This window comes from Haematobia irritans, chromosome 5, assembly GCF_050003625.1.
Source record: "Haematobia irritans isolate KBUSLIRL chromosome 5, ASM5000362v1, whole genome shotgun sequence".
NCBI lineage: Eukaryota > Metazoa > Arthropoda > Insecta > Diptera > Muscidae > Haematobia > Haematobia irritans.
The window spans coordinates 10,405,064-10,549,242 of record NC_134401.1 but is presented as its reverse complement, the minus strand read 5'-3'; the positions used below and the strand labels follow the sequence as shown (position 1 = coordinate 10,549,242).

General features: G+C 27.7%; 1 protein-coding gene across 1 annotated transcript; it reads left to right on the top strand.

The window, feature by feature from the left end:
- The first annotated feature begins 40,095 nt into the window (after positions 1–40,095).
- On the top strand, positions 40,096–135,344 carry LOC142239505 (uncharacterized). The gene is made up of 11 exons (XM_075311296.1): positions 40,096–40,660; positions 49,567–49,905; positions 52,678–53,129; positions 59,319–59,437; positions 59,503–59,518; positions 68,831–68,881; positions 69,639–69,737; positions 82,685–82,871; positions 86,361–87,233; positions 110,185–110,827; positions 133,971–135,344. Exons 1-11 carry the CDS (start codon positions 40,096–40,098, stop codon positions 134,836–134,838), a joined length of 4,212 nt encoding a protein of 1,403 aa, XP_075167411.1. The 3' UTR covers positions 134,839–135,344.
- Positions 135,345–144,179: the final 8,835 nt, after the last annotated feature.

Below are 144,179 nucleotides of genomic sequence, written 5' to 3'. Positions count from 1 at the left end.
TTTTATTTCTATAGAAAATCTTGTCAAAAGTTTATTCCTATAGAAAATTTTGTCAAAATTTTATTTCTATAGAAAATTTTGTCAAAATTTTCTTTCTATAGAAAATTTTGTCAAAATTTTCTTTCTATAGAAAATTTTGTCAAAATTGTATTTCTATAGAAAATAGTGTCAAAATTTTATTTCTATAGAAAATTTTGTCAAAATTTTATTCCTATTGGAAATTTTTTCAATATTTTATTTCTATAGAAAATTTTGTCAAAATTTTATTTCTATAGAAAATAGTGTCAAAAAAAATTTTTTAAATAAAAAAAATTGCACCACCGTGGTGCAATGGTTAGCATGCCCGCCTTGCATACATGAGGTCGTGGGTTCGATTCCTGCTTCGACCTAACACCAACACTTTTTTCAGCGGTTTATTATCCCACCTCAGTAATGCTGGTAACATTTCTGGGGGGTTCGAAGCTTCTCTGAGTGTGTTCACTGCAATATGGAACGCCGTTCGGAATCGGCTATAAAAAGGAGGTCCCTTGTCATTGAGCTTAACATGGAATCGGGCAACACGCAGTGATAAGAGAGAAGTTCACCAATTTGGTATCACAATGGACTGAATAGTCTAAATGAGCCTGATACATCGGGCTGCCACCTAACCCTATATAGAAAATTTTGTCATTTTTTTTTTTGTTATATAGGAAAATTTGTCAAAATTTTATTTCTATAGAAATTTTTGTCAGTTTTATTTCTATAGAAAATTTTGTTAAAATTTTATTTCCATAGAAAATTTTGTCAAAATTTTATTTCTCTATAAACCCAGCAAAAAAAGCGTCGCTAAAAAAGCAATGAAAATGTTCTTTTTGGATCCGGAAGTGGTGCAAAATTGACGCAGAAGCGATGAATTTAACATGGGCTTGTCATAGGACGGAAGTCCTCTATTTCAACAGCCGTTGCACTGAATTTGCATCACTTCTTTAGGTGTGATCCGAATTTAATGTTTTGGATGTAAATTAAGAAATTCTGTAATATTTTGTCAAATAAATAATTTTTATAATTTTTTATAATTTTTAATGGATTCTAACGCTTGTCAGAAACGTTTGACCTCAAATATTTTCAAAAATTCACAATTTTTTCAGATTGGGTTTAGCATTTATTTCGACAAAATTTAAATGATTTGTACCATTTTATAAATTCTTACTCTATTTTTAACCTATTTGAAACAAAAAAAGTATTAAATTTCCCATTAAAAGTATGAAAAAACCAAGTTATAAAAAATTGAATTCAAAGAACTTCCTGGGTAGTTAAAATAAAGAACATCATTGGGAGTGCATCTTCTGGAAGTGCTTTTAAAGTTGTGCCTTTGGAAGAACTTCCAAATTTTTTTGCTGGGAAGTTTATGAAGTACCTCTTAGTTAATCAAGAATTCTCAATTACCACGCAGTCCAACTTCGTCAGCATCGTCGTGTACAGCCTCCGGGATCGCGCTTTGGCCGTCGTATTTTGTTTATCATCGCGATTTGGAGTCACTACCTTCTTGTAAGTCGATAGTCCGGCTCGTTTTTTGGCTCGATGCACGGTTGTAGACGATACACCCAGCTTATTTGCGGCATCTCGGAGAGAGAGGTTAGGGCTTCGTTTGAAACTACCGGCAACTCTCTTAGTCGTGTCAGCGGCTTCCGGTTTTCGATTTCCCCCCGATCCAGACTTCCTGGCTGTCGACAAATGTTCCCCAAACACTTTATTTACATTTGTAACGGTTGATTTGGCAACTTTTAGCGATTTTGCCAGCTTTGCGTGCGAGTAGCTCGGATTTTCGCGATGCGTGAGCAAAATTTTGATACGCTGCTCTTCTTGCTTGGACGGCATTTTGACAACTGAAGAGTGAATTCCAAAATCAAAATAGGAGCAACATTCTACACACACACACACCTTCAAAATGAGGGGTGTTCAGGTTTTTTAAATGCAAAATTGAAAGAAAGTTTACGTCAAGTTTATATTGACCAAATTTTGACCGTATCACCCTTTACCAATCTACCGAAAAGTAAATAATATACCATGTTTGGTAGAATTCTAGCACCTGTGGCAACCGTGATTATGTCGCGTAATAGGTACTCATTACAAAAAATTAGGCAGATATTCTTAATTTTACAGCATGTGGAATCAGGAATGTCCGTAGATTCTTAAGAAATGAAATGTATCAATTTTGGTCGGTGGTTTGATATCTGTTTTTAGAAAATGGATGGTGGTGGCAACATCGATAAGCATTTAAATTCTGTGTACTGTGATTTTCCTTCTTCATTGGCTTTCGGCAAAAATTGTCTTCAATATTTTCGAAATAACAAAGCTGTTGATGCCATGGCTGCTTCACCTGATCACTCCGTATGAATGAACAACCGTGACATAATTTCAGCACAGAATTGGACGCTATTTAAACTGTTTGGAAGGAACTTAAGCTTCATTTTAAAACAGTCAACGAAAGACATATCCGTTGATACACATATAAGACCACGGAACAGTCGAAACTGTAAACTCTTAACTGAACAAAATTTAGACGACCGTGGGTATACACTTCCGAAAGGTTTCACTGTATTATATTCGACAAAAAGCATCAAAAACATAATGCCAACCACCTATTGTCGGTCTTCTTTTGAAATATTCTCGGCCTAGCATATCATACATGTGTTTTTGTTTTCTTTTTTTATATTTATTTTTAAACTACTTTCTTGTGTGTTAAAGTAAAAATATATGGCATATTTACAAGCTTTTACTGCAGTAATATCATAATTCCCACATGATTGAATGGTAAACCAGTTCATAGAATTTTTCCCTGCATATTTAAGTGCACACATACACTTAAGTATTTGTTCAGTTGCGAAACATTATTTTTTTTGTTTTTTTTTTTGTTTTTTGCTTTCGTGTTGCTTTTTATGTCCTTTTCTTGTTTCTTCCTCTTTATGTAGTATGCAATGACATATTACTACAAATTCTATGAATTCTGTCCATGACATAGTTTAAGATGATATCTTGAATAAAAAATCTTTGCATGTTCTTCTATGGGTAGTCCTTTTCTACACAAAAAAAGAAAAAGAAAGAAAAACATTACCCCTACTCTACGAAAAGATCTACTCAGTAAAACTAGGCAACCCAGGAAACATTTTTTTTTATTTACAAAACAACATAGAGAAGAAAATTGTTTATGGTGTTGCCATAAAAAAAATGATTTAATTTTCTAATTTTTATTTAAAATATTTTTATAAAATTTTCTTTAATTTATCAAAAATTGAGCCAAGATCTTTTCAGAAAATTCATATTACCCAACGATTAGTAGGTGATCAGATTATCTGTATGCAAATTTTTTTCAGACATTGTTTAATAAGATCTTATATTAATAGCCCTGTCAACAAAAAAAAATCTAATTAATTTAATTACAATCAAAATTATGACTCTACAAGCACCAGTCTCCCCATTTTATTTATGTCCATCTTGTCTGCTTATTTTTGGAAGTCCAAGATATTGAAGGGAAAATAAAAATTTTAGGCCATTATTTCATTCCAATTCTATTTCCAAAAATCTACTCCAACTTTGTTTATTGTGTTGGGGTCTTTTAGATGTCAAAAATATAAACACATATCCCAATACCATTTAAAGTTAAACCATTATAAAATATATATGAATGTGTTTGCGTAAATATACGAACATAAACAAACGCACACACACACCCACACTTAAACGCACTCATTCATCCCTACACTCTACACTACAAAGATCTATTAAAACTAAAAGAGAGAATAAGCTCTCGTTTTTTTTTTTTTTTTGGTTTTGTAAACGAGACTGACTGACACACATACCAGCCACACATTCTCTCTTTACCCATTACACAAATGCTGAATGTGTGTGTGTACAAGAATGGAGGAAACTATAGACAGACGGAAAGAAATTTCAATGAATGGATGATGCATAGATAGATGGTGTTGAACAGATGGACAAATTCGTGTACATATGCGCTCATCTATTGACATTAGCAAGTTTCATTTACATTGAGGTCAGTCTGCAGTTTATTACGAACATCAAAATATATAGTCGCAATAAACACACATACTTGCACACACACACGCACCAATGCTTGCATGGATTTGGAAAGAAAACGAAAGGACACGCATACTATGTACGAATAGGGCTGCCAATACTGTTTGGAATGTGTAGGATTGATAGCGGAAATCTTCCTTAAAATTTTATTTCTATAGAAAATTTTGTCAAAATTTTATTTCTATAGAAAATTTTTCCGAAATTTTATTTCTATAGAAAATTTTGTGAAAATTTTATTTCTATAGAAAATTTTGCCAAAATTTTATTTTTGTAGAAAATTTTGTCAAAATTCTATTTTTATAGAAAATTTTGTAAAAATTTCGTCAAAAATTTAGTTCTATAAAAAATTTTGTCAAAATGTTATTTCTATAGACAATTTTGTCAAAATTGTATTTCTATAGACAATTTTGTTTACGTTTTATTTCTATATATATTATGTGAAAATGTGTTTCTGTAGAAAATTTTGTCAAAATTTTATTTCTATAGAAATACAATTTTGTCAACATTTTATTTTTAACGAAAATTATGTGAAAATTTTAGTTCTATAGAAAATTTTGTGAAATTTTTATTTCTATTTATTTATTTAGTTACAAAATTAGACTTATAGTACAATATAAGAATAATATTACAATAGTAGCATTGGCTACAGAGGCCATCAGCTAACTAACATAAAATTAATTGTAATTGTTTTATAAAGGGTGATTCTTTTGAGGTTAGGATTTTCATGCATTAGTATTTGACAGATCACGTGGGATTTCAGACATGGTGTCAAAGAGAAAGATGCTCAGTATGCTTTGACATTTCATCATGAATAGACTTACGATCTGCCACAACGTCGAATTTTCAGTGAATGGGCCCTAGAAAAGTTGGCAGAAAATCCGCTTTTTTATCGACAAATTTTGTTCAGCGATGAGGCTCATTTCTGGTTGAATGGCTACGTAAATAAGCAAAATTGCCGCATTTGGAGTGAAGAGCAACCGGAAGCCGTTCAAGAACTGCCCATGCATCCCGAAAAATGCACTGTTTGGTGTGGTTTGTACGCTGGTGGAATCATTGGACCGTATTTTTTCAAAGATGCTGTTGGACGCAACGTTACGGTGAATGGCGATCGCTATCGTTCGATGCTAACAAACTTTTTGTTGCAAAAATGGAAGAACTGAACTTGGTTGACATGTGGTTTCAACAAGATGGCGCTACATGCCACACAGCTCGCGATTCTATGGCCATTTTGAGGGAAAACTTCGGAGAACAATTCATCTCAAGAAATGGACCGGTAAGTTGGCCACCAAGATCATGCGATTTGACGCCTTTAGACTATTTTTTGTGGGGCTACGTCAAGTCTAAAGTCTACAGAAATAAGCCAGCAACTATTCCAGCTTTGGAAGACAACATTTCCGAAGAAATTCGGGCTATTCCGGCCGAAATGCTCGAAAAAGTTGCCCAAAATTGGACTTTCCGAATGGACCACCTAAGACGCAGCCGCGGTCAACATTTAAATGAAATTATCTTCAAAAAGTAAATGTCATGGACCAATCTAACGTTTCAAATAAAGAACCGATGAGATTTTGCAAATTTTATGCGTTTTTTTTAAAAAAAAGTTATCAAGCTCTTAACAAATCACCCTTTACGATCACTTTGGGTTGCGAAATGAAATTGATTTTTTTTCTATAGAAAAACAATTTTGTCAAAATTTCGTTTCTATAGAAAATCGTGCAAAAATTTTATTTTTATAGAAAATTTTGTTAAAACTTTATTTCTATAGAAAATTTGGTCAAAATCTTATTTCTCTAGAAAATTTTATAAAAATTTCATATCAATAAAAAATTTTATTTCTATATAACAATTTGTCAAAACGTTATTTGTAAAGAAAATTTTTTCAAAATGTTATTTCTATAGAAAATTTTGTCAAAATTTTATTTCTATAACAAATTTGGTTAAAATCTTATTTCTATAGAAAATTTTCTCAAAATTTTATTTCTATAGAAAATTTTGTCAAAATTTTATTTCTATAGAAAATTTTGTCAAAATTTTATTTCTATAGAAAATTTTATAAAAATTTCATTTCAATAGAAAATTTTATAAAAATTTTATTTCTATATAACAATTTGTCAAAACGTTATTTCTAAAGAAAATTTTTTCAAAATGTTATTTCTATAGAAAATTTTATTTCTATAGAAAATTTTGTCAAAATTTTATTTCTATAAAAAATTTTGTCAAAATTTTATTTCTATAGAAAATTTTGTCAAAATTTTATTTCTACAGAAAATTTTGTCAAAATTTTATTTCTATAGAAAATTTTGTCAAAATTTTATTTCTATTGAAAATTTTGCTAAAATTTTATTTCTATAGAAAATTTTGTGAAAATTTTATTTCTATAGAAAATTTTGCTAAAATTTTATTTCTATAGAAAATTTTGCTAAAATTTTATTTCTATAGAAAATTTTGTCAAAATTATATTTTTATAGAAAATTTTGTTTTGTTTTTAATTTCTTATATTTCTATAGAAATTATGTGAAAATTTTATTTCTGTAGATTTTTTTGTCGGAATTTTATTTTTATAGAAATTTTTGTCAAAATTTTATTTTTATAGAAAATTATGTGAAAACTTTAGTTCTACAAAAATTTTTGTCATAATTTTATTTCTATAGAAAATCTTGTAAAAATTTTGTTTTTATAGAAAATTTTGTCAAAAATTTTCTATAAAAATTTTTTCAAAATTTTGTTTCTATAGAAACCAATGCCAAAATTTTATTTCTGTAGAAAATTTTGTCAAAATTTTATAGAAAATTATGCGAAAATATTAGTTCTATAAAAAATTTTGTCATAATTTTATTTCTGTAGAAAATTTTGTAAAATTTTTATTTTTATAGAAAATTTTGTCAAAAATTTAGTTCTATAAAAAATTTTGTCAATATTTTTTATTTCTACAGAAACTTTTGTCAAAATTTTAATTCCATAGAAAATTGTGTCAAAATCTTATTTCTACAGAAAATTTTGTCAAAATTTTATTTCTATAGAAAATTGTGTGAACATTTTATTTCTATAGAAAATTTTGTCAAAATTTTATTTCTATAGAAAATTTTGTCAAAATGTTATTTCTATAGAAAATTTTGTCAAAATTTTATTTCTATATTTCGTCAAAATTTTATTTCTATAGAAAATTTTGTCAAAATTTTATTTCGATAGAAAATTTTGTCAAAATTTTATTTCGATAGAAAATTTTGTCAAAATTTTATTTTTATAGAAAATTTTGTTTACCTTTTATTTTCTTATATTTCTATAGAAATTATGTGAAAATGTTATTTCTGTAGAATTTTTTGTCAAAATTTTGTTTTTATAGAAATTTTTGTCAAAATTTTATTTTTATAGAAAACTTTAGTTTTATACAAATTTTTGTCATAATTTTATTTTTTTAGAAAATTTTGTTTTTTTTTTTATAGAAAATTTTGTCAAAAATTTAGTTCTATAAAATTTCAAAATTTTATTTCTATAGAAACTTTTGTCAAAATTTTAATTCAATAGAAAATTTTGTCAAAATCTTATTTCTATAGAAAATTTTGTAAAAATTTTGTTTTTATAAAAAAATTTTGTCACAATTTTATTTCTGTAGATAATTTTGTCAAAATTTTATAGAAAATTGTGTGAAAATATTAGTTCTATAAAAAATTTTGTCATAATTTTATTTCTGTAGAAAATTTTGTAAAAATTTTATATTTATAGAAAATTTTGTCAAAAATTTAGTTATATAAAAAATGTTGTCAAAATCTTTTTATTTCTGTAGAAACTTTTGTGAAAATTTTATTTCTATAGAAAATTTTGTTTACGTTTTTTTTCTATAGAAAATTTTGTCAAAATTTTATTTCTACAAAAATTTTGCCAAATTATATTTTTATAGAAAATTTTGTTAAAATTTTATTTCTATAGAAAATTTCTCAAAATTATATTTCTATAGATTTTTTTGTCAAAATTTAATTCTATAGAAAATATTTCAAATTTCATTTGAAATATTGGGGTTTATTTTCATAATATATTCGGATCCCAAAAATAAAATGCAGTTACTCAAAAAAAAAAAAAAGAAAATCATAATAACATTAAAAATTTGGTGTTGTTGTTTTCCATTCAATTTTTCGGGGTCCTAAATTTAGACTCTGGGGCTTATTTTCATGAGGCCCATACCCATACCAAAATAACACCTCCTATTGGAAAAGTCTTGATGAAACCAAACAGACTTAGCCGTGAAAATATCGGGAAACTTTAACAAAATTGACTGAATAGTCTAAGTAAGCCTGACAATAAATCGGGCTGCCACTTTAAACTTTTCAATAACATATCAACATTTTCCTAATGTATGGCAACACTAACTCACCACCACTCTAGTCACTGAGATTTTACTCTGGCCTCTGATTTACTCTGATCTCTTTACGCTTTGCTGCCATATCAATGCATCCACAATTACATGTTCACTGTCATATTCTTTGACACCAATACATAAGTATATATATGGTGTTATTTGACAAGTGTATGTGTATGGAAATCACTGTTTGAACATTCTTTTGTGTAGTCGTAGTGAGTCAGTATTGGATAATTGTGCATTGTCTCTGTTTTATTTGGAATTTGGTAAAAATGCTAGTCATGACAATAACTCTGAGTGGGTGAGTCAGTATTAGTGGCTCACTGTCTATCTACAAGAATGAGTTCAAACTCATACTCATACCCCACACCCTATTGACAAATGTGTTCTTGTTCTCTGTGTGTGTGTATGAGTGTACAATCATTCCATTGGTAATCATTTCCATGTCTGTATCAACATTTGCATTCTTTTCACATTTGATTTTGTTCATGCATTCTCTGATGGAATGTCCTCTTTTGGAAATTAACATAATGCGATTCACTTGAAATGACAATGTGGTCTATGTTTTTTTTCGGATGGAAATTTTTGGTGATGTTCGATTGTGGGGTAATGATGTTGCTAGTGTTTTTGCCTGCGATGAGATGACAATAATGAGCTACTGAGGTTTATTTTCGCTATAATTCTTCCATAGCTATGGTGATTTTCCCCAGAATTTTTCTGCATTTCTATTGAATTTTCATTTCAATGATTGATCATTGATTCATTCCATGCTACTATTGTGTTTTTTTTTTTTTTTTTTGATTAGCATATTTATATTGACTGAACAAAAATATTTATTCAATATGGGAATTTTCATTTGTTTTCATGTCCATAGGGATATTTGAAATTTTATACAGAGATTATGGAATTTTTAGCTGTGAGACAGTGGTATGGCAATCAAATATTAATGAGAAAAACTAAAAATTTTGACTTTTAATTAATATTTTAAAATTTAAAATTTTTAATAATGGTAGAAAATATTGGACAATAAGGAAAAATTACAATATAATCGATTCAAAATTTTCAATAGAAATAACATTTTCACAAAATTTTCCCTAGAAATAAAATTATGACAACATTTTCTATAGAAATAAAATTTTGACAAAATTTTATAAAGAAATAAAATTTTGACACACTTTTCTAAAGAAATATCATTTTGACAAAATTTTCTATAGAAATAAAATTTTGACAAAATTTTATATAGAAATAACATTTTGACAAAATTTTCTATAGAAATAAAATTTTGACAAAATTTTATATAGAAATAACATTTTGACAAAATTTTCTATAGAAATGAAGTTTTGACAAAATTTTCTATAGAAACAAAATTTTGACAAAATTTTCTATAGAAATAAAATTTTGACAAAATTTTCTATAGAAATAAAATTTTGACAAAATTTTCTATAGAAAAAAAATGTTGCAAAATTTTCTTTAGAAATAAAATTTTGACAAAATTTTCTATGGAAAAAAATTTTGACAAAATTTTCTTTAGAAATAAAATTTTGACAAAATTTTCAATAGAAATAAAAATTTAACAAAATTTTCTATTGAAATAAAATTTTGTATAGAAATAAAATTTTGACAAAATTTTCCACAGAAAAAAATTTTGCAAAATTTTCTTTAGAAATAACATTTTGACAAAATTTTTTTAGAAATAAAATTTTGACACAATTTTCTAACGAACTAAAATTTTGAGAAAATTTTCTATAGAAATAAAATTTTGACAAAATTTTATATAGAAATAAAATTTTTACAAAATTTTCTATAGAAATAAAATTTTGACAAAATTTTATATAGAAATAAAATTTTGATAGAATTTTCCATAGAAATAAAATGTTGAAATATTTTCTTTACAAATAAAATTTTGAAAAAAATTTCTATTGAAATAAAATATTGACAAAATTTTCTATAGAAAAAAATTTTGCAAAATTTTCTTTAGAAATACAATTTTGACAAAATTTTCTATAGAAAAAAATTTGGCAAAATTTTCTTCAGAAATAAAAATTTTGCAAAATTTTCTTTAGAAATAAAAATTTGACAAATTTTTCTTTAGAAATAAAATTTTGACAAAATTTTCTATGGAAATAACATTTTGACAAAATTGTCTATAGAAATAAAATTTTGACAAAATGTTCTATAGAACTAAAATTTTGACAAGATTTTATATAGAAATAAAATGTTGAAAAGATTTTCTGTAGAAATAAGATTTTGACCAAATTTGTTATAGAAATAAAATTTTGACAAAATTTTCTATAGAAATAAGATTTTGACCAAATTTTCTATAGAAATAATATTTTGACAAAATTTTCTATAGATATAAAATGTTGACAAAATTTCATATAGAAATAATTTTGACAAAATTTTATATAGAAATAAAATTTTGATAGAATTTTCCATAGAAATAAAATGTTGAAACATTTTCTATACACATAAAATTTTGAAAAAATTTTCTATTGAAATAACATGTTGACAAATCTTTCTATAGAAAAAAATGTTGCATAATTTTCTTTAGAAATAATATTTTGACAAAATTTTCTAACGAATTTAATTTTTGAGAAAATTTTCTATAGAAATAAAATTTTGACAATATTTTTTAAATTTGTTTTGTTTTGTTATTGTTGGTTTTGTTCTTTAAGCATTGTTGTTGTTTTTTATTTCAGCTTAAAACCATACATTGACTAAACTACAAGAGTAGCTTAACCAACAGAGGAAAAGAATGTTTGTCAAATTTATTTGGGCAAAGCCCTATAGACTGCAAGATGGTTGGATGGACGCACGTTTCGGAATTACCACATTCCTCATCAGCATCCTCTACTTGCAGCAAAACTATCAACCAATTATCAGAATAAATTCAGGCAGTTTATTAAACCCAACAAAAACCACACTTGAACCCTCCGAAAAAAGGTTTTACATTGATAGCCGGCTTATGCCGAAATAAATTCGAAACAAACATATCTCTTTTCCTATGCCACTGTCAAATCATCGATTTGAATTCACATGGCTGGGTTTATTTTGAGCGTGCCTCCTCTTCTTTTCCATTTGTTTTGTTTTGTTATTGTTGGTTTTGTTCTTTAAGCATTGTTGTTGTTTTTTATTTCAGCTTAAAACCATACATTGACTAAACTACAAGAGTAGCTTAACCAACAGAGGAAAAGAATGTTTGTCAAATTTATTTGGGCAAAGCCCTATAGACTGCAAGATGGTTGGATGGACGCACGTTTCGGAATTACCACATTCCTCATCAGCATCCTCTACTTGCAGCATAAGCCGGCTATCAATGTAAAACCTTTTTTCGGAGGGTTCAAGTGTGGTTTTTGTTGGGTTTAATAAACTGCCTGAATTTATTCTGATAATTGGTTGATAGTTTTGCTGCAAGTAGAGGATGCTGATGAGGAATGTGGTAATTCCGAAACGTGCGTCCATCCAACCATCTTGCAGTCTATAGGGCTTTGCCCAAATAAATTTGACAAACATTCTTTTCCTCTGTTGGTTAAGCTACTCTTGTAGTTTAGTCAATGTATGGTTTTAAGCTGAAATAAAAAACAACAACAATGCTTAAAGAACAAAACCAACAATAACAAAACAAAACAAATGGAAAAGAAGAGGAGGCACGCTCAAAATAAACCCAGCCATGTGAATTCAAATCGATGATTTGACAGTGGCATAGGAAAAGAGATATGTTTGTTTCGAATTTATTTCGGCATAAGCCGGCTATCAATGTAAAACCTTTTTTCGGAGGGTTCAAGTGTGGTTTTTGTTGGGTTTAATAAACTGCCTGAATTTATTCTGATAATTGGTTGATAGTTTTGCTGCAAGTAGAGGATGCTGATGAGGAATGTGGTAATTCCGAAACGTGCGTCCATCCAACCATCTTGCAGTCTATAGGGCTTTGCCCAAATAAATTTGACAAACATTCTTTTCCTCTGTTGGTTAAGCTACTCTTGTAGTTTAGTCAATGTATGGTTTTAAGCTGAAATAAAAAACAACAACAATGCTTAAAGAACAAAACCAACAATAACAAAACAAAACAAATGGAAAAGAAGAGGAGGCACGCTCAAAATAAACCCAGCCATGTGAATTCAAATCGATGATTTGACAGTGGCATAGGAAAAGAGATATGTTTGTTTCGAATTTATTTCGGCATAAGCCGGCTATCAATGTAAAACCTTTTTTCGGAGGGTTCAAGTGTGGTTTTTGTTGGGTTTAATAAACTGCCTGAATTTATTCTGATAATTGGTTGATAGTTTTGCTGCAAGTAGAGGATGCTGATGAGGAATGTGGTAATTCCGAAACGTGCGTCCATCCAACCATCTTGCAGTCTATAGGGCTTTGCCCAAATAAATTTGACAAACATTCTTTTCCTCTGTTGGTTAAGCTACTCTTGTAGTTTAGTCAATGTATGGTTTTAAGCTGAAATAAAAAACAACAACAATATTTTTTAAAGAAAAAAAAAATTTTCTATAGAAAACAAAATTTTGCAAAAATTTTCGATAGAAATGTAATTTTGACAAAATTTTCTTAAAAACTAAAATTTGGACAAAATTTTCTTAGAAATAAAATATTGACAAAATTTTCTAAAGAAATAAAATTTTCTATAGAAACTAATTTTGCAAAAATTATCTTTAGAAATAAAGTTTTGCAAAAATTTTCTATAGAAATAACATTTCGACAAAATTTTCTATAGAAATAAAATTTTTACAAAAGTTTCCAAAGAAATAAAATTTCAAAAATACTTCGACAATTATTTCAAACGCATTTATATGTCTTAATGGATAATATTTTGATAAACAATAAAGCGATTTTCGATGATTAAAATTTGATTTTCTTCTCTAGTCCCATAGTATAAAAACAAGATTTATTTACATAAGAAATCTTAAAAATTCCCCCTCATTTCATCCTTCAATCATTAATACCCAATGACTTCAATAATGGAATCGAATCTTTTAAATTGAATTACACATTCATATGTAAATATTTACACTTCCTTTTAACAATAGCTTCAAATGCAATTCAAGATATTCATTATTATTGATTACATTATTCGCAAAAAAAAACTCACTCAAACCTCATCTGTGGTTTCCCGACTCTTCAAAAATTTAAATTAAATTGAACTCATTTGAAATTCCTTAAGACATTATGTTAAAATCATGACAATGTGTTGTCCTACATTGTCAGTAAATGTAAGCTTACTTGTATATGTATTTATTTGTTAAATAAATCAATGTTTATTTAATTTAACAAAAAACATTCGAAGCATTGGCACAAAAGCGACAGATAATGAAACAGTGGCAAATCGAAAACAATGTGGGTGCTAAATTGACAAGATAGTAAAGAATTTGAAATGGTAGATTCTTGTTTAAAGGGCCTTATTAAATGAAACATAAGGCCTGACAAGAATGAAGTTTTTCTTCTGGTAGGTCTATGGTTTTTTTTGATCTTAACAAATTTAATTTTTAAAATTTTATTTGTATAGAAAATTTTGTCAAGATTTTATTTCTATAGAATTTTTTGTCAAAATTTTACTTCTATAGAATTTTTTGTAGAGATTTTATTTCTATAGAAAATTTTTTCAAAATTTTGTTTCTATAGAAAATTTTGTCAAAATTTTGTTTCTATAGAAAATTTTGTTTCTACAGAAAATTTTGTCAAAATTTTGTTTCTATAGAAAATTTTGTCAAAATTGTATCTGTGTAGGAAAATTTGGACAAAATTTTATTTCTATAGAATATTTTGTTAAAATATTATTTTTATAGAAAACTTTGTCAAAATTTTATTTCTATAGAATATTTTGTTGAAATATTATTTTTATAGAAAATTTTGTCAAAATTTTATTTTTACCGAAATTTTTGTTAAAATTTTATTTCTATAAAAAATGTTGTAAAAGTTTTTTTTTTATAGAAAATTTTGCCAAAATTTTTTTTCTATAGAAAATTTTGCCAAAACTTTTTTTCTATAGAACATTTTATCAAAATTTTATTTCTATAGAATATTATATCAAAATTTTATTTCTATAAAACATGTTGTTAAAATGTTATGTTTATAGAAAATTTTATCAAAATTTAGTTTCTATAGAATATTTTGCTAAAATTTTATTTCTATAGAAACTTTTTTCAAAATTTTATTTCTATAGGATATTTTGTCAAAATTTGATTTTTATTGAACATTTTGTCAAAATTGTATTTCTATAGAAAATTTAGTCAAAATTGTATTTCTATGAAAAAATTTTTAAAAATTTTATTTCTATAGAAAATTATTTGAAAATTTTATATCTATAGAAAATTTAATCAAACTTTTATTTCTATAGAAAATTTTTTGAAAATTTTAAATCTATAGAAAATTTAGTCAAATTTTATTTCTTTAGAAAATTTTCTCAAAATGTTATTTCTGTAGAAAATTTAATCAAAATTTTATTTCTTTAGAAAATTTTCTCAAAATGTTATTTCTATAGAAAGTTTTGTCAAAATATTATTTCTTTAGAAAATTTTATTTCTATAAAAATTTATGAAGAACCTCTAGATTGGAGAGGAATTTGATTCCTATAGAATATTTTATCAAAATTTTGTTTCTATTATGTCAAAATTTTATTTCTATAAAAAATTTTGTAAATATATTATGTTTATTGAAAATTTTATCAAAATTTTGTTTCTATAGAATATTATGCTAAAATTTTATTTTGTTATTTCCATAGAAAATTTTGCAAAATTATATTTCTATAGAAAATTTAGTCAAAATTTTATTTCTATAGAAAATTTAATCAAAATTTTATTTTTATGGAAAATTTTTTAAAAATTTTATTTCTATGGAAAATTTTTTTAAAATTTTATATCTATAGAAAATTTAATCAAAATTTTATTTCTTTAGAAAATTTTCTCAAAATGTTATTTCTATAGAAAGCTTTGTCAAAATTTTATTTCCATATGAAATTTTGTCAAAATATTATTGCTATAGAAATTTTTATCAAAATTTTATTTCTATAGCAAATTTTGTCAACAATTTATTTCTATAGAATATTTTGTCAACATTTTAGTTCTATAAAATATTATGTCAAAATTTTATTTCTTTTAAAAATGTTGTCAAAATTTTATGTTTATAGAAAATTTTATCAAAATTTTGTTTCTATAGAATATTCTGCTAAAATTTTTTTCTATAGAAACTTTTTTCAAAATTTTATTTCTATAGAATATTATGCTAAGATCTTATTTCTATAGAAACTTTTTTCAAAATTTTATTTCTATAGAATATTATACTAAAATTTTATTTTTATTGAAAATTTTGTCAAAATTTTATTTCTATAGAAAATTTAGTCAACATTTTTTTTCTATGGAAAATTTTTTAAAAAATTTATTTCTATAGAAAATTTTTTCAAAATTTTATTTCTTTAGAAAATTTTCTCAAAATGTTATTTCTATAGAAAGCTTTGTCAAAATTTTATTTCCAAATGAAATTTTGTCAAAATTTAATTTCTATAGAAAATTTTATTTCTGTAGAAAATTTATGAAGAACCTCTAGTTTGGAGAGGAATTTGATTCCTATCGAATATTTTATCAAAATTTTATTTCTAAAGCAAATTTTGTCAAAAATTTATTTCTATAGCAAATTTTGTCAAAAATTTATTTCTATAGCAAATTTTGTCAAACTTTTTTTTTTATAGAAAATTTTGTCAATTTTTTTTTCTATAGAAAATGTTGTCAAAATTTTATTTCCATAGGATATCGCTTTTCCTAACCTAACCTTCGTGCCTGTAAGCTCTGGCTTATCCATTCTTACAATGCCGATGTAATTGATCAAAATCCCTGCGTTGCCAATGGTGTGACCCGCATACCTTTAACTATTTTAGTGTCATATTTTAGGCTTCTGTCCTTGAGGTATGATCGTAAAATTCTCAACAGAAACGTCTATCCTGGCAATGAAAGTTAATCAAATTTATATACAGGTGGCCCTAAGAAGGCAAGGGTAACTACATACTTAGTGTCATATTTTAGGCTTCGGGCCTTGGAGATTGTAACATTCTTATCAGAAATGGCAATATATAGATACCTAGGAATAAAAGTTAATAAGATTTAAAATTTAATAAAATCACCCGAATTTATTCTGATAATTGGTTGATAGTTTTGCTGCAAGTAGAGGATGCTGATGAGGAATGTGGTAATTCCGAAACAGCTGTACATCCAACCATCTTGCAGTCTATAGGGCTTTGCCCAAATAAATTTGACAAGCATACTTTTCCTCTGTTGGTTAAGCTACACTTGTAGTTTAGTCAATGCATGGTTTTAAGCTGAGATCAAAACAACAATAATTTAATACAATTTGTGTAAAGCATCCATAAAAAAGTTTCGTTCAACCAGAGTCGAGGGAGAAATTTCGCTCAGTCCCCTCAAAGAATAGATCTGGGTATGTATGGTTCTAATATGAATGGGACCTAAAATATAACATCGCACATAGACTACTTAAGTATAGTAATGTAATGGAAATGTGGCTCCATTGTTAATCAATTATATAAAATTTTTTATCAATACAGATCTTCAGGCCTACAGTTAGCAACATTCTCCTAGAAATTACCTCTGATTTCCCACTGAACACATTCACATATAAATAGAAGCTGTTCACAGCAGAACTTTGTTTAGTAACAAATGAACAAAAAACACACAAAAACAATTAATTAAAACTCTGAGGTTTGAACTGTTAAACAAACAATATAATTTCGATTTAGTAGAATGTTGAAGGACTCATTGATGCAGAATGATGGTGACATCACCAGCAACACTAGCATTCAGGATTCCAACAGCATTCTCTTGAAAATTCATTACGTGTCAACTCGTTGGCAAGATTATAAAATATACACATCACGTTGTTGTTGATGGTTTTGGCAGTGATGGTAGAGGAGTGACACGTTTGCATCTCTTCCACCAATATTGCATGTACTCACATAACTGGCCTTGGTAGAATGCAGCATATTCTCGCATTCTCCTAAAGGGTATGTAGACACGCACCAAAAACACGCATACACACACACACGCTCGCTCTTACTCCCTCTCATTCTTGACACTATGGAATTTAATACATCAACAACACATGAATTTATTATGAAGTGAAGACACCCAATAGCAATGAGTATTCATGGAGTATACACTCCATGCCATGAACATATGGCTTTGGTGAAGAGTGAATGACTGAGAGTATTTTTGTTGTATTATAAATGCATGAATTTTAGTTGATGACTAGAGCTCAGCTGTATTAACACAGTCAAGGAATAAAAAATCATTGCATTGTATATAAGAGAATGTATATACACATACGTGTAAGAGAAAGAGAGAGAGGGAGAGTGTATGGTGAGCTACATGTTGCATATAAAGTTGGTACCTCTTTAACTATTGTGTTAGAATTTTTACTCCTTTTGATCAATGAATGTATGGCTTTGTTGGGATATTGTGTGTTTCATGTAACCCCCTTCCACACACTTACATTACGCAGCTTCTATAAAGAAAATCATCGCTTTAAAATTAAAGCAACTTTGACATTGTTCTTTAGCACTTCGTAAGTGAGTGTTTCATTGCGAAAGGAAATAAAAGGGAAAGGAGAGTTGAATAAAAAAATTTTCTGTAAAAAAATGATACAATGCATTAAAAATTTATATCAGTATGCATTAAAAATTTATATCGATATGTACACAGACCGAATTTATTAAGCTTTTGATGATGCACCATCTCCTTAAATTTTTTTTTTTAAATTTCTTACCAAAAATTTAAGTTCGAGATGGTCTTACTATTCGTGAATTTCTTAGTACATTTTTCTCATAGGGCTATGTCCTATGAGCTGGATTACTAAAAATTAATGACTTCACAAATATAGCGGTGACATAGTTACGGATGTCTGATATGTATTGCCATGAACTTCAGGTTGCTATCGTTTCTAAACCGCGCGTCTGACACCTGAAAGATTTATTGCAGAGACCGTTTATTTTCTTGTTTACAAGCTTACAAAAGCATTTTGATCTATTGCATTCAGAAATAAAGTTATTCGTAAAGGAAATAATGTTATCCAAGCGTGATAATGGGATTGCTTTATATTTGGCTTGACAGCCATAAGTGGCTCCCGTCACAACGCTCCAGCATTTAAATGTGTATAAATCTTTTTTATCGTACCTTTGCTCGTTACCGTGATACCGATAGTATGGCATCGTGTCTAGAAAGTGGACGAAAAAACAGCGATATCAACACCGAAAAGTGAAGGCCAGATTTTATCGAAATCCAAGTCACAATGGTAGAAAACTTGCTCATGAGATGAACATATCGCTAGAACTAAAAAAAATGAGCTTGGACTAAGGCCACTGAAGTTCCAAAAAGTGTAAGAGCTCACCGATACACAATAAGTTAGACTGGTAAGTGGCAAGGAGTTGCTTCATTTGCCCTATTTGGTTTTCTCTGTTGAGAAGTCAGCCGAAATTTACTCCTTCGATTGGCCATCAGAACCCAAGTGCCACCGATGGTTATGGTGTAGGCGTAACGTTCAATGCGTCCCCTTCTTATACATCGACCGTGTGGTCACAATAAAAGCCGAATATTATTGGGAAAATATCCTAAAGAAGCCCTGGACACACGTCACCGTCAACCAGCAATGGTTTAAAAGAAGGTTCCTCGCTTCATTTTTACCCCATAATGGCCACCAAAATCTGCGGATCTCAATCCCTTTAACTTTTGTGTCTGGGACATTTTGGATTTATACTAAAAAATAACAATGCATCGATCATCTCAAGATGACACTTTTCCGAGAATGGGCCTCAAGTGCCGCCAATGGTAGTTTTTTGGGCCGCCGTAAAAGCCAATATTTGCTCCCCCTCGTGTTCATCGAGCATGGAGACAAAATAATGTCGAATATAGTCAGAAAAATTGCCTAAAGACAGTATTGATGCCTTGGGCAGACAAACATTTAGGCCGCAGATCATGGTCATTGCAACAGGGTTCAGCACCATCACAATCAGCACTCGTGCTCGTTGAGCGTGGAGACAAAATAATGTCGAATATACTCAGAAAAATTGCCTAAAGACAGTATGTTATTGATGCCTTGGGCAGACAAACATTTAGGCCGCAGACCATGAATGGTTTAAAAAGGATGTTCCTCGCTTCAAAACGTCACCAAAGCCATCTTAATCCTTTGGACGTTAGACTGCGCTTGCGGGTTTTTTTTAGAGTAAGGTTGGCACTAAAGAAATACCAAAGTGTAGGCTGATTATCGCTTCCTATTCATATTCATCAAATGTAATGCCGAATATTATCTGGAAAATATTCTAAAGACGGTAGTAAAACCCTAGGCTGGCAAAAATTTTCTTAAAAAGGGGTTTCCTCACTTAATTCTTACCGCACAATGGCTATCATGGCTATATCTCAGGATGTCAATCCGTTAGACTTTTGTGCCTGGGACATTTTGGAAGGTAAGATTGGTACGGAACTTTACCGATAATGGTCCAAAATTACCCAGAGCCACTTTCGTGAGGTGTGTGATAGCTTTATCGGCCGTATAAGGACAATAATTGGTGCCAAAGATAGCCAATTCAAAGAAATCTAAACTAGTTCTAGAAGTTTCTGTTACTTTCGACGTTTTTTATGTATAGCCATTTCATATTGATCACCCTATATAATCAATGTAAATATAATTTAAAAGGAAATTTAGCTTCATAAACTACCAAAATTATATGAACTTTTATTAGCTTTTGATCATATCCAAAAAAATTTTTTTTTTCAAAAATCTTATAACTTTTGCCTTTACTCGCTCCACCCTAATATGCCAATGAATATAGAAATAGTATAGAGGAAAAAAAAAACGCTTAATTGTTATGCCGCTCACACAATTTCCCAGTAACACAATTGAATGTATGCAAAAATGATTGTGTCTATGGGTGTGTGTGTGTGTGCGTGTTGTGCCTATTATGCTTTGAATATGCAAACATCAAAACCCCACTTCAACTTCAACTCAAACAAAAATACCCCTGGCCCCCTATTCACTCTATTGCAACTAACCATCCATCCAACAGTCTACTCAACTGGTGTGAGCATATGTTTCATTTCTACATACCTTTCAACAATTTGATGTACTCTTGGCAGGGATGGAAAATGCAGTACTATAGTACTTTTTTCAATACTTTTTCACCCCGGTCAGTACCGTAGTACCCCCGCGAATGATTTAGTACCTTTTGTGTAGACATTTTTGAGTCGATATCAGATTTATGGTACAATATCTTTGACAAAATATTTTAATATTTTGAGAAAGTCTTTATCAACCTTATTTGCTAATAGTCTTTTACAAATATGGCAAAACAGACATGTTCATGTGGGAAGAAAATCTCGATTTTGTAAAAGACATAGTCAAAAACAGGATTTTATTGATCTTCAAGAATGTTTTAGTCGAAAAAAGAATGCGATTCTATATTATCGATTTTTTATTTCGGTAGAAAATGTTGTCAAAATTTTATTTCAATTGAAAATTTTGTAAAAATTTTATTTCTATAGAAAATGTTTGCAAAATTTTATTTATATATAAAATTTTGTCAAAATTTTATTTTCTTTAAAATTTAGCCTCTTGACAATAATTTTCCAGCGAAATTTTTGTAAAAAGTACCTTTCCGCTCATAAAATACCTTTTTTGTACTTTCTTAAAAATTGTATTTTCCATCCCTGACTCTTGGCATAGATTTGTTTGATTGTAAGCCATACAGGACAGGAGTGAGTCGTGTATGTGTGAGATCTAAAAAGCCACTATGTGAGTCACAGAGAAAAAAAAGAAAAAGAGTTGAGAGTTCTTTAATTTGTGATGCCTTTGGCACTCAAAGTGTATGAGAGTCCTCTTTTGAATGGCATCAAAATTCCATTGTTGAAATATTTTACTCTTATCTCGCTATGTTATTGTGTGTTTGTGAGAGGGAGTGTGTGCTTTGTGTCTTCTTAAATAATTAGGTTTCTGTTTTTAGTGGATGAGTTAACAGTCGGTTGGAAACGCAATGAATTAAAGAAAAGAAAAAAATTATTTAAAAAAATTTATATTAATTAAAAAAAAAAAAAAAAATATATATATATATATATATATATATATATATATATATATATATATATATATATATATATATATATATATATATATATATATATATATATATATATATATATATATGTAGTATAATAAAACGCACGACCGTTCAGCTCAACGTTCCATTTATTACTGACTTTTAGAAAAAGGTATGAGAGTAACTCTAGTGTATTTACATAAGTGTACAGAAAAAATAAAAAATACATAACATTGAAGCTTAGGACTATATACATACATAATGAAACTGACTACTCCTTATATATAATTACACGGCTAAAATACAAAATGAAATATAAATAACATTGAAAAATAGAATTATAATTAGAGAGAAATACGAAAATAGAAATATAAAGAAATAATATGAAAATATATACACACATTTAGAGAGCCTAACATACATACTGCTACAACTCGACCATCCTGACAAATAAAGATCACCTGATCTTTCCTGCACAACCCCTTGGTCGACTACACCCTAGCCATGGTCGAATATTACCTACAGCCCATACTCCATTATATGGGATCCTCGATTGCTGGAATCCGTCCACATCCTGCAAAACATATCTGTCGTTCCCTAGCACCTTCGTCACCTTATAAGGTCCCTTAAACTTCGGTATCAACTTTCTGGAGGCACCCACAGTGGAATCAAAGTTCCTCACCATAACGTAGTCACCGACGGCGTAATTATTCGGTGGTCGTCTCTTCCTGTCAACATATCTCTTATTGTACTCCTGCACCCTCTTCTGTCTCGATGCGGCCTTCCGCCTAATGACATCGTGTCCTTCGCATCCAACATTACCCACTTCCTCAGCGAGAAACTCACCCAAAGAATCCACAATATGTCCCCTCTGACTGGTACCAAAAAGCATAACACTAGGATGGCGGCCTACTGTCCTGTGTACCGTATTGTTAAGAGCATGCTCAATTTTCTCTCAGGACAAATTGCTACAAAATGGTCTTTGCTGCCACATCCATAGCACGTTCCTGGCTCTCTTTTAGGTTTTCTGCATTCGGCTGAATAGTGACCCATACAATTACAATTATAGCATCTTACTCTTTTCTCGTTATATCGCTTTGTTGTATCCACAGTAGTTTCTCCATTATTCAACGCAATTTTTGAGAAAGCCTGATGTAAATTTGCCTTGTCTGTATAGCATTGTACATTTGCTTGCATTCGTAAATTTTTGTCTGGTATACCATCAATGAGGTAGTCTATCAATTCGCTCTCTTCCATTGCCAATACACTAGCCATAACTATTTTTTCATTATAATAGTCGAAGAAGCTTTCGCCTATCTGCCACTTTCGCTCTTCAAATTTACGACGAGCCACCAACTTATTTTCCTTTGTTCCAAAGAGATCACCCATTTCTCTTAAAACGGAGTCAATATTTGCTGTGACGTAATCTGCTTTGGAGTGTAGCCACATTTGTACTTTCCCCTTCACTTTACACATCAGTAATGCTTTTAGGGAAATTTCATCGACATCGTAAACAGCAGCAATGTTTTTGAATTGCGATATCCAAATCCCAGCATCAATCGTTCCATCGTAGTCTGGTAACAGCTCTTTCAAAATAGCAACAGACATCGCATTGTTGTTGTTTTTCTTCATCGCACCACCCGTCATGAAGTCTACATTAATACTTCTGGTATACTCTTGTTGTCTCTTTAAAAATTCATTTTCTTTTTGCAGCAACTCCTTTTCTCTTTTTAATAGGTCTAGTTCTCTTCTCATTAGGTTTACTTCATATACACCACCAACGGCCATTCGTATGCCCTCATCGTTCATTTGTCTACTTTCATTTGTACCACCATCGTCAGCCTCTTGCACACGTGCAGTTCTTCGACCATCTCTCATTTGCCTATCCTCATTTGTCGCCTCATCTTCTCTTGATGAGTTGCTACCATCAACTCTCATTTGTATACTCTCATTTGTCGGTTCACAAGCACTCATTTGTTTACTCTCATCAGACTTCATCTGTTTCATTTCAACCACCGCCAACATCGTTTGTGTTTCATTTGTGTTGTCAACCTCGGCACTCATTTTAGAATTTTCGTCCGCATCGATCATTTGTATCATGTTGTTGGTTTCTATTTGTAATTCGTTGCCTTTTTGAGTTGTTGTTTTTATGCTGTCGCTGTCCTCCGTTGGGCAAGCGCCTCTGCCCTCAGCAGGTATTCTTGACAATCGCAAAATCAACTGACTTTTTGTGCCCGACGTTGCTATGCCCAGAGTACGGCACCATTCGCGCAACTGCTCTGCCGTGTATGACTTATCATTTAAATTTGAGTCCTCCATTTTTGGCAAACACACAAAAGAGAGAAAAAAAATCGGTCTTTTTTTCAAATTATAGTCAGGAATATGAGCTCTATCCTACTTCTGAAGTTTGTAGTATAATAAAACGCACGACCGTTCAGCTCAACGTTCCATTTATTACTGACTTTTAGAAAAAGGTATGAGAGTAACTCTAGTGTATTTACATAAGTGTACAGAAAAAATAAAAAATACATAACATTGAAGCTTAGGACTATATACATACATAATGAAACTGACTACTCCTTATATATAATTACACGGGTAAAAGACAAAATGAAATATAAATAACATTGAAAAATAGAATTATAATTAGAGAGAAATACGAAAATAGAAATATAAAGAAATAATATGAAAATATATACACACATTTAGAGAGCCTAACATACATACTGCTACATATATATATATATATATATATATATATATATATATATATATATATATATATATATATATATATATATATATATATATATATATATATATATATATATATATATATATATATATATATATATATATATATATATATATATATATATATATATATATATATATATATATATATATATATATATATATATATATATATATATATATATATATATATATATATATATATATATATATATATATACTAGCGTAACCCGGCCCGCTTCGCTGCGCCTTCCAAAGCGTATTTGTAGGAATATTTTGCGTAAGTTAGTCAACCATAACCTTCGTGCTGAAAACAAATTCGAAAAGGTTTGAATTCTTTCAAACAAATCCGACTACGTGCTTTTTCGTTTATAGGTACAAATACGACGGATATGCATATGTAAAACGGTTCGTCTTAAAAAATGTCGGGGAGAGGGTGTACCCTTTCCTCCAAATTTTTTAAATAATGTTCTGTATTCAAGTAGTTGGACAATCTTCTATATTTCTTGTGAATTTTAAGTGTGGTTTGTCAAGGAAAGGTATCCTTCTTCTCAACATATCTGAAAATTGAGCACTACATTATAATAACATAGAAAGAATTACTCTTTCCCATCCAATAAATCGGAAAAAGCAAAAGTAGTAAAAAATTTTACCACATTAATATTTGCTAAAATGTTGGAAAATGATGCACCCTCTACGTTGGCTGCCAATTTCATGTAAATTTAAGTTCTTTACTAAAAAGAAGTCAGGCAGAAGCCTGTGCATAAAATATGTCATAAAATTATGTATCGAGTTCCCATTTACAGAAAACCCTCTACTTACAATTTAAGAAAAAACAAGTATAAACGGCCGTAAGTTCGGCCAGGCCGAATCTTATGTACCCTCCACCATGGATTGCGTAGAAACTTCTACGAAAGACTGTCAGCCACAATCGAATTACTTGGGTTGTGATAGCTTAAATAGTTTCTAAATTGTGTGTTAGTCCATACGTGGTATACATTAGACAAAAAAAAGTATGTGTAGGTAAGTCTACAAATAATTACGAATCGATATGGACTTTTGCACGGTACGTAGGGAGCCAGAATTGAAATATCGGGGTCGCTTATATGGGGCTATATACAAATATTGATATGGACCAATTTTTGTGTGATTGGGGATCGATTTATCTGAGGGCTATATATAACTATAGACCGATATGGATCTAGTTAGGCATGGTTGTTAACGGCCATATACTAGCACAATGTACTAAATTTCAACTGACTCGGACGAAATTTGCTCCTCCAAGAGGCTCCAAAACAAAATCTCGGGATCGGTTTATATGGGGGCTATATATGATTATGAACTGATATGGACCACTTTTAACATGGTTGTTAAATATAATATACTAACCACGTACAAAATTTCAACCAGATCGGATGAATTTTGCTTCTCCAAAAGGCACCGGAGGTCAACTCTGGGGAACGGTTTATATGGGTGCTATATATAATTATGGACTGATATGAACCAATTCCTGCATGGTTGTTGGATACCATATACTAACATCACGTACCAAATTTCAACCGAATCGGATGAATTTTGCTCTTCCAAGGGGCTCCGGAGGTCAAATCTGGGGATCGGTTTATATGGGGGCTATATATAACTATGGACCGATTTCGACCAATTTTTGCATGGGAGTTTGAGGCCATATATTAACACCACGTACCAAATTTCAACTGAATCAGATGAATTTTGGTCTTCCAAGAGGCTCCGGAGGTGAAATCTGGTGATCGGCTTATATGGGGGCTATATATAATTATGGACCGATGTGGACCAACTTTTGCATGGTTGTTAGAGACCATATACTAACACCATGTACCAAATTTCAGCCGAATCGGATGAAGTTTGCATCTCTTAGAGGCCTCGCAAGCCAAATCGGGGGATCGGTTTATATGGGGGCTATATATAATTATGGACCGATGTGGACCAATTTTTGCACGGTTCTTAGAGATCATATACTAACACCATATACCAAATTTCAGCCGGATCGGATGAAATTTGCTTCTCTTAGAGGCTTCGCAAACCAAATCGTGGGATCGGTTTATATGGGGGCTATATATAATTATGGACCGATCTAGACCAATTTTTGCATGGTTGTTAGAGACCATATACTAACACCATGTACCAAATTTCAGCCGAATCGGATGAAGTTTGCATCTCTTAGAGGCCTCGCAAGCCAAATCGGGGGATCGGTTTATATGGGGGCTATATATAATTATGGACCGATGTGGTCCAATTTTTGCACGGTTCTTAGAGATCATATACTAACACCATGTACCAAATTTCAGCCGGATCGGATGAAATTTGCTTCTCTTAGAGGCTTCGCAAACCAAATCGTGGGATCGGTTTATATGGGGGCTATATATATAATTATGGACCGATCTGGACCAATTTTTGCATGGTTGTTAGAGACCATATACTAACACCATGTACCAAATTTCAGCCGGATTGGATGAACTTTGCTTCTCTCAGAGGCCTTGCAAGCCAAATCGGGGGATCGGTTTATATGGGGGCTATATATAATTATGGACCGATGTGGACCAATTTTTGCATGGTTGTTAGAGACCATATACTAACACCATGTACCAAATTTCAGCCAGATCGGATGAAATTTGCTTCTCTTAGAGGCCTCGCAAGCCAAATTTGGGGGTCCGTTTATATGGGGGCTATACGTAAAAGTGGACCGATATGGCCCATTTGCAATACCATCCGACCTACATCAATAACAACTACTTGTGCCAAGTTTCAAGTCGATAGCTTGTTTCGTTCGGAAGTTAGCGTGATTTCAACAGACGGACGGACGGACGGACATGCTCAGATCGACTCAGAATTTCACCACGACCCAGAATATATATACTTTATGGGGTCTTAGAGCAATATTTCGATGTGTTACAAACGGAATGACAAAGTTAATATACCCCCCATCCTATGGTGGAGGGTATAAAAACGGACAAAAGGGAACCCTCTCCCCACCATCGCTCTACTCCGACCTGATATCGAACTATCACGTACCCTATATTAATTTCACAAACTATTCAATGGTCCCTATAAATTCTATCGAAGTAAATCGACAAAGTTTATTTCAATTTTCCCCTTCCCCAACCAGATATCGAAAAATCATATACCTACTAATCATCAATCATGTATACATTTAATCCCCTCCTCCCACGTTCCCTGTAAATTTCAAGTAGATCGGAGATGTTTAAATTTTGCTCTATTGTTTTAAAGGGACGTCACTTTTCCCGATACAATATCGACAAACACCGTAGTGAATATCATCCCTAACTTTCCCTGAAAATTCTTGAAACTTTCCTTCAAGTGTGGGGCATGGAAGGTTGCCTCTTCGTTCATAACCTTCCCCCACTGCTTTTGTTAATTTCAAGAAAACTTACTAATTTTTGTTTTTTTTGTAGCTTTAGAGGAAGACCTCCTCCCCGACCAAATATCGAAAAGTGATGTAGCGTATCTTTTGTAAACGTCCCAGAAAATGTAAAGCAAATTATAAGCCTAAAGGGGCGACCTCTCTTCCATTCAAATATCACAAAATCAAATATCAACTATTAATATCGTAACCTCTCCTCAGTCCTCTGCAAATTTCAAGTAACTCGGTAAAGTTTAATTGTTTCTCTGTATGTACTTAAGAGAAGCGGATGTCTCCCTATGCCCTTTTATTTTTATTAAAAAATCAGGAACCTGATATAAATTTCATAGCCTCACCCATTTGTTCCGTAAAATTTCAGTCGGGGGAGTTTAGTTTTGTTTTCACTGTACTTTAAAAAAAAGTCGGGCAAAGGGGTGGCGCCCCTCCCCGACCAAATATCGAAAAATAATGTAGCAGATTTTTGTCTAAATGCCAACCCCAACATTCTATGAAAATTTCAAGCAAATCGCATAATTTTGTTCCAAGTTTCAAAAAGTAGGGCAAGGGGGGGGGGCCTCCCCTGTCCACATATGAAATCATCAGGTACCCCATATTAATTCCATAACCTCACCGCATGTTCTCTGTAAATCTCAGATAATTTAGAGAATTTTAGTTTTTCACTGTACTTTAAAAAAAGTCGAACAAAGGGGAGGTCCCCCTCCGCCACCAAATATCGAAATATAAAGTAGCGGATCTTTGTCTAGATGCCAACCCCAACCTTCAATGAAAATTTCAAGCAAATCGGTCAACTTTGGTCCAATTTTCAAAAAGTCCGCCAAAGGGGAGGTCCCCCTCCACGATCAGGTGTCAAAAAATGAGGTACCCTATTTTCACCACATGAACGCCCCCTACGATCTCTGAAAGTTTCAAGTAAATCGGATCAGCCGTTTCGGAGCCAACTCGGTACATACAAACAAACAATCAAACAAACAATCAAAGAAACAAATAAACAAACATAGATTGAATTTTATATATATAGATTTAAATATTTATTTAATTAATATGATGAATATTTTTATGGGGTTTTGGAGTGGAGGATAAGCTTCTTACTTCATGCTACAAACGAACTCTTAAACCGAAAAAATGAGGAATTTTTTCAAATGTTTGAGAATTTGAGAATAAATTTTTACGTGTTTTCCATTACATGGCTGAGCGCTAACGTGCTGCAAAATCAACTTGTCGTGTCTTTCCAAGTATTGTGGTCGATTATCACGCTCAAACTCATCAATTGAGCTCGATATAAAGCTCTTGTGATAGTTTCACTTGGTTTTAGCAGCTCATACAAGGGTTGCCTTTTATATTTCGGTATAAGAGAATAAAAACTAAGAATCATCATAGTCGAAAATCGCTTTAATGTTTTTCAAAATATGCATGCGTTTGAACCATTTTTCAACCTTTTCCCACTCTTATTGTGGTTGAGATAGGAATTATTTCTTTCTTTTGTTTTACTTTGACAAAATCTAAAAAATATCCTGTTGGTGCTTTTTTATTTAACCTACTGTCAAATATTTTAAATTTTCATGTGTTTTTGTTAGGCCAACTTTTTCATGAACCATGTAAATGTTGTCCTCAAAAATCTCAGCAACAAGCGTTAAAAATGTGTGAAAATGTCATTTTAAGGGATTTAGCTGGGAGAATAAATTCTTTAGAAAATATTTTAATATATCAACACTTTTTTCGTATATATATATTACAAAAGAATCTTCAGGCACTTGATATTATAATTCACTTTGTCAAAATGACTGGGTGAGGATAAAACTTCGGGTATTACATTTAAGTTTTTGTTATTTTCGTTTTATTGTTTAAATATACAAGCAAATTTTAATTCTTTAAGTTTGAATTGAGAAATTCTTATGGTTTCTTGAAAAAACAAAAATCTATATAACTAAACAGTAAACAATTTTTTTGTGTGCAAACATTTTTTGATAGAAAGTTTTTGACCTGACTAAAAGTCAATAAAATTTTCCATACAAGCCTATTATCTTTAGAGTTTAGAGTTAGGTTAGGTTAGGTGGCAGCCCGATGTATCAGGCTCTCTTAGACTATTCAGTCCATTGTGATATCACATTGGTGAACTTCTCTCTTATCACTGCGTGTTGCCCGATTCCATGTTAAGCTCAATGACAAGGGACCTCCTTTTTATAGCCAAATTGCAGTGAAACCACTTAGAGAAGCTTTGAAACCCTCAGAAATGTCACCAGCATTACTGGGGTGGGATAATCCACCGCCGAAAAACTTTTTGATGTACTGTCGAAGCAGGCTAGCATGCTAACCATTGCACCACGGTGGCTCCCTAGAATTTAGAGTTAGAGTTATATTCTTTAGAGTTGTCCTTCACAACAAAAAGAAAATTTCCTCTTCAATGCATCCTTTGTGTGATTTTCCTCTTTTGTGGCATGAAATCAATGCCAAAAACAAGGAAAATCTAAAGTCAAGCCGACTATATATTGTCCTTTGCCACTCGAGCCCAAAATAATCGATCAAAATTTGGAGAAAATTTCTACAGAAAATGTTTTCAAAATTTTATTTCTATAGAACATTTTGTCAAAATTTTGTTTTTATAGAAAATTTTGTCAAAATTTTATTTTTATAGACAATTTTGTCAAAATTTTATTTCTATAGAAAATTTTGTCAAAATGTTATTTCTATAGAAAATTCTGTCAAAATTTAATTTCTATAGAACATTTTATCAAATTATCTTCTCTAAAAAAATGTTGTCAAAATTTTAATACTACAGAAAATGTTGCCAAATTTTATTTTTATAGAAAATTTTTTCTATGTTTAAGAAATTTTTGTCAAAATTTTATTTTTATAGAAAATTTTGTCAATATTATTACTACAGAAAATTTTTCAAAATTTTATTTCTATAGAAAATTGTGTCAAAATTTTATTTTTATAGAAAATTTTGTTAAAATGTTATTTCTATAGAAAATTTTGTAAAAATTATTACTACAGAAAATTTTTAAAAATTTTAGTTCTATAGAAAATTGTGTCAAAATATTATTATTATTATCGAAAATTTTGTCAAGATTTTAGATCTACAGAAAATAGTGTAAAAGTTTTATTTCTATAGAAAATTTTGTCCATTTTTTTTTAATAAAAAAATTTTGTTAAAATTTTATTTTTATTGACAATTTTGTTAAAGTTTTATTTCTACAGAAAAATTTGTAAAAATTTAATTTCTATACAAAATTTTATCAAATTATCTTTTCTAAAAAATTTTTGTCAACATTTTATTACTACAGAAAATTTTGTCAAAATTTTATTTTTATAGAACAATTTGTCAAAATTTTCTTCTTATAAAAAATTTTGTCAAAATTATTACCACAAAAAATTTTTGAAAATTTTATTTCTATAGGAAATTGTGTCAAAATATTATTATTAGAAAATCTATTATTTATTTTGATAAAAAATGTTGTCAAAATTTTATTTTTATAGACAATTTTGTCAAAGTTTTATTTCTACAGAAAATTTTGTCAAAATTTTATTTCTATAGAAAATTTTGTCAAATTTTATTACTACAGAAAATTTCGTCAAAATTTTATTTTTATAGAAAATTTTGTCAAGATTTTATTTTTATAGACAATTTTGTCAAAGTTTTATTTCTACAGAAAATTTTGTCAAAATTTTATTTTGAAAGAAAATTTTGCCAAAATTTCATTTCTATAGACAATTTTGTCAAAGTTCTATTTCTACAGAAAATTTTGTTAAAATTTTATTTCTATAGAAAATTTTGTCAAAATTTTATTTTGATAGAAAATTTTGTCAAAATTTTATTTTGATAGAAAATTTAGTCAAATTTTATTACTACAGAAAATTTTGTCAAAATTTTGATTTTATAGAAAAATTTTTAAAATTTTTTTAACTATAGAAAGTTTTGTCAAAATGTTATTTCTATAGAAAATGTTGTAACAATTTTGGTTTTGTGGAAGATTTTGTCAAAATTTTATTTTTATAGAAAATTTTGTCAAAATTTTATTTTTATAGACAATTTTGTCAAAGTTTTATTTCTACAGAAAATTTTGTCAAAATTTGATTTTGAAAGAAAATTTTGTCAAAATTTAATTTCTATAGACAATTTTGTCAAAGTTTTATTTCTACAGAAAATTTTGTTAAAATTTTATTTCTATCGAAAATTTTGTCAAAATTTTTTTTTGATAGAAAATTTTGTCAAAATTTTATTTTTATAGAAAATTTTTTAAAAATTTTTTAACTATAGAAAATTTTGTCAAAATGTTATTTCTATAGAAAATGTTGTAAAAATTTTGTTTTTATGGACGGTTTTGTCAAAATTTTATTTTTATAGAAAATTTTGTCAAAATTTTATTTCTATAGAAAATTTTGTAAAATTTTATTACTACAGAAAATTTTGTCAAAATTTTATTACTACAGAAAATTTTGTCAAAATTTTATTTTGATAGAAAATTTTGTCAAATTTTATTACTACAGAAAATTTTGTCAAAATTTTATTTTTATAGAAAATTTTTAAAAAATTTTTTAACTATGGAAAATATTGTCAAAATGTTATTTCTATAGAAAGGTTTTCAAAATTTTATTTCTATAGAAAATGTTGTAAAAATTTTGTTTTTATGGAAAATTTTGTCAAAATTTTATTTATATAGAAAATTTTGTCAAAATTTTTTTTTTTATTTCTATAGCAAATGTTTTCAATATTTTAATTCTATAGAAAATTTTGTAAAAATGTTATTTTTATAGAAAGTTTTGTCAAAATTTCATTTCTATAGAAAATTCTGTCAAAATTTTATTTCTATAGAAAATTCTGTCAAAATTTTATTTCTATGGAAAATTTTGTCAAAATTTTATTTCTATAGAAAATTCTGCCAAAATTTTATTTCTATAGAAAATTCTGCCAAAATTTTATTTCTTTCTGTCAAAGGTTTATTTCCATAGAAAATTTTGTCAAATTATCTTTTCTAAAAAATTTTTGTCAAAATTTTATTAGTACAGAAAATTTTGTCAAAATTTTATTTTTATAGAAAATTTTTTCAAAATTTTATAACTATATAAATTTTTATAAAATTTTCTTTTTCAAAAACAATTTTGTCAAAATTTTATTACTACAGAAAATTTTGTTAAAATTTTATTTCTATAGAAAATTTTGTTACAATTTTATTTCTATTGAAAATTTGGTCAAATTATTATTTTTGTAGAAAATTTTGTCAAAATTATATTACTATAGAAAATTTTTGTCAAAAGTTTAGTTCTATAGAAAATTTGTGAAGTGCTTGTTAGTTGTAGAGGAATAATTTGCAAAATCTACCAAAACATCAACAATTCTACCAAACAATAAGAAATCGACCATATTTGGTAGAATTCTACCAACTGTGGGTGGCAACCGTGCTTTCACCACTTTGTAGATACCGTGTCATATCTTTCACATTTATTGCGTGCTATGTAAAAAATATTTTGACAACATTTTGTAGACTTCAACAAAATCTCCAGACATATAGTTAAAATTAGCTACGTATTATTTGAGTAATTTTTGTAAGTTTTCGACTTAGCCGTGCTGATTTTACAAAGAAACTGTGGGTAGTTTGGCCATTTTTTAGGAAATTTTCAACCATGAGGAAATTCCATATAAAAATATTTTATTTTATTTTTTCTAATACAAATAGTTTTACTAGTAAATTTGTTGGAATTTTGTGATAATCAAAAAACTTTTAATGATTTCCTTAAAAATAAATATCAAACATTTTATGATGGTCGTAAAACAAAACATTCCGTTACCATTTGAAGATTGTCATTTTAAGCCTTTTTATACTGAAAGGATTGGAAAGCTTTTAGTTCATGTAGAGTCCATAAATGGTAAACATAAAAGTTTTTTTTATTACTAAAGAAAAACAATGACAATTCAACATTTCTGTACATTTTATATTCATCATAAAATAACCAAATAAATGGCTGTGTACACAAATGTCAAACTTTAATATTGAGAATTTAAGAATAATAGACCAGAATATGTTTGTAAATAAAAATAAAAAAATAATACAAAAATTAAAATTCTTTTGGGACCTATCAAAAACGAAAAATGATGATTTGTGTGGAAGGATCAATATTCATTAACTCAATGACTTTTGTTTTCTTGATTATTTGATGTGACCTTGCCTTAGGGATTTTGATATTGTTTCCGAGCCAAAGATGCTACTTCTTTAAAATATATTGCTTTAAATTTATGATCAATAAAATTAAAATTTTTATATCGATATCATTTCTCGAATTTGCATTATATTCGTGTTATATAAATTAAGCTATTCACTTACAACAAAAATGTCAGCTTAAATATCTAAATATAACGAATATTTCAAAGTAAATATGTTTTCTAATTTCAAAAATCCTGAAAATGAACATTTGCCCATATTTGAAGCGTTTTTGTCTGATTGCCTCAATTATTCCAAGACAACATGTCCGTTGCACGTTTTGTGAAATTTCTTTGTTGCACTTGATGTCCACCCGAGTATTTGGATTCAGGTCCACGGTTGCCACAGTTGGTAGAATTCTACCAAAAAAGGAAAACATATTTTACTGTTTGGTAGATTGGTAGAATTCTCAATGTTTTGGTAGATTTTGCAAAATATTTCTCTCCAACTAAGAGGTAATTCATATAATATAAATTTTCTAAAGAAATAAAATTTTGACAAAATTTTCTATGGAAATAAAATTTTGACAACATTTTGTACAGAAATAAAATTTTGACAAAATTTTCTACAGAAATAAAATTTTGACAAAATTTTCTACAGAAATAAACTATTGACAAAATTTTCTATAGAAATAAAATTTAGACAAAATTTTCTATAGAAATAAAATTTTGACAAAATTTTCTATAAAAATAAAATTTTGACAAAATTTTCTATAGAAATAAAATTTTGACAAATTTTTCTATAGAAATAAAATTTTGACAAAATTTTCTATACAAATAAAATTTTGACAACATTTTCTATAGAAATAAAATTTAGACAACATTTTCTATAGAAATAAAATTTTGACAAAATTTCCTATTGAAATAACATTTTGAAAAATTATCAATACAAAGAAAAATTTGACAAAATTTTCTATGGAAATAACATTTTGACAACATTTTCTATAGAAATAAAATTGTAAAAAAAAATTCTATAGAAATAAAATTTAGACAAAATTTTCTATAAAAATAAAATTTTGACAAAATTTTCTATAAAAATAACATTTTGACAAAATTTTCGATAGAAATAAAATTTTGAAAAAGTTTTCTATATAAATAACATTTTGACAAATTATATATAGAAATAAATTTTAGACAACATTTTCTATAGAAATAAAATTTTGACCAAATTTTCATAGAAATAAAATTTTGGCAAAATTTTCTATAGAAATAAAGTTTTGACAAAATTTTCTATAGAAATAAAATTTAGACAAAATTTTCTATAAAAATAAAATTTAGACAAAATTTTCTATAGAAATAAAATTTTGACAAAATTTTCTATAGAAATAAAATTTAGACATAATTTTCTATAAAAATAAAATTTTGACAAAATTTTCTATAAAAATAAAATTTTGACAAAATTTTCTATAGAAATAAAATTTTGACAAAATTTCCTATTGAAATAACATTTTGAAAAATTATCAATACAAAGAAAAATTTGACAAAATTTTCTATGGAAATAACATTTTGACAACATTTTCTATAGAAATAAAATTGTAAAAAAAAAATTCTATAGAAATAAAATTTAGACAAAATTTTCTATAAAAATAAAATTTTGACAAAATTTTCTATAAAAATAACATTTTGACAAAATTTTCGATAGAAATAAAATTTTGAAAAAGTTTTCTATATAAATAACATTTTGACAAATTATCTATAGAAATAAAATTTTACAAAATTTTCTATAGAAATAAAATTTTGACAAAATTTTCTGTGGAAATAAAATTTTGACAACATTTTCTGTTGAAATAAAATTGTAACAAAAATTTCTATAGAAATAAAATTAAAACAAAATTTACTATAGAAATAAAATTTAGACAAAATTTTCGATAGAAATAAAATTTTGACAAAATTTTATATAGAAATACAATTTTGACAAAATTTTCTATGGAAATAAATGTTTGACAAAATTTTCTACAGAAATAAAATTTTGATAAAATTTTCTATAGAAATAGAATTGGGACAAAATTTTCTACCAAAATAAAATTTTGACAAAATTTTCTACAGAAATAAAATTTTGACGAAATTTTCTATAGAAATAAAATTTTGACACAATAGGAATAAAATTTTGAGTACATGTTCGTTGGAAATAATTTTCTACAAAATTTTCTACAGAAATTTTGACAAAATTTCATATAGAAATAAAATATTGACAAAATTTTCTATAGAAATAAAATTTTGACAAAATTTCCTATTGCAATAACATTTTGAAAAATTATCAATACAAATAAAATTTAGACAACATTTTCTATAGAAATAAAATTTTGACCAAATTTTCATAGAAATAAAATTTTGACAAAATTTTCTATAGAAATAAAGTTTTGACAAAATTTTCTATGAAAAAAAATTTTTGACAAAATTTTCTATAGAAACAAAATTTGGACAAAATTTTCTACAGAAATAAAATTTTGACAAAATTTTCTATACAAATAAAATTTTGACAAAATTTTCTATGAAAATAAATCTTTGACAAAATTTTCTATAGAAATAAATTTTTGACAAAATTTTCTATAGAAATAAAATTTTGACAAAATTTTCGACAGAAATAAAATGTTGACAAAATTTTCTACAGAAATAAAATTTTGACAACATTTTCTATAGCAACAAAGTTTTGACAAAATTTTCTATAGAAATAAAATTTTGAAAAAATTTTCAATGGAAATAAAATTTTGACAAATTTTTCTATAGAAATAAAATTTTGACAAAATTTTCTATAAAAATTCAATTTTGACTAAATTTTCTCTAGCAACAAAATTTTGACAAAATTTCCTATAGAAATATCATTTTGACAAAATTTTCGATAGTAATAAAATTTCGACAAAATTTTCTATAGAAATAACATTTTGATAAATTATCTATAGAAATAAAATTTAGATAAAAATTTCTATAGAAATAAAACTTTGACAAAATTTTCTATAGAAATAAAATTTTGACAACATTTTCTATAGAAATAAAATTGTAACAAAATTTTCTGTAGAAATAAAATTTTAAGAAAACTTTCTATAAAAATAAAATTTAGACAAAATTTTCTATAGAAATAAAATTTTGACAAAATTTTATATAGAAATAAAATTTTGACAAAATTTTATATAGAAATAGAATTTTGACAAAATTTTCTATGGAAATAAATTTTTGACAAAATTTTCTATAGACAACATTTTTATTGACAACATTTTCTATAGAAATAAAATTGTAACAAAATTTTCTGTAGGAATAAAATTTAGACAAAATTTTCTATAAAAATAAAATTTAGACAAAATTTTCTATAGAAATAAAATTTTGACAAAATTTTATATAGAAATAAAATTTTGACAAAATTTTATATAGAAATAAAATTTTGACAAAATTTTCTATGGAAATAAATTTTTGACGAAATTTTCTACAGAAATAAAATTTTGACAAAATTTTCTATAGAAATACAATTTTGACAAATATTTCTACAGAAATAAAATTTCGACAACATTTTCTATAGCAACAAAGTTTTGACAAAATTTTCTATAGAAATAAAATTTTGACAAAATTTTCTATAGAAATACAATTTTGACAAAATTTTCTACAGAAATAAAATTTTGACAACATTTTCTATAGCAACAAAGTTTTGACAAAATTTTCTATAGAAATAAAATTTTGAAAAAATTTTCAATGGAAATAAAATTTTGACAAATTTTTCTATAGAAATAACATTTTGACAAAATAGGAAAAAAAATTTGAGTACATGTTCTGTGGAAATAATTTTTTGACAAAATTTTCTATAGAAATAAATTTTTGACAAATTTTTCTATAGAAATAAAATTTTCACAAAATTTTCTATAGAAATAAAATTTTAACAAAATATTTAAAAAAAATAAAAAAAAAAATTTATAGAAATAAAATTTTTTATAGATATAAAATTTTGTCAAAATTTTTGTTTTGTAGTAAAATTTTCTTCAAACTTTGGTAGATTATTTTTGGCTCGAGTGGCAACTGTGTTCAAGTTTCATTTAGAGCTCATATCTCTTCTGTACAGTGCCCAAAAACGTCGGTTCGATATATTAGTTATTTTAAGTCCTTCTAGTGATTATTAAGTCCTTCCAGTGCCTTCTCCGGGTTAACATTCCGGCCCTGGTTGACATAGTCCTATTTGCCCAAGTTATTCCAAGACCATGGTCTTTGGAGACGCTGTAAAATTTCAATGTTACACTTTCTCTCCATTGATGTCAGGATTGGTCTTATTACCCTGCCATATATCCAGTGCGTCACATTTGGATTCAGGCCTCATTTAAAGCCCAACTTTTCTGCATAGTGCCCAACATCTGTAGGCTTTCTCAGTGTTCTCTTTTTAAGTGGCTCTTCCTATTCAGTTTTCTGTATATATGTTAGTTACTCCTAAGTACTTTATTTCGTCAGACAGTGGTATCGTCTTGTTCAAAAAACTCGGTTCGATATATGAGCAATTTTAGTCCTTTTAGTTATTAGGGATAATTCTGTCTTCTACGCGTTAACATAGGCCCCCGGAGCTTTGCCTAGTCATATTCATCATCCTTAGTACCCTATCTGCCCTCCTGCAGAGTCTGCCCTCCTGCAGAGTCTGCCCTCCTGCAGAGTCTGATGGTGACCGACTCAAAATCATCTGCTGAATCGAAATATTGATTATAGACTCATGTAATCTGTTCAATATTTATGTCTTTCGTTTTTTTTTTTTGTTTTTCTTGTAATGGTTTTTGTGTCAAAACTCATCAGAACTATAATCTTGATCTAAATAACAACGCTGCAAATTACTGTGCTTAAATGTCATAAGATGTTTTTTTTTTTTAATTTATTTCTAGACCATAACTTTAAGTATGTTAATGTTACCCAATTGTTGCTTGAAAATGTTCACAAATTGAATCTCAGCCACTTTTTCCCAACTAACAAGCCCAGAAACCAACAAGAACACATTTCTGCTTAAATAATCCACATCTCTAGAAATGTTAACCCACTTTCTTGTTAGGCCGTACATATGACATTATGTTTAACATACTTTTTGTTTATAATTCTTTGCAGGCTGTCACTGGAGCAATAATCATACAACGGCAACAAGAGATTGTCGTCGGCAACTACAATACTAAAGTGGCATATAAGGACATTTAAGTATGAGCCAGAAGCAGCAGCAGAAACAGTCGCAGCAAAAGTAAAAAGCCAGTCATAGTAGCATCAACCAAAAGTGAACAACGGCAACATTATGGCCATAGACTTAACAATGCAATTTGAAAATGGCATTACGGATAATAGCAACAGCATCACTGGCTAACAGCTAACAAACAAGTGAAGCGCAAGCCTTTTTGGGAGAGACCATAAAATGACAAATATTAGACGACATGATTTAAGAGTCTAGTAGAACAACAACTATAACAACATCAAGAATAGCTACGTAAAACATCAGCAGCAACAACAATTTAAGAGGCTTAAATTGTAAAAGAAAGCCTGTGTGCGTATGTGTGTGTGTGTGCAACCTTCATACAAGCATACCAACGTGATTGAGGAGACCAAAGATTGGGGTTACTCAAACTGCATTCTCTTTAGCTATCTCGCACATGCACTCATATATACGATCTCTAGGCAATAAAGGCAAATCTTACAAACAAGGAGAGAGAGAGCTTAGTTTGTTAGAAATATCAAACTAGAGTTTTATATAAAGAAATTTATAAAGATGGTAGGCGTCATGATATAAAAGTCGAGTAGAAAACAACAACATCAATAGTAACTACAAACAAAAGCAACCACAACAATTGAAGAGGCTTAAATTGTAAAAGAAAGTCTGTATATGTGCAAGCTTCATGCAAGCATACCAATTTGAAAAGGTTACTCAAACTCATTACTCTCCAGCTCTCTCACACATAAACTCACATATTTGATTTCTTCGCTTTAAAGGAGAATTTAGCAAACAAAGAGAGTGAGAAGGAGAGAGCTTATTATGTTAGAATTAACTAACTAGGATTTAAAATAACGTTTATTTAAAAGCGTTTTGATTTTATTTATGACAGAAAATAAATATTTTTTTGTGTTGTTGCTATAAATTGCCCCCCCCCCCCCACTAAACGTTAGATAAATCCTGGCTAAATGTCTATTGTTGGTATTGATGAAAGCAAGGACAACAAACAACCATCAATGAGTGAAATATTTTCGATATTGTTCACTTGCTATTTACAATGTCGGACGTTGAAAAGGCGATTTCCGGCTTAATAGAGGATGAAGATTTAATGCAACAACAAATCCAACATCAACACCAGCAACAGCAACAACAACATCAGTCAATACTTATAAATAAAAGTTTAGCGAATAGCTATAATACAAAAAGCTTAAGCGGAAACAATTTAATACAGCAACAACAACAACAACAAAAACAATCAACATTATCACAACATCAACAACTGCAATATCATCATCGTCAGAAACAGAAACAACAGAAGCATAAACAAAAAACTCAACCCCACCACCGGCAGCAGCAGCAGCAGCAAAAACACCATTACATAACCGATACCAAATACACTAAAGTTTGCCATAACGGTTGCAGAACTTCTAACCTTAACAATTGTTTGAGTCGTGCCCTCAAACTTCTATTTTCCACACCTGGTCTGGTTGTTATGGTTATTGGTTATACGATAATGGGTGCCTTGGTATTTCCTTTATTAGAAGCTCCACAGGATATTAGCAAATCCGCCATTATAGCCAAATCACGAGAGGAATGTCTAAAGGAGTTGTGGATAATAACAGGTAAGCCTTTATAGTTGCCAATGTGGTATGGTGTGTTGGTATGGTATGGTAATTTTAGAGGGTTTTGAGTCATAATAACAAAAAACCAAGAGTTCTTGCATTTTTTTTTTTTTGCCTATTTGTTTATGCAAACTACCCGAGGCTCTAATAGAAAGGATAAGGAAACGGAAACATCAACACCGGTGATCACTTTTCAACACCAATAAACACTTAGTTAATATGGAAAAAATGGTATCAACTGTGTGAAAAATAAGAATTTAGCAAAAAAAATTAACAAACATAAGAAGTTGGCTTGTTTTATTGCGAATATTAACTTAGTGTTAGCTGAGGAAGAGAAAAAGAAAATTATGCTTTTGTAAACATAATTTATGATAGGAATTTATATTAAACAGAAGACACATTTACTGAGATGAAAATACAATTTTGAAAAAAAATTTTTATGGAAATAAAATTTGGACAAAATTTTCTATAGAAATAAAATTATAGAAATAAAATTATGACAAAAATTTTTATAGAAATAAAATTAAAAAAAAAATTTATAGAAATAAAATTTTGAGATAATTTTTATAGAAATAAAATTTTGAGAAAATTTTCTATAAAAATATAATTTCGACAAAATTTCTATAGAAATAAAATTAAAAAAAATAATTCTATAGGAATAAAATTGTGACAAAATTTTGACAAAATTTTCTTTGGAAATAAAATTTTGACAAAATTTTCTAAAGAAATAAACTTTTAAAAAAATTTTCTATAGAAATAAAATCTTACTAAATTTTAAGATAGAAGTCAAAATTTTGCCAAAATTTTCTACATAAATAAAATTGTGATAAAATTTTCTCTAGAATTAAAATTTTAACAAAATTTTCCATAGAAATAAAATTTTAACAAAATTTTGTATAGAAATAAAATTTTAACAAAATTTTGTAAAGAAATAAAATTTTGACCAAATTTTCTATAGAAATAAAATGTGACAAAATTTTCTATAGAAATAAAATTGTTGACAACATTTTCTATAAAAATATAATTTGGACAAAATTTCTTTAGAAATAAAATTTTGACAAAATTTTCTATCGAAATACTTGTTTGAGAAAATTTTTTAAAGAAATAAAGTTTTAGCAGAATTTTCTATGGGAATAAAATTTTCATTTGTTTTGTTTTGTTATTGTTGGTTTTGTTCTTTAAGCTTTGTTGTTATTTTTTTTATTGCAGCTTAAAACCATACATTGACTAAGCTACAAGTGTAGCTTAACCAACAGAGGAAAATAATGTTTGTCAAATTTATTTGGGCAAAGCCCTAAAATAAAATAAAATAAAATTTTAATAAAATTTTTAAGGAAAATAAAATTTTGACAAAATTGTTTATAGAAATGAAAATTTGACAAAATTCTCTATTAAAATAAAAATTTGACGAAATTTTCTATAAAAATAAAATTTTGACACAACTTTCTATAGAAATAAAATTTGGACAACATTTCCTAAAGAAATAAAATTAACAAAAAAAAATCTATAAAAATAAAATTTTGACAAATTTTTCGTTAGAAATAAAATTTTGGCAAAATTGTCTATAGAAATAGAACTGTGACAACATTAGAAATAAAATTTTGAAAAATTTTTCTTTAGATATAAAATTTTGATAAAATATTCTAAAGAAATATAATCTTACTAAATTTCAAGAAAGAAGTCAAATTTTGCCAAAATTTTCTATAGAAATAAAACTTTAAAAAAATTTTGTATAGAAATAAAATTTTGACAAAATATTCTATAGAAATAAAAATTAGACAAAAGTTTCTATAGGAATAATTTGTTTTTTTTTAATTCTCTATAGGAATACAATTTTTATAAAATTTTCTATAGAAATAAAATTTTAGCAGAATTTTCTACCGAAATAAAATTTTAATAAAATTTTAAAAAAATTCTCTATAAAAATAAAATTTTGACGAAATTTTTTATAAAATAAAATTTTGACACAACTTTCTATAGAAATAAAATTTGGACAACATTTCCTAAAGAAATAAAATTAAAAAATAAATCCTATAAAATTAAAATTTTGACAAATTTTTCTTTAGAAATAAAATTTTGGCAAAATTGTCTATAGAAATAGAATTTTGACAACATTAGAAATAAAATTTTGACAAATTTTTCTTTAGAAATAAAATTTTGATAAAATATTATATAGAAATAAAAATTTGACAAAATTTTCTATGGGAATTAATTTTTCTTTTTAAATGTTTCTATAGGAATACAATTTTTATAAAATTTTCTATAGAAATAAAATTTTAGCAGAATTTTCTATGGAAATAAATTTTTAATAAAATTTTTTAGGGAAAATAAAATCTTGACAAAATTATCTATAGAAATAAAAGTTTGGAAAAATTCTCTTTAAAAATAAAATTTTGACAAAATTTTCTATAAAAATTAAATTTAGACAAAATTTTCTATAGAAATAAAATTTTGACAAAATATTCTATAGAAATAAAGTTTTGACAAAATTTTCCATAGAAATAAAATTTTGACAAAATTTTCCATAGAAATAAAATTTTCTATCGAAATACATTTTTGAGAAAATTTCCTATAGAAATAAAATTACAAGTGTAGCTTAACCAATAGAAGAAAAGTATGCTTGTGAATTTTATTTGGGCAAAGCCCTATAGACTGCAAGATGGTTGGATGTACAGCTGTTTCGGAATTACCACATTCCTCATCAGCATCCTCTACTTGCAGCAAAACTATCAACCAATTATCAGAATAAATTCGGGTAATTCACTCAACCCAAAGTGAACTACACTTGAACCTCTCGGTAATTCCGAAACAGCTGTACATCCAACCATCTTGCAGTCTATAGGGCTTTGCCCAAATAAATTTGAAAATGATACTTATCCTCTGTTGGTTAAGCTACACTTGTAGTTTATTCAATGCATGGCTTTAAGCTGAGATCAAAAACAACAATAACGATTGAAGAGAAGCCAACAATAAAAAACAAAATGAATGAAATAAAATTTTGACAAAATAAAAATAAAATTTTGACAAAATTTTCTATAGAAATAAAAGTTTGACACAATTTCCTATAGAAATAAAATTTTTACCAAATTTTCCATAGGAATAAAATTTTCTATAGAAATAAAATTTTGACAATATTTTCTATCGAAATACATTTTTGCGAAAATTTTCAAAGAAATAAAGTTTTGACAAAATTTTCTATAGAAATAAAATTTTGACAAAATTTTCTATAGAAATAAAATTATGACTAAAATTTTTATAGAAATAAAATGTTTAAAAAAGAAATTTATGGAAATTAAATTTTGAGATAATTTTTATAAAAATAACATTTTGAGAATATTTTCTATAAAAATATAATTTCGACAAAATTTATATAGAAATAAAATTAAAATAAAAAAAAATATTCTATAGAAATAAAATTTTGACAAAATTTTCTTTCGAAATACATTTTTGATTACATTTTCTATAGAAATAAAATTTTGACAAAATTTTCTATGGAAATAAAATTTTGACAACATTTTCTACAGAAGTAAAATTTTATATAATTTTCTATAGAAATAAAAGTTTGACACAATTTCCTATAGAAATAAAGTTTTGACACAATTTTCTATAGAAATAAAACTTTGACAAAATTTTCCATAGAAATAAAATTTTGACAAAATTTTCTGTAGAAATAAAATTTTGAGAAAATTTTCTAAAGAAATAAAGTTTTCACAAAATTTTCTATAGAAATAAAATTTTGAAAAAATTTTCTATAGAAATAAAATCTTTCATATATATTACGCCCAATGTACACTCATATGACCACAGGCGCCATAGTTTTACTCCAATTTATTTTACTAACAGCGTCCCAGGGCATTGGCAGGTTTTAGTTTTAAGTCTAGAGATTTTGTACAAGTTTTAAAAAAATTTATTCAAATGGGTTCAGATTCAGAAAATATGTATGTATACATCCTAAAGTGTATCCATATAGCGGATCTCGTCCAACTTTGTATTTTTCTCCATTATTTTCCATTTAAAATCGCAAAAAATATAGCTTAGTACATGAGCTATGGATATTTCCAGTTATTGAAATTTTTCCATTAAATTTTAATTAATCTCCCTCAAAAAATTCCACAAACCCTCAAATAGATATGCACATAGTATTTCTTTACACATTCAGACCCATCCAAAAAACCTCATTCAGTTTCCTTAGTAGCAAAAAAATGCCGTGTAACTATCACCAGACTTACTGGTAGATGTACAAGGGAAATATTTCCATAGCCCAGTTGTGTAGTCATCATTATCGTTGTCATTGTCGTCGACCTTTTCGTTCTTACCAGTTGCTTGGTGACACTGTTCGGGGGAGGGAGGATTTACCCTTTCGTGTCATGTTTTACAAATGTTAAGTGCATTTGGATGTCCCTAGGAGAGCGACCCTACATTATGAAGAATAAAACAAAAAGAACGAGCATGCTTACCTGCATTTGTCGTCTACTGCTTGCCTTCCTGACGACAGTAACGCCTTTCTTCCTTGCTTCCGGTTGCCGAATGCGATTGCACAAAAAAATGGGAAGAGGAAATGCCATCTTTTTGCAGCGACCAACGTTGTTGTTGAGAGTGCTTGAATAATTATACAATTTTCATTTTAATTTAAACCAAAAGTTTCTTTCTTATTGCACTTCATTTCTGGACTTTTCATTACACATGGGTAAAATTGTAGACAATTAAATGTTGAAAATCTTTGCAAGTACTACGAACCATAGGAGTGTTATACGAAGTGAAGAAAAACCCCATGCTATTGTTTTTGATGGTTTTGGCAAATTACTGTAATTTAATAACCACCAGGATTTTATTGTCAAATGGAGACAGAGAGTGAGAGAGAGCGAGAAAGGAAATAAATGCAATTTAAAGAAAACTGTACCAAAAGTATTTTAAACAATCTGAGTTATGGTGATATTTGTGGCACTTTTGATAAATTCATCTCCCGATTGTTTCCATCCACTTCACTGACTGACCTAGATGGATTGCTGATAGTTTGGCCAATATATAACAAGTCAATAGATGCAATATAAAATTAAGGGAACCTGTTTTTGATATATACAAGGATTCTATTCCCTGAAATTTTTCAAAAAAACGCCGGGTACACTAGTGCTGGCAATCATTATATTACATTATATAGCGTTATAGGTCTAACCGCTGCCATGTAAGGACAAAGCTTAAATTTTATTTCCATCCCGTTTGGCTTTCCTCGATCTTGTTTTAATTTGTAGTTAAAGTCAAACTTCCTGTCTAATACAACTTCCAGTTAGATTAAATGACATTTGTTTATTTTTATAACACATTTTGTTTTTTTATCTTTACAATTTTTACCCATCATCGCCCGATGCCAGCGATCTGGGAGTCTCTCTGTAAGGTGTCTCGATTTTGTATTTGGAAATTTTCATTTTCTAAGTAGAAATCGAAATTTATAAATACAAAAAGTTAAATACGATTTTCAACTTTTGTAGCACAGTTGCCACTCCAGCCAAAATTAATCTACCAAATTTTGGTAGATTATTTTATTTCTATCCAAAAAATTTCCTCAAATTTTTATTTCTATAGAAAATGTTCCCAATATTTTAGTTCCATAGAAAATTTTATTTCTAAAGAAATTTTCTAAAACTTTTATTTCTATTGAAAATTGTCCTAAAATATTATTTATTTAGAAAATTTTGCCAAAATTTTATTTCTATAGTAAATTTTATCAAAATTTAATTTCTATAGAAAATTTTGTCAATATTTTATTTCTATAGAACATTTTGTCAAAATTTTATTTCTATAGAAAATTTTGTCAACATTTTATTTCTATAGAAAATGTTGTCAAAATTATATTTTTATAGAAAACTTTGTCAAAATTTTATTTCTATAGAAAATTTTGTCAAAATTTTATTTCTATAGAAAATTTTGTCAAAATTTTATTTCTGAAGAAAGTTTTGTCAAAATTTTATTTCTATAGAAAATTTTATCAACATTTTATTGATATGAAAAATTTTGTCAAAATTTTATTTCTATAGAAAATTTGTTAACATTTTATTTCTATAGTAAATTATGTCAAAATTTTATTTTTATAGAAAATTTTATCAAAATTTCATTTCTATAGAAAATTTTATCAAAATTTTATTGATATGGAAAATTTTGTCAATATTTACTTTCTATAGAAAATTTTGTCAAAACTTTATTTCTATAGAAAATATTATCAAAATTTAATTTCTATAGAAAATCTTGTCAATATTTAATTTCTATAGAAAATTTTGTAAAAATTTTATTTCTAAAGAAAATTTTATCAAAATTTTATTTCTATAGAAAATTTTGTCAAAATTTTATTTCTATAGAAAATTTTGTCAAAATTTTATTTATATAGAAAATTTTGTCAAAATTTTATTTCTATAGAAAATTTTGTCAAAATTTTATTTCTATAGAAAGTTTTGTCAAAATTTTATTTCTATAGAAAATTTTATCAACATTTTATTGATATGAAAAATTTTGCCAAAATTTTATTTCTATAGAAAATTTTGTCAAAATTTTATTTCTATAGAAAATTTTGTCAAAATTTTATTTCTATAGAAAATTTTGTTAATATTTTATTTCTACAGAAATTCTGTCAAAATTTTATCTCTATAGAAAATTTTGTCAAAATTTTATTTCTATAGAAAATTTTGTCAAAATTTTATTTCTATAGAAAATTTTGTCAATATTTTATTTTTATAAAAATTTTTCTCAAAATTTTATTTCTATAGAAAATTTTGTTAACATTTTAGTGATATGGAAATTTTGTTAAAATTTTATTTCTAAAGAAAATTTTATCAAAATTTAATTTCTATAGAAAATTTTGTCAATATTTAATTTTTATAGAAAATGTTTCCAAAATTTTATTTATATACAATATGTAGTCAAAATTTTATTTCTATAGAATATTTTGTCAAAATTTTATTTCTATAAAAAAAATTCCCCAATATTTTTATAGAAAATTTTCTCAAAATTTTATTTTTATGTAAAATGTTGTCAAATTTGTTATTTCAATAGAAAATTTTCTCAAATTTTTATTTCTCTAGAAAATTTTGTCAAAATTTGATTTCTATGGAAAATTTGTCAATATTGTCAAAGTTTCACTCCTATAGAATTCTCTCAAAATTTTATTTCTCTAGAAAATGTTATCAAAATTTTATTTGTACCGAAAATTATGTACAAATTTTATATCTATGGAAAATTTTTTCAAAATTTTATTTCTATACGAAATTTTCTCAACATTTTATTTCTATAGAAAATTTTCTTAAAATGTTATTTCTATACAAAACGTTTCTATAGAACTTGTCTCAAATTTTATTTCTATAAAAAATTTTGTCCAAATTTTATTTCTAAAGAAATTTTTCAAAATTTTATTTTTCTATAGAAAATTTTCTTTAAATTTTATTTCTATACAAAACGTTTCTATAGAACTTGTCTCAAATTTTATTTCTAAAGAAATTTTTCAAAATTTTATTTCTATAGAAATTTTTCTCCAAATTGTATTTAGTGTCAATAATAAATTATAAATTTCCTTAAACTCAATTCAAATATTGCTACAATTCAATTTTTATAGAGAATTTTGTTAACATTTTATTTCTATAGAAAATGTTGTCAAAATTTTATTTCTATAACACTTTTGTCAATTTTTTTTCTATAGAACTTGTCTCAAATATTAATTCTATAAAAAATTTTGTCCAGATTTTATTTCTAAAGAAGTTTTTCAAAATCTTATTTCTATAGAAAATGTTGTCCAAATTTTATTTCTATAGAAAATGCTGTCAAAATTTGTATAGAAAATTTTGTCAAAAATTTATTTCCATTGAATTTTTTGTCAAAATTTTGTTTCTAGAGAAAATTTTGTCAAAATTAGATTTCTATGGAAATTTTTTGTCAAAACTCGGTTTTTATAGAAAATGTCAAAATTTGGAAATCTACCAAATTTTATTTCTATAGAAAATGTTGTCAAATTCCTTTTTCTAAGGAAAATATAGTCAAAATTTGATTTATATGGGAAATTTTGTAAAAATTTGATTTCTATGATAAATTTCGTCAAAATTTTTATAGAAAATGTCAAAATTTCATTCCTATAGACATCTTTAAAAATTTTATTTCTCTAGATAATTTTGTCAAAATTTTATTTTATGGAAAATTTTGTTAAAATTTTATTTCTATAGAAAATGTTGTCAAACTTTTATTTCTATAACACTTTTGTCAAAATTATTTTTCTATAGAACTTGTCTCAAAATTTTATTTCTGTTTAAATATTGTCCAAATTTTATTTCTATAAAAAATTTTGTTCAAATTTTATTTCTAAAGAAATTTTTCAAAATTTTATTTCTATAGAAAATTTTCCCCAAATTGTATTTAGTGTCAATGGTAAATTATACATTTCCTTGAACTCAATTCAAATATTGCTACAATTCAAATAAAAACCGCCTTTACGTCGGTTCATAGACACTTTTCAATTTATTTCCCTAATAAATTTAATTGACTCTCCATGGCAAAAAGGGTTTTGTGGTCATTTTGATCTTTACATTTTTGTCTTTCATAATTTCCAATTACATTCTCTGCAACATTCATTAGCATTCTCCAACCTAATTAGAAGACTATTAGTTGAAATTTTCTCCAAAAAGCACAAACAAAAAAAATCCCTTAAATATCTCTTACATCAAACATTAAGACCAACTGGTACATGAAAAACTCAAAAATCAAAAACTCAAAGGTTACCATGCCATCATCCAATACAGAAAGGAAAATCAAGACTCCAAAAAAAAAAAAACACAAAAATTCACTTGAACTTACAAAAAAAAAATGAAATTGTATTCCATGTCAGTGTTGTTATCTCTATCATGATTTTTCTCTTCTGCTTGGATATTTTTCAGAGAAATTGAATGTCCTCTATGAACGTAACTGGACAATGCTGGTCCATGAACAATTGAGACGTTTCGAGGGTACGATAGTGGCAGCCACACGTAATGTGGCCCAACAAACTGCCAATTCAGCTGGCTCAACAGCATCCTCATCATCGGCAGCTGGCATGGGAGGCGGTAGTGGAAATACGGGTAGCTCTGGTGGCCTGGCCCATGATGCATCAGCGACAACAACGGCTCTGGGTCGTTTTGGTGGCAGTGGCAATTTTATTGAAAGCAACGATTTCACCGCAACACGATGGTCTTTCAGTGAGGCATTGCTATACTCAGTAACTGTGATAACAACTATTGGTGCGTATAAACTTAAAAACAGAAAAAACATATCAAGAGAGAGAGAGAGAGAGGGAGAGAGAGAAACTCCACAATTTTCTCCCACAAATCGAAAAAACAAAATAGGTATTTAATGTTTTTATGGTTGACTGAGTACTTTTTGCAGTAGAGCTTTTGCGGTGGAATTTTTTGTTTGGTATTTTAAGCTAATTAAATTTTTGATTTAATTCTTGAATTTCCATAGGAGGTTTGTGAAAGTCTTTTTTAAAAGGGATTTTTAATAAAGCAAAACTTGAATTATAAAAATCTAAGTGGAGCTATCAAAAAAAAAAAAAAAAACAATACAAAATATCGCCAACATACTCATACAAAAAAAAAATAAAGCCAAAATGTTTTTAACTAAAAATTTTAATGTATTTGGTAAAATATATTAAATTAAAATTGTTGTTAATTTAATTGAGTATTTAATGAAAATATAAATCAATCGCAATTGATTTTATAATTTTCTAACATTGTCTTTTGTGGTATTATAATAAACTGAATAGTCCACAGTGAATAGTGAGTCACAAATATCCGGCTAACCTTAACAAGAGAGAGAGGAACCCCACAATTTTCTCCCGAAAAAACAAAATAGGTATTTAATGTTTTTCGGTTGACTGCGTACTTTTTATAGTAGAGCTTTTGCGGTGGGCAGTGTTGCCAGTATTTTTCTGGGTCTTGTCCCCAAATTATGATGTTTTCGCCCATAAAAATCCCCAATTTAAACTTAAATTCCTCATAAAAATCCCCAATAAATTTTTGACAAGTTTTTTTTTTTTGAAAAAAAAAATAAAGCAAAAGGCTCTGTTGTAATCAGTAATAATTTAAAAATTACAATTTTGTCAAATCCACCAAGCTGGAATAAGATAAAGATTTCGAACCACAATGCCAAGAGAGTGGTGATCTTCTTCCAAATGCTGGAGGTATGAAAATTGTCACCTTTATTTATGAACGAAAATCTAATTCTAAATCTTCAATTAGTAAAGTTAGGTGGTAGACACGTTGCCAAAGTTGGTAGAATTTTACCAGAAATGGTAGATTTTTTTATTGTTTGGTAGATTGATAAAACTGTTGATGATTTAGAAATAATTTTCTATAGAAATAAAATTTTGACAAAATTTTCTATTGAAATAAAATTTTGACAACATTTTCTATACAGATATATAAAATTTTGACAAAATGTTCTAAAAAAAATTCTATAAAAATTCTATATAGAAATAACATTTTGAGAAAATTTTCTATAGAAATAACATTTTGAGAAAATTTTCTATAGAAATAAAATTTTGTAAAAATTTACTATTTAGAAAAAAATGGAAAAAACAATTTTGAAATAATTTTCTATACAGAAATAAAATTTTGTCAAAATTTTCTATGGAAATAGAATTTTGGCAAAATTTTCTATAGAAATAAAATTTCAACAAAATTTTCTATAGAAAAAAATTTTGACAAAATTACCAATAGAAAAAATGGACAAAATTTTCTATAGAAATAAAATGTTAATAAAATTTTCTATAGAAATAAAATTTTGACAAAATTTTCCATATGAAAAAAAAATCCCCACAAAAATCCCCAAATTTATGGAAATTCCCCACCAAATCCCCAAGGCCCCAACTCAGAAATTTCGTCCCCATTCACGAAAAAATATCCCCGATTTGGGGAAAAATCCCCAATACTGGCAACACTGGCGGTGGGACTTTTTATTTCGTATCTTAAGCTAATTAAATTTTTGATCTAATTCTCGAATTTCCATAGCTATAGGAGGTTTGTGAAAGTCTTTTTTAAAAGGAATTTCTAAAAAAAGGAAAACTAATATTTGTTAAAAATCTAAATAATGCTATCAAAATTAGTACCATTCAGTGGTCCAAAAAAAGAAAATATAGCCAACATACCCATTCAGAAAAAAATAATTCCAAACTGTTTTTAGCTTAATTTATAATATTTTTGGAAAAATATATTCAATTAAAAATTTTATTAATTTAATTAAAATATAAATCAATCGCAAATGATTTAATAATTTTCTATCATTGTTTTGTGTGGTATCATAATGAACTGAATAGTCTAAGTGAGTCTGCCACTATACTCATCTAACCTCTCATTGGCTTCAACCGAATGCTTTGCTCTCACTCTCGTTCTATGAATGCATTTGCAATGGCTCACAAACTGTTTTCTCTGTGCTAGCATACCACTCACATCCAAACTAACGTAACAGCTATAACTTTTGGGAATATTTTTGGAATTTTTTTTAATTTCTCGGCTAGATCACATGATCAAATTGAAAAAAAAAAAAAATATAAGCCGATATGGTATTTTAAGAAAAATTTTAAAATTTAACTTTAATATATATACCATAAATTTATATGAGCTATTTAAGAATCCTACGAATTCGTCTCATATACATTGTTTGCAGTCAGTGTATATGTGTTTCGTCTTACACCCCTATGAAATTATGTTTCCTATCCCTTTTGTATGACGTTTGCGATTAAGATCACAATGCCCTGTATTTCGATTACTTTATAGCCTGAAACCGTAAGTTTATTTCCAAATAAGAACATCGGCAACCGTCAACAAGAATATAGTGGGCCTTAGGCCAGAAATGAAAACTAGAACATTTACTTCACACTTATCTTTTAATTTTGCTTTCACTTCCCCCTGAATCTCTCACATCTTCCTCTACCAACTTTCTGATAATAATATTGTATTACTGCTTTCGCCTATAAATCTCCCTCCATTTTTCTTTTCGTAAACGATTTCCAGGTCATGGAAGTTTAACACCACGTACCACAGGCGGAAAAATCGCTACAATTCTCTATGCTTTAATTGGGGTACCTCTAATGTTGATGTGTCTCTCAAGTCTAGGAGCCATTTTGGCCGAGGCATTGCAATGTACCTATGCTCGCCTATGTTGCCGATGGCCTCAATATGGCCTCCATGATGGTAGCAACAGAAAGGGTGGTAAAATGAATACAAACGGAACTATCAGTGATGAGAATCAAGGAGGTGATGTTTATGATGATGACGATGATGATGATGATGTAGATCTTGATGCTGATGGATTGAGGCAGAAACCACAGCAGAAACGTCAACACAGACGTCTGGCCCGCAAGGAAACACTTGGTGGCAATGATGGTAATGGCAGTGGTGGTACTGTCATCATTGGTGTAAATCCTCTTCATGATTGTGACTATCAGGATCACCATAAACATGGGGTAAGTTTTTGGTTTGTAATTTAATTTGAGAGTATTATTTTTTTGTAGGCGACATATTAAGAAAAAGTTTTCCCCATTTTTATTTTGGGCTCGTCTTTGGCTAGTAAGCCAACAGTATATTTTTATCTCTCCAAAATATATTTTTTTGGTGTGTTTGCTTTAAGTGATGATGGATATGTGCAAAAAGGGTTAAGGCGATACATCCGACAAAGGGACGAAATAAATTTTTAAAAGATATGCTATAACTAAGTTTTATAAATAAAATTAAAATATCTTGTGGAAAAGAAACTTGTACATCTTTATGTAAAAACCAGTAAGAAAAGTCTAAAGTCGGGCGGGGCCGACTATATTATACCCTGCACCACTTTGTAGATCTAAATTTTCGATACCATATCACATCCGTCAAATGTGTTGGGGGCTATATATAAAGGTTTGTCCCAAATACATACATTTAAAAATCACTCGATCTGGAAAAATTTGATAGACTTCTACAAAATCTATAGACTCAAAATTTAAGTCGGCTAATGCACTAGGGTGGAACACAATGTTAGTAAAAAAATATGGGAAACGTTTAAATCTGAAGCAATTTTAAGGAAACTTCGAAAAAGTTTATTTATGATTTATCGCTCGATATATATGTATTAGAAGTTTAGGAAAATTAGAGTCATTTTTACAACTTTTCGACTAAGCAGTGGCGATTTTACAAGGAAAATGTTAGTATTTTGACCATTTTTGTCGAAATCAGAAAAACATATATATGGGAGCTATATCTAAATCTGAACCGATTTCAACCAAATTTGGCACGCATGCTAATTCTACTCCCTGTGCAAAATTTCAACTAAATCGGAGTTAAAAATTGGCCTCTGTGGTCATATGAGTGTAAATCGGGCGAAAGCTTTATATGGGAGATATATCCAAATCTGAACCGATTTCAAGGAAATTTGGCACGCATAGTTACAACGCAAATTCTACTCCCTATGCAAAATTTCAACTAAATCGGAGCAAAAAATTGGCCTCTGTGGGCAAGTGAGTGTAAATCGGGCCAAAGCTATATATTGGAGCTATATCTAAATCTGAACCGATTTTGTTGATATTTTGCAAGTTTTTCGAGACTCATAAAATATTCGTATATACGGAATTTGAGGAAGATCGGTTGATATACACGCCAATTATGACCAGATCGGTGAAAAATATATATGGCAGCTATATCTAAATCTGAATCGATTTTTTCCAAAATCAATAGGGATCGTCTTTGAGCCGAAACAGGACCCTATACCAAATTTTAGGACAATCGGACTAAAACTGCGAGCTGTACTTTGCACACAAAAATACATCAACAGACAGACAGACAGACGGACAGACAGACAGACGGACATCGCTAAATCGACTCAGAATTTAATTCTAAGCCGATCCGTATACTAAAAGGTTGGTCTATGATTACTCCTTCTTGGCGTTACATACAAATGCACAAACTTATTATACCCTGTACCACAGTAGTGGTGAAGGGTATAAATATTAAAATATAAAATAATAATAAATTTTTTTTTAAATATAACAAATCGTACAATATAGAATTTGTTTACCTCAAACAAAGTTAATATGGCCATATTGGTAAAAATTTGGAATTTTCCAAAATTATTTTAAATTCAATAGAATTTGAGCCTAACTATAAGAAAACAAGTTATTCCGCGTCAGTTCAGGATAGAATTCAAATTAGGACCAAAACAAAATCTTTGGATAGACGAAGGTCATTCAAGCATATATTTATTTATTTTATTTAAAAATTTTACAATGAATTATTTAAATAAAATTTTATCTACAACTCGATCGAATTTTTTTTATCTTAAAAAATATACGTTCCCAGCAAAAATACCGAAGCCAAAAAAAAATGTTCCATAGAATCAAAATTTTAACAAAATTTTCTATAGAAATAATATTTTGACAAAATTTTCCATACAAATAAAATTTTAACAAAATTGTCCATAAAAATAAAATGTTGACAAAACGTTCTATAGAAATGAAATTTTGCAAAAATTTTCTAGACTTTCTAAACTTTTGCAAAAATTTTCTAGCAGAATAAAATTTTGCAAAAAATTTCTACAGAAATACAATTTTCCAAACATTTTATAGAGAAATAAAATTTTTGAAAAATATTCTATAAATTTTGACAAACTTTTCTAGAGAAATAATATTTTGACAAAAATTTCGATAGAAATAAAATTGTAAAAAAATTTTCACAATTTTTTTTTTTTTTATAGAAATAAAATGTTGACAAAATTTTCTATAAAACTAAATAGAATAGAATAAAATTTTCAATGGAAATAATTTTTGCAAAAATTTTCTACAGAAATAAAGTTTAGCAAAAATTTTCTATAGAAATAAAATTTTGACAACATTTTCTACTGAAATAAAATTCTGACAAAAATTTCTATAGACATAAAATTTTGCAAAACTTTTCTTTTAAATGAAAATTTGACAGTTTCTATAAAAATAAAATTTTTGACAAAATTTTCTATAGAAATAACATTTTGCAAAAACTTTCTATAGACAAAAAATTTTGCAAAAATTTTCTTGGAAATGAAAATTCGACCAAAAATTTCTATATATACCAAATGTCAACTGACTCGGATGAAATTTGCTCATCCCAGAGGCTTCAAAACCAAATCGCGGTATCGGTTTATATGGGGCCTATATATGATTATGGACTGATATGGATCACTTTTGGCATGGTTGTTAAAAATATCATATACCTCCACAACGTACCAAATTTCAACCAGATTGAATGAATGTTGCTTCTCCAAAAGGCACCGGAGGTCAAATCTGGGGATCGGTTTATATGGGGGTTATATATAATTATGGACTGATATGAACCAATTCCTGTATGATTGTTGGATACCATACAAACATCACGTACCAAATTTCAAACAAATCGAATGAATTTTGCTCTTCCAAGGGGATCTGGAGTTCAAATCTGGGGATCGGTTTATATGGGGGCTATATATAATTATGGACCGATTTCGACCAATTTTTGCATGGGTGTTTGAGGCCATATATTAACACCACGTACCAAATAGCAATTGAATCAGATGAATTTTGGTCTTCCAAGAGGCACCGGAGGTCAAATCTGGAGATCGGTTTATATGGGGGCTATATATAATTATGGACCAATGTGGACCAATTTTTGCATGGTCTTTAGAGACCATATACTAATACCATGTACCAAATTTCAGCCGGATCGGATGAAAGTGGACCGATATGTCCCATTTGCAATACCATCCGACCTACATCAATAGCAACTATTTGTGCCAAGTTTCAAGTCGATAGCTTGTTTCGTTCGGAAGTTAGGGTGATTTCAACAGACGGACGGACATGCTCAGATCGACTCAGAATTTCACCACTACCCAGAATATATATACTTTATGGGGTCTTAGAGCAATATTTCGATGTGTTACAAATTGTAAGAACATTTTCTAGAGAAAAAATTTTTACAAATTTTTTGATAGAAATAAAATTTTGACAAAATTTTCTATAAAACTAAATAAAATAAATTTTCGGAAAATTTTTCTATAGAAATAAAATTTTGCAAAACTTTTCTTGGAAATGGAAATTTGAAAAAAAATCTGTGGAAAAAAAATTTTGACAAAATTTTCTATAGATATAAAATTTTGCAAAAATTATCTTGGAAATGAAACTTCGACAAAAAATTTCTATAGAAACAAAATTTTCTTTAGAAATAAAATTTTTGACAAAATTTTCTATAATTATAAAATTTTTACGCAATTTTCTATAGAAATAAAATTTTGACAAAATTTTCTATAGAAATAAAATTTTGAAAAAATTTTCTATAGAAATAAAATGTTGATAAAATGTTCTATAGAAATAACATTTTGCAAAAATTTTCTATAGACATAAAATTTTGCAAAAATTTTCTTGAAAATGAAACTTCGACAAAAATTTTCTATAAAAACAAAATTTTCTTTAGAAATAAAATTTCTGACAAAATTTTCTATAAATATAAAATTTTTACGCAATTTTCTATAGAAATAAAATTTTGGCAAAATTTTCTATTGAAATAAAATTTTGACAAAATTTACTATAGAGATAAAATTTTAATAAAAATTTGACAAATTTTCTATAGAAATAATATTTTGACAAAATGATCTATAAAAATAAAATTTTAACAAAATTTATTATAGAAATAAAATTTTAACAAAATTTTCTATAAAAATAAAATTTTGAAAAAAATTCTATAGAAATAAAAGTTGGACATAATTTTTTATGGAAATAAAATTTTTGCAAACATTTTTTAAAGAAAAAAATTTTTAAAAAATTTCTATGGAAATAAATTTTGACAAAATTAAAAAAAAATTGAAAAATTTTGTTTAGAATTAAAATTATGACAAAATTTTCCATAGAAATAAAATTTTGACAAAATTGGCTATACAAATAAAATTTTGTTAAAAATCTCCATAGAAATAAAAATTTGAAAAAATTTTCTAGAAATAAAATTTTGACAACATTTTCTACAGAAATAAAATTTTGCAAAAATCTTCTGTAGCAATAAAATTTTCCAAAAATTTTCTATAGAAATAAAAGTTTGACAAAATTTTCCAAAAATTTTCTATACACGCAAAGAAAAAAAAACGTTTGGAAAACGTGTACCGAAAACGTTTTTCTTTTGTTAGAGTTTTTTGAATTGCTTCGAAAAGTATACACTTTTATCACCAAAAAATTCATTTGGTACAAAATTTTTATTTTTCAATAAAAAAAGTTATTTTTGAACCAAAAACACAGTCCATTTCGTTTATCTCAAACACTGTTCTTTTCTGACTTAGGTCTTCAATAAGACACATTTTAAAGTTCATAGTAAAATTTAATATAGTAGAATGTAATGTTGAACATTTTTTCGGAATCTTTCGACCATCTCTGGAATAAAAAAAATAAATAAATAAAAAAAAAAAAACTTTGGTCGAAGCAGGGATCGAACCCACGACCCTTGGCATGCAAGTCGGACGTAGCAACCACTGCACCACGGTGCCCAACTAAATGTATTTTTCTGTTAAATAAACTTTGTTTAATCGGCTCGTGGGCGCCGCAAGCTATGCTATATAAATATAACTTATATGGGTAATTGTCTATTGATGACTATAACGGCTACATAGCTCAGTGGATAGTGTGTTGGCTTACAAATTGCATGGTCCGCGGTTCGATTCTCCGTCCAGGCGAAAGGTAAAAAAAATTTAAAATTTATAAAATCGTATAATTTCTTCTACATTGCTTGTATTACAGAAAAAGGTGCTAAGAAATAAAAAACTTCGTGGAAGTGAGAAAGATGTGAGGGAAAATGCAATTAGCCAGAAAAAATTTTTTTTGAGTTAGTCTTTATGAAATTGTTATTACATCCTGGAAAAGAATAAACGTTTATCACAAAAAGAATATACTTTTCTTCCAAATACACTTCGTTTCAACGAAAAGCAAATGAGAAACGAACTTTGTTTGTCTAAAATTTCGTTTGGGAGGAAAGAATTATTTTTTTGCGTGTAGAAATAAAAGTTTGACAAAATTTTCTATAGACAAAAAATTTTAATAAAAACTTACTATAGAACTAACATTTTGATAAAAGTCTCTTTAGAAATAAAATTTTGACAAAATTTTCTATAGAAATAACATTTTGCAAAAATTTTCTATAGAAATAAAGTTTTGCAAAAATTTTTCTATTGGTATACAATTTTGCAAAAATTTTCTATAGAAAGAGAACTTTGACACAATTTTTATAGCAATAAAATTTTGAAAAAAATTTCTATAAAAATAAAATTTTGAAAACAATTTCTATAGAAATAAAATTTTGACAAAATTTTCAACAGAAAAAAAATTTGCAGACATTTTCTAAAGAAATAAAATTTTCCCCTTAGCATTTAGGAAACTGATGAGTTGGTGATAACCATCATTAAGGGGTCAACTAGGCGATATCCAAGGAGAAAAGTATGAAGATTTTTACGATATTTCCATTTATTCTATTTATAGTTGTATCATTGCAAAACGTACAATTCAGTTTGGCCTTCCTTCTAAAGGTTTATTTTTATTTTTGTTTTATCACAAATATTTACATAAAACTATTCAGGGTTAATATTATTTCAACATTATTTTTTCTTTTTGGAGACTTTTTGACATGCTTGTTTACCTGCACAGAGTAAGGCAGTTTATATGACATTGATTTTTGTTGTCTATCCCTCTAGCACTCAGTATCACTCAGAGGATTTGCGAGTAATTGATGTTTACCCTATGAGATGGATAGGTCTTTTGCATCTGTGACATAGTCATGAAGGTTTTTAGCTAAAAGGGTTTTGTTTCAACTATGTGTGTTTTTCTGCAGAACAACAACCTTGATGGTAAATGATGAATAATTTAAAAGATTTTAGGTTATGGTAACATTTAAAGCTAAAGGAAAGTATGTTCTTGTTAGTAGACCAACTATCAATGTTTATGTTCTCTGTGGCGTATTAGTGTTATAAATATAAATAGTCCATTAATATAACTTATACGTATCCATGGTCATTTTTATGCAAGGCAGAAGTAGACGTTTTATAAAAGAATAAAGAAAACTACAATTTTAAATTTTTAAATTATACACTCTCTGAATGCCGTATTTTTCAATGTTAGGAATATTTGTCCCTATAAAACAATCCCTACCTGGCACTGGAAGAGTTATCTCACCTAGAATAATATGTGTGTCTTTGGCTTTGATATTTATGCTTTAGGTTTTTTTGACTTGTTTAACTAAGTTCTTTTAAGATTTCTTTCATTTTGTTGATGTCTGAGAGTATCATCATGTCATAAAAACAACACTCAACTGAAAAGGCTTTTAAACAAGAACTTTAGTTTTTAATCACAGTCAAGCAAAAGTAACATAGAAAAAGAAAAATAAATATGATTATAGTAAATGCAACATATACACACAAATAAACGAGAGATATGAAATGTGAAATGTGAAGAATGTACATAAAAATGGAAAAGTAGACTTTATATCTTATCCTTGAAAGATAAAATAAATAAAGGACTTTCATAAATTGAGACATTGAATATGCCAGAAAGCAATAAAAAAGTCTGTAAAGTAAATAAGAAAAGTTATGGGTATGCAAATCTTGCATGTAGTTTTATACGAGAAAAATATTTTCTTTTGAATTTATAAAAAACAAAGATTTTTTCAATACTCAGAGAAATAAATACTCTAAAATTTTACAGAAAATTTGCCAAATAAAAATTATGTTTTGGCAAATAAACAAAAAACCCTTTTTGTCTATCATAAAAATTTCCCAGATCATAGTTTTTAGGCCTTCACATTTTAAACAAGCATTTTGATCTCTTTACTAATGCCTTGTCATTTGACGGCACCCTATACGCATGAGTTATCTTAATGCTGTGGTACATGGCGTCGTATGACTAATATTAATTTCCTTTGGCATCAAACATATAGTCCCCCATTGGTTTGATTGAGCAGTTTTTCGCTTGCATGATATTTAAACAAAAACACATCACTCATTCATTCAAGTTCATATGTCAAAGTTGAAACACATGTCAAATGCTATGAAATATATTAAAGGCCATTAGGGATTAAGGACGACCTTTTTTTTTTTTTTGAAAAAACATTAAAAGTTTTTGTTTTTAATGGTCCTTTATGGGGGCGAGATAAAAACGATTTGACAAAGCTATTGTAGTGTAAATGCTTTGAATAATAAGAACATTGGATCAATAAAAATTAAAAACGTGACCAATGAAAACTATAAGCAATGCGTATAGTTTTTAACTATAAAGATTCTACATTCCAGGTGAATGGCATAGAAATTGCAAAGAATCGATCGATTGTGGAAAATAAAAAAATACAATTAAATTTTCCATTTTATTCCCAAGAAAAGTTATATTTAGAATTTCCATATATGGACACTACATCAGATTCTGCATTCATAAGAACCATTTTTGTTTTAGTTCTAGAGAAATCTTAAAATTATCGTCTACGTGCGAATCAATATCGGATAAAAAAAACGTTATTTTGTCAAAATTTTATTTCTACAAAAAGTTTTGTCAAAATTTTATTTCATTAGAAAATTTTGTCAAAATTTAATTTCTATAGAAAATTTTGCCTAAATTTTATTTCTATAGAAAATTTTGTCAACATTTTATTTGTATAGAAAATTTTGTAAAAATTGTATTTCTATAGAAAATTTTGAAAAAATTCTATTTCTATTCAAAATTTGGTTAAAATTTTATTTCTATAGAAAATTTTGTAAAAATTTTATTTCATTAGAAAATTTTGTCCAAATTTTATTTTTATAGGAAATTTTATTTCTATAGAAAGTTTTGTTAAAATTTTATTTCCTTACAAATTTTTGTCAAAATTTTATTTCTATACAAAATTTTATTTTAATAGAAAATTTTGTCAAAATTTTAATTCTATAAAAAATTTTGTCAAAATTTTTATCTCTATAGAAAATTTGGTCAACATTTTATTTTTATAGAAAATGTTGTCAAAATTTTATCTCTATTGACATTTTTTTCAAAATTTTTTTTCTATAGAAAATTTTGTAAAAATTTTATTTCATTAGAAAATTGTGTCCCAATTTTATTTTTATAGGAAATTTTATTTCTATAGAAACTTTTGTTAAAATTTTATTTCTATACACAATTTTGTCAAAATTTCAATTCTATAAAAAATTTTGTAAAATTTTATCTCTAGAAAATTTGGTCAAAATTTTACTTTATAGAAAATGTTGTCAAAATTTTATCTCTATTGACAATTTTTTCAAAATTTTATTTCATTAGAAAATTTTGTCCAAATTTTATTTTTATAGGAAATTTTATTTCTATAGAAAGTTTTGTTAAAATTTTATTTCTATTCAAAATTTTGTCAAAATTTTATTTCTATACAAAATTTTGTCAAAATTTTGTTTCTATACAAAATTTTGTCAAAATTTTATTTTAATAAAAAATTTTGTCAAAATTTCAATTCTATAAAAAATTTTATTTCTATAGAAAATGTTGTCACAAATTTATCTCTATTGGCATTTTTTTCAAAACTTTATTTCTATAGAAATTTTGTAAAAATTTTATTTCATTAGAAAATTTTGTCCAAATTTTATTTTTATAGGAAATTTTATTTCTATAAAAAGTTTTGTTAAAATTTTATTTCTATTCAAAATTTTGTCAAAATTTTATTTCTATACAAAATTTTGTCAAAATTTTATTTTAATAGAAAATTTTGTCAAAATTTTGATTCTATAAAAAATTTTGTCTAAGTTTTATCTCTATAGAAAATTTGGTCAAAATTTTATTTCTATAGAAAATGATGTCAAAATTTTATCTCTATTGATAATTTTTTCATATTTTGTTTCTATAGAAAATTTTTCAAAATTTAATTTTGACAAAATTTTCTATAGAAGTAAAATTTTGATAAAATTTTCTATAGAAATAAAATTTTGACAAAATTTTCTATATAAATAACACTTTGACAAAATGTTCTATAGAAACAAAACGTTGACAAAATTTTCTATAGAAATAAACATTTCAGAAAAGTTTCTAAGAAATAAAATTTGGCAAAATATTTTACAGAAATAAAATTCTGACAAAATATTTTACAGAAATAAAATTCTGACAAAATTTTCTACAGAAACAAAACGTTGAAAAAATTTTCTGTAGAAGTAAAATTTTGACATTTTTTTCTAAAGAAAAAAAATTGTAACAATATTTTCTTCAGAATTAGAAAAATTAACAATATTTTCTATAGAAATAAAATTTTCAGAAAATTTTCTATGAAATAAAATTTTGAAAAATATTTTACAGAAAGAAAATTCTGCCAATATATTTTACAGAAAAAAAAATTCTCACAAAATTTTTTATAGAAATAAAATTTTTACAAAATTTTCTATAAAAATAAAATTTTGATAAAGTTTTCTATAGAAATAAAATTTTGACAAAATTTTCTATATAAATAAAATTTTGACAAAAATTTCTATTGAAGTAAGCTTTTGAAAAATTTTTCTATAGAAATAAAATTTTTACAAAATTTTCTATATAAATAAAATTTTCACAAAATTTTTTATTGAAATAAAATGTTGACAAAATTTTCTATAAAAATAAAATTTTTAGAAAAGTTTCTAAGAAATAAAATTTTGACAAAATTTTCGATAGAAATAAAATTTCGACAAAATTTTCTATAGAAATAAAATTTTGACAAAATTTTCTATAAAAATAAAATTTTGACAAATTTTCGTTAGAAATAAAATGTTGACAAAGTTTTCTTTAGAAATAAAATTCTGACAAAATAATTTAGAGAAACAAAATTCTGATAAAATTTTCTAAAAGAATTTTGACAAAATTTCTATAGAAATAAATTTTTGCCAAAATTTTCTATAGAAATAAAATTTTGACAAAATTTTATTTCTATAGAAAATTTTGTCAAAATTTTATTTCTATAGAAAATTGAAATAAAATTTTGACAAAATTTTGTCAAAATTTTCTATAGAAATAACATTTTACAAAAATTTTCTATAAAAAAATTCGAGAAAATGTTCTATAGAAATAAAATTTTGAGAAAATTTGCTATAGGAATGATATAAAAAAATTGCTCCTGTTGGAGGAGTAAATTTTATCTGACTCGATTGATATTTGGCCGTCTAATTACTATGCGGATATTGCTCTATATCGGTTGATAATTATTTATAGGCTCTTCTATATAAAGCACTTTCTATGGATTAAATTAATTGAAGGGATGCCAAAGGATATTTTTTATCCCACACTCCACATTGTAAGTTATAGGAAAATTTATTTGAATTTATATCACATAATTTTAATTTAGTTTTTTTGCATACCAAAAGCCCTACTGTTTGTTTTTAAATTTCTCCCAGTGGAGCCCTTACCTAGTCAGTTTTCCATAGGGATAGAGTATTCTTCATTAGTATTTTCTTTTCATTAAATGAATAAACAAATGCATTAATTTTATGCAAAACTTAATTTTTTGAATAGCTTTGTGTATAGGTATGTGTGTGCTCTTGTCCTCAAATTGAGAAATTTATGATGCCTCTGAAAGTAAGACGCGTCCTGACATTTATCTCAATTTACCAAATGATGTCATTAAATAAACAGTTAGGTTTTTTTTTTTTTGCTTGACATACCTTCAAAAACGTGTCTCATTACTGGACATCACTATGCCATAGAAAATGCCATAGAACCTCCCCAGACACAGCCCTAACTGAAATATTCAGGAAGGAAGGCGACTCACATATACTCACTGAAAGTGAAGGAATTATTTGTATTACTATTTACTTTTACCTTAATGAATTTTTAGTGGCTCCACCAGACTTCTAATGTTAGGAAAACTTCTTTGGACATGCGTATGTATGTGTGTGTGCGTGCGGCCATTCCATTGTATTACTGTCAATTTAACGTTAGATTTTATGTTGGTTTTAATACTCTTGGCTGTCGTATACTTTGTGTGCGATTTCCGCTTCCGTTATTTAAAAGCTCTTGCTCTTGCCCTAGCTCCCCTCCTCTTTCTACTCTCTCTCTCTCTCTGTATGGCAAGCATTGTGCGAAGACATAGCAGTGCAAAGATAAACGATATTGTGTGCTGGTCACTAAGCAACCATAGAGGCAGAAGGTGCTCTTGGGTCATTGGCAAAGCACTAGAGCTGAAATGCCAGAAGAAAAAAAATTAAATCTATTAAATTCAATTGTTGCTTAAGATATGGGATATGGGACATGAAGTATGGAAAAAATTGCAAGTAAGGAAAAAAGAAATTTCTTTAAAATTACAAAACTTGAGAGAAATAGTTTTGTAGCAAAATTTTTTTACTTCTGATAATAAATCCAAATATTGTGATTAGAGTACGTAATGTGTGTTATTCCATAAAATTTCAGGGCGATTTTTTTAGAGTAGAGAACAAATGCAACTCAATTTAATAACATCAAAAGAAGGACAGTCGGATAGGGCTAGATCGAGAAATTTTTCTAAAATAAAACACTCATTATCATGAGAGAAGTCATCTTTTGTACCTCGTTTAGTGCATATGTTCACCCAGAAGGAGACGAGATAGGCACATGGTGTCTTTGGCAATAATGCTCTTCTCGAAGTAGAGGTAATTCAATTCTCTATAGAAATCAAATTTTGGAAACATTTTCAAAAGAAATAAAATTTTGACAAAACTTTCCACAGAAATAAAATTTTGACAGTATTTTCTATAGAAATAACATTTTGAAAAAATTTTCTATAGAAATAAAATTAAAAAAAAATTCTATAGAAATAAAATTTTGAAAAAATAGAGATAAAATTTTGACATTTTCTATAGAAATAAAATTTTGACCAAATTTTCTATAGAGATAAAATTTTGACAATATTTTCTATAGAAATAAAATTTTGACCAAATTTTCTATGGAGATAACATTTTGACAAAACTTTCTATAGAAATAAAATTTCCTATAGAAATAAAATTTTGACAAAATTTTTTATAGATATACAATTTTGACAAACTTTTCTGAAGGAATAAAATTTTGACAAAATTTTCTATAGGAATAAAATTTTGACAAAAATATCTACAGAAATAAAATTTCATATAGAAATAAAATTTTGACAAAATTTTTTATAGATATACAATTTTGATAAACTTTTCTGTAGGAATAAAATTTTGACAAAATTTTCTATAGGAATAAAATTTTGACAAAAATATCTATAGAAATAAAATTTTGAAAAAAATTCTCTATAGAACTACAATTTTGAAAAAATTTTCTATAAAACTAAAATATGCATTTATATGGCCCCAGAAGCCAGAGTTTTACCCTGATTTTGGTATAAAATTGGTATAATTGATAGTGTTGTAAAGTGTGCCAAATTCGGTTCACCCGATGTACACTCATATGATCACAGAGGCCATGGTTTTACTCCAAATTTTTTACTAACATCAGCCCAGGGCACTAGTCGGTTTAAACTTTAAGACTAGAGATTTTGTACAAATTTTACTTTCTTTTCCCAAATCGATTCAGAATGAAAATATATGTCAGTATTTGGGCGATATCTTACAGTGTATCTTTGGTTCCTTTTCTTCTCATTTACATCTCTTCCCAGAAAAAAAAATCTATGGCAATAAAATTTTGACAAAATTTTCTATAGAAATAAAATTTTGACAAAATTTCCTAAGAAATAAAATTTTGACAAATTTTTCTATAGAAATAAAATTTGGACAAAATTTTATACTCAAATAAACCTTTGACAAAATTTTTTATGGAAATAAAATTTTGACCAAATTTTCTATAAAAATACATTTTCGACAAAATTTTCTATACATCTGAAATTTTTATCAAACAGTTTTATAAAAATAACGTTTTGACAAATTTTTCTCTAGAAATAAAATGTTGAGAAAATTTTCAATAAAAATAAAATTTTGAAAAAATTTTCTAAGAAATAAAATTTTGACAAAATTTTCAATAGAAATACAATTTTGAAAAAATTTTCTAAGAAACACAATTTTGACAATTTTTTTAATTGAAATACAATTTTGACAAAATTTTCCATAGAAATAAAATTTTGAAAAAAATTTCTACGAAATAAAATTTTGACAAAATTTTCTATAGAAATAAATTTTTGACAAAATTTTCTAAGAAATAAAATTTTGACAAAATTATCTAAGAAATTAAATTTTGACAAAAGTTTCAATAGAAATAAAATTTTGACAAAATTTCCTAAGAAATAAAATTTTGACAAAATTTTCTATAGAAATAAATTTTAGACAAAATTTTCTATTCAAATAAAATTTTGACAAAATTTTCTATAGAAATAAAATTTTGAAAAAAAATTTCCAAGAAATAAAATTTTGACAAATTTTTCAATTGCAATACAATTTTGACAAAATTTTCAATAGAAATAAAATTTTGGAAAAAATTTCTAAGAAATAAAATTTTGACAAAATTTTCTATAGAAATAAAATTTTGACAAAATTTTCAATAGAAATAAAATTAAAAAAAAAAAATCTAAGAAATAAAATTTTGACAAAATTTTCTATAGAAACAAATTTTTGACAAAATTTTCTAAGAAACAAATTTTTGACAAAATTTTCTAAGAAACAAAATTTTGACAAAATTTTCAATAGAAATCAAATTTTGAAAAAATTTTCTAAGAAATAAAATTTTGACAAAATTTTCTATAGAATTGAAATATAGGCAAAATTTTCTAAGAAATAAAATTTTGACAAAATTTTCAATAGAAATCAAATTTTGAAAAAATTTTCTAAGAAATAAAATTTTGACAAAATTTTCTATAGAAATGAAATTTAGGGAAAATTTTCTACAGAAATAAAATTTTGACAAAATTTTCTATAGAAATGAAATTTAGGCAAAATTTTCTATAGAAATAAAATTTTGAAAAAATTTCTATTCAAACAAAAATTTTGACAAAATTTTCTATAGAAATAAAATTTTGGCATAATTTTCTATAGAAATAAAATTTTGAAAAAAATTTCTAAGAAATAAAATTTTGACAAAATTTTCTATAGAAATAAATTTTTGACAAAATTTTCTAAGAAATAAAATTTTGACAAAAGTTTCAATAGAAATAAAATTTTGACAAAATTTTCTATAGAAATAAAATTTTGACAAAAATTTCTATAGAAATAAAATGTTGAGAAAATTTTCTATTCAAATAAAATTTTGACAAAATTTTCTATTCAAATGAAATTTTGACAAAATTTTCAATAGAAATAAAATTTTGAAAAAATTTTCTAAAAAATAAAATTTTGAAAAAATTTTCTAAGAAATAAAATTTTGACAAAATTTTCAATAGAAATAAATTTTGAAAAATTTTTCTAAGAAATAAAATTTTGACAAAATTTTCTATAGAAATAAATTTTTGACAAAATTTTCTATTCAAATGAAATTTTGACAAAATGTTCTATAGAAATAAAATTTTGACAAAATTTTCTGACAATTTTTTTTTACAGAAATATAATTTTTACAAAATTTTCTATAGAAATAAAATTTTGACAAAATATTCTATAAACTAAAATTTTGATAAAATATTTGTATAAAAATAAAATTTTGACAAAATTTTCTATACGAATAACATTTTGACAGAATTTTCTATACAAATAAAATTTTGACAAAATTTTTTATGAAATAAAATGTTAACAAAATTTTCTATACAAATACAATTTTTACAAAATTTTCGTGAAATTTTGGGATAAGGAAAAGAATTAAGATTGAAGGATGGGAGGATTAAGATTGAAAGTGATGCAGGGTATAATATAGTCGGCCCCGCCCGTCTTAAGGCTTTCCTTACTTGTTTAAATTGTAAAAAAACATGTCGTCGACTTTTTCAGCCAATTTATTTTTTTTTTTTTTTGTAGTATTTTGCTACCTATCCTATGAAAAAAAAATCTTATGAAAAGCTATCAACTTTCTCTTCATGCATAGTTTGTTAGTTATTCGAGATTTTTTTTTTCAAAATTGTTTTATATAACTTTAGTTTTTTGTCTCTACTCAAAGTCATCGCTACCTTTTTCTTACCTCTATTTGATGTAAAATTCAAACTTTGAATTAAGTTAGTTGTTGAAAAGTTAAAACTAAAATTTAGTTACTTCACATGCCAGGTATTTCACATCTCTCATGCCAAATTGCTATACTAGCCTTAGGAAACTCTTTTACACTTTTTTATTTTCTTATAGTTGAAGTCAACAATTCTAAAGGAACTTGGAGAGAATGAAAAGATGTTGAGAGTATGTGGAAGATTTTTGGTTTCAATTCTTGTTTCCCTAGGATTTCTCCCGTGTTATTTGCCCAAGAAATAAGGAAGCCATTAAGACAAAGCATTCTTAAATTTTGTTGATTCTGGTCAAACAACATTCTTGTCTTTTATTTTTTTTTTTTTTGGAAGGGATTTTCAATTAAGCAGTATCATTTTACACCTGTCTGTAGCTTTCAAAGTTGACTTGGCTTAATTCCTTACTCTTTGCAGGAAAAAAAAGATCAAAAACATATGGTCTCCTTATATCGTTACTTTCGTTGCAATGTGCCCTAAGTCCAAATGATTTGAAAATAAGTGGGCTATCAAATTTGGGATTTGAAAATTTTATATACAGATGTTGGTTTTTAAATGGTTTTCTGTCCAAACTGAAAAGGAACTCACGGCAATTTTTCTACAAGACCCATTACCCCAACATGACTCTTAAAAAATAGTTCTCTCCACTCTTCTCTAATTCACAACATAAACTTGCTCTTTTCATAGGTTAAATTGGGAGCCCGATATATTTTTAGGCTTTTTATGAGCACAACTAACTATTTAAGCGGTTTAAAGAAAACTGCAAACTATTCATAATCACTTTCCCTTAGGCTGGGTATTTTGTTTTCAATTTGCATGACAAGTTATTGATGTTGATTTCGAGCCATTTTGTTCCAAAGTTATTTTCCCATTCCCTAACGCAGAAGCGTTTTGTTTTCTGTTTTCTGTTTTTTTTTTTTATATTTTGGCGCTAGAATTTAATTCTTTTTAAATCCCTATTGGCATTTAAAGTTTCTATTAGAGTTTTAGTAAGTCTCGTTGTCGCCGTCGACACATTGCTGGATAAGAATAAGGTAGGCAAAAGCAAAATTGGCAAAAATACCATAGACTGGCGTGAGAAAAATAACGATTTGACAAAGAAATCATGAACATTTTTTGGTAGCGATGTAATAGAAAACAAATAAGAAAAGTTTAAAGTCGGGCTGGGCCAAATGCTGGGTGCCCTAAAAATCTCTACACTTAAAATTTAAACCGGCTAATCTTCTTGGGCGGAGAAAATTCTTATTGACAAAAAATTCCAAAAAAATATTTTCAATCTAAGGTAATTATTATGCAATTTCGCAAAAGAAGATTTAAAATTTACGTATGAATTAGAGGTAGAGGTCAATTTGGGCATTTTCAAAAATTTTCTGAGAATTTGTTATTTAGCAACCGATTTTTACTAAATTTGGCGTGCCTATTCAGACAATTAATTCTACTCCTTATTTCACGTAAATCGGAGTAAATCTTTGGCTTCTGTGGTCATATGAGTGTAAATCGAGCAAATTATTTAAAGAAATAAAATTTTGACAAAATTTTTCATAGAGATAAAATTTTGAAAAAATTTTCAATAGAAATAAAATTTTGTCAAATTTTTTATAGAACTAAATTCTTAGAAAATTTTCTAAAGAAATAAAATTTGGGCAAAATTTTCTATAGACCTAAAATGTTGACAACATTTTCTATAGAACTAAAATTTTGACAAAATTTTCTATAGAACTAAAATTTTGACAAAATTTTCTATAGAAATAAAATTTTGACAAAATGTTCTATAGAAATAAAATATTGACTAAATTTTGTATAGAGATAAATTTTTGTCAAAATTTTCTATAGAAATAAAGTTTTGATAAAATATTCTATAAAAATAAAATTTTGAAAAAATTTTCTATAGAAATAAAATTTTGACAAAATTTTCTATAAAAATAACATTTAACAATGTTTTCCGGCTATATATAACTATAGACCGATATGGACCAATTTTGGCATGAATATATAATGAATATTTTGGTCCTCCAAGAGGGAATCTGGGAAACGGTTTATATGGGGGCTATATATAATTATGGACCGATATGGACCAATTCTTGCGTGTTTGTTAGAGACCACTTTCTAACACGGATATGGGGGCTATATATAATTATGGACCGATATGGACCAATTTTTGCATGGTCATTAGAGAACATATACTAACACCATGTACCAAATTTCAGCCGGATCGGATGAAATTTTCGTTTCTTAGAGGCTCCGCAAGTCAAATCGGGGGATCGGTTTATATGGGGGCTATATATAATTATGGACCGATGTGGACCAATTTTTGCATGGTCGTTAGAGAACATATACCAATACCATGTACTAAATTTCAGAGGGATCGGATGAAATTTGCTTCTCTTAGAGGCTCCGCAAGCCAAATCGGGGGATCGGTTTATATGGGGCCTATATATAATTATGGACCGATGTGGACCAATTTTTGCATGGTTGTTAGAGACAATATACTAACACCATAAACCAAATTTCATCCGGATCGGATGAAATTTGGTTCTCTTAGGCGCTCCCTAAGCCAAATCGGGGGATCGATTTATATGGGGGCTATATGTAATTATGAACCGATATGGACCAATTTTTGCATGGTTGTTGGAGACCAAATACTAAAACTATGTATCAAATTTCAGCCGGATCGGATGAAATTTGCTTCTCTTAGAGCGATCGCAAGCCAAATTTGGGGGTCCGTTTATATGGGGGCTATACGTAAAAGTGGACCAATATGTCCCATTTGCAATACCATCCGACCTACATCAATAACAACTACTTGTGCCAAGTTTCAAGTCGATAGCTTGTTTCGTTCGGAAGTTAGCGTGATTTCAACAGACGGACGGACATGCTCAGATCGACTCAGAATTTCACCACGACCCAGAATATATATACTTTATGGGGTCTTAGAGTAATATTTCGATGTGTTACAAACAGAATGACAAAGTTAATATACCCCCATCCTATGGTGAAGGGTATAACAAAACGAATGAAATAAAATTTTGCTAAAATTTTCTACAAAAATAAAATGTTGACAAAACTTTCTATCGAAATAAAATTTTTACAAGATTTTGCAAAAATTTCCTATAAAAATAACATCTTGCAAAATTTTCTATTGGAATAAAGTTTTGCAAATTTTTTTTACAAAAATCAATAGAAATGGAATTTGAACAAAATTCTCTATAGAAATTATTTTCTATTGAAATAAAATTTTGACAAAATTTTCTAGAGAAATGAAATTTTGACAACATTTTCTATAGAAATAAAACTTTGACAAAATTTTTCAAAGAAATAAAATATTGACAAAATTTTCTATGGAAATAAAATTTTGCAACAGGTTCTATAGAAATTACATTTTGACAAAGTTTTCTATATAAATAAAATTTTGACAAAATTTCCTATAGAAATAAAATTTTGCTAAAATTTCCTATAGAAATAAAATTTTGAAAAAAAAATTCTACAGAAATATAATTTAAAAAAAAAATTCTATGGAAATAAAACTTTGACAACATTTTGAAGGAATAAAATCTTGAAAAAATATTCTATAGAAATAAAATTTTCAAAAAAATTGCTATAGACATAAAATATTGACAAAATTTTTTTAGATATAAAGTTTTGACCACATTTTTAAAGAAATAAAATTTTGACAAAATATTCTATAGAAATACAATTTTGCAACATGTTCTATAGAAATTACGTTTTGACAAAATTGTCTATATAAATAAAATTTTGACAAAATTTTTCTATAGAAATAACATTTTAACAAAATTTTCTATAGAAATAAAACATTGCTAAAATTTTCTATAGAAATATAATTTTGAAAAAATTTTGTATGGAAATAAAATTTTGACAACATTTTTAAAGAAAGAAAATTTTGACAAAATATTCTATAGAAATAAAATCTTGAAAAAATTTTCGATAGAAATAAAATATTGACAAAATTTTGTATAGAGATACAATTTTGCAAAAATGTTCTATAGAAATAAAATATTGACAAAATTTTGTATAGAGATACAATTTTGCAAAAATGTTCTATAGAAATATAATTTTGACAAAATTTTTTATAGATATAACATTTTAACAAAATTTTTGATAGAAATAAAATTTTGAAAAAAATTTCTATAGAAATAAAATAATGCTAAAATTTCCTATAGAAATATAATTTTGAAAAAATTTTCTATGGAAATAAAATTTTGACAACATTTTTAAAGAAATAAAATTTTGACAAAACTTTCTATAGGAATAAAATTTTGAAAAAATTTGCTATAGACATAAAATTTTGATAAAATGTTTTTAAACATAAAATTTTGACCACATTTTTAAAGAAATAAAATTTTGACAAAATTTTCTATAGAAATAAAATTTTAACAAAATTTTCTATAGAAATAAAATATTTCTAAAATTTCCCATAGAAATATAATTTTGAAAAAAAAAAATTCTATGGAAATAATAATTTGACAACATTTTTAAAGAAATAAAATCTTGACAAAATATTCTATTGAAATAAAATTTTCAAAAAAATTTGCTAGAGACATAAAATGTTGACAAAACTTTTTTAGACATAAATTTTTTAGACAAAATTTTGCTATAGACATAAAATTTTGACAAAATTTTTTTAGACATAAAATTTTGATAAAATATTCTATAGAAATAAATTTTTGCAAAAATTTTCTATACAAATAAAATTTTAACAAAATTTTGTATAGAAATAAAATTTTGATAATATTGTGTAAAAATTTTCTACAGCAATGAAATTTTGACAGCATTTTTTATAGCAATGAAATTTTGACAAAATTTTCTATAGGAATAAAATTGTGACAAAATTTTCTACTGAAAATAAAATTTTGAAGAAACAGTTTAATAGAAATAAAATTTTAACAAAATTTTCTTTAGAAAAAACATTCTAACAAAATTTTTTATAGAAATAAAATTTTGACAAAATTTTCTATAGCGATACAATTTTGCAAAAAAAATCTATAGAAATACAATTTTGACAAAATTTTCTATGGGAATTAAATGTTGAAAAAATGTTCTATGTTAATTAATTTTTGCAAAAATCGATGATTTGACAGTGGCAAAGGAAAAGAGATATGTTTGTACAGATTTATTTCGGCATAAGCCGGCTATCATGTAAAACCTTTTTTCGGAAGGTTTAAGTGTGGTTCAGTGTTGGGTTTAATGGACTGCCTAAATTTATTCTGATAATTGGTTGATAGTTTTGCTGCAAGTAGAGGATGCTGATGAGGAATGTGGTAATTCCGAAACGTGCGTCCATCCAACCATCTTGCAGTCTATAGGGCTTTGCCCAAATAAATTTGACAAACATTCTTTTCCTCTGTTGGTTAAGCTACACTTCTAGTTTAGTCAATGCATGGTTTTAAGCTGAAATAAAAAAACAACAACAATGAAATAAAATGTTAACAAAATTTTCTATGGAAATTAATTTTTGCAAAAATTTTCTATAGAATTAAAATTTAGCAAAAAAAAAAATCTATAAAAATAAAATTTTTCAAAAATTTTCCATAGAAAGAAAATTTTTTGAACTTGGTAGATTTTGTGTTAAATTTTATTCAAAAGCTTCTTCTTCTGGGTGGTGCTAACATAGTCATTAACTTATAATACCGTGGTCCACAGTGTGGCGCAGGGTATAAAAATTTGGCTTATACAAATACTAAAAAAAACTTAAGGGGCATGTGAAAAAAAAGAAATATTTAAAATGTTTAAAAATGTATATAAAAATCCATTTTGTGTAACCGATTTGCTCTTAATCTGTACAATTATCACTTGAATGTACTATAAAGATAAAGGCCCGGTTCGGTTAGGTTAACTTAGACTATTTAGTATTCTAATACCAAAGGTGGTGAACTTCCACCATAGTGTTAATGATTCTATATTCAGTTCATTTATTTCAGCAATAAAGTATTGTTTTGGTGTGCAATAAATTCCCACTGAGTATCCTGTAAGGGAAAGATGTTAATTCTCTTTTCCCATGTCCTCATGTTTAGGGTTCATTTTCCCAAAAAAAAAAATCCTTAGATAATAAAAATTTTACAATTTTAGATAATACACCCTAATGTTCGACAATTCTGTTATCTTCACACTAGTTTCGATGAAAAAAGCTAAAAAAAAACTCATACCGTGGCCAATGAAAATTTTCGAGAAAACTATGTTTCACTATAACACTTTGTATTGCCACTTCGCATTGAAGACTTAAGCAACAATTTACGCCTTGGTTTTTTCCACTGAGGCAGAAAACTGAAAATGATGGCAATTGTGGCCAGGAAGATGAAGCATTCGAGAGGATAATTGAGAAGACAGAAGGAGAGAGAGAGAGAGGACGAGGGATAGAGTGAATATTGCAATTGGGAGAAGTTGATGTACAGCAAATATTTTGCCTTTTCTGAAAGTGTCGTTGGAAATAGTGTTCTACTTGGGTGGTCTGATAAGTACTTAGCCTTACTGTCTAATCCAATACTTAGCCTTACAGTCTCATCCAATACTTAGCCTTACTGTGTAATCCAAGAGCAATTTATTATATTTTGGTAAACGACTACTAAGGAAATTTCAGACAGATCGAAACGGGAATGTCGGCTGATATTTTTCTTTACTAATTTTTTTATTCTCTGTTCAGATTCATCAATTTCAAATCCATGATTATATCAATTCCTTAATAGGGAAACAACCAATTAAAATGATGTTCTTTTAAAATCCAAGATTTTAGTTGGACATTTTTTTATCAAAGTCTATATTAAGTCATATTTAAGCATACAGAAACCGTAGCGTGCATTTTTCAATTAAAGATAAAAAAATTTATTTAATTTAATATACATCTATATTTATTTTCACTAGAGTTTCTGAAAATAACGCCTTACTTAATTCCAGTCAGCCATAGTAGGACTGTTGAAAGTTAGCAAAACAAAAATCGTAACAAAAGCACAAACGAGGTTAAGTGGTCATTGCATGAAGTTTGTGAAGGAGTTGCCCAGGAAATATCCAAATGAAATGAACAAAAATAAATGGAATTTCTCTCCCCCCATAACTAACAAAGAATGAAATACGCTTTCAACAAAAGTTTTTGTTTAAGCAACAATTTCATTAACTGTGAAATGTGCAACAGAACAGGCAGAACACGTCGTTGGTCTGTTCAGTAAAACTCCTCCAAACTCCATGAATTAGCATTCTTGCAAACTGACATTGTAGTAATTTCATTTTCTTTCGTTCATTTTCGCACAACGCCTAGTTCTAGTTTTGTTTCAACATCAAATTAACCACACGTTTAACAAGTGTAATTAAAGTGCTGTTTAAATAAAAGCAAACTTCAGGAAGTAATGAAAAAAATCCAAACACTTGGAAAAATGTAGTCTCTTATGGTGGATGAGGGTTTTGGGGACGAGATTATAAGACAGCTTGTAATTTGGAATACATTTCCTATAGAAATAAAATTTTGACAAAATTTTCTATGCATATAAAAATTAACAAAATTTTCTATAGAAATAAAAATTAACAAAATTTTCAATAGAAATAACATTTTGTCAAAATCTTCTATAGAATTAAAATTTTGTCAAAATTTTCTATAGAAATAAAATCTTGTCAAAATTTTCTATAGAAATAAAATTTTGTCAACATTTTCTATAGAAATAAAATTTTGATAAAACTTTCCGTAGAAAAAAAATTCTCAAAATTTTCTATAAAAATAAAATGTTCCCAAAATTTTCTATAAAAATAAAATTAAGAAAATGCGTTGACTAAACTACAAGAGTAGCTTAAACAACAGAGGAGAATAATGTTTGTCAACGTTATTTGGGCAAAGCCCTATAGACTGCAGGATGTTTGGATGGATGCACGTTTCGGAATTACCACATTCCTCATCAGTATCCTCTACTTGCAGAAAAAAATTATTAACCCATTATCAGAAAAAAAATTCTGGTAGTTCACTAAACCCAATGGGAACCACATTTGAACCTTCAGAAAAAAGGTTTATGATAGTTGGGTTTTGCCGAAATAAATTCATACAAACATTTCTCTTTTCCTTTGCCACCATCAAATCGTCGATTTGAATGCAATTGGCTGGGTCTATTTTGAGCACGCTCAAAATAAAATTTTGACAAAAATTTCTATAGAAATAAAATTGTGTCAAAATATTCCATAGAAATAAAATTTTGATAAAATCGTCTATAACAATTTTGACAACGTTTTCTACAGAAATAAAATTATGAAAATTTTTCTATAGGAATAATATTTTGCCAAAATTTTCTATAGAAATAAAATTTTGACAAAATTTTAAATCGAAATAAAATTTTGGCAAAATTTTCGATAGAAATAAAATTTTGGAAAAATCGTCTATAACAATAAAATATTGACAAAAAATTCTATAGAAATAAGATTTTGAAAAATTTTCTACAGAAATAAAATTATTAAATTTTTTTCTATAGAAATAATATTTTGACAAAATTTTCTATAGAAATATAATTTTGACAAAATTTTCTACACAAATTAATTTTGACAAAATTTTCTACAGAAATAAAATTTTGACAAAATTTGTCTAGAGAAATAAAATTTTGACAAAATTTTCTACAAAAATAAAATGTTGACAAAATTTTCTATAGATATAAAAATGTGACAAAATTTTCTATAGAAATACAATTTTGACAAAATTTTCTATAGAAATAAAATTTTGACAAAATTTGTCTAGAGAAATAAAATTTTGACAAAATTTGTCTAGAGAAATAAAATTTTGATAAAATTTTCTATAGAAGTAAAATGTTGACAAAATTTTCTATAGATATAAAAATTTGACAAAATTTTCTATAGAAAAACAATTTTGACAAAATTTTCTATAGAAATAGAATTTTGACAAAATTTTCTACAGAAATGAAATTTTGAAAATTTTTTCTATAAAAATAAAATTTTGACAACATTTTCTATGGAAATAAAATTTTGACAAAATCGCCTATAACAATAAAATTTCGACAAAATTTTCTACAGAATAAAATTATTAAAATGTTTTCTATAGAAATAATATTTTGAAAAAATTTTCAATAGAAATAATTTTTTTTAATATTTTAACAAAATTTGTCTATATAAATAATATTTTAACAAAATTTTCAATAGAAATAAAATTTTGACAAAATTTTTCTATAGAAATAAAATTTTGATAAAATCTTCTAGAGAAATAAAATTTGGACAAAATTTTCTATAGAAATAACATTTTGACAAAATTTTCCATAGAAATAAAATTTTGACAAAGTTGTTTCTATAGAAATAATATTGTAACAAAATTTTCTGTGGCAAAAATTTTGACAAAATAAAAGTTTTCATCGTTTTCATGCCATTTTAGTATTTTCTTTCTGAAATATCCAAATTTATTTTCTATGAGGATTTTATGAACCACGATGGACTACAAAATTCAAATTGGACAAACATCATAAATTGCAAGGTAGTTTCTTCATTAGGTACATGAGATTATTCCTCCCTCAATCAAACCACAATTAATTACAATTCAATTATTTTTGCTTAAGGAAATGAAAATGTCAATACCACGTCAGCAGGAGGACAATGAATGAAATCTGGTCTTTGAATAAATGAATATGTGACCATTGATAGGAGTAATTATAACTTAATTTCATACTCAAATTGAATTGCACAGTTATTGTATGAATTATAAAAGGAATCATGGGAAAAGGGTATTACTAGGGCATGATAAAATATAGAAATGAAATAAAAAAGAACTATTGATATTTATTTAAAAAAGAAATGTGTATCTAAGAAAAAAAAACTATTGGTTAGTTGAAAAAGTCTTTTCGTATTTCTCATAAAATTTCAATTCAGTATTTTATATGTATAATGAATTTTATTGAATCAAATTTTATATGTACATGATAACGAAATGAAATACCCAGAAAAATTCATGGAAATTTTTTTTTTTTGATTTCACAATTTTATTTATATCCATAATAACATTTTGGCTTTATAGAAATAATAAAATATTTCCCAGTATTCATAATAATAAAAGCGTATCATATTTTCTGTGAATTCTTCATATATTTGTCAAGCCTTTCTCATGTCACATATCGATTTTCATGCAATGTTAGTTTGTGGTTTATCTACAAACTATTGAGTCAATAAAATGAAGCCTCTGGCTACGGAGATTTCTAATTTTACTTGTATTTCAGAAACCACATGGTATATAGATGTATTTGTGCGTGTAGGTGTTTGTATGTGTGAACCATTTGAATTCAACATATATTGTGGCTGAAATGACATGTTCCCAGGTATTTGTTCATTTCATGCAATGTTCGTGAGAAAAGAATAAATATAAGCCACAAGAAATTTTTAGAATTACTATTATTTGACTTTGAATACGTAAGTAAATTTAATAGAAATAAATTAAAATAAAATTTCAGAAAAAATATTATAAATGTATGTTCAAAATAATACCACAAAAAGGATGCGTAAAAAAGTTGTTTTGTTTTTAACTGCTTAAAAAACTCACCTTGTATGAGATTTGATCTTGTATTCTTTGATTTTTAATTCAATCACCAAATTAAGTAATCCATTTAATTTTTACTTAAATCTTCTTCAATCCTGAAAGTGATAGAATTAATAGCCAATTAAAAAAATTAATTGATCCGATTAACTATTAATTGATAATAAACAAATAAAAGTGCAATTACGAAATTGTTCAAAATTAAATGCAAAATATTACAAAATTAAGAAATTTCGGTTTCAAATAAACTTGAAAGCACAACTTCTACCACATTGGACTGAATAGTCTAAGAGAGCCTGAAAATATATCAGGCTGCCACTTTAATTTTAACATCTACAGAAATGCTAGGTATCCAGAAATACACTACCTCGCTCTCATGACAATCTGAAGTAAAAATCATTATCCAAATTACACTACTACCGGATCACATTGTGCGGATCTAAACTCTTTTCTTACGAAACCACCGACGGTCGCCTACATTTTTACCATATTTGGGATGAGAAGTTAATTTAAGTTAATCTTAATGTGATAAGCCTCCGTGGTGCAATGGTCAGTATGCCCGCCTTGCATACACAAGGTCGTGGGTTCGATTCCTGCTTCGACCGAACACCCAAAAGTCTTTTCAGCGGTGGATTATCCCACCTCAGTAATGTTGGTGACATTTCTGAGGGTTTCAAAGCTTCTCTAAGTGATTTCACTGCAATGTGGAACGCCGTTCGGACTCTGCTATAAAAAGGAGGTTCCTTGTCATTGAGCTTAACATGGAATCGAGCAGCACGCAGTGATAAGAGAGAAGTTCACCAATGTGGTATCACAATGGACTGAATAGTAGTAGTGAGCCTGATACATCGGGCTGCCACCTAACCTAACCTAATATGCTAATATAGCAAACTTTTCCACTTTTGAGAGAAGTACTTCCCGTTTGAGGCGTTTCACAGTATTTTTTTTTTTTTTTTGCGGAAAATGTTTAAAGTTTGGATTTTACAAACAGAGAAACCTCCCAGAAGTGAAATGTCATGGTCGGCTCAATTTTATCCACATTTCGAAGGAGTCCAAATATGAGAGATTAATTTTAACGTGATAATATTGGAAACATCTCATGCCAATTTTCCGCTTTGCAAAGTGTCCATAATAGAGAGGTTTTACTCTATTAAGTTTTCGATACGAAAATTACATATTATCAACATACATACATACATACATACACACTGAAGAAAAGTTGCCTAGTTCCTGCCTATGATGTCCGTCCGTCTGTTGAAAATGACTTGAAACTTTATACAAGCAGTTGTTTCATGTATGTCGGATGGTGTTGCATGTGGGTATCAGACCACTTTTAGCTATAGCCCCAACTTTTAAAACGATCCCAAATTTGACTTCCGAAGCCATTCGCAAAGGCAACTTCAATTCGATCCGATTGAAATTTGGTATGCGATGCTAGGTACCACCATTCAAAAATTGGTACATAATTATATATAGCCCCCATATAAACGGATCCCCAGACTTGACCTCCGGAGCCCCTTGGAAGAGCAAAATTCTTCCCATTCGGTTGAAATTTGGTACGTGATGTTAGTATAGGGTATCCAACAACCATACAGGAGTTTGTTTCTATCAGTCCATAATAATATATAGCGCCCATATAAACCGATCCCCAGATTTGACCTCCGGTGCCTTTTGGAGAAGCAAAATTCATCCGATCTGGTTGAAATTTGGTACGTGGTGGTAGTATATGATATTTAACAACCATGTGAGTTGAAATTTGTGGATGACAGTCTTTCGTAGAAGTTTCTACGCAATCCATGGTGGAGGGTACATAAGATTCGGCCTGGCCGAACTTACGGCCGTATACACTTGTTTTTTTTATTATTTTTCATCTATTTTCATTATCTTTCATTTTTATACCCACAACCATAGAATGGTGACGGGGGTATAATAAGTTTGTCATTCCGTTTGTAACACATCGAAATATCGATTTCGGACTATATAAAGTATATATATATTCTTGACCAGGGAGAAATTCGAAGACGATATAACCAGAGGTGTGCACGTGACACCAAATACCATCCGACCTACTTCAACATCGTTCGGAAGTTAGCGTGATTTCAACAGACGGACGGACGGACATGCTCAGATCGACTCAGAATTTAACCACGACCCGGAATATATATACTTTATGGGGTCTTAAAGCAATATTTCGATGTGTTACAAACGGAATGACAAAGTTAATATACCCCCATCCTATAGTGGAGGGTATAATAATTCTCGTATATAATTTTCACAAGAAATTAACATTCTCACCACGCCAGATCTTACTAAAGACTAAGGAAATGTGAATAAGCCAACACTGAAACATATGTATAGTCAGACTTGTGAGGTTGGTACCTGGCTTTTTCTTTTCAATAATTTAATAATACGAATTCCTCCATATTTTCCAATTCTACCCTACCATTTATATGAGAGAAATGCATCTCCTCTCACAAGCAAAACTTCCTTTTTTAAGGAAATTAAGTTGTCCAACTAAAAATTACAAATTATCTACATACCCCTATAATAGTTAACATTGAAATTTTATACTAAGGTTTTTATTATTATTTTGTTTTTAATCGATGAAAAAGAAGCTACGCAAAGAGGGAATTTTCCATTTAAAAATCTTTGACAATTGAGTAGGATAAGTAAGTAAGACGATTGTGTATATTGAAAAATTGTATTTGCTCAAAATCCCATCATGTAAAGTAATAGATTTCAAGTATACCTCTTTAGAAATGAAAAAAAAAAAAAAAAACAATAGTGCGTATACTTCACAGCAATTGAATAAAATATATATATATATATATATATACTCATAGCAATAAATGTATGGTTATATCTATGATTGAATGTGTGTGTGTGCTGATTGTGCACTATTCTTCAATCATGCAAGTATCTATCAAAGGTAGAGAACTTCTCACGCACATACACCCACACTTGTACTCTCCAAAAAGAGGCAAGAGAACAATGCAAATAAATAAATGCAGAGAATTTTAAATGGGAAATAAATCTTTTGATACTGTTGAGTAAGAGATATACTCACAACTACCTTTATATGTACATCATCATTATAAGCATTTTTCATATATCTATACTGACTGTTATTTTGATGAGTAAAATGTATAAAAACAAGGGTTTTAAACCAACAAAAAATTCCTATCATATAAATAGTGACAGATTCTATTTATTTTATATTTTTTTTTTTAGATTTTTATTATTATGCTTTTCTTACAATATTTGTATAATTTTTAAGAAATATGTTAGACGTTCCATCTACTAATTGGAAACGTTCCACAGAATAAATTATAATTTTGGCGAAATACATTTATATATATTTCATAAACATTAATAAGGGAAATTTACAAATTTTATAAAAAATTTCAAAAATGTTTTTCTTTTTTTTTTTCTTCAAAAAATGACTTTTTCCTGCTTTTTTTAATCTTACAGACAAATTGTAAAAATTGTAAATATGATGCCATTGTTGGCGATACCAATACGAGTATATCGTATGACAATTATAAATGCAATAATATTGACAACAGTTTATCGGATGAATTGACTGCCGCAATTGGGGGAGGTGCAGCTGTGTCAGGTGTGACATCATCACCTACAACAAAACTTGGCCTTAAAGATGGTAAGTCAAAATGTTTATTTGAATATGGTTATACTCCAATGAATAGGAAAATGTAAAACTTTTATGAAACAAAAGAATCGCAGCACGAAATTAAAAAAAAAAACTAAAGTGATCGATAGGAAAAATATTAATTGTTTTCTCTAAGGTTAGATTAGGTATAGTGGCAGCTCGTAGTTTCAGGCTCACATAAACTTGTTATACCATATTGGTGAACTTCTCCCATATCAGTGAGTGCTGCCCGATTCCTCAATGACAACGGGCCCACTTTTTATAGCCAAGTCCGAACGACATTTACATTACGATGAAACCACACTAAAAAATAAAGCCAGCATTGCTGAGGGGGTATAATCACGTTTGCCATATTGATAAAGTTCTACTCAAAATGGTAGATTTTTTACCATTTGTAGATTGCTAGAATTTTTAATATTTTGGTATGGATAAAGGATATTGCATAAATTTTCTATAGAAATAAATAAAATTTTCTATAGAAAAAATTTTGCAAAATTGTCTATAGAAATAAAATTTTGATAAAATTTTCTATAGAAACAAAATTTTGATAACATTTTCTATAGAAATAAAATTTTGACGATATTTTCATAGAAATAAAATTTTGACGAAATTTTAATAGCAATAAAACTTTATAAAAATTTTCTATAGAAATAAAGTTTTGCCGAAATTTTCATAGAAATAAAATTTTGACAAAATTTTCTATAGAAATAAAATATGTGACAAAATGTTCTATAGAAATAAATTTTGACAAAATTTTCTATAGAAATAAAATTTTGACAAAATTTTCTATAGAAATAAAATATTGGCAAAATTTCATATGGAAATAAAATTTTCTATAGAAATAAAATTTTGACAAAATTTTCTAAAGAAATAAAATTTGGACAACATTTTTCTATAGAAATAAAATTATGACAATTTTTTTTTAGAAATACAATTTTAACAAAATTTTGTATCGCAATAAAATTTTGACAAAATTTTTACAGAAATAAAATTTTGACAAATTTTTCCATAGAAACAAAATTTTGAAGTAAAACTTTGCAAAATTTTCTTTAGAAATAAAATTTTGTTAAAATTTTCTAAAGAAATAAAACTTTGTTAAAATATTCTAAAGAAATAAAATTTTGGCAACATTTTCTATAGAAATAAAATTTTGACAAAATTTTCTATAGAAATAAAATTTTAACAAAAATTTATATCGCAATTAAATTTTTGAGAAAATTTTCTACAGAAATAAAATTTTGACAAAATTTTCTATAAAAATAACAATTTGACAAAAAATTTTACGGAAATAAAATTTTGACAAAATTTTCTATAGAAATAAAATTTTCACAAAATTTTCTATAAATATAAAATTTTAACAAAATTTTCTACTGGAAAAAAAATTACAAAATGTTCTATAGAAACGAAACTTTAACAAAATTTTCTATACAAATAAAATTTAGACAATATCTTCCATAGAAATAAAATTTGTGACAAAATTTTCTATAGATATAAAATTTTTACAAAATTTTCTATAGAAAATAAATTCATAAAAATTTGTATAGAAATAAAAATTTGATAAAAATTTCTATAGAAATAAAAAAATTTTGATAAAATTTTCTATAAAAATAAAATTTTGACAAAATTTTCTATTGGAAAACAACTTTTACGAAATTTTCTTTAAAAATGAAATTTTAACGAAATTTTCTATACAAATAAAATTTTAACAAAATTTTCTATAGAAATAAAATTTGTAACAAAATTTTCTATAGAAATACAATTATGACAAAATTTTCTATAAAAATAAAATTTAGACAATATCTTCCATAGAAATAAAATTTTGACAAAATTTTCTATAAAAATAAAATTTTGACAAATTTTGCTGGAAAAAAAATTTACAAAATTTTCTATAGAAACGAAATTTTAACAAAATTTTCTATACAAATAAAATTTAGACAATATCTTCCATAGAAATAAAAACCGTGACAAAATTTTGCGTAGAAATAAAATTTTGACACAATTTTCTATAGAAATAAAATTTTGACAAAAATTTCTATCGATTTGAGGATTTTAAAAAGCTTCCAATTTTATATAGAAATAAAATATTGACAAATTTTTCTATTGAAATAAAATTTTGACAACATTTTCTATAGAAATAAAATTTTGACAAATTTTCTATTGAAATAAAATTTTGTTAAAATTTTCTATAGAAATAAAATTTTGACAAATTTTTCTATTGAAATAAAATTTTGACAAAATAAAATTTTGAGAAAATTTTCTATAAAAATAAAATTTTGACAAAATTTTCTACTGAAAAAAAATGTTTGACAAAATTTTCTATAGAAATAAAATTTTGACAAAATTTTCTATAGAAATAACATTTTGACAAAAATTTTTATGGAAATAAAATTTTGACAAAATTTTCTATAGAAATAAAATTTTCACAAAATTTTCTATAAAAATACAATTTTGACAAAATTTTCTACAGGAAAAAAATTTTTTACAAAATTTTCGATAGAAAAAAACTTTAACAAAAGTTTCTATACAAATAAAATTTAGACAATATCTTCCATGGAAAAAAAATTTGTGTGATAAAAATTTCTATAAAAAAATAAAATTTGACAAAAATTTTTATGGAAATAAAATTTTGACAAAATTTTCTATAGAAATAAAATTTTGAGAAAATTTTCTATAGAAATAAAATTTGTAACAAAATTTTCTATAGAAATACAATTTAGACAAAATTTTCTATAAAAATAAAATTTAGACAAAATTTTCTATAAAAATAAAATTTTGACAAAATTTTCTACTGAAAAAAAAATGTTTGACAAAATTCTCTATAGAAATAAAATTTTGACAAAATTTTCTATAGAAATAACATTTTGACAAAATTTTCTATAAAAATAAAAATTTGATAAAAATTTCTATAGAAATAAAAAGTTGATAAAAATTGCTATAGAAATCAAATTTTGACAAAATTTTCTATAAAATCAAATTTTGACAAAATTTTCTATAAAAATCAAATTTTGTCAAAATTTTCTATAGAAATAAAATTTTGACAAAATTTTCTATAGAAATAAAATTTTGACAAAATTTTCTATAGAAATAAAATTTTGACAAAATTTTCTATAGAAATAAAAATGTGATAAAAATTTCTATAAAGATAAAATGTTGACAAAGTTTTCCATTGGTATACAATTTTGACAAAATTTTTTATAGAAATAAAATTTTGACTAAATTTTCTATAGAAATAAAATTTTGACAAAAATTTCTATCGATTTGAGGATCTTAAAAAGCTTCCAATTTCCAATAGAACCAAAAAATGCCTTGTCCTAAAGCAAGCACAATAACAAAGAGATTTTAATTGAATGCTCCTTGAAAACCCTCATTCTTCTGTAAACAATAAAAGCAATCATTAATTTATGATTTATTTTATGACATTCTTTTATCCATATTTTTTCTTCTTGTTGTTTTTTCATTTTACTTCTCTCGACTTGGTAGGAAAACTCAATCAACAACATCAATTAAGCGCATGCATGCAATTGAAAATGTCACCAACACTGGGTATAACAACAGGCCAACAACAGCAGCAGCAGCACCAACAACAACAATACTATCAGCAACGACCAGATGTCATGCTAATGACTACTGGCAACAAATTGTCTTCAATGGCTGCCTCTGGCACCAGCTGTCGCCTGGTCATACCCAATTCTTCAAGTGGACCAGGTATTACAAACATTCCAGCAACACCACGTTATTATTCACCGCCCATGGCCACCTATCACATAGTCTCTTCGGCATCGGCAAACTCCTCCCCAACACATCAGCAAGCCATCAGGCACTATATCATACCACCATCGGCAACACTGCAAACATCCTCAGGGCCGGTCAGTTCAGGGGGAACCCATCATCATTTTATGGCCGTGCCCACGAATATGTTACGTTTCCAAACATCTGCGATTCATTGTGGGCCAGCGATTGCTGGAGGTATGACCACCTCAAATCTTAGCATAAATCCCTTGGCCAGTGGATCAACCACAACAGTATACTTTCCAATTGTAACACCAGCTGGAGCTGTGGGCCAAAATCCATTAGCATTATCGGGCAATGCGAACTCTGCCATCAATGCCACCACCAGCACCTCCAACACCAACACCAATACCACAACAACTTCGTTAGCCTCATCTCTGGCATTGACCACCTCAGTGCAACAGCCTTTGGTTAAATATCACACAATACAAATGCCACATCGAAGGAAACAAAGTTTAACATTGGCTAGTGGTGGTGAAGAAGAAGGCCCAGATGGCTCTGCCCGAGAAGATGAGGAAATGTTGCCACCACCGCCACCAGCCTACCAAACGGCCACTATACATGGTAAGTAGAAATATTGAAGAAACTTTGTTTTTCAAAAGGATATGCCTTGTGTGGTGTTGTCCCTGAGTTTTATAAACAAAAGAGATTACACTTTAGAGAACATTCGTTCAATATGGACATAAATTTCACTCATGTGTGTATAACTTCCATATAAAAGAGATTCGAATTTTGATTACTATAGACTTTGTTTGAATAAAAATGCTAGAGATTTAAGAAAAAACCATAAGAAGATCGAAATATAGTTCCTTATATACCACCAGCAGAAGGACATTAATAAAGAGGTCCTTTTTTATATTGGTCTACTGGCCCTCACCATGTTACCATGTTGTTTTGTATCTCTTGTCCGCATAACAGGAAGCTTTCGTCCCCAAAAATCCCGCACTGTAGAAAGTGAAGGAATACCAAGGAATAATCTTAGATAGAAAACTGAATTAGACCTGAATTACTAAGGAAAGACCACTAACTGTAGTAAGCTCAAAATTATTTTTTTTTTATAAATAAAGATTTATTTATTTATAAAAATTAGTATAAAAAATAAAAAACGAAATTTTGAGTCAGAATATATTATAGCTAAAATGCCGATAGGTGGATATAAAAGCATTATCGGCAGACTAGCCGTCAGGGATAGACGATCTTATTGACGAAGGACTTGGATGAAGCACTGTAGTAGAATGTGATGCAGAGAATTGTGAGTTAGATTATTATCGAAATTCCAATTCAAAAAGCTATGATATTCACCTATAAGGATACTTCTAGTTAACATGTTGTAAATATAGGGATGAGAATTTAAAAACGCCAATCAGAAGATATCACATCCACCCGTGGAACTCCTTGCCATATGGTCTAGAATTCCTAGCCTTAAATCCTTCATATGACAGGAGTTTGTACATGGATTTCAAAGTCTATTGCTGAACCCTCACTATTATAGACTTACTGACTATGTCATGGAAAAAAGGGTGGCCTAAATGCCGATATCAAAGACACCGCGTTCGTATTTTGGGGCATTTCCTTCGACCAATCGACCCGAACCTTTCATTGAGCGATTGACAAATTATGCAGGTTCCAACCACGGCTGCCACAGTTGATAGAATTCTAACAAGAACTCGTAGATTTTTTACTGCTTGGTAAATTGGTAGAATTTTTGATGTTTTGGTAGATTTTTCTCAAAATTTTATTGCTACAGAAAATTTTGTCAAAAATTTTAATTCTAAAGAAAATTTTGTTAAAATTTTATTTCTATCGAACAGTTTTGCAAAATTTTATTTTTATAGAAAATGTTTGCAAAACTTTATTTCCATAGAAAATTTTGTCAAATTTTATTTCTGTAGAAAATTTTGTCAAAATTTCATTTGTATATAAATTTGTTGCAAAAATCAGGAATTGCAAAGTATTCCTCTCCAATTAAAAAATACTTAAATTCTCTAGATAATAATAAAAACAAGTACATACGGCCGCAAGTTCGGCCAGGCCGAATCTTATGTACCCACCACCATGGATTGCGTAGAAACTTCTACGAAAGACTGTGATTTAGTCCATACATGGTATATATTAGACAAAAAAGTTATGTATAGTTAAGTCTACAAATAATTACGAATCGATATGGACTTTTTGTACGTAGGGAGCCAGAATTGAAATATGGGGGTCGCTTATATGGGGGCTGTATACAATTATGAACTTGATATGGACCAATTTTTGTGTGATTGGGGATCGATTTATCTGAGGGCCATATATAACTATAGACCGATATGGACCTAGTTAGGCATGGTTGTTAACGACCATATACTAGCACAATGTACCAAATTTCAACTCACTCGGATGAAATTTGCTCCTCCAAGAGGTTCCAAAACCAAATCTCGGGATCGGTTTATATGGGGCTATGTACGATTATGGACTGATATGGACCACTTTTGGCATGGTTGTTAAATATATACTACCACCACGTACCAAATTTCAAGCAGATCGGATGAATTTTGCTTCTCCAAAAGGCACCGGAGGTCAAATCTGGGTATCGGTTTTTATGGGAGCTATATATAATTATGGACTGATAGGAACCAATTCCTGCATGGTTGTTGGATACCATATACTAACATCACGTACCAAATTTCAACCGAATGGCAAGAATTTTGCTCTTCCAAGGGGTTCTGGAGGTCAAATCTGGGGATCGGTTTATATGGGGCCTATATATAATTATGGACCGATATCGACCAATTTTTGCATGGGAGTTTGAGGCCATATATTAACACCACATACCAAATTTCAACTGAATCAGATGAATTTTGGTCTTCCAAGAGGTTCCGGAGGTCAAATCTGGTGATCGGTTTATATGGGGACTATATATAATTATGGACCGATATGGACCAATTCTTGCGTGTTTGTTAGAGACGACATTCTAACACCATGTTCAAAATTTCAACCGGATCGGATGAATTTTGTTCCTCCAAGAGGCTCCGGAGGACAAATCTGGGAATCGATTTATATGGGGGCTCTATATAATTATGGACCGATATGGACCAATTTTTGCATAGTCATTAGAGAACATATACCAATACCATGTACTAAATTTTAGCCGGATCGGATGAAATTTGCTTCTCTTAGAGGCTCCAAGCCAAATCGGGGGATCGGTTTATATGGGGGCTATATGTAATTATGGACCGATATGGACCAATTTTTGCATGGTTGTTAGAGAGCATATACTAACACCATGTACAAAATTTCAGCCAGATCGAATGAAATTTGCTTCTCTTAGAGCAATCGCAAGCCAAATTTGAGGGTTCGTTTATATGGGGGCTATACGTAAAAGTGGACCGATATGGCCCATTTGCAATACCACCCGACCTACATCATTAACAACTACTTGTGCCAAGTTTCAAGTCGATAGCTTGTTTCGGTCGGAAGTTAGCGTGATTTCAACAGACGGACGGACATGCTCAGATCGACTCAGAATTTCACCACGACCCAGAATACATATACTTTATGGGGTCTGAGAGCAATATTTCGATGTGTTACAAACGGAATGACAAAGTTAATATACCCCCATCCTATGGTGGAGGGTATAAAAAAAAATTTGTATGGAAAAAAAAATTTTGCAAAAATTTTCTATAAAAATAAAATTTTGCAAAATTTTTTTATAGAAATAAAATTTTGAGAAAATTTCCTATAGAAATAAGAAATAAGGGAGCCACCGTGGTTCAATGGTAAGCATGCCCGCGTTGCATACACGGGGTCATCCCATCTCAGTAATGCTGGTGACACTTCTGAGAGTTTCAAAGCTGCTCTATGTGGTTTCACTGCAATGTGGAACGCCGTTCGAACTCGGCTATATATATAGGAGGTCCCTTGCCATTGAGCTTAACATAGAATCGGGCAGCACTCAGTGATAAGAGAGAAGTTCAAAAATGTGGACTGAATAGTCTAAATGAGCCTGATACATCGGGCTGCCACCTAACCTAACCTAAGACTTTGCCAAAATTTTCTATAGAAAAAAAAATTTTGAATAAATTTTTTAAATTTTCTATAGAAGCAAAATTTCCAATAAAATTTTAACATTTTCTATGGAAATAAAGTTTAGTAAAAATTTACTATAGAAATAAACTTTTGAAAAAATTTTGTATAGAAATCAAATTTTGCAAAAATTTTCTATAGAAATAAAATTTTACAAAAAAATTCCTATAAAATAAAATTTTGAGAAAATTTTCTATAGAAATAAAATTTTGAGAAAATTTTCTATAGAAAAAATTAAAACAAATATATACATTTTCTATGGAAATAAAGTTTAGTAAAAATTTACTATAGAAATAAACTTTTGAAAAAATTTTGTATAGAAATCAAATTTTGCAAAAATTTTCTATAGAAATAAAATTTTACAAAAAAATTCCTATAAAATAAAATTTTGAGAAAATTTTCTATAGAAATAAAATTTTGAGAAAATTTTCTATAGAAAAAATTAAAACAAATATATACAAATAAAATTTTGAAAAAAAAAATTATAAATAAAATTTTGCAAAAATTTTCTAAAGCCTCTACAAAGCCAAATTTGGCGCTGAGACATGCTATGAATTGTAATGCAATAATATTTTGAATAAATAAACACATAAAAAAATAACATTTTAACTAAATTTTCTTAAGAATAAAAAATTCAACAAAATTTTGTATAGAAATACAATTTTGAGAAAATTTTCCATGGAAATGAAATTTTGACAACGTTTTCTATAGAAATAAAATTTTGAGAAAATGTTGTATAGAAATAAAATCTTGATAAAACATTTTATAGAAATAAAACTTGGGAAAAATATTCTATAGAAATACAATTTTATCAAAATTTTCGATAAATTCAATATAAATCATTTCTTTCACAAAAAAAAAAACAATTTTTTTATACTGACGACAAAAAATTTGACCAGCAACTCCAAAGTAAGATTTTTTTAATTTGTTAAATTTTTGTTAAAATTTTGGTAGATTATGTTTGGCGGGAGTGGTGGCCATGTCCTAATCTCAAGATAGGTCACATGACAATATCAGTTGGTGCACAGCATCAATGGTGCCCGGAATAATAACTGATTTTGGACGACCTTCACAAAATTTGTCTTGGAGTGAACTAGGACCTCAGTAGAATTCACCACGAAATATTATCGACAAGCACAGATTCTTGACGGACTTTCATCGTCAAGAAATGAATAACATCTATCGAGTTGTTGAGTTGATCTACGTCGAAATTTGTAAAATATAATCCCACAAAAATGTCCACGATTTCATTCCATTTTTTTGGACGATATGAATTTTTTAAGTTGCTGTAAAATGTTTTGAGTGAGTTTAACCTCAAAAATGTAAAACAACTTCGCAATGTAAAAGGCAATCCTCGTATAATCACATGGAAAAGGATTGGTATATCGAGATGTTTGTAGAGTCATTATAAATAGCTGGAAGCTAGCAAATCCTTCCATAAGCTTGAGAAAAGAAGAAAAACCTGTTGCTTGACCAGTGGCCTGTAATGCAGACTTGAGTGACTCTGGCAGCGAAATCTCCGTTTCAAGCTATTATTTGTAGTTGATATTATCAGCGATCATCCTTGACCCAGATGTAGGACCTAAATCCGCCCACTCTAATAACAAACAATATATATATGCGCTAAAGTTTTGACAGAATAAAGGCAATTTTTTGTTGAAGAAAAAATCTTCTGAAACAAATCTTAAATTTTTTAGATATTGAAATAATATCCTTTAAAAATAAAACCAACTTAAATTTCCACTCTCACTATTCTTTTCTTTTTTAGCGAACCAATTTTTTTCCATATTTCATAATTTATTCAATCACAACAGCTGCTGGAAAATTGCTATTTTTTTCTCTCTGCTTATTACGCTGATTTAAATTTTCTCCTGTGGTCAATTTAAAGCAAGCAGTTCTTTAAAAATAAAATCATACGCGAAGTGAGGGAAAATTGTAAAATTATCGCTTAAACTTGAATTCTGATTAGCATTCCCGACACATTTAACCAACCAGAACATGGTCACGTCATCACACAACCGTTTGCGAACTCGTTAAACACTTCTTAACCACTCCGCTTACACACGGCTGGGTTTTTTTTAGTTAGTATACAAGCGCTTGGGACCACTGGCACCCAGTCAAACTCCATCACATTTTGTTTGCCATGCCATCCATGGCAATGGAAAAGTTTCAGTTGATTTTTAATTTAGTTTCTCACATTTGCTTCTGTGTTTTTAGTTTCTTTTTATTTTTTTTGTTTTGCTTTAAGTATAAGGGACAAAGGACAGTGGTAATAACGGGAAATAATTCATAAGGAATCATTCCAGAAAAAAATATATCATTAATATTTTTCCACCTCAAATACCAATTATATCTTAATAAAATATTAATCGAATCTATTAATATCATAATAAAATAAAAATTAATTATATCAATTTTAATTTTAATTCGATCAATGAAGCAATTGTTACTAAACTTAATTTTGTCAATTAATTTAAATCTAAATATATTAGATTTAACTCTAAAAACTTTAAGTTTTTTTCAATATATAACCAATAAAAATATGAATCGAATCTATAAATTTTTTGTAAAAAAAATTATTGAAATTCAATAAATTTCAATAAAATTAAATAATTTTTTTTTTTTATTAATTTCGTGATTGAAATATATTGTTTTTCCAAAATAAAATACTAATTATATTAAAATAGAAAATTAATAAAATCTTTTAAATGTTTAATAAAAAAATATTTTAAATAAAATACTAATTATATTTAAATAAAGATTATCAAATCTAATAATTTTTAAATAAAATAAAAATAATAATTTAATTGGATTCATAATTGAAAGTAATCAAAGTATTTTTGTGTTAGTAATAAATTTGGTTTTTGCTTACAAAATTAATTGAATAAATTAATCTTTTAATTTTATATTTGATTCAGACGTAATAAATATTTTAACTACCAAAAAAATTTCCTTGTACACACAAAAATTTTTTTTTTCTGATTCAATCACCAAATTAATTGATCCAATTAATTTTTTAATTGAAATGTCTTCAATCACGAAAATGATAGTATCAATCACAGTTTTAATTGGGCATAGAAAAAATTCTTGATTAAACAATTAATAGATTTTTTCAGTAAATTTCAATTAATTTTTTAATTAATTCAATTAAAAATTTAATTGATGTTGATTGCAAAATTCAATTAATTTATTAATTAAAAAAGGTAACTATTTTTAATTACTTTCTGAATTGGCTTAGAGTTTTTATTTGGATTAACAAATGATTGTTTGAAATACATTTTGAATTAAAAATTAAAAAAAAAAAACATCAGCACTTTTTTTAACTGAATTAGTCTTCCGAATTTGATTAAAAAGTTAATTTTATCAATTAATTTTTTAATTAAAAATTTTTAAATTTTCAATCATTGACTTAATTAACTTAATGTTTCTATCATGATTAAAAAGTTATTTGTATCAATTTATTTATTAATTGAAAAAATTTTCAACTTCCATTAACTTTTTAATTGGAAATATTTTGGTGATATTTTTTTCTGTGTATCACCACTGTATTGTTTATACCCACTAAATATTTCCGTATCCATAAAATTCCAGTGGCGATGATGGTTTAATATAATTTTAAGGCTCCACTTTGGACTAAATTTGTATTTCCTTTACATCATGGCTCTTTTCTACGAACCCCTCCAAAAACCCCATGCATTTTCCTCCTTTTCCGTTCTATTTCGTTTCGTGGAAATTTTTGTTATTTTAGTATTGTGTCCCATAGCTAAACTTGCGGTTATTTAGTTTTGCCCTTGGTTATGAAACTAAACGAAACAGTTTTTCCATAGCATGCACTATAGTAGTAGAAGAAAAATATTCCACAAACATATATTTGGAACACGATGGAAATCATTAAAGTTGAGCAGAGTCGACTTTATGATACGAATTCAAACAATTTAGTATAAATTATAAAAACTATTTATTTGCTTTTTCTTACATATTTATAATCATAAATAATTATGAATACAAATAATAAAAATAAATAAAAATGTTTCGGGTAATTTTAAAATTAATTTTTTTAAGCAATTATTCTAAATTTAAATCCATGGCCTAATAATGTTCAAAATGTTCTAAAAAAATTAAATAAAAAAAAAAAAAATCTATGGAACTAAAATCGTGACAAAATTGTCTATAGAAATAAGAATTGGATAAATTTTTATAGAAATAAATAATAATAATTTTGACAAAATTTTCTGGAAATAAAATTTAGACAAAAAATTTGACAACATATTTTATAGAAATAAAATTTTGACAAATTTTTCTATAGAAATAAGATTTTGGAAAAAAATTCTATAGAAATAACATTTTGACAAAATGGTCTATAGAAATAAAAATATGACAAAATTTTTTTAGAAATAATATTTTGACAAAATTTTCTATGGAAATAAAATGTTGACAAAGTTTTCTATAGAAATAAAATTTTAACAAATTTTTTTATAGAAATAAAATTTTGACAAAATTTTCTTATAAACAATATTTTGACAAAATTTTCTATAGAAATAAAAATTTTACAAGATTTTCTATAGAAATAAAATCTTTACACAATTGTGTATAAAAACAACATGTTGACAAAATTTTCTATAGAAATAAAATTTTGCAACATTCTTTATAGAAAAAAAAATTCTATAGAAAAAAAAATTGACAAAATTTTCTATAGAACAAAAATTATGATCAATTATTTTATGAAATAAAATTTTTACAAAACTTTCCATAGAAATAAAATTTTGACAAATTTTTCTATAGAAATAAGATTTTGGCAAAAAATTTCTATATAAATAACATTTTGACAAACTGGTCTATAGAAATAAAAATATGACAACATTTTTTTTTAGAAATAAAATGTTGACAAAATTTTCTATAGAAATAAAATTCTAACAAAAATTGTCTATAAAAATAAATTTGACAAACATTCTTTTCCTCTGTTGGTTAAGCTACTCTTGTAGTTTAGTCAATGTATGGTTTTAAGCTGAAATAAAAAAACGACAAAATAAAATTTTGACAAAATGTTGTATAGAAATAAAATTTTGATAAAATTTTTTTCAGAAATAAAATTTTGACAAATTTGTAACAGAAATAAAATTCTGCCAAAAATTTTCTATCGAAATAAAATTTTGACAAAATTTTCTATCGAAATAAAATTTTGACAAAATTTTCTTCAGAAATAAAATTTTGACAAAATTTTCTATAGAAATAAAATGTTGACAAAATTTTCTATAGAAATAAAATTTTAACAAAATTTTCTATAGAAGTATAGTTTTGCAAAAGTTTTCTATAAAAATAAAATTTTGACAAAATTGTCTATAGAAATAAAATTTTTAAATAATTTTCTAAATAACTAAAATTTTCTATTGAAATAAAATGTAGACAAAATTTTCTATGGAAATAAAATGTTGACAAAATGTTCTATAGAAATAAAATTTTAACAAAATTTTCTACAGCGTATAGTTTTGCAAATTTTTCTATAGAAATAAAATGTTGACAAAATTTTCTAAAGAAATAAAATTTTGACAAAAATTTCTATGGATATAAAATGTTGGCAAAATTTTCTATAGAAATAAAATATTAACAAAATTTTCTATAGAATTAGGGAGCCACCGTGGTGCAATGGTTAGCATGCCCGCCTTGCATACAAAAGGTCGTGGGTTCGATTCCTGCTTCGACCGAACACCAAAAAGTTTTTCAGCGGTGGATTATTCCACCTCAGTAATGCTGGTGCCATTTCTGAGGGTTTCAAAGCTTCTCTAAGTGGTTTCACTGCAATGTGGAACGCCGTTCGGACTCGGCTATAAAAATGAGGTCCCTTGTCATTGAGCTTAACATGGAATCGGGCAGCAGTCAGTGATAAGAGAGAAGTTCACCAATGTGGTATCACAATGGACTGAATAGTCTAAGTGAGCCTGATACATCGGGCTGCCACCTAATCTAACCTAACCTAACCTAACCTATCCTATAGAAAAATAGTTTTGCAAAAGTTTTCTATAGAAATAAAATGTTGACAAAATTTTCTATAGAAATAAAATTTTGACAAAATTGTCTATAAAAATAAAATTTTTACAAAATTTTCTAAATAACTAAAATTTTCTAAAGAAATAATAATTTGACAAAATTTTTATAGAAATAACATTTTGACAAAATTTTCTATAGAAATAATATTTTGACAAAATTTTCTATAGAAATAACATTTTTACAAACATTTCTACAGAAATAAAATTTTGTTAAAATTTTCGTAAGAAATAACATTTTGACAAAATTATCTATAGAAAAAAAGTTGACAAAACTTTCCATAAAAATAAAATTTTGGCAAAAAATTCTATAGAAATAAAATTTTGACAAAATTTTCATGGAAATAAAATGTTGACAAAATTTTCTATAGAAATAAAATTTTAACAAAAATTTTCTATAGAAATAAAATTTTGACAAAATGTTGTATAGAAATAAAATTTTGACAAAATTTTCTTCAGAAATAAAATTTGGACAAATTTTTAAAACAAATAAAATTCTGCAAAAATTTTATATCAAAATAAAATTTTGACAAAATTTTCTATAGAAATAAAATTTTAACAAAAATTTTCTATAGAAATAAAATTTTGACAAAATGTTGTATAGAAATAAAATTTTGACAAAATTTTCTTCAGAAATAAAATTTGGACAAATTTTTAAAACAAATAAAATTCTGCAAAAATTTTATATCAAAATAAAATTTTGACAAAATTTTCTTCACAAATAAAATATTGACAAAATTTTCTATAGAAACATAGTTTTGCAAAAGTTTTCTATAGAAATAAAATTTTGACAAAATTTTCTATACAAATAAAATTTTTAACAAAATTTACTAAAGAAATAAAATTTTGACAAAATTTTATATAGGAATGACATTTTGACAAAAATTATCTATAGAAATAAAATTGTTTATAGAAATGAAATTTAAAAAAAAAATATGTACATAAAATTTTCTTTGGAAATAAAATTTTGACAAAATTTTCTACAGAAATGAAATTTTTACAAAAGTGCAAAAATTTCTATTGAAATTGTATAACGAACCTATATGAAATTTATTTTAATTTTATGTTATTGTCCAATGTCCCCATGGAAGAGTATATAAAATTCATTTTAGTTGACTCTTTTGCTTGAAGTTTATTCTAATTATACGTTTCCCTCTAACATGTCCCTACATCTAAAGCTCTGTGAAAGTTTTAACGTTTGTTTTAATTACATTTGATGCTTGAAGCTATCCAAATGATTTGTAAAAACGAATGCTAGCAGAAAATCAGGAAACAGTCAGTATAAAAGGGAATCTCTTTAGGGAGATAGAGAGAGAGGGAGAGAAAATGCAAATGTTTGTCATTTAGTTAGTTCGCGCTTGTCATTGCCAATAAACTGAACAACATTTTCTCTTGCCCATTTTGCCCCCATCAATGTGTAATACAATTTAGTGGAAAATGTGACAAATGCAGTTAGTTTCGTTTAAAATAATGACCCACTTTGTTTGTGTGTGAATAAGTGTGAACGTGTGTAAACTACTCTCTCACTCTCACACACACACTCACTGCATTGACTTCTGAATAATTTCCTTTAGTTTTTATCCATTTGTTTGCTCTACTAGTAATTCAGAGAATTCAGAAGTTCAAAGTATGGATAAAACCAAGTCACATGAACGTCATTTTGTAAACTGGTGTAGACAACTTTTGATTGAAATTCGCAAATGTCAGAAAAACAAAGTCAACATTAAGTTTAGTTAACGCTAACTTTTGTGGAAAACCCGTTGAGTATACCAACAAAAGAAACCTAAACTCATCAAAATAACAATTACAAATGTTAAAGTTTATTCGTATATTGATTGACCCAAGAGGGTTTAAATATTTATACAAAACTAACACAATTATTCGAGTCATTTTGAAAGTCAAAATAAAATGTGGTCTGGAAAAGGATCAACAAGACCTTGCGGAATAAGAACAAAAAATATTCTTCGCACTGGAGCAATAGAAAATTTTGTCAAAATTTTATTTCTATAGAAAATTTTAGCAAATTTTTATTTCTATAGAAAATTTTAGCAAAATTTTATTTCTATAGAAAATTTTAGCAAAATTTTATTTCCATAGAAAATTTTGTCAAAATTTTATTGCTTTAGAAAATTTTGTAAAAATTATATTGCTTTAGAAAATTTTGTCAAAATTATATTGCTTTAGAAAATTTTGTCAAAATTTTATTGCTATAGAAAATTTTGTCAAAATTTTATTGCTATAGAGAATTTTGTCAAAATTTTATTGCTATCGAAAATTTTGTCAAAATTTTATTTCCATAGAAAATTTAAATATTATTTCTATAGAAAATTTTGTCACAATTTTACTTCTTTAGAAAATTTTGTCAAAATTTTACTTCTATAGAAAATTTTGTCAAAATTTTATTTCTATAGATTTTTTTAAACATTTTAGTTCTAAAGAAAATTTTGTCAAAATTTTATTGCTTTAGAAAATTTTGTCAAAATTTTATTGCTTTAAAAAATTTTGTCAAAATTTGAATGCTTTAGAAAATTTTGTCAAAATTATATTGCTTTAGAAAATTTTGTCAAAATAATATTGCTTTAGAAAATTTTGTCAAAATTTTATTGCTATAGAAAATTTTGTCAAAATTTTATTGCTATAGAGAATTTTGTCAAAATTTTATTGCTATCGAAAATTTTGTCAAAATTTTATTTCCATAGAAAATTTAAATATTATTTCTATAGAAAATTTTGTCACAATTTTACTTCTTTAGAAAATTTTGTCAAAATTTTACTTCTATAGAAAATTTTGTCAAAATTTTATTTCTATAGATTTTTTTTAACATTTTAGTTCTAAAGAAAATTTTGTCAAAATTTTATTGCTTTAGAAAATTTTGTCAAAATTTTATTGCTTTAAAAAATTTTGTCAAAATTTTAATGCTTTAGAAAATTTTGTCAAAATTATATTGCTTTAGAAAATTTTGTCAAAATTATATTGCTTTAGAAAATTTTGTCAAAATTTTATTGCTATAGAAAATTTTGTCAAAATTTTATTGCTATAGAGAATTTTGTCAAAATTTTATTGCTATCGAAAATTTTGTCAAAATTTTATTTCCATAGAAAATTTAAATATTATTTCTATAGAAAATTTTGTCACAATTTTACTTCTTTAGAAAATTTTGTCAAAATTTTACTTCTATAGAAAATTTTGTCAAAATTTTATTTCTATAGATTTTTTTTAACATTTTAGTTCTAAAGAAAATTTTGTCAAAATTTTTATTTGCTTTAGAAAATTTTGTCAAAATTTTATTGCTTTAAAAAATTTTGTCAAAATTTTAATGCTTTAGATAATTTTGTCAAAATTATATTGCTTTAGAAAATTTTGTCAAAATTATATTGCTTTAGAAAATTTTGTCAAAATTTTATTGCTATAGAAAATTTTGTCAAAATTTTATTTGCTATAGAGAATTTTGTCAAAATTTTATTTCCATAGAAAATTTAAATATTATTTCTATAGAAAATTTTGTCACAATTTTACTTCTTTAGAAAATTTTGTCAAAATTTTACTTCTATAGAAAATTTTGTCAAAATTTTATTTCTATAGATTTTTTTAACATTTTAGTTCTAAAGAAAATTTTGTCAAAATTTTTTTGCTATCGAAAAATTTGTCAAAATTATATTGCTGTAGAAAATTTTGTCAAAATTTTATTTCTATGGAATATTTTGTCAAAATTTTATTTCTATTGAAAATTTTGTCAAAATTTTATTGCTTTAGAAAACTTTTTGCAGATTTTATTTCTATAGAAATTTTTTTAAAAATTTAATTTCTATAGAAAATTTTGTCAAAATTTTATTGCTATAGAAAATGTTGTCAAAATTCTATTGCCTTAGAAAATTTTGTCAAAATTTTATTACTATAGAGAGTTTTGTCAAAATTTCACGTCTATAGAAAATTTTCTCATTTTCTCATTATTTCTATAGAAAATTTAGTCAACATATTATTTCTATAGAAAATTTTGTCACAATTTTACTTCTATAGAAAATTTTGTTTAACATTTTAGTTCTAAAGAAAATTTTGTCAAAACTTTATTGCTATCGAAATATTTGTCAAAATTTTATTGCTATCGAAAATTTTGTCAAAATTTTATTTCAATAGAAAATTTTGTCAAAATTTTATTGCTATAGAAAATTTCGTCAAAATTTTATTGCTATCGAAAAATTTGTCAAAATTTTATTTCTATAGAAAACTGTGTGAAAATTTTATTTCTATAGAAAATTTTGTGAAAATTTCATGTCTATAGAAAATTTTGTCAAAATTTTATTTCCATAGAAAATGTTGTTAACATTTTATTTCTTGAAGTAATTTGTGAAGTACTTCTTAGTAGGGGAGAAATATTTTGCAAAATTTAACAAAACATCATGAATTTTGCCAATCCACCAAACAGTAAAAAATCTACCATTTTTTGTAGAATTGTACGAACTGTCGCAATGGTGGATTGAACCCATGACTCTGCAAGGCTTCATCTATCATAATATGATATGGCACATGGTTTTACTTCGCGTCTGCAGTTTCCCTACCGAGATCTCCGACCTGCAATTCCCCTACTTAAATTTTCGGGCCAGCATTTCCGCTACTAAGACTTTCGGGCCCACAATTCCACTACTGAAGTCTTCGCGTCTACAGTTCCCCTACTCAGATCTTCCAGCCTACGGTTAACCTAATGAGATTTTCGGGCACCCTATTGAGGTCTTTAGGAGCACCTTCGGAGGTCTTCAGGCCTGCAATTTCTTTTTTCAAACCTTCGTGCCCTCAGTTTCTCTATTAAAAATTTCATACCTACAGTTCATCTATTGAGACCTCCAGTTCGCGTTCTGAGATCTTTGGACCAACATCTACCCACTGTGACCTTCGGGTCTATAGCTTCAATTTTGCGACCCCTGAAACTTTCTGACGCGAACGTCTCAGTTCAGGAACTGCTGGCCTACAGAGATCTTTGGGCCTACAGCCACCCTAACAGAGTTGCACTATCTGTACTGGGAACCTTCGGGCTTACACTTTGAGATCTATGGCGCTAAAGTTTCCCATCACGGGCTTTCAAGGCCTCCAGTTCCAGTTGTGAGATATTCGGTCCTGTACTAAGATCTTCCTGCCTACAGTTCGCCTACTGGCACATGTGTGCCTTCTACCCAATTACAGAGACGTTCGGTACTACCACTTCCTCTACTTAAATCTTCGGGGCTAGAGTTCCCCTATTGAGATCTTTAGGCCAGCAATTGCCTGTTTAAGACCTTCGTGTCCACAGTTCCTCTACTAAGTCTTTCGTGCCTACAGTTCTTTTATTGAGGCCTTCAGACCTAGAGTTTGCTTTAGGAGATCTTTGGGCTAACATCTAGCCACTGGGAGTTTACGGTAGTACCACATCGATATGAAATCTGTGCAGATTTGGATATGGATTGTCGCCGACATATGACCATTGATGTGTTTTTCTCAAATTTCGAATATACGACTATTTTGTGGGTGCCATAAGATTTGTAAAATATCTGTTGACGAGAGATGATACGAAAAAGGTTTTTCATTTATTCACATTTAAATGCTGGAGGGTTGTAACGATAGCCACATGTAGTCTTCCATCCAAACCCAGCACGATTTAACTTCTGAATGTTTTTGTTATCTGGTAAGCAAGAGGTTTAGAAATGATAGCAACTTGAAGATGATTACAATACATAACTGTCACCCTGTATATTCCACAGAGTGATACAGGATATAATAATATTATCAATTTGGACCACATGATCTTCGATTCGTGTTTGAAAAGGGTTCCACCTATCTGACTTTATCCGCCTTAGTTTCTCTACAAAGTCACCATATTCGAAGAAATTTTAATTCCATTTTCCTCTTAGTTCCTATTTTTCTAAGAGATGAGTTCTCCATTAAAGTGTAACCAAAACCATTAAGAAAATTTCCTATGACTAAAAGTTGCCAATTTTACAAATTACTCAAATTTGAAGAAGATATCCTTCAACTTCAAACCGCTAACTTATAATTCTGCAAAACCATTTTGACAGCATTTGAGTATTAAGTGATGTTCGCTAAATCAAATTAAACTGCTTATAGCAAAAATTATATCTGTATAGCTTAACAAACCAAGTATCGAAACTTCTCGTAGAACATTAACGAAATCCCCCACCAAGTAGAGGATAAAATGCCACGCCAAATGTTAGCTCTTAATATCGGAAAGGATAATCAATCACAGAATTCAATTTAGACTTTCGTTTAACTTCAAGCGTAATCTTAAACACACACACACCCAAATACTCTTGACAATGTTGCCCACACACACACACACTATACCTCTCTAAAAGTATTAAGGAAATTAAAAACAAGCGCACTGTTCACATGAGTTTTAGTGCTGTCGTTTGGATTTATATTCAAGCAATATGTGACAAAATACCATACGAGGACATTTTAACTTCCCTATGGCAATATGTCATTAAATGGTTAAAATTAAGTGTGATAACTTTCCAAAACATTATTGCTGAGCTGACGAAAGCAGGGCGAACACGATTTATGAAAATTGAGGTGACCATGTGAACTTAATAGGTTGGTGCTACATTGAACCCGACTGCCATCATTGCACAGTTGTCCGCAAATCATACAATCCCAATGCCGTCAGGATGGGATGGAATAGAGAATAGATAGACGGTGAACAGTACCAGAGATATCACCCCACCTTGGGGAATTCCCTGTTTCACTCTACGTGGTCTTGACTTTCTATCTCCAAATTCCACATACGACTGCCACTCGAATACAAAGATTGGTTCATGTCGCTAGGGCTATGTTTTCGATGTCCTCGAATAATCCGACATGGCTGACTGTATTGAGTGCTTTAGATAGGGGAGCCACCGTGGTGCAATGGTTAGCATGCCCGCCTTGCATACACAAGGTCATGGGTTCGATTCCTGCTTCGACCGAACACCAAAAAAAGTTTTCCAGCGGTGGATTATCCCACCTCAGTAATGCTGGTGACATTTCCGAGGGTTTCAAAGCTTCTCTAAGTGGTTTCACTGCAAGGTGGAACGCCGTTCGGACTCGGCTATAAAAAGGAGGTCCCTTGTCATTGAGCTTAACATAGAATCGGGCAGCATGTGGTATCACATTGGTGAACTTCTCTCTTATCACTGAGTGCTGCCCGATTCTATGTTAAGCTCAATGACAAGGGACCTCCTTTTTATAGCCGAGTCCGAATAGTCTAAGTGAGCCTGATACATCGGGCTGCCACCTAACCTAACGTAACCATAGGGCCACGAGGACCGTCCTGTGACACGGCTTGGGTTGACTGAATCCTCTACTTATGTATGACGTAATGACATGAAAAACTGTTGTTTTGCATGCTGTTGTCGAAGTCCATGCTGGTAGTTTGGCAAGTCCACAACGCTGTTCCGCAACTTGCCTGGCCTCAGGAGTGGAATCGCCCTACCCATTTTCCAGGCATCGGGTATAACGGGCCAAATTAAGGAGCCTGGTCCAGTACTCAACCCTCAGTATTCCCGGGTGCTTCAATATTAGTCGGGACCCAGGGCCTTGGATGGTTTTGAATTATTGTTTTAGGTCGAGCTGCCTCATCTGAATGATTTCAGAGTGGAGTAGGTGTCTAGTCTGTTGGTTTTGCAGGACATGCGATGAGATGCCTTGGGTGCGAGGCGAATGTTCACAATGTGGGCAAATATCTTAGAGATGCCAGATCTGATCTCCCTAGGCAGCCGTCTCTCGTCGTCGCTGACAAATGATGGTCTTCGACCCAGTACAACGCTGTACTGGTACACGCAAAAAAATAATTCTTTCCTCCCAAACGAAATTTTAGACAAACAAAGTTCGTTTCTCATTTGCTTTTCGCTGTAAGGAAGTGTATTTGGAAGAAAAGTATATACTTTTTGTGATAAACGTTTATTCTTTTCCAGGATGTAAAAACAATTTCATAAAGACTAACTCAACAAAAAATTTTTTCTGGCTAATTGCATTTTCCCTCACATCTTTCTCACTTCCACGAAGATTTTTAGTTCTTAGCACCTTTTTCTGTAATACAAACAATGTAGAAGAAATTATACGATTTTATAAATTTTTAAAATTTTTTTACCTTTCGCCTGGACGGAGAATCGAACCGCGGACCATGCACTTTGTAAGCCAACACACTAACCACTGAGCTATGTACCTGTTATGGTCACCAATAGATAAATATCCATATAAGTTATATTTATATAGCATAGCTTGCGGCGCCCACGAACCGAATAAACAAAGTTTATTTAACAGAAACAAACATTTACTTTGGCACCGTGGAGCAGTGGTTGCTACGTCTGACTCTCATGCCAAGGGTCGTGGGTTCGATCCCTGCTTCGACCAAAGTTTTTTTTTTTTTTTTTTTTTTTTTTACATACATTCTACATATGTTCGGAAGATTCCGAAAAAAATGTTCAACATTACATTGTACTATATTAAATTTTGAACTGTAAAATGTGTTTTATTAAAGACCAAAAGTCAGAAAAGAACAGTGTTTGATAGAAACGAAATGGACTCTGTTGTTGTTTCAAAAATAACTTTTTTTATTGAAAAAATAAACATTTTGTAACAAACGATTTTTTTTGGTGATAAAAGTGTATACTTTTCGAAGCAATTCAAAAAACTCTAACAAAAGAAAAACGTTTTCGGTACACGTTTTCCAAACGTTTTTTTTCTTTGCGTGTAGGAAGATATCACATTCTGAAGCGCTACCTTGAGGAATTCCCTCTTTCAATGTACGACGCCTTGACTTTCTATCTCTAAATTCCACATACAACTGGAGCTCGAAGAGATAATAAGGATTCTAACGTTTGGTTCCTGCCGGTAGGGCTTTGTTTTCGATGTTCACGAACAGTCTGGCATGCCCAATCGTATCGTATGCTTTCGATAAATCCATAGCCACTATTGAATGAGTCCAGAGTTAAGTAGGTGTAAGGTCTGTTGGTTTTGTGGGACACGCGAATAGATGCCTCGTGATGTGTAGAGAGCGGTAATTATTCAAATTCCTGGAGATACGAGATCTTAGCTGAGATAGCACTGACCTGGTCTCTCTATTCCCTCTTTCACTGTACGACGCCTTGACTTTCTATCTCTAAATTTCACATACAACTGGCGCTTGAATAGATAATAAGGATTCTAACGTTTGGTTCCTGCCGGTAGGGTTGTGTTTTCGATGTCCACGAACAGTCTGGCATGCCCAATCGTATCGTATGCTTTCGATAGATCCAGAGCCACTATTGAATGAGTCCAGAGTTAAGTAGGTGTAAGGTCTGTTGGTTTTGTGGGACAAGCGAATAGATGTCTCGTGATTTGTAGAGAGCGGTAATTTTTCAAATTCCTGGAGATACGAGATCTTAGATGAGATAGCACTGACCTGGTCTCTCTAGGCAGCCGTCTCTCGTCATCGTGGACAGGTGGTGGTCTTCCACCCAGCACAACTCTGCATTGGTATGAAGCTATTACTTTCTGAACCGCTGCCGTTTGCGCTGCCCTCAATGCCGCCCGTATTCCATCATCAACATCATAGTCGATCAAGTGGTCAATTGAATGTACTTCTTCCCTGAAATCTAAGCGGATGAGCTTGGCGCCTTCAGATGAAACCCTCCTGTATTTGGCATGGTTTGGGTGCTTTTCCTCTCTGCACTTTATTAGTAGCGGATAGGTGAAGAGGTCGCAGCGTTGCCTTACCGAGAGCTTTTTGGCCTCACGCTTCAGATGCTGTTCTGCTGTTTTTGAGTGACATCCAGTGGCAATCCGCAACACAGTAGTTTGCACCATTTGAAGATTTCTCCATTGGATATCATTAATACTGGGTGTCCAAACGACGACCGCAAAATCTATAAGTCGACGACCACTAGGCTCGCAGGTCTTTTGAATCGTCTCTTTATCTTTCCCCTAAGTGCTTCCAGCCAATGTCTTCAGGATCTTTTTTCCACACCCAACGTTTTTGGCAACCATTTTCACATGCTTTCTAAAAAGGAACAAACAATCAAACGTCACGCCAAAAACCTTGGTGTGTTTGTATTTGGGGATGCGAAGCTCTTGGTTCACTTCTTTGCTCCACGATGTAAAAATGGTTACTGTCGATTTGGGAGTAGAACGTTTCAGATTCCTGCTGACAAAGAAATCCCTTAGTGTAGGGAGGTAGTCATTAATCTTTCCCTCAAGATCCTTAATGTCTCGAGGTTTTGTATAATTGATGACAGTGGACTCTTTGGCTGAGGTAAATGGTGCTATGTCGCTGGCTTGACGACCACGTATGCGACAAAGGACTTTCTTTTTTGCTCTATCACTCTCAGGATGCTCAACAAACTTCAAGCATCTCTTCGGATCAGTTACCATCAGATCGCTAAAGAAAACTGATCCCATAATTCCTTATATAGGAATTCAAGAGGGTTTTTACTATAGACCACAACTAACCTGTGCCTGTACCTAGGTTACATTGGTTCAGGTTCTCTAACCAAATGTTACTCTTATGCTCGTAGATTCAGTCTCTGTATTCCATGATCAGCAGGTTTAGCACGACGACTTTCATCACGCTAGTCTGCTGGGATCTTAGGCCTCATCTGATCCATTTGACCAGCGGGTATGTAGCGAGTAGCTGCTGCAAAGTTTATACCCGGAATCAGCTTTTCCACACATCGGGATAATTTGTGATTCCAAGGATAAACTGAGAAGTCTGATCTGAAGTACTCAACTTCCAGTATTGGCAGATCCTTCAACATTTGCATAGGAATTTCTTCGGGGCCCGAAGCCTTCAATTGTTTTCGAAGACCATGAATGCGAAGACTGGTACTCCTTTTCACTTTATCACAATAAACTGTCTGTTAAAAAAAACGTCGGGCATCCCTTCGCATCAATTCCCGCATCTCGCCAAAGATAACTGATATCCCATCATACATTTTATCGAGATTCCAGAAGTCTCTTACTGTTGACCACAGCTTACCTGTGCCTGTGTCTAGGTTCAGGTTCTCTCGCCAGTAGCTATGACAGTTGAGGTACTGCTCCTCTGTTACTCTCCATTTCGCTCTAGCACTCTCAGGATTCTTAACATGCACCCGGTTTAAAACCATCTCGACTCTCTTCTGATCAGTTACCATCACATCACTGATAAATTAAGGTGTGTCGCTGGCTTGAAAACCACGTATGCAGCAAAAAGCTCTCCTTTTCGCTTAATCACTCCCGGCATGCTGAACAAACTTCGAGCATTTCTTCGCATCAGTTACCGACACATCACTAAAGAAAACTGATATTCCATCATTACTATTACTACTATTACTATATGATGAATGGCTCTCATTTTCACTTTATCATAACAAATTGTCTGTTAAAAAACTTCCAGCATCTCTTCGGATCAGTAACCATCACATTGCCAAAGATGACTGATATCCCTTCATTCCTTGTATCGGGACTGGAGAGGGCTCATACATTTGACCACAATTTATCTCTGCCTGTGGTACAGGTTCAGGTTCTTTCGCCAGTAGCTAAGGCACTAGAGGTACTGCTCCTCTGTGGTTCTCCTTGCCCCCTATCACTCTCTGGATACTTAACAAGCATCCGCTTGAAAACCTTTCGACTCTCTTCGGATTAGTTACCGTCACATCGTTGATATATTGTAGTGTGTTGCTGGTTCGCAAACCACGTAGGCGACAAATAGCTCTCCTTTTCGCTCAATCACTGCCGGGATGCTGAACAAACTTCGAGCATCAATTACCGTCACATCGCTAAAGAAAACTGATATCTCACCATTCCTTGTTGCGGGATTCGATGCGGCTCTTACTGTTGACTACAACTTACCTGGGCCCAGGTTCAGGTTCAGGCACTCTCGACAGTAGCCAAGACATTCGAGGTACTACTCCACTGTGGAGAATTTCAAGTTGCCAACCACCTACGCATCAGGTTCTCTAACCAAGTGTTTCTCTTGATCTCGTTGAACTATCTTACTAATCTATAAATTCCGTCTCCGTATTCTGTAATTAGCAGGATTAGCATGACGGCATTCAACAAGCTCTTCAACGAAACTAGCCACTTCTGCTGGGATGTTAGGCCTAATCTGGGGAATTGAACCAACGGATATGCAACGAGCTTCTACTGCATGGCGCATACACGGAATCATCTTAGCATTTCCAGACATCGGGATACAATGATAGATTTCAGGGATAAATTGAGAAGTCTGGTAGAGTGCTCAACTTGCAGTATTCTCAGATGCTTGAGCATTAGTATAGAAATTCTATCAGGGTCTAAAGCCTTGGATGTTTTTCGCTGATTATGCCCTTGGTAACATCGTCGACCACGAATGTGACGAATGGCTCTCGTTTTCGCTCTATCGGTCACAGGATGCTCAACAAACCACCGGTTAAAAACTTCGGGCATCTCTTCGTTTCTGTCACCGTCACATAGCCAAATATGACTGATATCCCAACACGATGGAATCATCTTTTCTAGACGTCGGGTATTATGAGTTATTCCAAGGATAAATTGGGAAGCCTAGTTAAGTAATGAACTTCCAGTATTGGTAGAAGCTTCAACATTAGCATAGATATATGGTCGGGGCCCAAAACCTTGGATGGTTTTTCACTGATTCTTAACTTCATCGTTCTCGCGATGTTCAACACACTGCCGGTTAAGAAACATCGAGCATCTCTTCGGCTCAGTTACCATCACGTCGCGAAAATTTTGTTTTTTTTTTTAATGAGGAGTTTGCGAAGCTAATGAAGAATTTTTCGTAAAACCAACGAAGGAAACTCTTTTCTTCTACACAGTACTCGTAGTTGTATAGAATATAAAAATAAATCAAATTTCACTTCAACAAAAAAAAAAAGATCACCTGGTCACCCTAATAGCATATCACACATTCCTAGCATATTTACTTTATTGATTATGATAATGATGACAGCTAGTGACAGTGACACTTTCTCAACTCCACGAGTAAAACGTTTAGCAATGGAAATTTGATGAAAAGTCATAGCGCAAGCAAAGAAAAAATGTGTTGCAATGAAAATGTGATTGAAAAAGTTTCTTTCTCGATGGCCCCAAAACTTTTTCTCTCTCCATTTTTTCACCACCCGTAATGGCTGACAAAAGTAAAATAACAGCAAAGCTTACAACTTCAATAAAAGATTTTCCTCAGTTCAAGGCATAATTTATTATGCCAAGGAGGAAATGTACAATATGCCTGAAAAGATGACGAGGACGATGATTGATTATTGAGATTTTATTGGCAATATATTGAAATAATGATGACGATTACATGGATTGGGTGTGGGGTTAGAGTTGATTCATTGTCATTTCAAAATAATTTCGATTTTCTCTGATATGCGTTTGTATTGTGGCATGACATGTCTGATGGCATTTTGTCTCTTCACTTTATTTTCCAGGTATCAGAAGGGCAAAATTCTTAACAAAACCTTTACCGCAAGAGATAAATACATTGTTGCATGAAAGTGATATTTCCTGCAGGCTCGATTTATCAACGACAGCCAATAACATAAATGAAGGAGGAGAACAACAGCAACAACAACAGCAGCAGCAATCCATAACAACAATACCAACATCTGTGTCGGCAATAGCAACGACAAAAACGACGACATCACACCCTGTTACTCAGTCAACTGATGTGCCAATGACTCAACACCAACAACAATATCACCATCAGCAACACCAATACCAATACCCACAACAGCAACAACAACAACAAATCGTTAACAATTTGTACAGCAATACTTCAACTATTTGTGCAGCACCACCATCATCGACATTAACCAACAACAGCAATAGTGGTAGTGGTGTTGCCAGTGGTAGTGTCAGTGGTAATGTTTGTGAGAGCCTTGTATCAACATCACCATTAACACAAATATCGACCCATCACTCCTCCGCCTCCTCCGCCTCCGCAATGACAGGCGATATTGTGGATACTCAATGCTCGAGCAAATTAACCACAGCTGTAGGAAATACTGCAATGACCTCGTCCATAGTTGATATCATGGAAGACGAAGAAGAATTGGAACAACAACGCTTGGGGTAAGTAATGGGGAAAACCATAAGGTGGCAAGAGAAAAAAAGGTGTTCGAGAGTTGGACCTACAGGACTTCATGGAGAAACTATCGAAGCTAAATGAAAGTGCTTTAAGTACCGAGACTAGTGTGTTAGATTATGGACCCAAAACAAAAAACATGGTTGGTATAATAAATGGGTTAATATGACATTAAAAGATGTGATTTAGAGAGAGGTTGAAAAGAGAGCCAAAGAGATATTGAGAAATAAAAGTAAAAAATATGGTAAAGAGATAGGTTATTATGCTAGTGATGACTATAAGAGAGGTAAGATAGAAAAAGAGTCAGATAGAGATATTGAACAATAAAAGATAAATATAAATAGGAGGGAACAGAAGAAATAGAGAAAACTATGCATATCAGTCAGGGAGGAATGTAAGTGCAACAGCGTAACTTGATATTATTGTTACCTTAGATCAAAGTATCAGCCTGTTAAATTAAGTTAGATATGCGGGCAGCCCGATATTTAAGGATGACATTGTGGTACCACAGCGGTGACCTTCTCTTTTATTACTGAGTGCTGCTTGATTTTATGTTTACCTCAATAACAAGGGACCTACTTTTAATAGCCGAGTTCGAACGACATTCCAAATTGCATTGAAACTACTTAAAGAAGATTTGAAACACTCAGCAATGTCGCCAGCATTACTGAGAGCGAATAATCCATCGCTGAATAACTTTTTGGTTTTGGTGGAACCTAGAATTGAATCCATGATAATTTGTATACAGGAAGGGCATTCTAATCATTACATCACAATCTCAGCCTGTTACTTTAGGCTCATTTTGCCATTCGGTTCATACCCTTCGGAAAAGTGATGTTAATTACCACTGGCGGACCTATCACAGGACAGGACCTATCCCGTTTATCGGAAATTTTTGGAATGAGTTGGCCGATTGCATTCTCAATGATAAGTGACCTCCTAAATATGACGGCGACCGAAGGGCATGGCACCACGGTTGCCACTGGAGCCTAAACTGATCAATCAAAATTTCGAGAAAATGTTACCAAAACATAAAAAATCATATTTTGCGAAATTTTATTCCTATAGAAAATTTGGTCAAGATTTTATTTCTATAGAAAATTTTGCCAAAATGTTATATCCATAAAATATTTTGTCAAAATTTTAATTTTATAGAAAATTTTGTCAAATTCTAATTTTATAAAAAATTTTGTCAAAATTTTATTTCTATAGGAAATTTCGTTAAAATTTTATTTCTATAGAAAATTTCGTTGAAATTTTATTTCTATAGAATATTTTAACAAAGTTTTATTTCTATAGAAACTTTTTTAAAAAATTTATTTCTATAAAATATTGTCTCAAAATTTTATTTCTATAGAAAATTTTGTTAAAATTTTATTTCTACAGAAAATTTTGTCAAAATGTTATTTCTGTAGAAAATTTTGTAAAATTTTTTTCTATAGAAAATGTATTCGAAATTTTATTTCTGTAGAAAATTTTCTCAAAATTTATTTCTGTAGAAAATTTTATCAGAATGTTATTTCTATAGAATTTCTAATTTCTAATAGCAAATTTTGTCAAAATTTCTTTTCAGTAGAAATTTTTTAAAAAATTTTATTCCTATCAAATTTTTTTTCAAAATTTTATTCCTATCAATTTTTTTCAAAATTTTAATTTATAGACAATTTTGTCAATATTTTATTTCTCTAGAAAATTTTTGTCAAAATTTTAAGTTTATAGAAAATTTTGTCAAATTTTAATTTTGAAGAAAAGTTTGTAAAATTTTAATTCTATAGAATATTTTAACAAAGTTTTGTTTCTATAGAATTTTTTTAAACATTTTATTTCTATAGAATATTGTCTCAAACTTTTATTTCTATAGAATATTGTCTCAAAATTTTATTTCTATAGAAAATTTTGTAAAAATGTCATTTATTTATAACATTTCATCAAAATTTTATTTCTACAGAAAATTGTGTCAAAATTTTATTTCTATAGAAAATTTTGTCAAAATTTTATTTCTACAGAAAATTTCATCAAAATTTTATTTCTACAGAAAATTGTGTCAAAATTTTATTTCTATAGAAAATTTTGTCAAAATTTTATTTCTACAGAAACTTTTATCAAAATTTTTATTTCTACAGAAAATTGTGTCAAAATTTTATTTCTATAGAAAATTTTGTCAAAATTTTATTTCTGTAGAAAATTTTATCAGAATGTTATTTCTATAGAAAATTTTGTCAAAATTGTATTTCTGTAGAAAATTTTATCAGAATGTTATTTCTATAGAAAATTTTCTAAAAAATTATTTCTATAGAAAATTTTCTCAAAATTTTATTTGCACAGAAAATTTTGTCAAAATTTTATTTCTAGGGAAAATTTTATCCAAATTTTATTTCTATAGAAAATTTTGTCAAAAATTTTATTTCTATAGAAAATTTTGTCAAACTTTAATTTTTATAGAAAATTTTGTCAAAATTTATTTCAACAGAAATTTTTTTTTTCAAAATTTTATTCCTATCAATTTTTTTTTTCAAAATTTTAATTTATAGAAAACTTTGTCAATATTTTATTTCTCTAAAAAATTTTGGTCAAAATATTAAGTTTATAGAAAATATTGTCAAAATTTCATTTCTATAGCAAATTTTGTCAAAATTTCGTTTCAATATAATTTTTTTTTTTTCAAAATTTAATTTCTATAGAAAATTTTGTCAAAATTTTGTTCCTATAGCAAATTTTGACAAAATTTTTTTTTTTTTTAATAGAAAATATTTTCAAAATTTAATTTCTTTAGAAAATTTTGTCAGAGTTTCATTTCTATAGAAAAATTTCTCAAAATTTTATTTCTATAGAAAATGTTCTCAAAATTTCATTTCTGTAGAAAAATTTATTAAAATGTAATTTCTATAGAAAATTTTCTAAAAAATTATTTCTATAGAAAATTGTGTCAAAATTTTATTTCTAGGAAAAAATTTTGTCCAAATTTTATTTCTATAGAAAATTTTGTCAAACATTTTATTTCTGTAGAAAATTTTGTCAAAATTTAATTTTTATAGCAAATTTTTTCAAAATTTCTTTTCAATAGAACATTTTTTCAAAATTTTATTACTATCAAATTTTTTTAAAAATTTTAATTTATAGAAAACTTTGTTAGTATTTTATGTCTCCTGAAAATTTTTGTCCAAATTTAATTTCTTTTCAATAGAAATTTTTTTCAAAATATAATTTCTACAGAAAATTTTGTCAAAATTTTGTTTCTATAGAAAATTTTATTTCTATAGAAAATTTTCTCAAAATTTTATTTCTATAGAAAATTTTCTCAAAATTTCATTTCTTCAAAAGATTTTTTCAAAATTTTAAATTTATAGAAATTTTTTAAAAGTTTTATTTCTATAGAACATTTTGTCAAAATTTTATTTCTATAGAAAATTTTGCCAAAATTTTGTTTCTATAGAAAATTTTCTCAAAATTTTATTATTATCTTAGTTGGAGGGGAATCTTCTAATCTACCAAACAGTAAAAAATCTACAATTTTTCGTAGAATTCTACCAACTGTGGCAACCGTGATTCATTCAGTACCGATGCCGCACCTGTGACTCCTGTACTAAGATTGATTTTGCACTTAAGTGTGTTTGTCACATTTGGTTTTCAACCCAATTTCGAGCCTACAACACTTCTGCATAGTGAACAACTAGTTAAGGGTGCATTTTGTCTTCTACCATGATCTAGTTCCTAGTATGGATTCAAGAGAGGAATTTCTTCTTTCTCGAAGTCTAGGTATCAGCACCTACCGTTTCTCGGAATAACTTTCAGGAATTTTGTTCGCCATCTTTGTGATCTTTTTGTATTCTCAGGAGCATCCAACTAAAATCTGCCTTATGCGTTTTCTTTTTACTTCAATCAGTCAACTATCCTCTAACATTGTAATTTCTCATAGTTACTAAGCCAAACCTCAGGCATTTCACTAGAGAAAAGTGAGAGGCATACGAGGAAGATAGAGAAAAAATGTCATTGGAAGTTCTCTTAGTCAACAAATTGAAAGTTGTTCTAGTTTACTTTAACCAATGCTATGTTCAATAACTAAAAGGTAAAAACATGTTTAGTCTTAAAAACCATAACACCACAAGCTTGATTTTCTAGATGTCCTTCTAGGATATTTTTGGTTTTTCGAAAACCATTTACACATTCGGACACCCGAAAATTATTTGTTAACAATGTTCCATATTTACAGTTGAGGTGCTATACAAAATAGAGAAACAAAAAACATAGCCTCTCCATATTTAACCTGTAACCATAGGGATTACCATAGAGAGTAAGAGATGGAGAGTGAAAGAGAGGGAGATTTAGAATGATAGTATAACTACAGTTTCATTGATGTAACTGTGTGGTCTTTTGGTCAACTAAAGGATTTTGTTTTCCTCCTTCGATATCTATGCCTTTGGGTGTTATCATGTTCCTGGGTCATGTATGTGTGTTCTCTCTTTTTTTTCTCTGTCGATTGCATGCATGATTTATGTGTCTAGTGTCTGATGAGTTAAAAGGTCTAATGGCCTTTAAAAGGAGATACAAAAAACGAACGAACAGAAAAACATCACTTGGCAAATACCCTAAAGACCTTAATTGAAGAGATTTGTTTCGAGATGCAAAAAAAAACGATTTGCTTTCACAAATTGTTCTTCAATTTGTCTATGTTGTGGTTTGTGGGCATTACGATATAAGGATATTTTCCTAGAAAAGAAAGCTTTTAAAAGTGATTAAAACTGAGAGTAAGAAAATGCATTGGAATATGCAATTGGTTTTTTTTCTATCCAGGTTTTGGTTTAACACCATTTTTTAGCCATAAATTTCTTTAGAATAGAAGGACACCAAAAGAAATTGTTAGGATCATAAAAATGTTTGGAATACGAGATACATTCATGGTTGAGGTTCGAATCAAAAGTAATCTACCACAATTTGGAGAAAATTCTACCAAAAACTACCAAACAAAAAAACAAAAACTTAGTTTACAAATTTTTATTTCTATAGAAATTTTTTTAAAGTTTTTATTAGACAAAATTTTCCAAAAATGTTATTTTTAAGAAAATTTTGTCAAAGTTTTTTTTTACAAAATTTAGTCAACATTTTATTCATATAGAAAATTTTGTCAACATTTTATTTCTATAGAAAATTATGTCAAAATTTTATTTCTATAGAAAATGTTGTCAAAAAGTTATTTCTTTACTAAATTTTGTCAAAAATTTTATTTTTATAAAAAATGTTGTCAAAATTTTATTTCAATAGAAAATTTTGTCAAAATTTTAATTCTACAGAAAATTTTGTCAACATTTTATTTCCATAGAAAATTTTGTCAAAGTTCTATTTCTATAGAAAAATTTTTCACAATTTATTTCTATAGAAAATTTTGTCAATTTTTTTTTCTATACAAACTTTAGTCAAAATTTTATTTCCATAGAAAATTTTGTCAACATTTTATTTCTATAGAAAATATTGTCAAAATTGTATTTCCATAGAAAATTGTGTCAACATTTTATTTCAATAGAAAATTTTGTTAAAATTTTATTTGTATACAAACTTTAGTGAAAATTGTATTTCTATAGAACATTTTGTCAAAATTTTATTTTCATCGAAAATTTTGTCAAAATTTTATTTCTATAAAAAATTTTGTCAAAATTTTATTTCTATGGAAAATTTTTATCAAAATTATAATTTTATAAAAAATGTTGTCAACATTTTAGTTCTTTAAAAAATTTTGTCAAAATTTTATTTCCATAGAAAATTTTGTTAAGGTTCTATTTCTATAGAAAAATTTTTCAAATCTTATTTCTATAGAAAATTTTGTCAATTTTTTCTATACAAACTTTAGTCAAAATTCTATTTCCAAAGAAAATTGTGCCAAAATTTTATTTCTATAGAAAATTTTGTCAAAATTTTATTTCCATAGAAAAATGTGTCAAAATTTTATTTCAATAGAAAATTTTGTTAAAATTTTATTTGTGTACAAACTTTAGTGAACATTTTATTTCTATAGAACAGTTTGTCAAAATTTTATTTTCATCGAAAATTTTGTCAAAATTTTATTTCTATAGAAAATTTTGTCAAAATAGTATTTCTATGGAAAATTTTTATCAAAATTTTATTTCTATAGAAAATGTTGTCATGTTATTTCTTTACAAAAGTTGTCAAAATTGTCAAACATTTTAATTTTATAAAAAATGTCAAAATTTTATTTCTATAGAAAAATTTGGTCAAAATTTTAATTCTATAGAAAATTTTGTCAACATTTTATTTCCATAGAAAATTTTGTCAACATTCTATTTCTATAGAAATTTTTTTCAAAATTTATTTCTATAGAAAATTTTGTCAATTTTTTTCTATACAAACTTTAGTCAACATTTTATTTCCATAGAAAATTGTGTCAAAATGTTATTTCCATAGAAAATTGTGTCAAAATTTTATTTCTATAGAGAATTTTGTCAAAATTTTATTTCTATAGAAAATTTTGTCAATGTTTTATTTATATAGAAAATTTTGTCAATATCTTATTTTTATAAAAAAATTTGTCAAAATTTTATTTCCATAAAGATTTTTGTAAAAATTTTATTTCTATAGACAATTTTGTCAACGTTTTGTTTGTATAGAAAATTTTGTCAACATTTTATTTCTATAGAGAATTTTGTCAACATTTTATTTCTATAGAACATTTTTTTAAAATTTTATTTCTATAGAAAATTTTATCAAAATTTTCGTAGAAAATTTTGTCTAAATTTTATTTTTATAGAATTTTTCTATGTCTATAAAAATTTGTAAAGTAACTCTTAGTGGAAGGGGAATCTACCAAGTCATCAAGAATTCCACCAATCTATCAAACAATAGAAAATCTAACATTTTGTGACAACGGTGGCCAGAGAAGGCCTTCTAACTATAATTTGGCATAGAACAATGAATAATAGCCTTTCGGCTATCCTTGAATAAATTCCCGTATGCTGGCTTGGAGTTAATACTGAGTAATTTAACACATCCCATTATCGAATGCTCTTCTACCTGCAGGAATGTGATGTTGTCCGGACAGCAGTATAGAATATCGATGTCTGGTTTTATCGCGTGTAAACCCAGGCCCATCGTGCCACTCATCTATGACCCATTCGTGTCCATCTCTCTATCAGAATGTCACACTCTACGATTACGTCCTCCTGAGGTCTACGTTCATGTACTAATAAGAGAGCCACCGTGGTGCACTAGTTAGCATGAACGTAGATCTGAAGTACATTTTTGTCGGACTATATGCCATCTTCATCGCCTTTTCTAGTAACATCTTTGAATTTGTTTTGGAAAATATTCAGAAAAATCAATCAAAATTCACCACATCACTATCTATGTGAATAAAAGAAAAAAAAAAAACAAAAACAAATAACTAACACCCCTGTCTCATTTCTATTCTAATGTAAATGAAACTATAATAATAACAAATCCCTGCCTCTCAGGCTTATATTTTCATTTTACCCATTATAATTGCAAAGGCGAAGGATCAAACAAAAGAAAAATTATATTGAGTTCCAATAAATATTGAAGTAAAATGTCTCTTGCGTCTCTTGATGTGTTTTGTTTTTTTTTTGTTAATATATATTTTAATGAAATGACCAAAATGAAACAGATGTTGCAGTCATATAAAATTAATTACAAAATAATGAAGAATATTGAATTGATATTATCCGTAGACACTGAAGCAGAATGACCCACGAGTTGTCCTTAATGAAAGGACAATAGGAATGAAATTAACCAACATGCGAAAAAGGACCCTTTTGGGATTTTATGTGTTTGTTCGTTGATTTCGCTTCCTTCTTTTTGTGGCACTTGCTTATTGGAAATCAGTTAATTACCAATTGTTGGATTTTATTTGCAATGAATTGCAAATTAACACGGGCATATGATTTAATGACACACTCTCTATTTATGACCGTCTTAAAAATAATGAAAGAGGATGTTGGCTTGTTTTTATTTTGAAGTATAAAAAGAAAATATACTCAAAAAAAAAAAGAAAATAAAGTATATGCGGCCGTAAGTTCGGCCAGGCCGCATATTATGTACCCTCCACCATGGATTGCGTAGAAACTTCTACTAAAGACGGTCATCCACACTTGGGTTGCGGTAACCCTTGCCGATTTGCTATAGAAATAAAATTTTGACCAAATGTTCTATAGAAATAAAATTTTGACAAAATTTGCAATAGAAATAAAATTTAGACAAAATTTTCTGTAGAAATAAAATGTTGACAAAATTTTCTATAGAAATAAAATGTTGACAAAATTGTCAATAGAAATAAAATTTTAAAAAATTTTTTATAGAAATAAAATGTTGACAAAATTTTTTATAGAAATAAAATTTTGACAAAATTTTCTATAGAAATAAAATTTTGAGAAAATTTTCTATAGCAATAAAATTTTGAAAAAATTTTTTATAGAAATAAAATTTTGACAAAATTTTTTATAGAAATACAATTTTGACAAAATTTTCAATAGAAATAAAATTTTGACAAAATTTTTGACATGACATGAAATTTTGACAAAATTTTTGACATGACATGAAATTTTGACAAAATTTTTTATAGAAATAAAATTTTGAAAAAATTTTCTATAGAAATAAAATTTTTACAAAATTTTCTATAGCAATGAAATTTTTACAAAATTGACAACATTTTCTATAGAAATAAAATGTTGACAAAATTTTCTATAGAAATAAAATTTTGACAAAATTTTCTATAGAAATAAAATTTTGATAAAATTTTCTATAGAAATAAAATTTTGACAAAATTTTTTATAGAAATAAAATTTTGACAAAATTTTTTATAAAAATACAATTTTGACAAAATTTTCTATAACAATAGAATTTTGACAAAATTTTTTTATAAAAATAGAATTTTGGCAAAATTTTCTAAGAAATAAAATTTTGACAAAATTTTCTATAGAAATAAAATTTTGACAAAATTTTCTATAGCAATAAAATTTTGACAAAATTTTGTATAGAAATAAAATCTTGACAAAATTTTTTTAGTAATAAAATTTTGAAATAATTTTCTATAGAAATAAAATTTTGACAAAATTTTCTATAGAAATGAAATTTTGACAAAATTTTTGATAGAAATAAAATCTTGACAAAATTTTGTTTAGTAATAAAATTTTGACAAAATTTTCTATAGAAATAAAATTTTGACAAAATTTTTTATAGAAATAAAATTTTGACAACATTTTTATAGAAATAAAATTTTGACAAACTTTTCTACAGAAATAAATTGTTGACAAAATTTTCTATAGAAATAAAATCTTGACAAATTTTTGTATAGAAATAAAATTTTGACAAAATTTTCTATAGTAATAAAATTTTGACAAAATTTTATATAGAAATAAAATTTTGACAAAATTTTTTATAGAAATAAAATGTTGACACAATTTTCTGTAGAACTAAAATTTGGCAAAATTTTCTTTATATATAAAATTTTGACAAAGTTTTTTATAGAAATAAAGTTTTGACAAAATTTTCTATAGAAACAAAATTTTGATAAAATTTTCTATACAAATAAAATTTTGACAAAATTTTTTATAGAAATAAAATTTTGACAAAATTTTTTATAAACATAAAATTAGAATTTTGGCAAAATTTTCTAAGAAATAAAATTTTGACAAAATTTTCTATAGAAATAGAATTCTGACAAAATTTTCTATAGAAATAGAATTTTGACAAAATTTTTTATAGAAATAAAATCTTGACAAAATGTTGTATAGAAATAAAATTTTGACAAAATTTGCTTAGAAATAAAATTTTGACAAAATTTTCTATAGATTATTTTTGGCGATACGGACCAATTTTTGTGTGATTGGGGATCGGCTATATCTAACTATTGACCGATGTAGACCAACTTTAGCATGGTTGTTAGCGGCCATATACTCGTAATAGGTTATATATATTTATGGACCAATTTTTGCATGATTGTTAGAGACTATATATTAGCACCACGAAGCCAATTTCAACCGGATCGGATGAATTTTTCTCCTCCAAGATACTCCGGATGTCAAATCTGGGGATCGGTTTATATGGGGGCTATATCTATATATATAAAATTCAAATTATGTTTGTTTATTTGTTTGTTTGTTTGTTTGTTTATTTGTATGTTCCGGGTTGGCGCGAAAACGGCTGAACCGATTTGCTTGAAACTTTCAGAGATCGTGGGGGGCATGTGCTGAAAATAGGGTACCTCATTTTTTGACATATGGTCGCGGAGAGGAACCTCCCCTTTGTCCGACTTTTTGAAAATTAGACCAAAGTTGACCGATTTGCTTGAAATTTTTATTGAAGATTGATGTTGGCATCTAGACAAAGATCCGCTACTTTTTATTTCGATATTTGGCGGCGGAGGGGGCCTCCCCTTTGTTCGACTTTTTTAAAGTACTGTGAAAAAACTAAAATTCTCTAAATTATCTGAGATTTACAGAAAACATGTGGTGAGGTTATGGAATTAATATGGGGTACCTGATGATTTCATATGTGGATGGGGAGGGGGACCTCCCCCTTTCCCTACTTTTTGAAACTTGGACCAAAATTATGCGATTTGCTTGAAATTTTCATTGAATGTTGGGGTTGGCATCTAGACAAAAGTCCGCTACATTATTTTTCGGTATTTGGTCGGGGAGGGGGACCTCCCCTTTGCCGATTTTTTTTTTTTTTGAAAGTACAAACAAAACTAAACTCCCCCGACTGAAATTTTACGGAAAAAACGGGTTATGAAATTTATACCAGGTTCCTGATTTTTTAATAAAAATAAAAGGGCATAGGGAGACATCCGCTTCTCTTAAGTACATACAGAGAAACAATTAAACTTTACCGAGTTACTTGAGGACTGGGGAGAGGTTACGATATTAATAGTTGATACCTGATTTTGTGATATTTGGACGGAAGAGAGGCCGCCCCTTTAGGCTTATAATTTGTTTGACATTTTTTGGGACGTTTACAAAAGATACGCTACATCACTTTTCGATATTTGGTCGGGGAGGAGGTCCTCCTCTAAAACTGCAAAAAAAAATTAAGTTTTCTTGAAATTTACAAAAGCAGTGGGGGAACGTTATGAACGAAGAGGCAACCTTCCTTGCCCCACACTTGAAGGAATGTTTTAAGAATTTTCTGGGAAGGTTAGGGGTGCTATTCACTAAGGTGTTTGTCGATATTGTATCGGGGAAAGTGACGTCCCTTTAAAACAATAGAGCAAAATTTAAACATCGCCGATCTACTTGAAATTTACAGGGAACGTGGGAGGAGGTGATTAAATTTATACATGATTTTTAAATTGGTATATGATTTTTCGATATCTGGTTGGGGAAGGGAAAATTGAAATAAACTTTGTCGATTTACTTCGATAGAATATATAGGGACCATTGAGTAGTTGCGAAATTAATATAGGGTACGTGATAGTCCGATATCAGGTCGGAGTGGTGCGAAGGTGGGGAGAGGGTGCCCTTTTGTCCGTTGTTTTTTTTTTCTTAAATTGAAAGTAGAGGGTTGTCCATAAATGGGAACTCGGTACATAATTTTATGATTTTTGCACAGGCTTCTGCCAGACTTCTTTTTAGTAAAGAACTTAAATTTACATGAAATTGGTAGCCAACGTAGAGGGTACATCATTTTCCAACATTTTAGCAAATGTTAATGTGGTAAAATTTTTTACTACGTTTGCTTTTTCCGATTTATTGGATAATATAGTGCTTAATTTTCAGATTTGTTGAGGAAAAGGATACCTTTCCTTGACAAACCACACTTAAAATTCACAAGAAATATAGAAGATTGTCCAACTACTTGAATACAGAACATTATTAAAAAAATTTGGAGGAAAGGGTACACCCTCTCCCGCCGTATTTGTACCTATAAACGAAAAATCAAGTAGTCCGATTTGTTTAAAAGAATTCAAATCTTTCCGAATTTGTTTTCAGCACGAAGGATATAGTTGACTAAGTTAACGCATAATGTTCCTCCAAATACGCTTCGGAAGGCGCAGCGAAGCGGGCCGGGTTACGCTAGTATAATTATAAAACGATATAGACCAATTTTTGCATGGCTATTATAGACCATATACTAGCACGACGTACCAAATTTCAACCGGATCGGATGAATTTTGCTCTTCCACGAGGCTACGGAGTTCAAATCTGGGGATCGGTTTATATTAGGGCTATATATAATTATGGACTGATATGGACGAATTTTTGCATGGTTGTTAGAGACCATATATTAATATCACGAACCAAATTTCAACCGGATCGGATGAATTTTGCTCTTCCAAGAGGCTCCGGAATTCAAATCTGGGGATCGGTTTATATGATGGCTATATATAATCATGGATCGATATGGACCAATTTTGGCATGGTTATTGTAGACCATATACTAACACGACATACCAAATTTCAGCCGTATCGGATGATATTTGCTCCTCTTAGGGGCTCCGCAAACCACATCTGGGTATCGATTTATATGATGGCTATATATAATTATGGATCGATATGGACCAATTTTGGCATGATTATTGTAGACCATATACTAACACGACGTACCAAATTTAAACCGGATCGGATGAATTTTGCTCCTCCAAGAGGCTCCGGAGGTCAAATCGGGGGATCTTTTTGTATGGGGGCTCTATATATTTATGAACCGATATGGACCAATTTTTGCGTGGTTATTAGAGACTATCTACAAACACCATGTTCCAAATTTCAGCGGGATCGGATGAAATTTGCTTCTGTTAGAGAGATATGTTACAGACGGACAGACATAGCTAGATCGATTCAGAATTTAACCACGACCCATAGTACATATATATACTTTATGGGGTCTAATATTTCGATGTGTTACAAACGGAATGATCTTAATGGGCAACATTTTGAAAAACACAATAAAACCATTTTCAATGATTAATATTTCTTTTTGTTCTCAAATCTTGAAATATAAAAGGCAACCCTCGTAATCGTAAAACGTCTTTAAATAAACATATCTGTATGTTTCAGTTACAAAACATTCAATTCGCATTATTATCCATTCCTATATGAAGTAAAGTAATATTCTCTAGATGCACAGCCAATATTCCTTAGAGTTGAAAAAATTGATTTTCAATTGCAGTTTTCCCATAGTCTCCATTTATTGATGATGATGATGATGATGATGATGGCCATAAAAAACTGTATAATAAGAAAATTGCTGCATCAGCAGTCTACCCGATTAAGTGTTTGCGGCATGACAAAACGAGACACAAAGAGCAATGGTTTTGCATGAAACTGAAATAGAGCTCTACGGCAACTCTACCTCCATCGTCATCGTCATCAGCCAATTTACCAACTGCAAAGTCTATAGAATCTAGCGAATATGGGAAATAAAGCAAATCCATATGAACGAAAGTATGAAATTTCATTATGTTGCTCACAACAACATCGACAACAACAGCAGCAATCAAACTCAAGCGTAATCGGAGAGAAAAAAGTAAAATTAATTGACCCGATTCAAGCTCAAGTTACAATTAATTACCAACACTTACATCAACCCAGTCTCTCCACCCACTTTCACCTGAGGACTTATGCGTAATAACATTATAGGGATTTTGATGGTGGATGGGATGATTTGACAAGAAACTCCCACCAACAAAAAAAAAAACATATGGCTTTACTTTCAACGATAGACATGTCTTCGATGCAATTTTATTTACAAATATCTATATGGGGCATTCCATGTTAAATTGAGTGCTTGCAAAACATTTTTTTTTATACAAATTTTGACCTTCCTTTATGGGGTTTGATATTGATTCCCAGCCAAACATGTGACTCCTTTAGAAATTGGTCAAACAAACCCAATGATGTGTACACTGAAAAAGGCGTACATAATACCAAAGATTTTAACTTTACTTTACTGACTTTGGTTATGATGACAATGCAAAGACGCGAGGATTTATTGTAAGGATACACTTAAGAGGCAATTTTAGATATTGGAAAACAAATCTTATTGTTATCGATTTTTATACCCTCCTCCATAGGATGGGGGGTATATTAACTTTGACATTCCGTTTGTAACACATCGAAATATTGATCTATGACCCCATAAAGTATATATAACATATTCTGGGTCGTGGTGAAATTCTGAGTCGATCTAAGCATGTGCTTCCGTCCATCTGTTGAAATCACGCTAACTTCCGAACGAAACAAGCTATCGACTTGAAACTTGGCACAAGTAGTTTTTATTGATGTATGTAGGTCGGATGGTATTGCAAATGGGCTATATCGGACCACTTTAACGTATAAAACGACGCTCGGATATGGCTTGCGGAGCCTCTTGGAGGAGCAAACTTCATCCGACCCGGTTGAAATTTGGTACATAGTGTAAGTATATGGTCTCTAACAACCAAGCAAAACTCGGTCCACATCGGTCCATAACTATATAAAGCCCCCATATAAACCTATCCCCAGATTTGGTTTGCGGAGCCTTTAAGAGAAGCAAATTTCATACGATCCGGCTGAAATTTGGAACATGGTGTTGGCATACAGTCTCTAACAACCAAGCAAAAATAGGTCCACATCGGTCCATAATTATATATAGCCCCCATATCAACCGATCCCCAGATTTGGCTTGCGGAGCCGATAACAGAAGCAAATTTCATCCGATCCGGATGAAATTTGGTACCTGGTGTTAGTATATGATCTCTAACAACTATGCAAAAATTGGTTCACATCGGTCCATAATTCTATATAGCCCCCATATAAACCGATTATACTTCCGGAGCCTCATGGATGAGCAAAATTCACCCGATCCGGTTGAAATTTTGGACGTGGTGTTAGTATATGATCTCTAACAACCATGCAAAAATTGGTCCATACCGGTGTTAGTTATATATAACCCCCATTTCAACCGATCCGCAGATTTGATCTCCGGAGCTCTTTGAGGAGCAAAATTCATTCGATCCGGTTGAAATTTGGTACATTGCTACCAACATTTTATTACTATACAAATTTTTTTCAAGATTATATGTCTATACATTTTTTGTTAAATTTTATTACTATAGAAAATTTTGTCAAAATTTTATTACTATAGAAAATTTTGTCAAAATTTTATTTCAATAAACAATTTTGTCAAAATTTTATTACTACAGAAAATGTTGTCAAGATTTTATTTCTACAGAGAATTTTGTCAAAATTTTATTTCTATTGAAAATTTTCCATAATTTTCCAACATTTTACTTCTATACAAAATTTTAGCAAGATTTTATTTCTATAAAAATTTTTGTAAAAATTTTATTTCTATAGAAAATTTTGTTAAAATTTTATTAGTATACAAAATTTTGTCAAAATTTTATTTCTATAAAAATTTTTGTCAAAATTTTATTTCTATAGAAAATTTTGTCAAAATTTTATTTCTGCAGAAAATTTTTTCAACATTTTATTACTATACTATTTTGTCAAAATTTTATTTCTATAGAAATTTTGTGAAAATGTTATTTCCATACAAAATTTTGTCAAGATTTTATTTCTATGAAAAATTTTGTAAAAATTTTATTTCTAAGAAAATTTTGTCAAAATTTTATTTCTGTAGAAAATTTTGTCAAAATTTTATTACTATACAAAATTTTGTCAAGATTTTATTTCTATAAAAAAATTTTGTCAAAATTTTATTTCTGTAGAAAATTTTGTTAAAATTTTATTTCCATAGAAATTTTGTCAAAATTTTATTACTATACAAAATTTTGTCAAGATTTTATTTCTATAAAAAATGTTGTCAAAATTTTATTACTATAGAAAATCTTGTCAAAATTTTATTTCTATAAACAATTTTGTCAAAATTTTATTACTATAGAAAATTTTGTCAAGATTTTATTTCTATAGAAAATTTTGTCAAAATTGTATTAATATAGAAATTTTGTCAAAATTTTATTTCCATACAAAATTTTGTCCAGATTTTATTTCTATAAAAAATTTTGTAAAAATTTTATTTCTAAGAAAATTTTGTCAAAATTTTATTTCTGTAGAAAATTTTGTCAAAATTTTATTACTATACAAAATTTTGTCAAGATTTTATTTCTACAAAAAAATTTTGTCAAAATTTTATTTCTAAGAAAATTTTTTCAAGATTTTATTTCTATAAAAAATTTTGTAAAAATTTTATTTCTAAGAAAATTTTGTCAAAATTTTATTACTATACAAAATTTTGTCAAGATTTTATTACTATACAAAATTTTGTCAAGATTTTATTTCTATAAAAAAATTTTGTCAAAATTTTATTTCTAAGAAAATTTTTTCAAGATTTTATTTCTCTAAAAAATTTTGTCAAAATTTTATTTCTAAGAAAATTTTGTCAAAACTTTATTTCTGTAGAAAATTTTGTTAAAATTTTATTTCTATACAAAATTTTGTCAAGATTTTATTTCTAAGAAAATTTTGTCAAAATTTTATTTCTAAGAAAATTTTGTCAAAATTTTATTTCTAAGAAAATTTTGTCAAAATTTTATTTCCGTAGAAAATTTTGTAAAAATTTTATTAAAAAAATTTTGTCAACATTTCATTTCTATAGAAAGTTTTGTCAAACTGAATTATATTCGTATTTAATCGGCCTTTTTTGTTTAATATATACCCCGTAGGGACTAACTTACAATTGAGAAGACGGTGCTAAAAAGTTTTAAGATACCTTGCCATCGGCAAGAGTTACCGCAACCCAAGTAATTCGGTTGTGGATGACAGTCTTTAGTACAAGTTTCTCTGCAGTCCATGGTGGAGTGTATATAAAATTCTTGTTTTTTTTTTATAAAGTAGTCTTTAATAAACAGTAATAAATAACCACAAATACTGATTGTAGACCCCATAAAATATATGCTGAGCGACTCAGTATCACTTTATGATTCGATCTAGCATACAAAATTTTGTCAAGATTTTATTTCTATAAAAAAATTTTGTAAAAATTTTATTTCTAAGAAAATTTTGTCAAAATTTTATTTCTGTAGAAAATGTTGTCAAAATTTTATTACTATACAAAATTTTGTCAAGATTTTATTTCTATAAAAAAATTTTGTCAAAATTTTATTTCTAAGAAAATTTTTTCAAGATTTTATTTCTATAAAAAATTTTGTCAAAATTTTATTTCTAAGAAAATTTTGTCAAAACTTTATTTCTGTAGAAAATTTTGTTAAAATTTTATTTCTATACAAAATTTTGTCAAGATTTTATTTCTAAGAAAATTTTGTCAAAATTTTATTTCTAAGAAAATTTTGTCAAAATTTTATTTATATAGAAAATTTTGTCAAAATTTTATTTCCGTAGAAAATTTTGTAAAAATTTTATTACTATACAAAATTTTGTCAAGATTTTATTTTTATAAATTTTTTTTTCAAAATTTTATTTCTATAGAAAATTTTGTCAAAATTTTATTTCTAAGAAAATTTTGTCAAAATTTTATATTTGTAGAAAATTTTGTCAAAATTTTATTTCTATAGAAATTTTGTCAAAAATTATGTCAAAATGTTATTACTATACAAAATTTTGTCATGATTTTATTTCTATAAAAAATGTTGTCAAAATTTTATTCCTATAGAAAATTTTGTCAACATTTCATTTCTATAGAAAGTTTTGTCAAACTGAATTATATACGTATTTAATCGGCCTTTTTTGTTTAATATATACCCCGTAGGGACTAACTTACAATTGAGAAGACGGTGCTAAAAAGTTTCAAGATACCTTGCCATCGGCAAGAGTTACCGCAACCCAAGTAATTCGATTGTGGATGACAGTCTTTAGTACAAGTTTCTCTGCAGTCCATGGTGGAGTGTACATAAAATTCTTGTTTTTTTTTTTATAAAGTAGTCTTTAATAAACAGTAATAAATAACCACAAATACTGATTTTAGACCCCATAAAATATATGCTGAGCAGCGACTCAGTATCACTTTATGATTCGATCTAGCGCTTGGTGTCCGTACATCTGTACATGTATTTGTTGTTTGAAGGATTCCGTGCCCAATTATTAACCGATTTTGATTTTGAAATTTAGTATAGGGTGTTTTTTTGTTACAAGCATAAAAATCTGATAATTTTTTTTTTTTGTGGACTTGTCCAAAAGAACTGCATCGGACAATTTGATTTTAATAGAGAATAGAGATATTTTGTACACTATTCAATTTTTTATTAACATTACATTCATCTCTGGTAAATATTATTTGACTTCCAATTTGTAGCTTTTTGGTCAACATTTGATTTTTAATTTTGACTGTAAATTACTCAGAAGTATAACAAATTTTTAGGAAAAATATATTTTTATAAATAGCGATATAATGTTATAAATACAAAAAAAATGATTTTATAGAATACGGTAAAAATTTGAAGACGTAAGAATTTTTTTCTGGTTGTATCTTAAAAGATACAGTTCACATTTAAGGGTTAAGTGTAAAATTGAACTCCTGTCTGCCTTCCTCCATTTTCATGGTCCTCAATCTATAAAATGGCATATAAATTTCATTGTTAAACATCTATCTTAACAACCTTTGGAATGAAAAAAAATCTAAATTGGATATATGTCAGTTCTTACGTGATAGTGGGTGTACGTTAGTGGGTGTATATTAGTTAGCTAATATGCCATTCGCTCTACACCGAATTCCTGTGTACTTGAATTTCTTTAGTATTGGGTGTTATTTTGTTTTGTTTTTTCGCTCATCGCCATAGTACCATAAAGAAATCACTTAATTAACATCACATCTTTTAATAAACCTCCCGATGGGTGGGCGGACCCAACCATGGCACATGATCCGGACTCAGATTGTCTATGAGCTGTAAAGCATAGCAAGTGATATATGATGTGAACAAATTAATGAAACCACCTCCACCTTTTGTGATTACAACAATTACATTAAGTAGGTGATTAATCAAAGTGTTATCGGTTAATATCCGCAAAAATGAAATGACTAAATCATTTTGATAAATATTAACAATATGTTTTTTTTTTTTTTTTGAGTAAAACAAGTGGGAAAATGTAACAGTGGGGTTTTAAAATAACATTATGTGGTGAAAAGCACAATGAAAATGCGAATACAAAGAAATAAGCTATTGACATCAAACATGACTCAAATAATTTTTATGTTTGAGAATTTATTTTTAAAAGATTAAACGAAGTATTGTCCGTTGTTGGCCACTAATTTTTCTTCCAAAGAAGTGTTCTATTATTTTATTTCAGACGTTTATTTATTATTTTTTGATCACTCCTAATAGCGACAATTTATTTGAGTGTTTTAATATCCCTTGAGACTTGGATGGTATGGCCTAAAACAAAAATTAAAAAACTTAAAGTTATTGTTAGAAAATGTGTGTATTTATAGGAAATTTAGTAAAAATTTTATTTCTCTAGAAAATTTTGTCAAAATTTTATTTCTATAGAAAATTTTGTCAAAAATTTATTTTATGGCAAGTTTTGTCAAAATTGCATTTCTATAGAAAATTTTGTCAAAATTGTATTTCTATAGAAAATTTTGCCAAAATTTTATTTCTATAGAAAATTTTTTCAAAATTTTATTTCTTTATTTTCTATAGAAACTTGTTAATTTTTTTCCATAGAAAAATTTGTAAAAACTTTATTTTTATCAAATATTTTGTCAAAATTTTATTTCTATAAAAAATTGTGTCATCATTTTATTTCTATAGAATATTTTGTCAATTTTTTTTCTATAGGAAAATTTTGTCAAAATTTTATTTCTATAGAACAAATTTTGTCCAAATTTTATCTCCATAGAAAATTTTTTCAAAATTTTATTTCTGTAGAAAATTTTATCAAAATGTTACTTCCATAAAAAATTTTATCAAAATGTTACTTCCATAGAAAATTTCGTAAAAATTTTATTTCTATAGAAAATTTTGTAAAAATTTTATTTCTATAAAAAATTTTGTCAAAATTTTATTTCTATAGAAAATTTTGTCAATTTCTTTTTTCTATATAACAATTTTGTCAAAATTTTATACCTATAGAAAAATGTTTTAAAAATTTTAGTTTTATAGAAAAAATTGGTCAAAATTTTATTTTTTCAAAAATTTTGTCAAAATTTTATTTCTATAGAAAATTTTATCAAAATGTGATTTCTATAGAAAATTTTGTCACAATTGTATTTCTTTATTTTCTATAGAAATTTTTCAAAATTTTATTTCTATAGAAATATTTGTAAAAATTTTATTTTTATCAAAAACTTTATCAAAATTTTATTTCTATAAAAAGTTTTGTCAAAACATTATTTCTATAGAAAATTTTGTCAAAAATTTTTTTCTGTAGAACAAAAATTTGGTCAAATTTTTATTTTTTCAAAAATTATTTCAAAATTTTATTTTTATAGAATATTTTATCAAAATGTTACTTCCATAGAAAATTTTGTCAAAAATTTATTTCTATAGAAAATTTTGTAAAAATTTTATTTCCATAGAAAATTTTGTCAAAATTTTATTTCTATATAAAATTTTGTCAAAATTTTATTTCTATATTGAATTTTGTCAACATTTTATTTTTTTTTTTTTATAGAAATTTGTCAATTTTTTTCTATAGAAAAATTTGTAAAAATTTTATTTTTATCAAAATTTTATTTCTATAAAAAATTTTGTCAAAATTTTATTTCTATAGAAAATTTTGTCAATTTTTTTTTCTATATAACAATTTTGTCAAAATTTTATACCTATAGAAAAATTTTGTAAAAATTTTATTTCTATAGAAAAATTTGGTCAAAATTTTATTTTTTCACAAATTTTGTCAAAATTTTATTTCTATATAAAATTTGGTCAAAATGTTACTTCTATAGAAAATTTTGTCAAAATTTTATTTCTATAAAAAATTTTGTCAAAATTGTATTTCTTTATTTTCTATAGAAATTTTTCAAAATTTTATTTCTATAGAAAAATTTGTAAAAATTTTATTTTTATCAAAAACTTTATCAACATTTTATTTCTATAAAAAGTTTTAGCAAAACTTTATTTCTATAGAAAATTTTGTCAATTTTTTTTTTTCTATAGAACAAAAATTTGGTCACAATTTTATTTTTTCAAAAATTTTGTCAAAATTGTATTTCTCTATATTCTATAGACATTTTTCAAAATTATATTTCTATAGAAAAATTTGTTAAAATTTTATTTTTATCAAAAACTTTATCAACATTTTATTTCTATAAAAAGTTTTGGCAAAACTTTATTTCTATAGAAAATTTTGTCAAAATTTTTTTTTTCTATAGAACAAAAATTTGGTCACAATTTTATTTTTTCAAAAATTTTGTCAAAATGTTATTTCTATAGAAAATTTTGTCAAAATTGTATTTCTTTATTTTCTAGAGAAATTTTTCAAAATATTATTTCTATAGAAAATTTTGTTAAAATTTTATTGCTTTAGAAAATTTTGTCAAGATATTTCTTGTATAGAAAATTTTGTCAAAATTTTATTTCTATAAAAAATTTTGTCAAAATTTTATTACTATACAAAATTGTGTCAAAATTTTATTTCTATAGAAAATTTTGTCAAATTTTATTGCTATAGAAAATTTTGTCAAAATTTTATTGCTATAGAAAATTTTGTCAAAATTTTAGTACTATACAAAATTGTGTCAAGATTTTATTTCTATAGAAAATTTCGTGAAAATTTTATTTCTATAGAAAATTTTGTCAAATTTTATTGCTATAGAAAATTTTGTCAAAAATTTATTTCTAAAGAAAATTTTGTCAAAATTTTATTTATATAGAAAATTTTGTCAAAATTTATTACTATACAAAATTGTGTCAAGATTTTATTTCTATAGAAAATGTTGTCAAAATTTTATTTCTATAGAAAAATTTGTTAAATTTTATTGCTATAGAAAATTTTGTCAAAATTTTATTTCTATAGAAAATTCTGTCAAAATTTTATTACTTTAGAAAATTTTGTCAAAATTTTATTACTTTAGAAAATTTTGTCAAGATATTTTTTGTATAGAAAATTTTGTCAAAATTGTGTCAAGATTTTATTTCTATAGAAAATTTTGTCAAAATTTTATTTCCATAGAAAATTTCGTCAAATTTTATTGCTATAGAAAATTTTGTCAAAATTTTATTTCTATAGAAAATTTTGTCAAGATATTTTTTGTATAGAAAATTTTGTCAAAATTTTATTTCTATAGAAAATTTTGTCAAAATTTTATTACTATACAAAATTGTGTCAAGATTTTATTTCTATAGAAAATTTTGTCAAAATTTTATTTCTATAGAAAATTTTGTCAAATTCTATTGCTATAGAAAATTTTGTCAACATTTTATTTCTAAAGAAAATTTTGTCAATATTTGCGTATTTAGACGGCCTTTTTTTGTTTAGTATATACCCCGTATGGACTAACTTGCAATTGAGAAAACGGTGTTAAGAAGTTTTACGAAACCTTGGCATCGGCAAGGGTTACCGCAACCCAAGTAATTCGATTGTGGATGCCAGTCTTTAGTAAAAGTTTCTATGCAATCCATGGTGGAGGGTACATAAGATTCGGCCTGGTCGAACTTACGGCCGTATATACTTGTTTAGTACTTTCATGGTAGCTTGCCTCCATAAACGACCTTTACTATGGCTTCATTTGTTGCCAAAGGGTTGATACACGGATTTTCTTATTCCATGCGAAACCCCATGTAATCTAATTTGTTGTATTTCCATACAAAGACCCCAATAAACACATATCAATTTTATAATGATCCACAAATAAGGAATGGGGAAATAATTTCTCAATGTTTATTTAGTAAAAGCTTTTTTTATTTATTTATTAAGGTTGTTTTTTTCTCTTCTTTTAAAGCAAATAAACGTGACTTGTAATCTGAACAAAATTAGTTTTTGCATACACATATGTATATGCAAATCCTAAAAACAAAAGTTAAAAATTCCAAACAGGTGTGTTGATCTACAAGAGGATTTACAATAACAACAAAGTTAACAAAATCCCATATACCATTCAAATAAATAAACCAAAATCATTTTGTAAAACATGGGAAACAAAAAGAAAATTAAACTAAACTTTCTATTTTATTTCAAAGGATGAAGATATATAAGCATTTCATGTTAACCCTTCCTTTTCCTCATTTTCTCATTACATTTATCTGTGTCTTTCTTGTTTTTGTGTTTTTTGTAGAAATTGCCCCCATGGAACACCCTCACGTGTACCTTTGCTTACATGTAACACATCGACCAGTACCCAGGAAGATAAATCGGCTGCACGTAGTTTTCTTCAAGCCACAGCGGCCACAATACAAAGGCATGCCTCTGGCTTCCATAGGCAACAGCAGCAGCAGCAGCAGCATCATCATCCTCCCTCCATTGGTCAACGCAAGTCCTTGATAATCAACAGTAAGGGTGAATGTAATCTCGCATCCACAACTTCGACCAGCAAACGTAGAAGAAATTCGGCTATTTGTTATCGCGACCACATGGATACATCCGAGGATGATGAGTATCCCTTGGAGGGTGAGAATATGTACAAGTTGAAAAATTTACATCACCATCATCCAGCCGGGACTACATCATCATCCCATCAACCCCATATGCCCCAACAGACTGATAAACATATGCATAAACATCATCATCATCATGCCACGAACCAGGATGATGTGGATTGCAATTCTTTGGTTTCATACGATGGCTCAGCATCTTCCTCCGGTGCCTGCTCAACTTCCTCATCCCAATTACCACAGGTACCCATGCTGGTGGTTTTGATCATATTGATATTCTATGTAAGTCTGGGAACGGTTATCTTTGCATTGTGGGAAAATTGGTCACTAATTGATGGTGCCTATTTTTGTTTTGTGACTTTGACCACCATTGGTTATGGCGACTTTGTCCCATTGCGTACCTTCCAGGGACCCGAAATACAATTGTTTGCTTGCTGTGCTTATTTGCTATTGGGCCTGGTTCTAGTGGCCATGTCCTTTAGCATTTTGGAAACTCAGCTAATATGGAAATGTAAGAGGTTGGCCGTGCGACTGAAACTGACCAAAGAATGATGCTGTAATCAGCGAATGCAATTTGTGTAAATACAATGTCATTTTGGAAAGGCAATGAAATAGAGAGTAAGATTTTTTTGTTTTTTGTAAAAAAATTGCGATAAGATTATTTTTCTGTTTGTTCATATATTCCTTAAATTATAAAGTTTATGGCGAAAATTTTCATTTTTTTATATAGGGAAGGTAGGAGGGTTATTAAAGCATGGAAGTATTAGTCTGAAATCCCATGAAGTATACACAATACAATCCCGAACACCAAAAAGTGTATCAGGCTGCATGTCAAGTCATTTGAATGGGGCACATTGGGAGGCATATGGATATGGTTTCTATATAAAGCTATACTTAAAGCTTATGTTTTGCCAGGTCCCTTGAAACTTCGATAACAGACTCTAAAAGCCTCTAAAAAAACATAGATAACGTCTGCTCATAAAAAACGAACAACAAAAAGGGTTTTAGGATGATTGTCAGATCTTTGGGTCGTATATGGTCCTTGATTTCTACACTCAGAAAATTTAACGTCGTAACTACAAGTAACTTCCATAATATTGAGTAGTTCAAAATTTTACTCACAGTTAGTTAAATTTAACTGTTGATGAACTAAATTAACTCAGTGGAAGTAAATTGAACTTACGGCCATTACCAGCAAAATGGTTAAGAACTCCCAATGAGTTCGTACATGGGCTGAAGCAAATATAATAATAGGGAATACGTATTTTCTCGAACGTACGAAGAAGTTTCTCAGCGTTACCGAACTTTTACTGTGCAATATTACGAAGTCTAGTTGGACACGAAATTTCCGTTTTTAGTACAAATAAACTAACGATGAATGTCAATTCTAACTACCGTTGAGTGAATCTATTTCTAGACAATAGTTCGTCTCCGAAACATGTGCTCATGTGGTGTTAATGAATAGATGCAACCAAGCAAGAAAAGAATAAACAAAGTCACATTTGGTTGTTGATGAGTATAATAGCTAAGTGGCCCAGTGGATAGTGTGTTTAGTTAGAAAACTGATGGTACGCGGTTTGATCCTCCGTCCGGACAAAAGGTAAAATTTTATAAAATGATAAAAATAAAATCCAATAAATAATTCTAAAGGATTTGTACTACAGAAGAGTAAGTGGTTTGTACTAAATATAATATGACATGTAGAAATGGGGATCCTCCCCCTTGATGTATCCTTGCTCCAAGTCACCAGGTGGTCTAGGAAATCCGGAACATTAATTTTTTCGTTTTTAAAAAATGTATTATTTAGTTAATTTTTTACTTCTGAACAGTTAAATTTGAACTTGACAAAAGTTAAAACAAATTACTAACGTATAGGAAAATGTTGAACTTACTATGGGTACATGCTTCTTTAGCGACATACGAAGTTCAATATTAACACTGGTTAGTTAAAAATAACTCGCTAATGGGTTCACTCTTCTCTGAGTGTAGAAAGACCTGAGGACTTTTTCTGCTATCTGCTGGATTCAGTCTCTTCAATTTAATTTAGATTCAGTCTCTTCATAGAAACCCAAAGAGATCAACTTCTTATATTGTTAACATTTTTTTTCTATAGAAAATTTTCACAAAATTTTATTTCTATAGACAATTTTGTGCAAAATTGTATTTCCATAGAAAATTTTGTCAAAATTTTGTTTCTAAAGAAAACTATTACAAAATTTAATTTCTATAGAAAATTTTGTCAAAATTTTATTTCTATAGACAATTTTGTCAAAACGTTATTTCTATAGAAAATTTTATAAAAAATTTTATTTCTATAGAAAATTTTGTAAAAATTTTATTTTCGAAGAAGATTTTGTCAACATTTTATTTATAAAGAAATTTTTACAAAATTTTATTTCCAAAAAAGATTTTGTTAAAATTTCTATAGAATATTTTGACAAAACTTGATTTTTATTGGAAATTTTCTCAAAATTGTATTTCTATAGAAAATTTTGTCAAAATTTCATTTCTATAGACAATTTTCCCAACATTTTATATCTATAGAAAATTTCCCACAATTTTATTTCTAAAGACAATTTTTTAAAAAATTTATTTCTATAGAAAATTTTGTCATAATTTTATTTCTATAGAAAATTTTCTGAAAATTTTATTTCTAAACAAAATATCAAAATTTTATCTCTGTAGAAAATGTTGTTTTTTTATAAAAAATTTCGTAAAATTTTCGTAAAAATTTCTATAAAAAATTTCGTTATTTCCTTACAACATTTTGTCAAAATTTTATTTCTATAGAAAATTTTTTAAAAAATTTATTTCTTTATTTCAGCTTAAAACCATACATTGACTAAACTACAAGAGTAGCTTAACCAACAGAGGAAAAGAATGTTTGTCAAATTTATTTGGGCAAAGCCCTATAGACTGCAAGATGGTTGGATGGACGCACGTTTCGGAATTACCACATTCCTCATCAGCATCCTCTACTTGCAGCAAAACTATCAACCAATTATCAGAATAAATTCAGGCAGTTTATTAAACCCAACAAAAACCACACTTGAACCCTCCGAAAAAAGGTTTTACATTGATAGCCGGCTTATGCCGAAATAAACTCGAAACAAACATATCTCTTTTCCTATGCCACTGTCAAATCATCGATTTGAATTCACATGGCTGGGTTTATTTTGAGCGTGCCTCCTCTTCTTTTTCCATTTGTTTTGTTTTGTTATTGTTGGTTTTGTTCTTTAAGCATTGTTGTTGTTTTTTTATTTCAGCTTAAAACCATACATTGACTAAACTACAAGAGTAGCTTAACCAACAGAGGAAAAGAATGTTTGTCAAATTTATTTGGGCAAAGCCCTATAGACTGCAAGATGGTTGGATGGACGCACGTTTCGGAATTACCACATTCCTCATCAGCATCCTCTACTTGCAGCAAAACTATCAACCAATTATCAGAATAAATTCTGTTGGTTAAGCTACTCTTGTAGTTTAGTCAATGTATGGTTTTAAGCTGAAATAAAAAAACAACAACAATGCTTAAAGAACAAAACCAACAATAACAAAACAAAACAAATGGAAAAAGAAGAGGAGGCACGCTCAAAATAAACCCAGCCATGTGAATTCAAATCGATGATTTGACAGTGGCATAGGAAAAGAGATATGTTTGTTTCGAGTTTATTTCGGCATAAGCCGGCTATCAATGTAAAACCTTTTTTCGGAGGGTTCAAGTGTGGTTTTTGTTGGGTTTAATAAACTGCCTGAATTTATTCTGATAATTGGTTGATAGTTTTGCTGCAAGTAGAGGATGCTGATGAGGAATGTGGTAATTCCGAAACGTGCGTCCATCCAACCATCTTGCAGTCTATAGGGCTTTGCCCAAATAAATTTGACAAACATTCTTTTCCTCTGTTGGTTAAGCTACTCTTGTAGTTTAGTCAATGTATGGTTTTAAGCTGAAATAAAAAAACAACAACAATGCTTAAAGAACAAAACCAACAATAACAAAACAAAACAAAATTTATTTCCATAGAAAACTTTTTTCCAAAGAAGATTTTGTCAAAATTTTATTTATAAAGAAAATTTTCACAAAATTTAATTTCTATAGAAAACTTTCTCAAAATTTTCTTTCTATGACCATTTTGTCAAAATTTTATTTCTATAGAATTTTTTTGTCAAAATTTTATTTCTATAGAAAATTTTGTCAAAATTTTATTTCTATAGAAAATGTTGTACAAATTTGTTTTACATAAAAAAACTTGTTTTGAAATTTTATCTGTATATAAAATTCTGTCAAAATGTTATTTCTATAGAAAATATGGTAAAAATTTTATTTCTATAGAAAAGTTTGTAAAAATTTTATTCCTATAGGAAATATTTTTAAAATTTTATTTCAAGAGAATTTTTTGTCAAAATTTTATTTTTATCGAATATTTTGACAAAATTTGATTTCTATAGAAAATTTTGTCAAAATTTTATTTCTATAGAAAAGTTTGTAAAAATTTTATTCCTATAGAAAAGTTTGTAAAAATTTTATTCCTATAGGAAATATTGTTAAAATTTTATTTTAATAGAATTTTTTTGTCAAAATTTTATTTTTATATAATATTTTGACAAAATTTGATTTCTATTGGAAAATTTCTCAAAATTTTAATTTTATAGAAAAATTTGTCAAAATTTTATTTCTATAGAACTTCTTTGTCAAAATTTTATTTCTATAGAATATTTTGACAAAATATGATTTCTATTGGAAATTTTCCAAAGTTGTCCTATAGACAACTTTCCCAACATTTTATTTCTATAAAAAATATTGCCTACATTTTATTTCTATAGAAAATTTCCCACAATTTTATTTCGAAAGACAATTTTGTAAAAAATTTATTTCTATAAAAAAATTTGTCAAAATTTTATTTCTAAAGAAAATATCAAAATTTTATCTCTGTAGACAATTTTGTCAAAAAAAAAAATTTAAAAAAAAAAATCGTAAAATTTTCGTAAAAATGTCTATAAAAAATTTCGTTATTTTCGTTATTTTGTCAAATTTTTTTGTTTCTATAGGAAATTTTGTCGTAATTTTATTTCTATAGAACATTTTGTCAAAAAATTTTTTTCTATAGAAAAGTTTTTCAAATTTTACTTCTATAGAAAATTTTGTCAAAATTTTATTTCTATAGAAAATGTTGTCAAAATTTCATTTCTATAGAAGATTTTGTCATAATTTCATTTTTATAAAAAATGTTGTCAAAGTTTTATTTCTACAGAAAATTTTGTCGAAATTTTCTTCCATAGACAATTTTGTCAAAATTTTATTTTAAGAGAAAATTTTGTCAACATTATGCTTCTGTGGAATTTTTTTTTTTTCATAATTTTATTTCAGTAGAGAATTTAGATAAAATTTTATTTCCATAGAAATATTGCGAAGTTCCTCTTAGTTGTAGAGGAATATTTTGCAAAATCTACAAAAACATCCACAATAAAGCCCACACGCAGAGAAGGAATATGATCACCCCAACCATGTTCGAAGAGCAAAATGTTACTTTTTCACGGAAAACATGTAGCATGTTTGTCGAAACCATTTCCTTTTTTCGGAAATTATGTATGTGATTTCGGAAAGCATGTTATGTTTGACGAGAAAAGAATATTTTTGCGACAAAAATGCTACATGGTCGCTGTGAAAAAGTAACATGGTTCTCTTGAAACATGTTTGAGGTGATCATATTCCTTCTCAGAGTGCAGTTTGAACAACTATAATAGAATCAAATTAAGAACGTACGGTCAAAAATACTTACTATACATCCAGAATTCTATCGATTTACCAAACAGTACTTGTGGAGCTCCTAGTAGGAGCTAATTTGGTATTGTATATGCCCTCTAACAATTATGGAAAAATTGGTCCATATCAGTCCATAATTACCCTACGGGAAATGGATCAACCCTAGGACCGGTACAGGGTTAGTCCCTGGTGTGTATGGACCAGTTATAGTTCTGGTCCAAGCGTATGGAATAGACAGGTCACTTTAACATGGGTTTGTCATTGGCTGGGAAAATGTACACTATAGGACACGAATTGGACTCATCCAAAAGGACATACCCTGGAACAACTTAGTAGGACAACCCTATAGATAACTGCTCATGAAACAGTCTGGAACGAAGCTTTAGGACCCTGTTTCCATTCGTATCGCATCAGAAAGGAATATGTTGAACAATAAATAATTCTGATAGTTGTATTGTAGTAAAAGTGAATCCACACTTTTTATTTATAAATTTTATATTTTAATATCAAGTGAGTATAAAAATCAATAAATTATATGACAATTAAAAATGTTGATAAACTGGAGCACTAGTACCAGTCCTGTAATGGGTCCATTAGTGGACATTTGCACTAATTTACCGTAGGTATATATAGTCCCCATATAAACCGATCCCCAGATTTCAGCTGCGGAACATTTTGGAGGGGTGAATTTTATTTGATATAAATAAAAGTCAGTATATGATGTTAGTATAAACAAATTGGTCTATAAAGGTCCTTAATTTACCGTAGCCCTAATAAAAACCGATCCCCAAAGGTTCATCTTGAAAAAGCACATTTCATACTATACGGTTGAAATTTGACTAAAATTGGTTCATATCGTTTCATAATTATTTATAGACTTTTCTATAAAAAAAAAAACGATCAAAAACTAAAGAGGCTTATATAGGCATTTATTCTTTTCGATTTAACGGGTACTCCATATAGGCTGACATACAATTTTGAGTAAAATGTTAAGAAGATTTAATATACCATGCAATCGGTAATTGTTACCATAACCAAAATTCCTTGTTTGTGGATGTAAGTCTTTAGTAGAACTTTGTATGTATTATATGGTGGAGGGTACATAATATTTGGCATCGTTGAAATTTTGGCCATATTTACTTGTTATTTATTTATTATTATTTTTATTTTTTGATTTTTATTTTGATTATTTATTTATTATTAATTTTTATCATAATACATATGTTTTTCTACGAACCAATAAAATAATAATTTATATTTAATTTAATATCTGCTTATATTTATAAAATAGTATTTTGTTTTAATATATATGGTTTAATTGAATTTGTTTTAATAAATCAGGAAACATTTCTTTAAATTTCTTTATGGACTATTAAGGTTTTTGTGTTGTCTTGTAATTGCCTAATCTTCCCTTAAAACTTTCTAACAAATGTAAAAAGTTGTATGTATTATAAACTTAAGAGTAATCTTAGTTTTTCACACCAAAAATTAAAAAAAATAATAATTAAATATAAATGCTCATTATTCCTATACTTAGATTCCATTAACTTTAAGTTATATCCTTAAGAATCATTAGATTAAAGAAGACAATTTTGAAGCTTTAGTTCGTAATTAACATAAATATAAAAAAAAACCCACAAAATAATAATATAAAAAATATTTATAATATCAAAAATATTTCTTAAGAAAAAAAAAAACAAACTAAATAAATATAAAAAAAATACTTATGTAAAAATTCACTCAATGAAAAATATCTTCAATGTAGTTAAACTATGCTTATTTAAGTAGATTACATGTATGTATCCATATATAGTATTACTATATATGATCTAAGCATAAAATATTATTATAGTAAGTCAAATAAATTCCATGAAAAAAATATCAAAATCATTATAAAATTATAAAATAAATAAAATAAAAAAAAAATAAATATATAGAACATTTTTGAGAAAATTCTTAAAAACTAAAAAGACTTTCAACCAACGATATTATAGAGCAAATTGGTAAGTAAAAGGTCTAAGAATAAATTCGAAAATGTTATCAATTTATTATAATTTGGAATTATAAAAAATATTAAAAAAAAAATTAAAAATTAGTTAAATAAATAACTATATCACAGAAAAAAGTTCTTATTCTATTTTCTAGCTTATCAAATGAAAATTGTTGTGAATGGCCGTAAAATTGATATTTCGATGCTACATCGACCAGTACACCTTGACGTATAATTCATTTGAATAGTGTTAATATAACGTATACGCACACTGTCCCAAAGTATACATATGGTTCATAGCAACTGTTGGTAGAATTCTACCAAAAATGGTGGTTTTTTTTACTGTTTGGTAGATTGGTAGAATTCTTGATGCTATAGTAGATTTTGCTCATATTCCCCCCGAATTTAGATACTTCAAAAATGTTCAATAGAAATAAAATTTTGCCAAAATTTTCAACAGAAATAAAATTTTGACCAAAATGTCTATAGAAATAAAATTTTGACTAAATTTTCTACAGAAATAAAATTTTGACAAAATTTTCTATAGAAATAAAATTTTGACCACATTTTCTATAGAAATAAAATTTTGCAAAATTTTTCAATAGAAATAAAACTCTGACAATTTTTTCTATAGAAATAAAACTCTGACAACTTTTTCTACAGAAATTAAATTTTGACAATATTTCCTATAGGAATAATATTTTGACAAAATTTTGCATAGAAATAAAATTTTGACAAACTTTTCTATAGAAATAAAATTTTGACAAAATTTTCTAAAGTAATAAAATTTTGACCAAATTTTCTATAGAAATAAAATGTTGACCAAATTTTCTATAGAAATAAAATTTTGATAAAATTTTCAACAGAAATAAAATCTTGACCAAATTTTCTATAGAAATAAAATGTTGACTAAATTTTCTATAGAAATAAAATTTTGACCAAATTTTCAACAGAAATAAAATTTTGACAAAAATTTCCTATAAAAATAAAATTTTGACAAAATTTTCAACAGAAATAAAATCTTGACCAAATTTTCTATAGAAATAATATTTTGAGCAAATTTTCTATAGAAATAAAATTTTGACCAAATTTTCTATAGAAATAAAATTTTGACAAAATTTTCAACAGAAATAAAATTTTGACAAAATTTTCAACAGAAATAAAATTTTCTATAGAAATAAAATTTTGACCAAATTTTCTATAGAAATAAAATTTTAACCAAATTTTCTTAGAAATAAAATTTTGACCAAATTTTCTATAGAAATAAATTTTTGACAAAATTTTATTTAAAAAAAAAATTGAATTTTGACAAAAAATTCTTATAGAAATAAAATTTTGACAAAATTTTCTATAGAAATAAAATTTTGACAAAATTTTCTATAGAAATAAAAGTTTGACAAAATTTGTTATAGAAATAAAATGTTGGCAAAATTTTCTATAGAAATAAAATTTTGACAAAAATTTCCTATAGAAATAAAATTTTGGCAAAATTTCTTATAGAAATAAAATTTTGACAAAATTTCCTATAGAAATAAAATTTTGACAAAATTTTCTATAAAGTAAAATTTTGACAAAAAATTATTATAGAAATAAAATTTTGACAAAATTGTCTATAGAAATAAAATTTTGACAAAATTTTCCTATAAAAATAAAATTTTGACCAAATTTTCTATAAAAATAAAATTTTGACAAAATTTTCTATAGAAATAAAATTTTAACAAATTTTCTATTGAAATAAAATTTTGGGAAAATTATAGAAATACAATTTTGACAATTTTCTATAGAAATAAAGTTTTGACAAAATTTTCTACAGAAATAAAATTTTGACAAAAATTTCCTATAAAAATAAAATTTTGAGCAAATTTTCTATAAAAATAAAATTTTGACAACATTTATAAGAAACTAAATTTTGACAAAAAGTTCCTATAGAAATAAAATTTTGACAATATATTCTATAGAAATAAAAGTTTGACAAAATTTGTTATAGAAATAAAATTTTGGCAAAATTTTCTATAGAAATAAAATTTTGACAAAAATTTCCTATAGAAATAAAATTTGGCAAAACTTATAAAAAATAACATTTTGACAAAAAGTTCCTATAGAAAAAAAATTTTGACAAAATTTTCAACAGAAATAAAA

Excerpts from the sequence above, each read along its gene's own strand:
- LOC142239505 (XM_075311296.1), top strand. The coding sequence starts at position 40,096 with ATGTCGGACGTTGAAAAGGCGATTTCCGGCTTAATAGAGGATGAAGAT. Across the intron at positions 68,882-69,638 it reads AGAATGAAAAGATGTTGAGA|AATTTAATTCTTTTTAAATC; the intron begins GTATGTGGAAGA and ends TTTTGGCGCTAG. Across the intron at positions 87,234-110,184 it reads CCAAACGGCCACTATACATG|GTATCAGAAGGGCAAAATTC; the intron begins GTAAGTAGAAAT and ends TTTATTTTCCAG.